At 31.9% G+C, this 144179-nt stretch overlaps 2 protein-coding genes and 1 long non-coding RNA gene across 13 annotated transcripts; 1 reads left to right on the top strand and 2 right to left on the bottom strand.

Moving 5' to 3' along the window:
• Positions 1-3529: 3529 nt before the first annotated feature.
• LOC143062633 (uncharacterized) lies at positions 3530-6456 on the bottom strand. The gene is made up of 2 exons (XR_012974798.1): positions 6298-6456; positions 3530-5630 (listed from the first exon to the last, which is right to left on the bottom strand). It is a non-coding gene; the product is annotated as an uncharacterized LOC143062633 (long non-coding RNA).
• Positions 6457-26127: 19671 nt separating this feature from the next.
• On the bottom strand, positions 26128-68707 carry LOC143062639 (extended synaptotagmin-2-like). Of its 3 annotated transcripts, none has more exons than XM_076234323.1 (21): positions 68298-68707; positions 65674-65715; positions 59477-59611; positions 57770-57846; positions 55227-55293; positions 54625-54714; positions 53906-53961; positions 53133-53256; positions 52296-52395; positions 45153-45223; positions 42596-42681; positions 42045-42093; positions 41499-41588; positions 37508-37600; positions 33802-33963; positions 32951-33103; positions 31951-32243; positions 31400-31495; positions 30987-31118; positions 30276-30431; positions 26128-29408 (listed from the first exon to the last, which is right to left on the bottom strand). In XM_076234323.1, the coding sequence occupies exons 1-21, from the start codon at positions 68589-68591 to the stop codon at positions 29342-29344; spliced, it is 2433 nt and encodes an 810-aa protein (XP_076090438.1). In that variant the 5' UTR covers positions 68592-68707; the 3' UTR covers positions 26128-29341. The 3 variants fall into 3 exon arrangements, with proteins under 3 accessions (XP_076090438.1, XP_076090437.1, XP_076090439.1); XM_076234322.1 differs by having other exon boundaries at positions 31400-31498; positions 68298-68706; XM_076234324.1 differs by having other exon boundaries at positions 31400-31498; positions 37508-37591; positions 68298-68706.
• A 395-nt stretch (positions 68708-69102) lies between these two features.
• On the top strand, positions 69103-141870 carry LOC143062632 (cytoplasmic dynein 2 intermediate chain 1-like). Of its 9 annotated transcripts, XM_076234304.1 has the most exons (36): positions 69103-69206; positions 72333-72383; positions 73220-73319; positions 73734-73822; positions 75467-75520; positions 75851-75907; positions 76640-76990; positions 78494-78553; positions 79570-79635; positions 80834-80941; positions 81372-81395; positions 85745-85840; positions 87095-87151; positions 87773-87793; positions 88935-88988; positions 90671-90769; positions 91718-91981; positions 94744-94855; positions 97915-98015; positions 98614-98734; positions 100493-100569; positions 101419-101495; positions 114225-114300; positions 121809-121917; positions 122708-122780; positions 123629-123660; positions 127739-127803; positions 128518-128636; positions 130347-130434; positions 134035-134101; positions 135167-135225; positions 135812-135857; positions 136388-136405; positions 137041-137221; positions 138483-138540; positions 139115-141870. In XM_076234304.1, the coding sequence occupies exons 1-36, from the start codon at positions 69192-69194 to the stop codon at positions 139223-139225; spliced, it is 3156 nt and encodes a 1051-aa protein (XP_076090419.1). In that variant the 5' UTR covers positions 69103-69191; the 3' UTR covers positions 139226-141870. The 9 variants fall into 9 exon arrangements, with proteins under 9 accessions (XP_076090419.1, XP_076090424.1, XP_076090425.1 ...); XM_076234309.1 differs by lacking the exon at positions 75467-75520; XM_076234310.1 differs by lacking the exon at positions 79570-79635.
• The last annotated feature ends 2309 nt before the right edge of the window (positions 141871-144179 follow it).

Here is a 144179-nt window from a genome sequence, read left to right as displayed (position 1 = left end):
AAATTATTAATCAAGTTCTCTTTCTCAATTCTGGGGTGCCTCTTCATCAATATAACGAATCGTAATGTATTTCACCGACTGTTGTTAAATGATGCTCTTCAAAAGGATAAATGTAGCAGGATGAGTGAGTAGAACTGTTCATTGTAGTGAGCATGGAAGAATTCTGGACCATTTGTCGTAATAATGACAAGTATAAGTTAAATTCATCTACGTAATATGACTTCTCATTAAAATTACAGGTGGACGACTATAGGTAAATAGCGCAAATGTCCGGTCAATTTAATACAGGTGAATCAAAATTTAAAGCGCAAATGTCTTTAGTGTTTGAAGCGCAAATGTCTATAGTATTTGAAGCGCAAATGTCTATAGTATTCGAAGCGCAAATGTCCTATCGTTTTACAGGTAAAAAAGCGCAAACGTCCTGTGTACCACTTTTTGAATTACTCTTTTATAGTAGCTAATTTGTTTTAAAATGTGTTGTTTTTTTTACTTAATAATATGTGATATATTTTGCAAATGCAGACTTGGTTGGTGTTTTTTCTATTAGAGCTGACAAGTAGAATACGGAATTTTTCAAACTTTAATAAAAAGACAAATACCATATAATGATAACACATGTTTTATTTCTAAATCAGTACTGAATTAAAAACACACTTTTGAATTAGAATACTAATAAATATAATGTACATGTAACAAAAAATCGTATGAGAAAAAAGGCACTAATGCATAAAACATAAGCATTATTTCGATAAACATAATGGATAGTACTATGATAGTTCATATCATGAAAAACAAAGCACTGATGGACACATTGGAATGTTCTATTTTTTCTAATTGTATTACATTCATATTATTGCAACTTTTATAAAATGAATCACAAATATTTTAAGAGAAGCAACTTTCCTACTGACAAATGTTTTCATTGTAGATTTTTTTCTGATTTCACTACTTTTTATTTAATGAATATAAACAAAAATATTAATTCAAAAGTACCTTTACATGTTGTTTAAATTGTTATAAAGAGGTTTAATTTGTTTATTTTAATATCTATAAATATTTAGGATAACAGATAACCTTCATAAGTATGAGTATGATGTAAAATGAATCCAATCAATCTATTATGATTTAACTATTCGATCTTAGAATTAATACAATAAAAACAATTAAACCAGAACACAAAAACGCTTGTAAAATTCTAATAAATTTCAAAAATGACATATATTTTATAGCTATTTTCAACAGTGACGGCATAGATATGCTTAACAAAAAAGTAATGTGCGATATGAACTGCAACACTTCTAAAATTTCAAAATGACGACAGTTAAGATGTTACAACAACGATTGCATGAAAATACATTCCCAATGAACAGCGCTGATCGTTTAAACTGGTACAATATTGCAAATTTGACAACGGTAAAGTAATTACAACAGAAGCTGCGTATCTAAACATTCCAAATAAATAAAAGTTTGCTAATTATAGTTTTTGACACAGGTAGAATAATTGAACGTGACTTCGTACTTGTACATCCCAATTGAAAAGAAGCCTGGGATTCAATCTTGTATAATTCAATACTTTTAGAATTGAGAAAAGTAAAGAAATAGCAACAGAGACTGTGTAGCAATATATAATATAACCCAAAATGAAAAAAACACTGAGTGAATTAGAACTACGCCTTTTCATTCACCACATTTGAAGCCAAATTTTTTAATTTACCTAACAAAATTTTTCTCGATTTAGTCTATCCTCCCTAGACCAAGCAGGGGCGGTTTGGTCTGTGATTGTAATGGTCAGTCGACTGAGATCTGCCTTAGTGTAGCCAGGGGATATCAAATGTCGACTGAGAGGAAGTTCTGGCTTGCATTCATTGTCGCTAAGGGCCATTCATTCGTTTGAGAAATGGCTTTGACTCGCCAACATACTTTATACCACATTTACACGGAAGAAGATACACAGCAATTTTAGTCTTGCAATTCAGATTAACATTACAAAATATGGTGTAATCTGTACCAGAGGAGTGACTGCTAAAAGTTTGGGTATTCAGTATCTGTTTGCAAGTCAGACATGGTTTTTGCCGCTCCCTTGTAAGAACCTAAAGACGAAGAGTCTGTTTTAAGGGATAAATCAGCTCTAACCAGCAAGTTTTCAAGGCTTTTGGGCATATAAAAAACCAGAACAGGTGGTTCGTGACAGATCTGTTATGTCGTCATTTTATAAATGTCTGTTTACAAAAGTATGAATTTTTCGAAAAACTAAGGATTTTCTTATCCCAGGCATTGATCGCCTTAGCCGTATGTGCCACAACTTTTTTGGAATTTTGGGTCCTCGAGTGCATTTATAACTATTCTGATCTGTGCGTCAACGATGAGTCTTATGTAGACGAAATGGTCGTCTGGCGTACTAAACTACAATCCTGGTACCTTTGATAAATATTAATAATACTGGGTCGATGCCACTGCTGGTGAACGTTTCGTCCCCGAGCGTATTACCAACCCAGTAGTCAGCACATCGGTGTTAATATGCATATCAATTTTGTGGTCATTGTAATAATTTTCTGTTTACATGAGTATGAATTTTTCGAAATACTAATACGTTTCTTATCCCAGGCATAGATTACCTTAGCCGTATGTGGCACAACTTTTTGGAATTTTTGGTCCTCAATGCTCTACAACTTGGTACTCGTTTGGCTTAACTATTTTGATCTGAGCGTCACTGATACGTCTTATGTAGACGAAACCCGTGTCTGGTGTATTAAGTTATAACTTTGGTATAAAATGGACAAATAAAGATAATTGGATGATTTGATCCAGCGTGTGGGATGTTCTTGTACTTGGGACTAGGATTTGTTGTCAATGTACTGTCATTCGTTTTCTAATGGTGTTGCAAGTTTTTTCAATATAATTTTCTTGAAACCAATGCAAATGATGCAAAGAAGATTTTCCGATGCACATGTAAAACTGTTCTTGATTATAGAATATGTCCGGATTTAAAAATGAATTCAGTTCCTTCAGATAAGTATAAACAATTTGGTCCTCCACATTTTTGTAACTTTGGTTGACTGGATCAAATCATCCAAATTTCTTTTATTTTTCCGTTTTATCAGTGTTCAGATAATACAACGGAACCAATTAGAATCAAAAAAGAAAAGTTTGTCATTAAGAAATACCGTCCTAAATTAAATAGAGGAAATGAAAATCCAGAAGGCATTTCTTTTCTTTATAATTGCGTACTTTCTCTTTCGCTTGCAGTACCCACGTTGTACATACTATAGTATGACATTGAGGATTAAATAACGATAGACGTTAGCCCGGATGACGTTGCTACTAACCATACCCATGAATATCCATGAATATCCATGAATATCCATGATTACAGCGAAACCGGTAGGATACTATGGCGAACATTTTTGAACAATTTGATGTTGTAATAGACATAATATGAAATATTAATATTGAATATAAATGTTTGGTGCATTTTCAGCCTTATTATTTTCTTATATATGAATATATATTGATTATTTCAAACAATTCGTCCTGAAAGGTATTTTATATAAATGATGATACAGCAGTTGGGTTCAGATTTAGACACTGTTCCATTATTGTGTTTTATAAATATTGACTGTAAAACCATATTTGTTCACAACTAACAGTTCTCTCGTATCAAAGTTGTAAGATAAACCGGTTGGATTTTGGATACCATTGTCTGCTGTCAAGACAATATCATGATCCTGTTCATCAATTGATATTTTATATATATTGTTTGATTCTTTCCCTGCTACATACACATAACCACGGTCATCTACAGCCACACCCGTAGCACTTTTCAAATCGAATCTGTTGTATATCTCCGTTTCGTTTCCATCCGAAGTAACTGCGTAGACTTTATTACTCTCGAGGTCTGTACAAAATACATCACCATCTTTATTGGCACATATATCAAGCGGATCAAATGTTAAATGTATTGTATCAATAACTTTACCCTTTATGTCAACTTTAGTTAGAGTGTTGGGGTGATTTCTGACCCAGATCCTATCCTTCATACTAGTGATTCCTTCACATTGTCCTCCAACTTTTATTTTCTTACCGATCTTAAATGTTGTCAGGTTGATTTTCTGAAAACTTTCATTTCCGAAACATAATAAAGCATGGTTGTTGTCTTAAAGAGTAACACGAGCTGCTGGATATTCAAGTGTAATTTCTTTTATAGTGGATCCATCAAGTTCACAAATGAATAAAAATTTCCCTAAAAACAGACTAAGGATTAACCTATTACCAGGAATAATGCAACCTCTAAAAATAGAACCCACATATTTACTTAATTTCTGAACTGGAATGAATTTGTCAACGACAATTCTCTCTGGTTTCTGACCAAAAACTGACATTGTTGGTCCATTTCTAAAACAGGCATTATTACTGGCACATTTTCTATATTTATTGTGCCCAAGTCTTGATAACACTTTTTCATTCTTGACTCTGAATTGGGGGGATGATAAGTAAGTGTCGGAACTGTTGTTGCTTGAATATCTCTGATTTCCAGTTCTTTGTCGTATGTTTTTGAATCCAGAAATTTTACTACCTGGAAAAAATGTTTATCAGATGTATGCTGCTTCAGTGATTTAAGATCTCTTTTCCATGTAGACAATGATTCAGAGCTGTCATGGGCGTTATCTTTGTTTCGGGATATTGTCTCATAACACTGTGTATACTTATCATCAATGTCTGCATGTATATCTGCTTCTAACTTATCTAAATGAGCAATAACTGACTGTTTAATTTCCGACACTCTTTTCTTGATGTTGTTTCGACTTTTCCTCAAATCTTCAAGTGTTGTTTCATTTTGTCTCATTATGTTTTCCATTACATGACTTAGGTTGTCCATTCTTCTCTCTAGGTCTGAAATAGCGGTGCCATCTTTAACACCCTTTGCAGCTTTTTCAATTGGAATGATGGGTTTGCAGTGTTGATGATACGAACGTTTACACGAAACACAAATCGTCTTATCATGTTGACAACAGAACAGTGCAATCGTTTGATCTGGATGATTTTCGCAGCTTTTGGACAACTTAAGAAGCGAGGAAATAGGTTGTAGTATCTCTGTCATTGGTACTACTATGTGAGGCGGGACATCCTTTCGTGAACTCTTGCACATGTTTTACAAACAAGTTCACAGCAATCTCTGCACCAAAATTCGGCTTTTATGTGTTCATCGCTAAGTTGACAAGCGACACAAAATGTACTATCTGCCATACTGTAAAATAAACAAAATATAGTGTTTTATGCCTTATGTGTTAGTAAAAGTACTTGAATTTCTTCATGAAATAAATTAACGTGAATTCTCGATTGAATAAAGTGTAATAAGAACTAACGTAAAAATCATGTTTAAGTCGCAGATACGTGCTTTTTCTACATTTGAAAATGCCTGTACCAAGTCAGGAATATGACAGTTGTTGTCCATTCGTTTTTGATGTGTTTTGTTATGTGATTTTGCCATGTGATTAGGGACTTTTCGATTAGATTTTCCTCTGAGTTCAATATTTTTGTGATTTTACATTTTCTGCAATATTCCTGACTCTTCTGTTGGTTTCGGTAAGTGCAATTACAAAATTGTGTAGTTCCTGTCTGTTCTGTGAACTCTGAAAAATAATTGAAATTTGATATGTTTTAAGTTTGTATTGATCATCATTTTAAAAGTTCCCGTTTTGTCTATATTTCAACACCTTTCCCCTGCATAGGAAGGTACATTGTTAAAAACTTTAATAGATCAGATCTTTTTTATAGCTTGAATAATTCTGCTGTTGAAGACTGTTTGTTGCAAGTGAGCAATATGCCATTTTTTCTATTCGTTTGATGTGTTCGAGCTTGAGATTTTGCCATATGATAAGGGACTTTCAGATTTGAATTTTCCCTCATGTTCGGTACTTTTGTTATATTGCTTTTTTCCTATACAAATTTTAATTTTTTTTTAAATTCTCAATTTGTTCCCCAGTTATAAAGTTAATGAAATTTATTTACGTATTCTGAAAGCGAAATGTTCTTCGTGTATGTTTACCTTTTTTTATTTATCAAATGTATCTATAATATTAAAAACATATTTTGGTCATATTACAAAATTTTAATACAATACATGACAAATATTTAATTTTGACAAATATAGTACATTGTAGGACACCATACTAGTTAGATCAAATAAAATTTCTTTAATATATGATTGACATAAACAAAAACATAATTTAACTACTTTATGGTCTAGCCTCGGCCAATTTTAGAGGACGATCTATACGTAAAATTCATGTAACTAACCTTCCTATGTTTTCTTCTGATCTTATTTTTTTCTGTTTGGTAAAAAACACGGTAACGATTACTTTCGTTTTCAATATGATTTCCCGTTTAAATAAAGGGAGACAATTTTAGAGGAGATCTTCATTTGAATTGATTGGCGCTTGAAATTTTTAAAATCGTTTCAAACGAGTTTATTGTATATGCCAATACATTGATGCATACATCAAGATTTTCATAGATGGGTAAAAAGTAAAAACACAAAAATACTAAACTCCGAGGAAAATTCAAAAAGGAAAATCAAAAATCAAAAGGCAAAATCAAAAGTCCAAACCCATCAAACGAATGGATAACAACTGTCATATTCCTGACTTGGTACAGGCATTTTCTAATGTAGAAAATGGTGGATTGAACCTGGTTTTATAGCTAGCTAAACCTCTCACTTGTATGACAGTCGCATCAAATTCCATTACATTGTCAACGATGCATGAACAAAACAAACATATGCAAAGAGTAAAAATGTCAAAAATAGGGGTACAACAGTCAATATTGTGTTATCATCTTAATATCACTACATAAACAACAAATGTAAGAAAGTAGCACAAAAAGGCATACATCAAATTTAACATTCTCATTTTGCTTTTCTTATACGGCTGAATTTATCTATGTAAAGTCTACCCATAAATGAAAGAAGGTTTTCATTACTGGTGTAAAATTGCGCGTTTGAAATTCGCACAGGTACACATAAAAATAATTTTGTCGTATGACGGCATACATAAATGCAGATTCACGTAAAGTAGATATAACAAAAAACAGACTTACAGTAAAAATAATAAATAAAATAATGGTGTGGTTCAGAGTATGACGGGACACATAAGTACAGTTTCACGTCAAATACGGCTGAATTTATCTATGTAAAGTCTACCCATAAATGATAGAAGGTTTTCATTACTGGTGTAAAATTGCGCGTTTGAAATTCGCACAGGTAGACATAAAAATAATTTTGTCGTATGACGGCATACATAAATGCAGACTCACGTAAAGTAGATATAACAAAAACCAGATTTAACAGTAAAAGTAATAATAATAAATAAAATAATGGTGTGGTTCAAAGTATGACGGAATACATAAGTACAGTTTCACGTCAAATGTATATCATAAAAAACAGACTAAACAGAAAAAGTAGTCTTATTGAATAAAATAGTTTAGTCATTCATAGTATGTCAAGATCCTTAAGTAAAAGTAATATCAATAAATGAAATAATTTTGCCGTTCAAAGTATGTTGTTTTACGTAACCACAGAGTCACTTCAAATGAATATCTAAAAAAGACATATAAAAGAATACTATAATACGTAATTAGGATGATAACAAACGTCAGTACGCAAAATCTATACTTCAAGACCATCTTGTATTATTTGTGAAGTTGATACGGAATATTTATCAACAAGTTCTGGGTATCTTCCGATGAACTTTTTTAGAAAAAGGACGAGACGTTCTTTGACATACCCCTGGTTCATCAATTTTCTGCTCAGACACTGGTGACGTTTTACAAAGTCTGAATAGGAGCTGCAAGCTCTTGAATACCTAATAAGTTGGGAAATGTATATTCCATATGCAGGTGAAGTTGGTATATTACTACTAAGGTGGGGGAAATTGATAATTTCAAAATTAAAATCGTCTCGTTTGTCATAGATTCTGGTACTGAGATGACTGTGTATGTCAAATTCGAGGTATAAGTCTAAAAATGAGGCAGAGGAAGCCGTGTCTGTGGTCTCTTTAATTTCTAGTTTTGGTGGGTATATTAATGGAATCCATGCAATCAGAAAAGTTCGGATTGTTAATGGAAAGAACATCATCAATATATCTGAAAGTGAAATTAAATAACCTGGCTTCTTTGATCTTCTTGTTTTTGACAAGTGTCTGAAGGAACTCCGATTCATATGAAAATAAGAAGAGGTCGGCAAGGAGAGGCGCACAGTTCGTTCCCATAGGAATGCCGACAATTTGTTGAAAAAGTCTACCTCCAAATTCAACAAATATGTTGTCAATAAGAAACTCCAGCATACTGATCACTTGTTCCTCCGTGTAGTTTGTTTTACCCTTTTGTTCCTTATTAATAAAATATGCCTTATGGTATCCCAAAGTGATAAATTTATAGCGTATGCTACCATTTTTATGATGAAAAGCATTGTGAATTATTTCTTTTAGACGGGTTTTCAATTTCACATGGGGAATGGTTGTATACAAGGTTGAAAAATCAAAAGTTTTAATAGAACTAATTTCAGAAAAAGACCGAGATTTAAAATTATCCAGAAGTTCTTTAGAGTTTTTCAGAATCCACATATGGTTAATACCATTACGTGAGTAAAAAGTTTCACAGTATATCTGAAGACCATCTTTAACTGCGGACAGAATTTTAGTCAATCTAATGGACAATTCTTTAGTAGAACAAGCAGATGAGCCGGCAATGTACCGTTGTTTGTACGGAATTTTGTGAAGTTTAGGTATCCAATACAAACAAGGTAAGTCCTCCGATTTGTTGTTCAATGCAATTTTCATAGAAGCCATGAAGGACTTATGATTCGCCAAAATCTCATCCTTGTCAAATGATATGTTTTTGTATGTGGGATTACCTGAGTGTTCATTTATTCCTAATTCTTTTATAAGACACTCGTAGTAATACGATTTACATACAAAGACAATATTATTTGAAGCTTTGTCCGCAGGAACAACAACATACTTATCTTGAAGAGATGATAGACATTTCACAGCCTCTTTGTCACTGAAAATGGACTTAGGTCGATCATTCACACAGCTTTTCAACTTATGAATGCGACGTTTTATCAGAGACCTGATTGTTTTGACCCATTCTGACAAAGTGTCCAGTTGCACTTCTTCTCGCTTAGCCCATGTTCTGGCGTAGTTCTCAATGGAATCCATAATTATTTTGAAGTTATGGTTCCAATTGATGTGTTGGGGTTCTCTAAACTTAGGACCACGAGAAATCACCTTTCGGAGATTTTCATGTTGAATTATGTTTAGATCCCCAGTAATAACATGGCCAGAGGGGCTGTAATTGTAAGGCGAGTTGGAACAGTCACATGTCAGAGGTTTAGTTAGGTATTGTTCTAAATCAAGGTCCTGTAATGCTTGTTTATAGTTAAATATTTTGGGTGCAATGGTTTTGCTGTAACTGTAGGATACAATAGGAACAGACTGATTTTGAAAATAAATAGGAATTTTAGATGTAACCTCCTTGTGATGTAGAACGTTGCTGATGTTGATTGCATCAATTCCTCTATTGTTAAAGTGAACAGGAAGGAATTTCCTCTTTTCCTCATGTAAAGGTTCCGATCTTACTGGTTTAAAGAGACGGAAAAGAGCTACATCACAAATTATACTGACAAGTCTGTATATTGGAGAAAATGTATTAGTACCTCCTTTGTCAAGTGCATAATCTCTCAAACATTTTAGAAAATTAACCGGCAGTGAAAAAAGAATAGTTCTAATGTAATGTAACCCTAACGGATGATGCAGATGAGAAAGAAGGTCATCAAAGCTTCCAGAGGCCGATCTCGATTTGGAAGACTTTTTTTACATTAGGCCGATGGTAACGTTTTTGTCCATGACTACGTTGGTTTCGTAAGGTAGTATTAAACAAACTCATTACATTAACATCACTGCAGGCTGGACTTGACAAATTTCCTACTCCTTTGACATTATCATTGCAACCATATGGCATTGCAGTACCTAGTTCCCTTATCCAGAAATTTTCTCTATCTTTTCGGAAAGGAGTACTAAGTACTGGACTATTTGTGTGGTGATAAATTTTCTCGATGATGCGTACTTTCATAGATAACGAAGGATCATGGTCCGGTTGATTAAAGTGGTTATAAAGAACCCTGAATTGCGGATCTTTATTATCAGACCGGTGTTGATTCATCCTTTTACGTAAAGTTTGTCGAGTTTCACCAACATAAAGTAGTCCACACAAAGTACATTCGATTCCATACACTACATTGTCCGTGGAACAGTCCAGAGGTTCGAAAGATTTAGTATAATACGTTTTTCCTGTTAAGTTACTGGTGAAATCAGGAGTCGTGATTAACATATCACATGTCTTACACGTGCTCCTTTTTCCTTTTTTGTGTTTACAAGAAGAAATGATAGGTGTTGATTCACTTGTAGCAGGTGTATTCAAACAGTCGAAAATATTAACGGAACATGGCTTTAATTTATGAAAAGTATCTGAATTTTTAAAGTAGTAATTACCTTCTGGCTGAACGTACGTCAAATCAGGGGTATCCCGGAGGATATTCCGTGGAACACACAAATCAAATGCTACAGTGTTCCGTGTAGCAAAAGGGGACCTTGGTAACCCGGGCGACGTCCCAGCCGGTTTGTTCTTAGTATTATTTGTATTCATCATGCATAAAGCTACCAAGTTAATGATGCCCTCGGGGAAAAATCCACCAGCAGTAAAGTTTCTTCTAGGAAGAAACTTGACATCGACTTGGTTGTAGTAAAAAGTAAAAACACAAAAATACTGAACTCCGAGGAAAATTCAAAAAGGAAAATCAAAAATCAAAAGGCAAAATCAAAAGTCCAAACCCATTAAACGAATGGATAACAACTGTCATATTCCTGACTTGGTACAGGCATTTTCTAATGTAGAAAATGGTGGATTGAACCTGGTTTTATAGCTAGCTAAACCTCTCACTTGTATGACAGTCGCATCAAATTCCATTACATTGTCAACGATGCATGAACAAAACAAACATATTCAAAGAGTAAAAATGTCAAAAATAGGGGTACAACAGTCAATATTGTGTTATCATCTTAATATCACTACATAAACAACAAATGTAAGAAAGTAGCACAAAAAGGCATACATCAAATTTAACATTCTCATTTTGCTTTTCTTATACGGCTGAATTTATCTATGTAAAGTCTACCCATAAATGAAAGAAGGTTTTCATTACTGGTGTAAAATTGCGCGTTTGAAATTCGCACAGGTAGACATAAAAATAATTTTGTCGTATGACGGCATACATAAATGCAGATTCACGTAAAGTAGATATAACAAAAAACAGACTTACAGTAAAAATAATAAATAAAATAATGGTGTGGTTCAGAGTATGACGGGACACATAAGTACAGTTTCACGTCAAATACGGCTGAATTTATCTATGTAAAGTCTACCCATAAATGATAGAAGGTTTTCATTACTGGTGTAAAATTGCGCGTTTGAAATTCGCACAGGTAGACATAAAAATAATTTTGTCGTATGACGGCATACATAAATGCAGACTCACGTAAAGTAGATATAACAAAAACCAGATTTAACAGTAAAAGTAATAATAATAAATAAAATAATGGTGTGGTTCAAAGTATGACGGAATACATAAGTACAGTTTCACGTCAAATGTATATCATAAAAAACAGACTAAACAGAAAAAGTAGTCTTATTGAATAAAATAGTTTAGTCATTCATAGTATGTCAAGATCCTTAAGTAAAAGTAATATCAATAAATGAAATAATTTTGCCGTTCAAAGTATGTTGTTTTACGTAACCACAGAGTCACTTCAAATGAATATCTAAAAAAGACATATAAAAGAATACTATAATACGTAATTAGGATGATAACAAACGTCAGTACGCAAAATCTATACTTCAAGACCATCTTGTATTATTTGTGAAGTTGATACGGAATATTTATCAACAAGTTCTGGGTATCTTCCGATGAACTTTTTTAGAAAAAGGACGAGACGTTCTTTGACATACCCCTGGTTCATCAATTTTCTGCTCAGACACTGGTGACGTTTTACAAAGTCTGAATAGGAGCTGCAAGCTCTTGAATACCTAATAAGTTGGGAAATGTATATTCCATATGCAGGTGAAGTTGGTATATTACTACTAAGGTGGGGGAAATTGATAATTTCAAAATTAAAATCGTCTCGTTTGTCATAGATTCTGGTACTGAGATGACTGTGTATGTCAAATTCGAGGTATAAGTCTAAAAATGAGGCAGAGGAAGCCGTGTCTGTGGTCTCTTTAATTTCTAGTTTTGGTGGGTATATTAATGGAATCCATGCAATCAGAAAAGTTCGGATTGTTAATGGAAAGAACATCATCAATATATCTGAAAGTGAAATTAAATAACCTGGCTTCTTTGATCTTCTTGTTTTTGACAAGTGTCTGAAGGAACTCCGATTCATATGAAAATAAGAAGAGGTCGGCAAGGAGAGGCGCACAGTTCGTTCCCATAGGAATGCCGACAATTTGTTGAAAAAGTCTACCTCCAAATTCAACAAATATGTTGTCAATAAGAAACTCCAGCATACTGATCACTTGTTCCTCCGTGTAGTATGTTTTACCCTTTTGTTCCTTATTAATAAAATATGCCTTATGGTATCCCAAAGTGATAAATTTATAGCGTATGCTACCATTTTTATGATGAAAAGCATTGTGAATTATTTCTTTTAGACGGGTTTTCAATTTCACATGGGGAATGGTTGTATACAAGGTTGAAAAATCAAAAGTTTTAATAGAACTAATTTCAGAAAAAGACCGAGATTTAAAATTATCCAGAAGTTCTTTAGAGTTTTTCAGAATCCACATATGGTTAATACCATTACGTGAGTAAAAAGTTTCACAGTATATCTGAAGACCATCTTTAACTGCGGACAGAATTTTAGTCAATCTAATGGACAATTCTTTAGTAGAACAAGCAGATGAGCCGGCAATGTACCGTTGTTTGTACGGAATTTTGTGAAGTTTAGGTATCCAATACAAACAAGGTAAGTCCTCCGATTTGTTGTTCAATGCAATTTTCATAGAAGCCATGAAGGACTTATGATTCGCCAAAATCTCATCCTTGTCAAATGATATGTTTTTGTATGTGGGATTACCTGAGTGTTCATTTATTCCTAATTCTTTTATAAGACACTCGTAGTAATACGATTTACATACAAAGACAATATTATTTGAAGCTTTGTCCGCAGGAACAACAACATACTTATCTTGAAGAGATGATAGACATTTCACAGCCTCTTTGTCACTGAAAATGGACTTAGGTCGATCATTCACACAGCTTTTCAACTTATGAATGCGACGTTTTATCAGAGACCTGATTGTTTTGACCCATTCTGACAAAGTGTCCAGTTGCACTTCTTCTCGCTTAGCCCATGTTCTGGCGTAGTTCTCAATGGAATCCATAATTATTTTGAAGTTATGGTTCCAATTGATGTGTTGGGGTTCTCTAAACTTAGGACCACGAGAAATCACCTTTCGGAGATTTTCATGTTGAATTATGTTTAGATCCCCAGTAATAACATGGCCAGAGGGGCTGTAATTGTAAGGCGAGTTGGAACAGTCACATGTCAGAGGTTTAGTTAGGTATTGTTCTAAATCAAGGTCCTGTAATGCTTGTTTATAGTTAAATATTTTGGGTGCAATGGTTTTGCTGTAACTGTAGGATACAATAGGAACAGACTGATTTTGAAAATAAATAGGAATTTTAGATGTAACCTCCTTGTGATGTAGAACGTTGCTGATGTTGATTGCATCAATTCCTCTATTGTTAAAGTGAACAGGAAGGAATTTCCTCTTTTCCTCATGTAAAGGTTCCGATCTTACTGGTTTAAAGAGACGGAAAAGAGCTACATCACAAATTATACTGACAAGTCTGTATATTGGAGAAAATGTATTAGTACCTCCTTTGTCAAGTGCATAATCTCTCAAACATTTTAGAAAATTAACCGGCAGTGAAAAAAGAATAGTTCTAATGTAATGTAACCCTAACGGATGATGCAGATGAGAAAGAAGGTCATCAAAGCTTCCAGAGGCCGATCTCGATTTGGAAGACTTTTTTTACATTAGGCCGATGGTAACGTTTTTGTCCATGACTACGTTGGTTTCGTAAGGTAGTATTAAACAAACTCATTACATTAACATCACTGCAGGCTGGACTTGACAAATTTCCTACTCCTTTGACATTATCATTGCAACCATATGGCATTGCAGTACCTAGTTCCCTTATCCAGAAATTTTCTCTATCTTTTCGGAAAGGAGTACTAAGTACTGGACTATTTGTGTGGTGATAAATTTTCTCGATGATGCGTACTTTCATAGATAACGAAGGATCATGGTCCGGTTGATTAAAGTGGTTATAAAGAACCCTGAATTGCGGATCTTTATTATCAGACCGGTGTTGATTCATCCTTTTACGTAAAGTTTGTCGAGTTTCACCAACATAAAGTAGTCCACACAAAGTACATTCGATTCCATACACTACATTGTCCGTGGAACAGTCCAGAGGTTCGAAAGATTTAGTATAATACGTTTTTCCTGTTAAGTTACTGGTGAAATCAGGAGTCGTGATTAACATATCACATGTCTTACACGTGCTCCTTTTTCCTTTTTTGTGTTTACAAGAAGAAATGATAGGTGTTGATTCACTTGTAGCAGGTGTATTCAAACAGTCGAAAATATTAACGGAACATGGCTTTAATTTATGAAAAGTATCTGAATTTTTAAAGTAGTAATTACCTTCTGGCTGAACGTACGTCAAATCAGGGGTATCCCGGAGGATATTCCGTGGAACACACAAATCAAATGCTACAGTGTTCCGTGTAGCAAAAGGGGACCTTGGTAACCCGGGCGACGTCCCAGCCGGTTTGTTCTTAGTATTATTTGTATTCATCATGCATAAAGCTACCAAGTTAATGATGCCCTCGGGGAAAAATCCACCAGCAGTAAAGTTTCTTCTAGGAAGAAACTTGACATCGACTTGGTTGTAGTAAAAAGTAAAAACACAAAAATACTGAACTCCGAGGAAAATTCAAAAAGGAAAATCAAAAATCAAAAGGCAAAATCAAAAGTCCAAACCCATTAAACGAATGGATAACAACTGTCATATTCCTGACTTGGTACAGGCATTTTCTAATGTAGAAAATGGTGGATTGAACCTGGTTTTATAGCTAGCTAAACCTCTCACTTGTATGACAGTCGCATCAAATTCCATTACATTGTCAACGATGCATGAACAAAACAAACATATTCAAAGAGTAAAAATGTCAAAAATAGGGGTACAACAGTCAATATTGTGTTATCATCTTAATATCACTACATAAACAACAAATGTAAGAAAGTAGCACAAAAAGGCATACATCAAATTTAACATTCTCATTTTGCTTTTCTTATACGGCTGAATTTATCTATGTAAAGTCTACCCATAAATGAAAGAAGGTTTTCATTACTGGTGTAAAATTGCGCGTTTGAAATTCGCACAGGTAGACATAAAAATAATTTTGTCGTATGACGGCATACATAAATGCAGATTCACGTAAAGTAGATATAACAAAAAACAGACTTACAGTAAAAATAATAAATAAAATAATGGTGTGGTTCAGAGTATGACGGGACACATAAGTACAGTTTCACGTCAAATACGGCTGAATTTATCTATGTAAAGTCTACCCATAAATGATAGAAGGTTTTCATTACTGGTGTAAAATTGCGCGTTTGAAATTCGCACAGGTAGACATAAAAATAATTTTGTCGTATGACGGCATACATAAATGCAGACTCACGTAAAGTAGATATAACAAAAACCAGATTTAACAGTAAAAGTAATAATAATAAATAAAATAATGGTGTGGTTCAAAGTATGACGGAATACATAAGTACAGTTTCACGTCAAATGTATATCATAAAAAACAGACTAAACAGAAAAAGTAGTCTTATTGAATAAAATAGTTTAGTCATTCATAGTATGTCAAGATCCTTAAGTAAAAGTAATATCAATAAATGAAATAATTTTGCCGTTCAAAGTATGTTGTTTTACGTAACCACAGAGTCACTTCAAATGAATATCTAAAAAAGACATATAAAAGAATACTATAATACGTAATTAGGATGATAACAAACGTCAGTACGCAAAATCTATACTTCAAGACCATCTTGTATTATTTGTGAAGTTGATACGGAATATTTATCAACAAGTTCTGGGTATCTTCCGATGAACTTTTTTAGAAAAAGGACGAGACGTTCTTTGACATACCCCTGGTTCATCAATTTTCTGCTCAGACACTGGTGACGTTTTACAAAGTCTGAATAGGAGCTGCAAGCTCTTGAATACCTAATAAGTTGGGAAATGTATATTCCATATGCAGGTGAAGTTGGTATATTACTACTAAGGTGGGGGAAATTGATAATTTCAAAATTAAAATCGTCTCGTTTGTCATAGATTCTGGTACTGAGATGACTGTGTATGTCAAATTCGAGGTATAAGTCTAAAAATGAGGCAGAGGAAGCCGTGTCTGTGGTCTCTTTAATTTCTAGTTTTGGTGGGTATATTAATGGAATCCATGCAATCAGAAAAGTTCGGATTGTTAATGGAAAGAACATCATCAATATATCTGAAAGTGAAATTAAATAACCTGGCTTCTTTGATCTTCTTGTTTTTGACAAGTGTCTGAAGGAACTCCGATTCATATGAAAATAAGAAGAGGTCGGCAAGGAGAGGCGCACAGTTCGTTCCCATAGGAATGCCGACAATTTGTTGAAAAAGTCTACCTCCAAATTCAACAAATATGTTGTCAATAAGAAACTCCAGCATACTGATCACTTGTTCCTCCGTGTAGTATGTTTTACCCTTTTGTTCCTTATTAATAAAATATGCCTTATGGTATCCCAAAGTGATAAATTTATAGCGTATGCTACCATTTTTATGATGAAAAGCATTGTGAATTATTTCTTTTAGACGGGTTTTCAATTTCACATGGGGAATGGTTGTATACAAGGTTGAAAAATCAAAAGTTTTAATAGAACTAATTTCAGAAAAAGACCGAGATTTAAAATTATCCAGAAGTTCTTTAGAGTTTTTCAGAATCCACATATGGTTAATACCATTACGTGAGTAAAAAGTTTCACAGTATATCTGAAGACCATCTTTAACTGCGGACAGAATTTTAGTCAATCTAATGGACAATTCTTTAGTAGAACAAGCAGATGAGCCGGCAATGTACCGTTGTTTGTACGGAATTTTGTGAAGTTTAGGTATCCAATACAAACAAGGTAAGTCCTCCGATTTGTTGTTCAATGCAATTTTCATAGAAGCCATGAAGGACTTATGATTCGCCAAAATCTCATCCTTGTCAAATGATATGTTTTTGTATGTGGGATTACCTGAGTGTTCATTTATTCCTAATTCTTTTATAAGACACTCGTAGTAATACGATTTACATACAAAGACAATATTATTTGAAGCTTTGTCCGCAGGAACAACAACATACTTATCTTGAAGAGATGATAGACATTTCACAGCCTCTTTGTCACTGAAAATGGACTTAGGTCGATCATTCACACAGTTTTTCAACTTATGAATGCGACGTTTTATCAGAGACCTGATTGTTTTGACCCATTCTGACAAAGTGTCCAGTTGCACTTCTTCTCGCTTAGCCCATGTTCTGGCGTAGTTCTCAATGGAATCCATAATTAAAGACATTGATAAAGGGATGACCCCTCACTAAAATCAGATGATATTTGCAGAAGTGTTACTTTATTTACCGTCACTTTATATTGTAAACATATCTGTTGTGTTGTAAATAAGACAATGATCCAGCATGGATACTTAGTCGAGTAGGAACTGTTGAACTTTCCTGATAAATATGTTATGAATGTTTAAAAAGTGAGGTTCATGTCGCTCACTGTGTAATTTTCTGTTTTGTTTTAACATATTTTATTTTCTCAAATCAAAATGGATTGGACACAAGTAATTAATTTTCTGTAAAGTGTGTTTTGGACTGTTGTGTGTCTTTAAAATCATTTTTTTTTATCGTTTTGATCATGCTATTATTTATTTCATTCGAATTTTTATCTTAATTGTCTTTCTCCCTCTTTTTAAAGCATAAATATCTATAGCAAATATTGTTTTTAGTTTTTCAACATACAATTTTTAAGATGGACCATATTGTAACGTGTGTTTCTTTTTTATTATAACAAACCAAGTAGTCCGTAATCCGTAATCTAAAAACTATTTCTAGTGATAACTTTTCTTGAGTTTACGAACTCACTCTTCTATTTCAGTTTGTTTATCGAGATTGTTCCTGGTACCTTTGATAACTATTTACGCATTACTTCTAATTACATTTCATACATTCATGACATTACTTTCTGGAAAGTTATCTATCAAGTATCAACTACCATCTGATTTTATTTCGATATGTTACACTGAGATTTTCATGCAAATTATGATAGCACTTAGTAAATTAATACCACCGATATCAGTTTACAAAAATACGAAATTCCCCTGCTTCTGTGTTCTATGCTCCAGAATGCATCTAACTAATGCTTTCACAGCAGTGCTTAAAAGTTTTCATGGATGTAAAAGTTTTAATTCTGTTTTAGTTTGATCAAAGTTATGCTCTAATTTCAAACACCATGGAGTACAGGTGTTTTATGTCATAATTGAATTTGTAACGATATTTGTATTTTTCACCTTATCAACTTTAACATTATTGTGGGAGTTGCTTTCTATGAAATCAATAAAAAAAAATAGAAGTTGGTCAAAATGTGAAAAACTTGTTCTTTTTATATCGTTTTTGCTTCATCAAATTAAAAAACGGCTTCATAGTGAACGTTCTTGATGACTCGGCTTCATGCAAAACAATTTCTGAATTTTCCTTTAACAATTGAAGTAATGCCAATTTTAGCATTAATCGCCCTCATATGTGTCATTACCTTTGTATCAAGTGTTTTGCCATCTCAATTCATACTACTAGTATCTGTCGTATTAGTATTTTATAGCAAAGTGAGAATTCTTCTTTTGTTGGGGAGCAAAGAATGATATTCTATTTAAGAATGAAAAGTTTTATTTCAAATTCCTTGACACAAATATTTTGTTTCAGAAAAGAAGTTGAAAAATATATTGTTTCAATTGATTAAAGTAGGGATTAAATCGATTCAAGTTTTTGAGTTTCAAAAACAAATGTATAAAAGTGAGGCGAAATACACCAAAAGTAACATAAGGACTCGTAAATAAACCGACAAAGCCAAGGAAAAAAAAAACAACAGCATAAAAAACACATCATAGAGATCCAAAGCCTGAGCCGGAACACTACCTTAAAGCGAGGTTGATATTATTTTACAGCCATACAGAGATTAATAAAAAAAAGTTAATCACGTACACAAGTAGTTTTCTGGTGAATCGATATTTCTGTACTATTTCCAAAAGTCATGATTTTCTCTTTAACAAATATTTCTACTTGTCTGTTCATCCACAAATGATTTGAAGCAAACATCTGAATGGCTACTGAATGCTGACAACATTTCATCTCTTGCTACGAGAGAGATCGTTTTTGTTTTTTATCAACTGGCAATTGAGGTATCATGTGAATTGCACCGGCGAATCTGAAGGGTGGTTACGAACGTCATGCTAGATAAACAGCAGTATAGAACGGAGATCGTTAACTTGTAAAAATTGTGTCCTTTAACGGCAATCATAAGATAAAGAATACATTGGAATATTCTCCATGTGTGCTTATTGACCAGCTGCCTCACGATTTCCTGTTGTCACATTTCGTCAGAGAGGAGGACAAATATGTATGGCTATCTGTCGGGAATACTAGTATCAGAAAAGCTCAAACTCTAATACCACTACCACTTCCAAAATCATCAACTGGAATGAACAACTCCTTTATGCTCTTAATCTTTTATTCATCCGTATCTTTCCCTTTATACCAAGCTAATATGACCAAGAAAAATAACTGTCTTTGCTCAAATAGTGTGCACTTTGGGGTTGATGCTTCGGGCCATCCCGCTTCACCCGTTAGAATACCTAACGGAGATTCAGAATAATCTCATCAAAAGATTTTCAATTACATTTATACCGTGCAAATAAACTAGACCACTGTAGTTTCGCCAAATAATTTTCCAAGTTTCGGCTGGTTTCCATATCTAATGGCATTGTCGAAATTAAAAGTCTACGTTGGGTGGTAAATTACGTTTTCGTACGATCTTTCTCTTCAACATCCACCTTTCAGTACCCAGAACAAAGGTCTAAAATAGATACAGTTGTTTTAATAAGTCTTTCATGTAGTGTAAAGGGTTTCCATCCTTTACTGTTAAGTCCTTAACCTTGCTAAAAATCTATGCAAAAACACGTAGTTCCAGACTTTTCACTTGCCAATACTATCGTTTACGACACCGGACTATAGGACGACTGAATAATCAGCATTTTGGTGATATGACTATCGACTGAATCTTTCATATAGATAGGTTACGCATCAAAATGCAAGGTAGTTCTACTTATATCTTTGTCTATAACATAGTTTATGTTGTGATATAACATGAGAGTGACCGTTGCTACTGTGTATAGTATCTTGACTTTATACGTTTTGTTTAACGTCTAGAAACCCACACGTTTCTTTCATCGAGGTAATTTGGACATTTATTTTGACCGGTTTTGACCGTTTTATTCTTGTTTGAGAATATACTGGCCTTGCGGAACAATTCTCAGCTTTTGTCCGTTTACTGTTTCCATTCTCATACTGCTTTCGTATCATCTGCTATTGTAGACCGTAGTAATTTCATGCACCAAATATAGTTGACCATTTGTTTATCGTATCAGATTAAAATACAAATAGTTTGAATTAACTGCTAAACAATGAAAATGAAGCCAATCTTAAATGAATCCAACCAGAAATGACTCCATTCTGTGAGAAATGAAGGAATTGGGCAAATCGTTTCTTGGAAGTAGCATCCATGTGACTACAAACAGTTAAATCACTTGCCATAATACCACATGCACATCTCCGAAAGGTAATATCTCATGGTCCTAAGTTTAGAGAACCCAAACACATCAATTGGAACCATCACTTAGAAATACTTATGGATTCCATTGAGGACTACGCCAGAGCATGGTTTAAACGAAAACTTGACTCTTTGTCAGAATGGGTCAAAACAATCAGGTATCTGACAAAACGTTGCATTAATTAGTTGAAATACACAGTGAATGATCGACCAATGTTGTTTGAGACAATGAGGCTGTGAAATGTATATCATCTCTTCACTATAACATTGTATAAGTATGTTTTGTTTCTTCAAATAAAATTGTCTGTGTATGTAAATCATACAACTAAGAATGTCTTGTAAAAGAATTGGAAATAAATGAACACTCAGCTAATCCCAAATACAAAAACATTATTATCATTTGACTAGGATGAGATTTTGGCGATGCACAAGTCCTTCGTGGCTTCAATGAACATTAAATAGAACAGCAAATAGGAGGACCTAACTTGTTTGTATTGGATACCCAAGTTCACAAAATTCCGTACAAACAACGGTACATTGCCGGCTCAACTGCATGATCGACTAAAGAATTGTCTATTACACGAACAAAATTCTGTCCGCAGTGAAAGAGGGTCTTCAGAAATAGTGTGAAATTGTTTACTTAAGTAGTGGTATTTATAACTATATGTGGATTCTTAAAAACTCTAACGAACTGGATAATTTTAAGATCTTTGTCTGAAATTATTTCTACCAACCCTGTATACCACCATTCACAATGTGAAATTGAAAAATAGTCTAAAGAAATAATCCACTATTCTTTTCAACATAAAAACGTTAGCATACATAAAGGCAACAGTAGTATACCGCTGTTCAAAACTCATAAATCCATGGACAAAAAACAAAATCGGGGTAACAAACCAAAACCGAGCGAAACGCATTAAATATAAGAGGAGAACAACGACACAACATCGAAACGCAACACACACAGAAACAGACCAATCATCAGACAAAACACCACGAGAATAACAAATGTAACATGAAAACCAAATACATGAATTTGAGATAGACAAGTACCGTGCCACGTCTTATCTCAATATCTCAAAAATAAGAGAAAACACAAACGACTCAACGTCGTACACTATAAATTTATCACATTTGGATACCATACGGCATTGTTTGTTAATAGTGAACAAAAAGGTAAAACATGCTACACAGAGGAACAAGTGATTAGTATGCTGGGTTTTCTTATTGACAACACATTTATTGAATTTGGAGGTAGACTTTTTCAAGATTGTCGGCATTCCTATGGTTACGAGCTGTGCGACTCTCTTTACCGACCTCTTCTTTTTTTCATGAGTCGGAGTTCCGTCAGACACTTGTTGAAAATCAAAGAAGCCAGATCTTTTATTTTCACATGCAGATATATTGATGATATTCTTTCCAATAACAATCCAAACTTTTCTGAAAGATTCCATCAATATATCCATCAGAACTAGATACTAATATTAAAGAAACAACAGCCACTGCTTCCTCCGCCTTCTTTCTAGACTTAATTCCGACATACGCGGCCAGCTCAGTACCAGTATCTATGACAAACGGGACGATCTTGATTTTGAAATTAACAATTCACCTAATATACCAACTTCAACTGCATGTGATATATATTTCCTAGGTAATTCGGTTTTCAAGAGCTCGCAGATGCTACTTAGACTTTGTAATACTAGTACATCACCAGTGTCTGAGTAGACAGTTAATGAACCAGGGGTATATCCAGGAACGTCTCGTCCTTTTTTTCAAAATTTCAAGGGAAGGTACTAATACCTTGTTGGTAAATATGTCGTATCAACTTCACAAACAAAACACCATGGTCTTGAAGTATAGATTCTGGGTACTGATGTTGTTTATAATCTTTAAAATAACGTGTTATATTATTCTTGTATTTGTATTTATATTACTTTTGCTGTTAGGTCTACTTTTGATGATATCCATTTGAGTTAACTCTGCACTTTTACATCCCGTCATTGGGTTATTGTGCTGTGGTAAATTATCATCTGAATAACGTGTTAAAGTATTCTTTTATCTGTCCTCATGAATATTACTTTAACTGTTGTAAAAAACTAATTTTGGTGGTATCCATTTGACGTGGCTCTGTTTTTGCACATCCCATCATTGTATTATTGTACTATGGAAATTTTTGTATTCTTATCTTTCGTATTTACTTGTGCTTTTTGCCTTTTTGTGCTTTGTTGTTACACAAAACGTTGCATTCATTAGTTGAAATACACAGTGAATGATCGACCAATGTTATTTAAGAGACAATGAGGCTGTGAAATGTCTATCATCTCTTCACTATAACATTGGATAAGTATGTTTTGTTCCTTCAAATAATATTGTCTGTGTATGTAAATCATACAACTAAGAATGTCTTGTAAAAGAATTGGAAATAAATGTACACTCAGCTAATCCCAAATACAAAAACATTATTATCATTTGACAAGGACGAGATTTTGGCGATGCAAAGTCCTTCATGGCTTCAATGAACATTACATTGAACAGCAAATAGGAAGACCTACCTTGTTTGTATTGGATACCCAAGTTCACAAAATTCCGTACAAACAACGGTACATTGCCGGCTCAACTGCATGTTCGACTAAAGAATTGTCTATTACACGAACAAAATTCTGTCCGCAGTGAAAGAGGGTCTTTCTTTAGAAATAGTGTGAAATTGTTTACTTAAGTAGTGGTATTTATAACCATATGTGGATTCTTAAAAACTCTAACGAACTGGATAATTTTAAGATCTTTGTCTGAAATTATTTCTATCAACCCTGTATACCACCATTCACAATGTGAAATTGAAAAAAAAGTCTAAAAGAAATAATCCACAATGCTTTTCAACATAAAAACGTTAGCATACGCTATAAATTTATTACATTTGGATACCATACGGCATTGTTTGTTAATAGTGAACAAAAAGGTAAAACATGCTTCACAGAGGAACAAGTGATCAGTATGCTGTGGTTTCTTATTGACAACACATTTATTGAATTTGGAGGTAGACTTTTTCAAGATTGTCGACATTCCTATGGTTACGAGCTGTGCGACTCTCTTTACCGACCTCTTCTTTTTTTCATGAGTCGGGAGTTCCGTCAGACACTTGTTGAAAACAAGATCAAAGAAGCCAGATCTTTTATTTTCACATGCAGATATATTGATGATATTCTTTCCAATAACAATCCAAACTTTTCTGATAGATTCCATCAATATATCCATCAGAACTAGATACTAGTATTAAAAAAACAACAGGCACTGCTTCCTCCGCCTTCTTTCTAGACTTACAATTCCGACATACGCGGCCAGCTCAGTACCAGTATCTATGACAAACAGGACGATCTTAATTTTGAAATTAACAATTCACCTTAACCATGTTAACAAAGTAGCAATATACCAACTTCAACTGCATATGTGATACATATTTCCTAGGTAATTCGGTTTTCAAGAGCTCGCAGATGATACTTAGACTTTGTAATACTAGTACGTCACCAGTGTCTGAGTAGACAGTTAATGAACCAGGGGTATGTCAATGAACGTCTCGTCCTTTTTTTTCAAAATTTCAAGGGAAGGCAACAATATCTTGTTGGTAAATATGTCGTATCAACTTCACAAACAAAACACCATGGTCTTGAAGTATAGATTCTGGGTACTGATGTTGTTTATAATCTTTAAAATAACGTGTTATATTATTCTTGCATTTGTCTTTATATTACTTTTGCTGTTAGGACTACTTTTGATGATATCCATTTGAGTTAACTCTGCACTTTTACATCCCGTCATTGGGTTATTGTGCTGTGGTAAACTATCATCTGAATAACGTGTTAAAGTATTCTTTTATCTGTCCTCATGAATATTACTTTAACTGTTGTAAAAAACTAATTTTGGTGGTATCCATTTGACGTGGCTCTGTTTTTGCACATCCCATCATTGTGTTATTGTACTATGGAAATTTTTGTATTCTTATCTTTCGTTTTTACTTGTGCTTTTTGCCTTTTTGTGCTTTGTTGTTACACATATGTTTGTATTATTAAGATTATAACACAAATTGACTGCTGTACCTTTATTTTTGACATGTTTAGGTGGACTCGCGGGTATAAATCAATTTTTTTATAAATTGACTTTATCATATACTTAACAGAAAAAATGAAATAAAAAAATGGGGTTACCGTTCATTTAAGCTTACAGTTTGCCTCCGAAATAAGCATACATTTTTGTTAATGTTCTTTTTTTCTGTTGAACTAATAGGGAAAATAGAGGTAATATCGAAATAAAAAAAGAACTAAATTACAGAAATCACTAAAATTTTACAATTATTAAGTTGATGTACAGCTTATTTGAAAACAATAATAAAAAATATAGGTCACCGATGAGGTAAAAAAGATATTTCAATTTTAATGCCAAAAAAGGCAATTTTGCACCAAAGGGAGATAATTTGGAGTTTTTTCAATGATATAAACATTTTAAAAGTCATCTGGGGTCAAACCAAATGGATTTTTTTGGTTGATTTTTGTACTATATCATAAAGTAATAACTAATAGTGTAATAAATAAAATTTGTAATGAAGAAACAAATGTTTAATTTTTTGCTGAAATTTTTGTACACGCGAGCCTCCTTAACTATTATGTCTATTTGTTTTGTTCATGCATTGTTGTCAATATTATAGATTTTTATGCAACTGTCATAGAAGTGAGAAGTTTAGCTAGCTTTTAAACCAGATCAAATCAATCAAGGAAATGCCTGAACCAAGTCAGTAATATGATAGTAGTTTTCCATTCTTCTGATGTGTTTGGGCTTTTGTTTTTGCTCTCTGAAATAGGACTTTCTGTATTGAATTTTACTAGGAATTTAGTAATTTTGTTATTTTACATTTTTTCTTTTTTTTAGGATTACTCAGTTGCTAAACCTAACCCAGAAATTGTAAGTTCACACAACGTCCACAAGAAAACAATACTGAGTGGGCTTCTAAAACAAATGTGTTAATTAACTAAATAGATAACTAATGAATACTTTGGAAGAAGTTTAATTGGTTAGGATACTACCAACCGCTAAATATAATCATTTTGTGTTTATAATATACCAACATTGTCACAGTTTTGTTACATAACCAACATCAAATGATATAAAAACATGGTGCTATGGACAAAGATTATTACTCGTTAATACTGGGACCAATATACTAATTTACAAGTACCTAAAATCATAAAAGTTTTTTGCAGTTGTTAATCAGATTTCACAACCAATTGGTTCAATCATAATTTATCAGCTGTTACAACCCACAATTTTAGTAATAACCAGATTATTTTTAGTTGATAAGTGATTGGCTTCATATACTACGAAGAAAATTGTAATGCTAACAAAACAACAAGACAATGTTGTAATATTATAACACATTGGGATTTTATAAATGAGAAATATATATATATATATGTATAAAACTAACAGAATACAAGAACTTTTATGTAACAGAAATTTAAAGAGGTTTAACTGGAAAATATAAAATTATCATATCTACCGGAATTAATAAGTGCACCAGGGTCAAATGGTAGTTTTACTCAGAATGAAAAAAAGATATCTTTAATTTTTCTTGTTTACATGAAATAACAAGGTTATAATTGCAAGTTCAAGTGAACTTCTTTATATTTGTTATCAATATTGAGAAAAGTGCATGTTAAAGAAAAAGAATACCCACAAAATTTTACATATTTATAAAAAAAATTTCAATAGCAATGCTTCATTATATACCAGAAAAATTTATGTTAAAATCTTGTTTAAACACTGAAATTAACAAAATGTAGTTTTTAAAACTGGTTATATTTCCAAAAAAAATTAACAAATTGTAAAACCACACTTCATACAATTCCAAATGTGCCTATTTAATAGAAATTAAAGTTTAATAACAATATTCGGTATAGGTTAATATCATAAGTGACCAGCATCCTTCTCTTCTAATGTATAAATATAGTGTTCACGTTTCATAAACACTGGAAAGAAAAAAATTCTGCAACTGATATGTTATGCAAACATATAACAGTACTTTTGAAAAGAAAATAGCACTCATATCACAAATATCTGTCTTGAATAGAAACTTTTTGTGAAAAAAACCATGATAAAAATATTACAATACATTAACAAAAACATATATTCTTTAATCACACATGTGAAGCTTCAAAGCAATATTCATACCTTTTCCATAAGTGGATAAAGATTTTGAAAAGTGGAAGGGTTGGGTTTCACCAACGCATTTTGACAATACCATGCATTATCCTTTAAAAAAAGTTATGTTCTTTATAAATACATTCTCTGTTAAGAGACATCACAAAGTTTAGCTAAAATTCTTAAAAGTTTCGAGCAAATAAGTTAATATCAGAGTTTGAAATAATGATTTTTCCATTCATATTTTGGCCTCATCCTCATTCTCTACTTATATGAAATTTTCAAATGAAAAAAAACCCTTAAAAATATATTTTCATAATTATTGCTATGTGTAAATAAAATAACAGCACTATTTGAAGATCAATTGTTTAACATAAAGACCAACAGGAAATCTTTATAACAGTTCAAAAATTAATAAAACGTTTCTTGAATCTGAAACCTCAACTAGAAAACTGGCAAATTTTATCATTTAAATGCCCAGATGTGTCAAGCCTTCTAGCAAATCTAAAACTGTTTTGTATTTGTTGATTTTAACAAGAATACAAAAACAAAATATTATCTAGAAATTGCAGAGTGAATTGTCATTTTGTACCATATTTTGGCACTGATTAATTTTTTTTCTTCAAGATTTAATAGATTGATTGTTGTTTGTTCAACATCCAATAGAAATTACTGCAATCAAATTATAAAAAAAGAACAAAATTCAGATCTAAGGAAATGGTGTCATGGAGAGTTGACACCCATTTTTATTTGAGAAAATATTTTATTGAAACAAGAGACTTTCTGGTCTATAGTTACAATTTATTACATCCTTGTTTTAGTCATTTATAGTGGAATAAGTGATTGCTCAGCAGGAATTGGCCAATCTGATTTTCCCCAAATCATTACCGGTAATACATATTATCCATTCTTTGTTGATCTGTATAGCTATAACAATCTAATATGTTAAAAGTAATAACTGACGATAAATAACTCTTAAAATAGAGCAAAACTGTAGATAGCACAATTAACTTGAGACCTCTGAGCATGTCCAAATACCATTCATATTAAAAATATCACCATCATCCAAAATTTTAAATTCCACTCAATGGTCATCACTTCAACTATGCAAAAAGCTACCACTGTTTAGGAGTATTAGTATAACTATGGTACGATATAAATATATACATATGCTTTGAGTATATTCAGATATATTAAATTGTATAAAATTAACATAAAGAAAAACTAATCGAGACAACCTATACATCAAATTGTTTGTCAACAAACTGATATCGCACAAAGATCTTGAAAATTCTCCAAAAAAATATTCCAAAACTCTCTAAAGGGAGCTAAATAGATCACATGGACTTTTCATTTCTATTACAGCATTAATAGCCCTAGTGGCACAACCATTCTATTAAGTTTTGCATAGTAACTAGTTATACTTTGTTTTTCATAAGACAGTAAAATAAAAGATAATCCACCAAATTCTAAATTGGTGATAATTTAACACTTAAACCTTCAAGTTCATAAAAACAAAATAAGTTAGACACGCCATTTACCTTCATTTTTTAAACAAATAAGAAAGGAATATTTATCTTTCAAAAATAAAATAAAAATTCTCGCTAGGAGAAAATCGATGTAATATTTCTTGCATACGTTAAGTGTACATAAAATTAGGAAAATATCAACATAAATTGTGCATAAAACTTGCATAATAATAGGCATACTTAAACAAATTTCACCATGAAAAGCACAAAATTCCAAATCAGATGTCTGAAATTTTCTCAGGCTCTAAAAATTCTGTTCCACATAATGACCAAACATTTCTGTCTTTTGGTTGTAGTACTTCTACAAATTCAGTACAAATCAAATTGTTCCTTTCCAAAAAGAGCATAAACAACGGACAGGAACTTTGCCATAGGACAGAGAAAACATGAATTGATAAAGAAGGAACAAATTTTGTCACTGAATGCAATGAAAAAGTACAAAGACATATATATAGATAAAGTTCTAAGTTATAACTATTGCAATTCCCTTTATCAACCATACAAAGACTATGTACATCAGATCTATGTTAACCAGTCTACAAGTCTGTTTCTGAAGGCAGTGATACTGGCTTACAATCATCCTCATCAGGCTGCAGATCAAACCTGTAATCAAGTCAATAGAAAATATACTGTAAATTCAGAAATTATTATGATGTTTTAATTATTGCGAAAAATGCTACAGGAATATAAACGCAATGACTAAAACTTGCATTTTGAAATTTTTTATAGGAATTAAACAGGATTGTTCTCAATATTGCAAAAAATTAAATCCATTTTAATCTAAAATGAAAAAATCGCAATTGTAAATGCACGCAATAATTTCTGAATTTACAGGAGCAAATTACTTTGACCCTATAGCTATCACAGGGAGGTCTACAGAAAGGTATGTATAAATAAAAAGATTAAACATGTCAATAACATTTCTACTTGAAAACTACTGTTCCTATATGGGGATATTACCAATGTTATTTCAACTGATCGGGCGGAGCTTTCTTTTTAATTTGCATGAGGACAGTCGATTTGAAAATGTGTGTGATTACTATGATTGCCGTTATAATTATTACTGATTTCTAATTACCTATCAGTAACCTCAAAAGAATTTACAAAAGAATGACTGGACACTTCATTGATGAGTTTATCCTAATACACCTTTCTATAGATGGACTGGTTTATTATGAGCGAAACGTTTAAACTCCGCCCAGTCAAGTGAAATAAATTGAGTAATAGCAATAACAAAACTCACCTTCCAATATTTGATACATATGTATGCAGCCTTCCCAAATTTTTTACTTTGATTGATTTTGAATTTGATTTTTTGTGTTTTAACGCCACTTTTAAGCACTGCATTTAGACATTACATAAATGTGATATTTTCTAAATTTCTCAGCCTTATGAATCTTTCAATAGTAAAGAAGCGAGACAAGTACCAATATCCTGCCATATTCTTAATTTTGTATATATGATTCTTACCAATGAGTGGCAGCTTTTGTTTGGTCCATGTTTCCCAACTCAATCTGAGCAATTCCTATAAACTTCTTGTTTGAGGTATAGAAAGAAGTATCATTCTTTACAGAAAATTCTAAAGTTTTGCTAGACAGATCAGCTTGTTTCACTGGGAATTCAAATCTATAAAATTTAAAAGACAGTAAATTATTAACAGCTCTGAAATGTTGTATCAGTACCTGAATATCTGAAGTATTGCTATAGGAGTTGAAAATGTCTCTTTAAATAAATATGCACATTTTGAATGTGTCCAAAATGCAGAAAATTAAACATTATTTTTCCTTCACAACAGACTAAAGGTGTTTATTTTGCAATTGCAATTCATACTGTTTATAGTTAAGTCCAAGTAATTTTAAAATTTTGCGGTTCTGTGAAAAATTTAATCAATGGTGATTTTTTGTTTGTCCTACAACAAATTTCAATGACCAAATATTGTTCTTCATTTTTTTCATTGATTATCAAATGCTGAAATTAATTAGATTAATTAAATCAATGCTTTTCAATTTCAAAGAACTACTAAACTTTCAAAATCATTTCAATAAAAATAAATCTTTAGTATTCATACAAGTTTTTCTGGTGACAAGTTGTGTCTTTGGCAATCATACCACCTCTTCTTATTCTTATATTAAGAGCATATTTGATAGTTCTGAGTGTACCAATAATCAACCTTTAACTTACGTTTCATCCCAGACAGGATTGAGAGTATTTTTGATGATTGTTGTCTTCTTTTTGTTGGACTTATCAGGCAAGAGATACATCTTAATATAAGGATCGGCTAAGTTGTCGTCAGTATCACATGGTATCAAATTCCTGAAATGAATTATACACTACGTTATAACTTTACATAAATACTGTATATATAGAGCCTAGGTGGTCGAGTGGTCTAGTGCTTGGGGCATAGTGCAATGCGATTTGGTGCCACGATATCTCAGCAGCATGAGTTGGAATCCCAAACGCAAATTTACAGATCTAACATTGTTGGGCTGATGTTTAGACAAATTATATAGATATAAGAATTAAAATAAATATGTTGTGTTAGAATTGCATTTAAATCCATTAAGAAACCTCTCAGCTTAGAAGAGTCTACTTACACACATTTATGTACAACTGCAACAAGGTTTTGTCTCTGAGTAGAGTATCGTAATGTGATTTGTATTCTTCCACGGCCATATAATCCTCCTTGGTTACTGCTAAACAATTATACAAAAATAAATTTAGTATTTAGTCAACGGATTAAATTACTATACAAATGATAATTCCTTACTGAATTTTTATTTTTTTCATTATAGAACATTCTTTCTAAACAAATGATTATTGAAGCTACTGTTTAATGAAATATAAAACTTCTATTAAAAACAAAATTGTTAGGTTTTATTAAATTTTCAAGTCATTTTTTATTTAGCCATTTGAAATATGCTGTATCAACAGAAATGTTTATTATGTTCAATAAATGCACATGAATAAGTCATTTGTTAAGTTTTAAGAAATAATAAGTTGTGTTATTTTTCTCTTAAGTGCCTTTAATTTACCTTAAACATTATTAACTAGACTAGTTACTACACTTGCTCTAAAAATTCACATATCCATAGGTATAAAATAATAACATTATACAATCATATATGTAAATTTTATTAGTACATACGAGGGAGATTTCCTCTGCCTGACATCTGAGTCCTTGATGGGTGAGGACGAGTCCATGGGTGGTATTAACTGACCCTCTGGAAGTTTGCTCGACACTTTGTTTACTTTTTCTACTTTCACTACTTCCACTTTCTTAACAACAGCTGGTCCAGCCTTGGCAGTCTTATCAGCTGGAGTGGCAGATTGCTGTGCGACTGGGTCTACAGAGGATTCTTTACTCTCTAATGTTTCCACAGGGGTCTCCTCTTCTTCCTCCTCCTCAATGTCTGCCTGGTTATACTCAGAGGTAAGAACCTAGAAAATAGGTTGATTATACTGTAAAAGCAGAAATTTTAGTGGAGGAATTAATATCTTTTAAAATATCCACAAAATTAAAACCCCGATGAAATTTAACCTACCGGTACATATAATATCACTTTTTTTGGTAATAGGGTGAAATTGCCGCGATCATACACTTCACCCTACTACCAACGAAATTGGAAGAGTACCTCCCTCGGAGCGAAGCCAGTTGAATTGGTACGGGATGGCCAGTGGGGTGTTGTCAAATTCGAAAATGAACTGACATTTTATGATCTACTTTCATCATTTCTACAATATTACCACTAGAAACCTCAGTGAGACCAACTACACAGACATATAAGAATAGCAGCTAAGCACATCGTTAATAACTTTATTGACTTACTTTCACTTTTAACTATACTAGATTTTTATTTTACTTTCACTTTCTGTTTATATCTATAACGTCGTCATAACAACTTCAATTGTTCGGCAAACCACACAACCGCAAAATTTGTACTTCACTGTTTGATTTCATGTGTAATATTGTCCTGAAGACGCCACACTTGTTGGCGAAACATGTTGACCAGAATAAACTCTTACCATACAGTAATTGATTGGTGTTGTTGTCTTTATTGTTTTATTATAATATTACTAGAGTGAGTTTCTTTAATAATTATAGTTATAATGCATCTTTAAGTTTAAGCCTAACCATTTATACTTACCCTTAAGCATAACCTCATTCGAACTTGAGCTTTTGGTGAAGGTGAGTTGACTAAATTGTAGAATTTATCAACGATTAGGTCTGGTTCAACCAAAAGGTTTTTCAGTGGAACTTTCAAGTTACCAATTCTAGTCTTAGATTTACTCTCCCAAACCTGAAAAAATAATAATCACAAAACAATCATAATGTTTTTAAAGAATTTCATTTTATTGCAAATATAACCAATTTCAAATTTTTTTGTTTATTGTTACAGCATTGAAAAACAATGTCAGATTAATTGCTAATATACCGGTATGTTCAATAATAATAATAATGTGTGTATGTTTATTCTTCCTCGTCTAGATGTATAGGGGCAGGTTGTTATCTCATAAAACATGTTGGTTTTACACTAGTAATTTTGGGAGCCCTTTATAGCTTGCTGTTGGGTGTGAGCCAAGGCTTTGTGCCAAAGACTGTACTTTGACCTAATGGTTTACTTATAAATTGTGACTTGAATGGAGAGTTGTCTCATTGGCACTCATACCACATTTTCTTATATCTATTAACCCAATGTTGCGCCTGTCCCAATTCATCAATTGGGAACTTCTGGTTTTTGTTAGTCTTGTATGTTTTTTTTCCATTTTAGTCCATTTACATGTTTTAAAGTAAGTGTAACATCCATTTTCACCGAACAAGTACACATTTTTGTTTAGGGACCAGTTGAACCTTGCCTTCATGGTGAAAGATTTTCTCACTGTTTTGAAGACCAATTGGTCACCTTAAGCTGTTTTCTGTGCTTTGGTTGGGTTGTTGTCTCTTTGACACATCCCCCATTTCCATTCTCAATTTAATTTACAGTACAACAGTTCATACCTCTAATTCCAAAGTCTGTAAGTTTGGATTGTGGACCAAGAACCTAAAGTTCTGTTCCCATCTTGGTTCATCTGTGTCGGCTTTTATTCCACTTTCAAATTTACTTTGGCCTAATGACAATTTGACGTAAGGACTTGGCTCCGACATGGTTTTCTTTGCCCTCTGAAATACAAGCAAACAGATTACATTTTAACAGAATCTTAAAAGACTATTGAGAGCATTACCATTGTACCAAACACTAATATTACGAATAATGTTATTTGATTGATTAGATTTTCAATCTTTAATTTCATAAACCAAAGATGCTATCAAAGTGTACACTGTTCAATAATAAACTACACAGAAAAAGACCTTTCAATATTATATTTACAACTGAACAGGTACTTACTTACCTTTAGATTTTGAAATTTATGTTTTGAATTTTCAAATCATATTTGTAATACAACAAAAACATATTTTGACAAAAGTAGAAACTGAAGTTATGGAATTTTATTTATATTGCAAACAATTAACAACTTTTTCCGACTACTGTAAACTTATTTTAGCGAGCGATTTATTTTTGCGACTTTCACGAGTAGAAAAATAATGCGAATATAAATCGTCGCGAACATCTAAAGCTTGGATCTTTCATTATTAAACTACATTCGGTAAATTACCAAATCGCGAAATTAAATTGCCGCGAAGTGGGCTAGAAAGGGTAAAACGCGAAATAAAGTATCCACAATTTAGAGCTTGGAATATTGCATAGACACTTGTCCATGGAAGAAGACTGTATGCTGATATCTGATGTGTTTTTTTTTCTCAGGTTACTGCCTCATTATCATATTAGCCCAAGCAAATTTTTATAGTTATGAATACAATAAGTCAACATGGAAGAGTTGTCTTTCATTGGTTCAAGTGTTATATCTCCCATTCTTTTGCTTTGATGAAATATCCCAATCATTTGATTAGAGTAAGATGATAATAAATAATTGATATCTAGCTGAAAAAAATCAATGTCCTCAGCATAACATGCACATTTAAATATATGAAAAAATGTTTATATGACAAATGTTTATATGATAAATGTTCCAGATTCTTATTTCAACATCTAGAAGCACATGTTAGTGTATAAGGCTGTTGTTAAAAGTTGTTCATAAACAAGATGCAAGTGACAGGAGTCTCTCAGGAAAAATGATGTTACAAGTAAGACCACAAAATTCATAGATAACATTAGCATGCAAGATGCAAAGGTCATACAGTCATTTTTATCATGCTTTAAAATGTATATTTAACAAGTCATACCTATCCATTCAAAATGATATGATCAGGAAAAAAAAGATTGGTAAATATTCTACCCCATAGAAACCTTAGTTTGTATATACAGACAACCATGATAATAACACTGCAGTAGGATTTCAGTCTATTCAAAATTCACAATGCAATAGTTTGGTGTATTAGAAAAGTAAGCTAGGTTTAAATTGTAATACATCTAGCTTAAATGCCTCAATCACCAGCTCAATATGCAAATACTGCAGATTTAAAGTTTTACTTTTGTTAAGCATAATTAAGTGTAAATTGCTGAAGTAACATGATGGATTGAAGATAAGCATCTGAATCAGAAGTTTAATAATAGGCAATAGCACGATTCACTTTACTAGGTGTCAGTCTCAAGTACTGGTTTGTATCAAATCTATTTTTGACACATACAGTTATCAGAAGATCAATTCATATTATTGCGATACTCACCAACTCACATTATTCCCATAAGTAAAAACCTCAAATTAATATCTGAATTAACTTAATGCCTTTTAACCAATGTGTCAAAAATCAATTTTTAGAATCCTATATGTACTGAAGACTGACTGGTACATTTTACTTCAAGACAATACATGAACACTAAGACAATACAATAGCAAGTAATTACCATCAAATAATTGTTTTTCTAAAACACAATGAAAAAGAGCATTGATACTTTAATTAGGATGTGTACAAGATCATGAACTTTGTGTATTGAAGATACACCAATGAATTATTAATGTTAGTTTATCAAGCAATTAAAAAAAAGTTTTTGAAACTAGAAAAGTTGAGAATTTACATTCATATTTAACCCGCTTCATTTTTTATGTACCTTTCCCAAGTCAGGAGCCTGTAGTTCAGTGGTTGTCGTTGGTTTATGTTCATCATATTTGTTTTTGTAATTTGTTTTGTAATTAATTAGGCCATTAGCTATCATATTGGACTGACTCATATTTTTTATGTCAAGGCCTTTTGTAGCATCTTTACAGTATGGGATTTTCTCATTATTGAAGGATGTACAGTTGCTTATATAACAGCAAACATCCACTTCATTTGAACTTTAGTAAATAGATGTATCATTGGCAATTATACCATACCACCTTATTTTTATATTCAGAACTCTACTTTCTAATTGAGAGAGACCTTTTAAATATATCATTATGTTTGAGCATTATAAAAGAATAAAACAATTCATTGCATAAAAGATGTGCATGTTCACTTAATGATTCTATTCTTTACAAATGGTCAGAAGGAATAAAAATTCAAACAATATAATGCTGCCTTACTTTTGTAAGCAGGGCTTTAAAATATAAATCAACATCAAAATTGTTTTGAATTGTACAGGTTACGAAAACTAGTAAAATTATACAGTACATCACAAAAGTTTTTAAATAGGCAATAACCGGTAATCATGGTAATAGCGGTAATTTCATTTTTCTATAGTTCTTAATCTTAATTTACAATATATCAAGATTTCATGCATTACAATTTTTACATTTTTCATTAAACATTTATTAAGTTCACATTTGAAAACATTTGAAAAAATGTCTTTGTGGGTTTAATTTTAAATATTTTCTTTGTAAAATAAAATAAGTCTTAAACTAAAATAATTCGCATACCAAAAAAGTTGAAATTTTTGTCAAAAAAAATTAAGCAAAAATTTTTCAAAAGTTCTTTTTCTAACTAATGCTGAATTTTCCTTTAGCTTATATTTATTCATATCATTTTCAAGTTAAATCTTGCTAAATTAAATGGTCATATTTTTTGGTCATTTATCTGAAACACTGCACAATTCAACACACAATATTAAACTGCAAAAATAAAAACTCTTTTATCAAAGCAAAAACATACCAACATTTTGGTTCTCAAAATATACTGTTAAAATGAGCAAGAAAATCTGAATTCTGAACATGCATGTAACAAATTCATTAGATTGTAAATTGACACATGTATGACAGTTAGAAAACAGTGTTTTATTTCAGAACTTGGTGCAATATTAGTAGTTTTCAGTATAGTCGCACACATGGAAAACTGCCTTAGTTCAACATTCATTATTGATGGAGTCTTCAATATTCAATCAGATTAGAGAAAGGTATAATAATTATTATTCCAAATACTTTGGATTCTGAGATGATGAATGAATGATTTACAGTGAAAACTCAATTAATTTTTTTTCTGTTCACAAAACAAGCAAAATATTATTTATCATTCACAACATTGCACTCTGAAGCTAGGTCATAAACTGTTACTTAGTAAAACATTCCGCTTTAATGTACAGCAATGAAATCAAATTTGCACACATTTTGTTTCACAAGACTATAATAAATTCCTAGTAAACAAAACATGAATTTCTGCAAGTGATGTAAATGATCAGATCATCGGATGACATTAGAATAATGAACAACTAAAAGAATATGTCAATACTTACAGGCAATTCTCTGGCTGAGTCCAGATTAACCATCAGTAAACAGGATGACAATTCATTGCTGTGTTGATTCCTTTTTTCCATCTCCTTTATTGTCTAAAAAACCAATAGTTCATAATAAAGTACAGTAGCCATGTGACCAGAAAAAAAGATAAATATCAACATACTTATTCATATATAGGTCTCTCAATCGATTTTTAAATATAAATTTTAGAGTTATTTATAAAAGCAGCAAATGTAACTTTTTTTTAAATTGAAGTACTTTTTTTTTTGTATATATAAGATTTCATTACACATGTTACGAGTCTTTTTAACTATTCTACTTCTTCATTCATACATATGAAGAGAATATGTCAATAAAAGTGTAATTTTAGTAACTGAAAAGAAACAGCATTAAAAGTAGTCAGAGGTGAAATATCATGAAACAATCCATTCATGTTTTTTTCCACAAAACAATAGAATAGCAGTTGTACTGTTTAGTATTTTAGTTTTTTTTATAACTCCTACAAAGAACTCAGTTACTAGAACAAGAACAAGTTAACACTTATTCTATTTCTCTTTTAGTGTAAGAGAATTGGATTCCTATTAAGTTCCTTGTAAAATTCCAGTCGGAAAACAATTTTTGCTTTGTCCACAAACTCAAACCCAACAAAAACATGCATACATAATAAGCTGAACATGTCACATGAATTAATAGCCCAACCCTCTACTTTCAAAATCACACTCCTCCCCAAACGTAACATGTTAACGATCATTCCCGAACCATAAAAGCCAATCAAACATATACAAATATATATAAAACCCTGTATAACTTGTTGCAAATCTAACATTGCTGACATATACCAGAACCACAGAACAAATGAAACACAGTTTGGGATAAGCAATTTTGTAAAAAACACACATGAATTAAAAAGCTCAATGATTTCATTACGAGTTTAATTTTAATTTTCACTTCTATTTGCATTCAGGTGAAGGTGTTGAATTTCTTGAGCTCATGTTTACTATTTGATTTAGTTTTCAAACTATTATGTGCATCAATCGAACTTCTTGTTGTCATAAAATTGAGAAAGGAAATAGGGAATGTGTGGAAGAGACAACAACCCAACCATAGAGCAGACAACAATAGCTTTGATAGCAAAACCAATGATAACAAGCAAATGATCAGGAGTCAAACAATAAGCCACTCCCCCTTTTCATAAAAAGTTCCTGCCTTTACTCCTAATCCCTCTTAAATCTCAACAGATCCTGATACAAACTGAAAGTCTCCCTATCTAACATTTCCAGACTCATCGCTCTCTACCATCATTAACACTCAGCTCTTTAATATCTCTGCATTTTTTCCTACTATACATGTAGATTTAATCTATATCATATAATACAAAGATCATCTAACATACACTTACTATTTTTTAGATATCATTTTCAAGTGCTAAGAGAAAGAAAAATCTGGCTGAATAAAAAAGTATCTAGTTTTATATCTCAGCAGAAACCATTATATAGATCAGCAATACTAAGACCTGGAAAGCATGTTTAAAGTAAGCATACAAACTGAATGTTGTGTAGCAATTATGTATAAAAAAATATAGAATAACAAGATGTAATAATACAAATCACTATTTCAGATTCTAATGCATTTTGGGTAACATTGTCTATTTTCAATAAAGTCTTATCCAATGTATATTTTAGGTAATTCCTGGGTCCTCCACCATGTTTGATTGCAAAATAGCAGAAAACAATGCAATTAGTCTAAATCTTTAATGAAGAATTTAAAAATTTTAAGCTAGGAATGAATAAAATTTGTAAGACTTTTCAAAAAATAAAAGAAAATTATTTGATTTTTCTTATAATCATGACTGTTAAAAAAAAAACACCCAGAATATTTTGTATATTTCTTTAAATTTCAACTTTTGTAAAATGTACAGCAAAATTACCATGATTACCCAGACTCCTTTAGATTTTGATATAGTGAAGTGACTACGTTATAGGTTTCTGTGCATCAATGAAATCACGGAGGGGATGATGTTGTTTGCTTTATATGGTAATTTTAAGTTCAGCCTTGTGTACTTTTAACAGCAAGTTAAATCATTTTACACAACCCTTTAACCCTTTCAGAGACAATCATAAGGTAACATGTTGTTAAAAAAAATTATCAACTATTTTTCAAACTAAATTCTGCTCCTGTACTTTTTTATATATGTCAACAACTTTTTATGATTTGTGCCATTTTTTAAAATAAATTTTATTTCTATCTTTTAAAAAAAAGAAGCAAATTTGGCTTTTGTTTGATTAAATATTTCCAACCAAAAGTGTAATGGTCTTAAACATTAATACACTCAAACCAGTCATATAAAATTACCGAAGTCTAAGCTTATTGAGTTTATATAGTCTGAAAAGAAAAATCACACTACATCTAAATAGATACATGTATCTAGTGACTTGGAAAGAATCTTTTGAGTGAAAAAAGATGATAAACTGTAGATGAAATTGATGTCATTTTGGGGAACTTCATCACTTTTTAAAGATTTTCATGCTGTTGTATTTATTAACCAAACTTGTCCATCAAATAAGATCTTACGTTGACCTCTAGATGTCAATATTAGTTAACCTGTATTGTAGTTATGCTGCCGCATTATAATTTTTTCCCCATAAAATAATTGTACCAATGAATGCACCAAACACAATGTTAACTGTATAATAAGATTAAAAGTATGTTGAACAAATATGGGAACAATCTGCTTTATGTCTCTATAACTTTGACCCTAGTCATACACATTTTCCACAAGTAAAATTTTACAGTCAGATATTTTATTTTTTCCAAAAATATTTAAGCCTAAACTCAACAAGTCCTATTTTAGAAAGAAAATGTATTTACTCAATATTAAGTTGATTAATATTGTGACATGATAAATGAATGAAAATGAATGAATTCACAGCAAAGGTAGATAACTTCAACAAACATGTCAACTTACCAAAAATATCAGATAACACAGGGAAAATTGGAAAATAAATAAAAAGAGAGTTACAACATTAACATGCAGTGGTGGGTATTGTAGAATAAAAATAATTATTCAAATATTTAAGTGATGAAAAAAACATTGCACAAGATAAAAAAAACAAGTATTGTATCTAAATTGAAAACGGCAGCTCATGCTCTGAATATCTATAAAAAGATTTGAATATCTTTAAAAAGATTTAAAGATGCTTCAAATTGGACAGAAACTTTGAGTATCTTATTAATAGAACACAGCTTAAGTTTAAATGCATTCTGTATACTTGATTCAGATGATATATACAACCAGTCAAGATGTACATAAAACTCACAACTAACATAAAAGGTATCAGTCCTGATCACAAACAAAAAAATAATGAAATTATAACAACATTTCTCATTCCATAATACTTTATCCTAATGCTGCTAGCTATAAATAACCACATTTCAATTAGCTGAAGAACGAAAATTAAGTTTCTAGGTTGATATCAATATACTGTAAATTTAGAAATGAATGCAAGCATTTTTAATATTGATAAGTAAAAAATGTGAAATCAAATAATGTGAATACACACATTTTAAGAAGGAAAATCATAAATGAAATTATAATTGCGTGGTTTTATTATTGGGAACTTGATACAGTTGCATTTTGACATTAATTAACACATTGCAATAAATTTCCTAACATACAGTATAAAAAAATGAGGATAACATGAACATTATGTTGTTAATCTTGTTACATAAAGAACAGATACTTAAAAATGTGACATAATTTTGACATCTCTAATAAGAAAATAATATTGGTTTCAGAAAGCCATGTCCGAAATCGTTTTATAGTGTCTTCTGCTGAATTAATGTCTAACTTCAGAACAACATTTATTCTGTTTAAATACAAATAAGATAATACACTTCTTTTATTTATCCACTTAGTTTCTGTATAAAATAAAATTAGTTATCTTAGGTAAATAAAACTTAATCCATAAAATAGTAATAGAGGATTCATACCTTCTCTAAGATGAGAGCATTCTTTGACAGGTACATCCATTCTAGTTTCAAATTAATGCGACCTGTTTTAACATCTTCTAATGGTAGCCACTGAAATAATAAATAAACAACATAAATCAATAAATCGTTTCAATGTCCATTGTTTTCATGTATTTTCATTTTTATTTAAACCTATCTTTTATGTATGAACTACACATAAGAGTTCATGGTTTATTTAATAAACAAGTGAACCTTACTTTATGCATGAACTACACACAAGAGTTCATGGTTTATTTAATAAACAAGTGAACCTAACTTTATGTATGAACTATACACAAGAGTTCATGGTACAGTTAACAAACAAGTAAACCTTACTTTATCATGTTTATGTATGAACTATACACAAGAGTTTATGGTTCATTCAACACCCAAGTGAACCCAACTTTATATATGAACTACACACAAGAGTTCATGCTTCATTTAACAAACAAGTAAACCTAACTTTATGTGAAATGTGAACTATGCATACGAGTAAATCAGCTGTCAATATTTATAACCAATACTTACCGTGTCCTCTGTTCCCTTCTCTGCTGCAGTTGAAATAGGTAAACTTGTTCTGCAATAAACAATTTAGATACTGAGGATTAATTTATTTCCATGGAATAAATGAAAAATTGTATCTTTGTGGATGTTTGATTTAGTCATTTTGCCAGTCAACAAACAAGAATGAGTCCCAAGTACATGGATGCCCCACTCGCACTATTATATTCAAATTAGAAAGATCATGTCATAGGGAACATAAGAAATAAGTTTCAAGATGATAGGATTTCAACTTCATCAAAAACTACCTTAACCAAAAACTTTAACCTGAAACTTCATTATCATTTTCTATGTTTAGTAGACCGTTCATCAAAAACTACCTTGACCAAATACTTAAACCTGAAGCGGGAGGAAATGACGGACGAATGGGCGCAGAGACCAGAAAACATAATGCCCCTCTACTATCCTAGGTGGGGCATAAAAATGTACTGCAGGTCTGACTCTTTTAAGTAACTTCAATATAAGTATTTGAAAAATATAATAAATAAATAATGATAATCTGTATTTCGATTACTTACGTTCCAATGGAATCGTCTTTACTTCCAGGATCTTCATCACGAACTTCAATATCCAAAAGCTGTCCATCTTTGGCATCAACAATTGTCTATAACAATAATCATGAATATAAGCATGTAATAAAAAAGACTGAGAGTTGTGGCTCTGTTTGAAGCTTTGCAAGCATGAAACATGACAAAAAGCTTTATGCTGTTCCAATTTACTGGGTTTTTTTGCTCATTGTTGAAGGCCATACGATAACCTATAGTTGTTAATTTCCGTCATTTTGGTCTCTTGGGGAGAGTTGTCTCATTGGCAATCATTCCACAACTTTGTATTTAAAGGTCAGAAATTATTGCATGCATTCATGGTTCCAGTACAGCCACTGCTGACTTATGGAATAAAAAACAAACCTTATAAATGCTATTTTGAACAAGGCTGAATTCATATAATGCAATCAGATTTTAAAAAAGTGTTTTAAGGATGTACACCTCTGAGGAGTCAAAAATTTCTAGAATTAAACTTTTTTTCTTAACCTGTTTTTTGGGTTTATAAGACTGTTAACAATATAATTGGTGAAGATAAAATCATACGGTGGTGCACTTCTTTTTTTGCTACGGCCCTTTGAAAATGCTCAATTTTTCATTGATTTTTACCTTTTTTTGGGGCTATTATCGTGAAAAAAATCACAGTTCCACAATTAAACTTTTTTTCATACTTTCCATAAAGATGAAGTGGACCAATCTGAATAAATTTTACTTAGAAAAACAATAGGTAGGTGTTAATATAAGAAAGTTTTATCATATTTTGAAGCTTTTTTGTGTAAAATTTACCATGGTGCCAATTGTCTATTTTTGTGATTTTTCTCAGTTTTAAGAACAAAATGCAAGTTATTTCAACTTTTTTTGTTATAAATGATTGAAAAAATACATATATAAGAAATCTGAAAAGACCAAAATGATATGGGATGTACATGATTCTTGTAAAATCATTTTTTGTATCCCTGACCCATTTTCTCAAAATTTTGGCTGAAAATACTGACTTGATTGGTCGTAAAATTTGAAAACTGGATTACTCAAAAACTTTCATTGTAAATACACAATTTTTTTCACAGAGTTATGTTTGATTATAATATTTTAAAAATTCATTGATATTTTCCACTTGTATCACATGTTTTTGAAATAATTCAAGAACGGGATTTCAACGAGACTGAACAAGACTGAAACCTCAGAAGAATACATCCTTAATATCTGCAATACTATCAAATCACATTACAATGCTTGCATTCTTTGTATTCTGTCTACTTTTGCTTAGTTAAATATCTTATGTGATAACATACTTTAAACCAACTCACTTTAAAGAGCCATTTAATTACAACTTTTGCAACAATTCAAAATAGAATGAATTCAGAATATCTATATCATATAAAGATATATGTCAAACTAGGATTTTCTCTCTTTATATGAATGCAATAATAAAGTTAGAAAATACCAAAAATAAATTGCTATGAAATCTGCTAGAAAAGACTAAACACAAAAGAAAACAATTTGTAGAACATAGGTTTGTTTACAGTCTGCAAAAGTGGTTTAAGGATGTACTTAGGTGAGGTTAGGTGAAAATTAATAAATTAAGAATATAAAATTGATACTTTAAGCCAGTAGAGCATTAGTTAAGGATAAAAATAAGCCAAAAATATTGATAGGTCATGGACCTCCTTTTCGAGATATTTGAAATTTAAAATATGGCGGGAAAAGGCTGACTTTGACTTTTACCTTATATTTGCATTGGTATTAATTGGGTCTCAAACCAACAGAAAAAAAAATAAAAATCTTCTTAAATTTTGGTAAATGATCTTTCATGAGCTATTAAGTCTTATATGAAAAAATAAATGGGTGTTATGGGGCAAAATATTTTACATTGAATTGTATGGAAAAACACCAAGGAGTCTGAACATTTGACACAAATTCCAAAACCTCACCTAAGTACATCCTTAAGTCACAATTTTAGGAACCTATAGACTTCTTCTTTGGGTTAATGATTTGAATTCTATTCTATTTAAAAATAGTAGGAGCAGTGTTATATAGACTATGTATACTGCTCATAAATACAAACTGCAAGGGAGTCTTATAAACTGCTATGGTTCTGGAGTCAGTTTCACAAAAATACTTAAGACTAAGATTGATCATAAGTCATGAACAATTAGGAGATAACTGTATTGTATTTTAAGCTGGTATTTGCGACCATCAAATCCCAAATTGATGCCGTCAGAGCTTAAAATACAATATTGTTATCTCCATTCTATTGAAACTGACAGAAAACAACGTGAAAACATGTATTTAAAATCTGTCATATGCCGTCTGTGCTTGCACGTACATCCCAAAGCATCAATTGTCAATTGATGCCATGTAAGAAAGTGACATTATCCAATCAAAATGAATGTTACAAACGTTGTTGCATTAGAATTCAGTATTCATGTACTTACAATCAATCTGAGTTGTAAGTTTTTTTGTGAAATCAACTCCTGCAAATTTTTTTTACTAAAATACTAAAATATAGTGCAATATCAATGATGAGAATTACCTCAAATATGCTGTTCCATGTTGGCTCTATTGTGTTATTAATGACTGGAGTTTTGAACTTGTAAGCTCCCACTGTAACAGATCAAAATCATAATCAACTTCATAGTACAAGATTACATTTAAATTGGATAGTTTATTCTGGGTTTTGTATGGTTTTTTTTATGAACATTTGAATTTACAAACCTGTCTTATCAGAGAGTCCTAGTCAGAATCAAGAACAAAAAGGCCTTTATTCAATAATTTGTGTGTCTAAATTTATAGGTTTTTGCAATTAAACACAATATCTAGGCTAAATAGGGAGAGATCCGTTTGCACAAAACATGCATCCTTTTGCACCACAACTTTTTTCTCCAATGCTACATTTGCGCCAAAATTACATGGTATCATTTGGGCCAAAAATAAAACATACGATTTTGCCAATTAGAAGAATCAAAGCGCTGTAAGCGCTGAAGGCAGTTAACCAAAAACCAAGGCAACCGTAATTATGAAAACTGTGGCAATGTTGCCTCAACATTAAACATTCATATATAGTACATTCATGTTTATCTAATGATTTATTTATTAAGGCAAATAATTTAAAAATGTATATGTTATCATGGTTTCAAAAGCAATGCATATATCAATGTATATTTTTTATGGTGAGTCTGCAGTGGTACAAGTTCCCAATGATTGCAGTTGTTCTACTTGGTAGTTAACCTTGGTTTTATTTGACTGCTAGAAGTTCAATTTGACGTAGTATGAACATGTAATAGTATGAATGGACTGGTTTCCCTGGAAAGAAAACTGAGTGTGTGTTCTATAGTACAAAAGTTATGAGACACGAATCAGACAAATGTTCACTACAACAGGGATCAAAGATGAGGTCTGACTGACTTGCCCATAGTAAATGTAAATGATTTGTTATTTTGTCCCATACAAATGAATATATATAATTTAGGGGTAGGGATCTCAACGGTTTTCAAGTTCTCAAACAGGTAGGGGTAGGCAGAGGATTTAGGGGGCAGGGGGCCCGCCCCCCCTTTTGGGGAAAAAATTTGGTTGCTTATATAGGTAATCACTGAAGCATGACTGGAGCGGGCCCCTCTTAGGTCAGTCAGTGGGCCCCACTTATGAATATTTCTGGATCCGCCACTGGGGGTAGGGTGACCCTAGGGACTTCCCCTACATTTCATTTTATTTGTTATATTGTCCCATACATGAATATATATGGTTTAGGGGTGGGGATCTCATTGGTTTCCAAGTTCTCGAACAGGAAGGGTAGGGTGACCCAAGGCACTCCCCCTATATTTCATTTAATTAGTTATATTGATCCATACATGAATATATATTGTTTTGGTGTGGGGATCTCGACCGTTTCCAAGTTCTCAAACAGGAGGGTTGGGATGACCACAGGGACTTCCCTTATATTTCATTTGATTTGTTATATTGTCCCATACATGAGTATATATGGTTTAGGGGTATGGATCTTGACCATTTCCAAGTTCTCAAACAGGAGCGTGAACAGTGACCTCAGGGACTCCCCCTATCTTTCATCTGATTTGTTATATTGTTATACATGAATATATATGGTTTAGGGATGGGGATCTCGACCATTTTTAAATTCTAAAACAGGAGGGGTGGGGTGACCCCTAGCGACTCTTCCTATATTTCATTTGATTTTTCATATTGTCACAAACAAGAATATATATGGTTAAGGGGTGTGGATCTCGACCATTTCCAAGTTCTCAAACAGGGAGGGTGGGGTAACTCCAGGGACTCCCCCTATATTTCATTTTTTATTTATTATATTTTCCTATACTTGAATATATGCAGGGGCGGATTTAGACGGGGGAGGGTTGCGGGCTTGCACCCCCCCTTAAATTTGCAAAGCATGTTTTGTTTCTCAGCTTAATAAAGAAAATTCCGATAATTTTACCTCAATTTTTTTTTAGCCTCGCTCTGCTCAGCAAAAATTGAAGTTTGCGCCCCTCCTAACCTAAAATCCTGGATCTGCCCCACATATGGTTTAGGGGTAGGGAGCTCGACCGTTTCCACAGTGGCGGATCCAGGGGGGGGGGGGGGTTCCGGGGGTTGGAACCCCTCCCTTTTTTTGGCCGATCAATGCATTTGAATGGGAGCATATAGTTGGAACCACCCCCCTTTACTCTGGGTTGGGACCCCCCCCCCCTTTTTAAAATGGCTGGATCCGCCATTGTTCCAAATTATCAAACAGGAGGGGGTAGAGTGGCCTAAAGAATGCCATCATATGATTTACTTACATTAAGGTATATATAATATAGTTGCATTATTTGTGAAACTAAAGAATGAAACTTTCAGCTACCTTAATTGACCCTTCAAAATTGAGAAAAAAACAAATAGCCCCTCGAAATTGCAGTAATATGTTTACACTTTAAAAGCATCTCACATGCATTATCATGATTTATCATTTATAGAGAAAATTTAGACTGTGACCATGAACATGTATATTGTTAGATATACTGTTCCCAGCTGTCACGTTGTATTGGATTTTTAAATTAAAATTTATCAAAAAGTAATTTTTAGTTTTTGAATAAAATATGTTTCTGCTGTTTCTTTCTTTTACATATATCTTTTGGTTTACAATACTAGTGTTTATATTCATTTACCATGCATAGATGTATTTTTTCACCTGCTTGGATTTATTTTGTAAATGATCGTCAAACCCGGAATTACCCTTATCCGCTTCCGGAATCGGATCCGATTTTGTAAAATTTTGTCTTCACGGCTGCCATTGTTATGTGTTTACAATGTTGTTTTTGTCAATCAGATACGATTTTACTCGAATTTATACAATATTTGTCGGTAATTTTCTGTATAAAGCTAGCGGTTGAACAAAATAAACATCGCCGTCATGAATAATAATGACAAAAAATAAGTTTTTAGCTCGTTTAATTGGAGACTTTGGTGAACATGGTGAAAAGGTTTGCAAAGTAATTTCTTATTTTCTTTCAAATGTAAGGCTACTACGTCGGGCGTAGCTAGAAACCAACTATCCTAGTCGAAATTCCGCTTGCAAAAGTGGAAGGTCTCGGACCACTGCTAATTTGCACACCTGCCTCCAAATTGAAAAGCTACGAAAATTTCTTTTTCTAATTTGAAATTGCCGCCAACAGCATGAACAGTTGAATTATATAATAGACTACTGACGTAGTTGTACTACGTATTGATGACAAACAATATTCCTACGACTTTTGTCATTTAGGAAATCTAAACTGCTTGTCTTAAGAAATTTTCGGCGATTAAATATTTCATACAATTGTTCTTTGACATCTTAGCTAAAAGCACAAGTCATAATGAACTACACAAGGATTTTTAATAAGCACTACTTCCTATGTGTAACTTTAAAACTTTTGGATAAATCGACGATCATTTAAGGTTTTTCTGGTCATTTTTTTTGTAATCCAGAATAAAAAGTATTAAAAAAGTGTTCAATTAGTTATATATAACATAGTAACAAGCTAGATAATAACAATGGCAAGTATTTCAGGATTTATTGGGTAGAACACAAATCTAGGGTGCTCGCATAATGCAGCTTAACTGCATAAAAATGGCTTCCCTACTCCTGTATTCGGACTTGAACAGTTTACACGGCAAATATGTTTCCTTTTCTGAAACATAACTTCTTCTTACTGCTGCTGCATAGGTACTTCCCAATTTAATGTATATAGTAGCTTGTAACTTCACTATATTGTCCAAAAACACAAACATTGAAGGATGAAATGCATAAAATAGTTCATAAAATTCCTAATAATAATAAAGCCCATACGCATGGTGGGAACAAAGCACTGTGTCATCAACATATGAGGCTGAAACATAATCAGCAAAAGATTCTGTTTTCTTCTCTATTAGCATATTTTTATTAAATTTACTGACAGCAAAGCAATAAGTTTTATCCTCTATCTGTAAGTCATTTCTCTCCAGATGCTCATCTTCATGGTGAAATATCTCAGAACATTTTATACTTTTTAAGCCAAAAATAAGAATAAATATATATTAATCATTGATACTTATGATAGATATGTGTACAGGTAAATTGGCGCAAATGTGTTCTGAATATTGGCGCAATTGATACATTTCAAAAACAAAATTTGGCGCAAATAATACCTCTGAAAAACAGGAATTAGCGCAAAAGGACTGCTGCCGCTTAATAAGTGGCTGAGACTCGCTGAGTGGTCCAAGTAGTTTAACTACAGATACCTAAGGCTGTCAACACTCAGGTTGTGAGTTGAAATCCAGCTTGTAGTAGGTTTTATTAAAATTAAGTATGTCAATAAAGGCTTTGATTTTGTAAATATTGCCGGTATATTTAACGACCATTCTGTTAAAGAACAAATTCCTGGATATTTTGACAATACTGAGCTACCTCTTATTTGTTATATTTACAAGAAATCTACCCGGAAATTTGTGTTTAATTATAGTCAATTGTGTAAAGATGTTAATATCAATGAAAATACACCTACTTCATGTAATTGCAGTAATTCCGAATATATTTATGGCCCAATTTCCCATGTTATAACAGGAGATCTTACATCGTTCAAGACCGAGAGTTAAAATCATTCCTCAGTAAAGGACCTAAATATCGTCCCCCGTCAATTATTAATTGGAATGAGTGTAGTAATATCATCCACGACTCACTCCATAGATACTGTATGAAATGGATAAAACGGGAAAAAGCTGACAAAAAATCTTTGGACTCTTTTTTTAACTCAGTAATGAAGATAGTTGATATACGTATTCAACATTTTAAAGAACATTTTACTATAAACCCTTACAACAATAAACCTATTTCTCGTATCAAACATAAACTAAAAGAACTAGCCAAGGAATTTGTTTTTGTCCCGGCAGATAAAGCTGCTAATAATATTATTATTGTTTGACGTAAATTTTACATTGAGGTTCTGAAAAAGGAAATCACCAATTCACCAACATTCCAACTGACTCCATTTTCAGAAAACAAAATCTGTAACAAACATAACTTTTAGGCACCGCTTTACAAGCAGAGCCAAATACAATGAAAGTCCCAACTATGTATTGGCTTCCGAAGCTACACAAAACCCCTTACAAATATAGATTTATTTCGTCTTCAAGCCATTGTTCAACTACTAAATTGTCTATTCTTCTTACCAGCACACTTGGTACAATTAAAAACCTGATAATAAATTGTTCAAATAAGGCCTTCGAAAATAGTGGAATAAATTACTTTTGGAGTGTCAAGAACTCGTTGGAAGTACTTGATAAATTGCATGCTTATATTGGTGATTTTGAATCTGTTCAAAGTTTTGATTTTTCTACCCTGTATACCACATTGCCTCACATTCTCATTAAGAAAAAATTCACACACCTAATTAAATGGGCATTCAAAAAATCAGAATGTGAATATATATGTTCAAACTCTTTTAGGTCATTTTTTAGTAGCAATAAACAAAAAAACTATGTTAATTGGACATGCTTTGATACTATATATGCCCTTGAATTTTTACTAGATAACATTTTTGTTCGCTTTGGGGATTCCGTTTATCGTCAGATTATCGGAATTCCAATGGGGACTAACTGTGCACCACTTATTGCGGACCTGTTTTTGTATTGTTATGAGTTAGAATTTATGACAAAAATAAGCAAAGACCCATCGAAACAACATCTGATAAACAAATTTAATAATACTTTTAGATATTTGGATGATATTTTGGCTCTCAATAATGACGACTTCAGTATGTATATTAATGAAATTTATCCTGTTGAACTTACTTTAAATAAAGCTAATACTAACAATGACCACTGCCCTTTTCTCGATCTTGATATCTATATCACTAATGGAAAGCTGAATACTAAAATTTATGATAAAAGGGATGATTTTTCATTTCCTATCGTTAATTATCCGTTTTTAGATGGTGACGTTCCCTTGTCACCATCTTACGGTGTTTATATATCTCAACTTGTACGATTCGCTCGTGTATGTAACAATGTTTTAGATTTTAACGAGAGAAATTTATGTATTACTGAAAAATTATTACACCAGGGTTTTCGATATCACAAACTAGTCAAAACATTTACTAAATTTTATCATCAGTATAAAGACATTATTCGTAAATATAGCTCAACATGCAGACTTTTAATACGTTCAGGTATTTCACATCCAATTTTTTATGGTAATATTCTTTATAAAGCACAAAGGTGTCAGTATTCACCTCAGAAACTTACAAAACCTTTATTAAGAAGGGATATAATTACGATACTGTTGTCAAGTCATTAAAGATTGCATATTTTGGCGTTAATATTGAGTCATTGATAAGGTCTTTGCATCGGAACTAAACACATTTATTCTAAAAACAGTTGTTGGCATGACACGGGTTATGTTCTTCTCATATATGTTATGTTGGTATGATACTAAACCCCTAACGGGAAGGATTGTGTTTGATGTTCATATGATGAAATCATAATCTTTCAGTCAGTTAAGTTGAAGTCTGGAGCTGGCATGTCAGTTAACTGCTAGTAGTCTGTTGTTATTTATGTATTATTGTCATTTTGTTTATTTTCTTTGGTTACATCTTCTGACATCAGACTCGGATTTCTCTTGAACTGAATTTTAATGTGCGTATTGTTATGCGTTTACTTTACTACATTGGTTAGAGGTATAGGGGGAGGGTTGAGATCTCACAAACATGTTTAACCCCGCCGCATTTTTGCGCCTGTCCCAAGTCAGGAGCCTCTGGCCTTTGTTAGTCTTGTATTATTTTAATTTTAGTTTCTTGTGTACAATTTGGAAATTAGTATGGCGTTCATTATCACTGGACTAGTATATATTTGTTTAGGGGCCAGCTGAAGGACGCCTCCGGGTGTGGGAATTTCTCGCTACATTGAAGACCTGTTGGTGACCCTCTGCTGTTGTTTTTTATTTGGGCGGGTTGTTGTCTCTTTGACACATTCCCCATTTCCATTCTCAATTTTATTTTAACCAATAAAAATTGTTATAAAATACTAATTGTTATAAAATACTAAGTTGTTTGATAAAAGTAGGACACAAAATAGACCCTTATCAAATAAAAACAATAGCATGGAATAAATATCATGAAATATCATGAAGACATAAAAATTCAAAATCCTTATAAATATTATTCCATAGACCTACTTCTCACAACAACATAAGGATCAGAGAGACCCTTCTTCATTAATCCAACATCTGCTTTTATAAGTTCTTTAGCTCCAACCACATGAATTCTCAGAACACCCTAAATAAAAACAATAAGCATGTAATTAATCATTTTTTCATGAGTAAAATTGTTTTGTTTGGGATGTATACTTGATTTCAGAGTCATTTTTTGTTTTTGCATACAAAACTATAAAATTGTATTCTGTGGAAAAAGCTGTGATATTACAAACTATGTTGAAATTAGCTTATTATCTTTTACAGAATGTCAATTTTTTTAACTTCGGTCGTGAAAATTCATTATTTAAATTCAGATCTCAAAATTGCTTTTTATACAGTCAATTTGTAGATCTATACAAAAACATACAAAATAAGAAAATGAAAAAGATCATTTCCCTGTGTTTAAATCAGAGAAATGGTCATGATGGTATGTACATATCATGCAGAAACATCTGTGAACATCTGAATGTTTTGTGTGTAATGCTTATATAAGACACTTCAAACTGTTTTTCATGTTCAGTGTTAATGTATACTATGTAAACTATGCACTACACACTGAAGCTTACAGTATTTTCTTTTGGTGTTTACTATAGCTGCATCTACTATAAAATCAGAAATTATTGCATGCATTAATTATTGTAATTTTTGAAGAATGAACAAAACTGCAATTTTAATTATTGTGGTTTAAGAAAAGCTAAATTACATATTTAGAATGTGAGTTTTTACCATTGCAATACTCAAGAAGTTGAATTATTCCCATAAATAAAAACCTCACAATAATTTCTGAATTTACAGTAGTTCTTATTTTATTGAACTTACATCAGGCAGTGGATATTTAAGTCTTGCCAAACTAGCCAGATCTTGTACCATTGGAACATCAATCCTGTTGGGTAATACCATCAGAGCAGCAATCTGTTCTTGGATTATAGTGTCTACCATATCACTACAATACATAATCAAATGTGGCCTCTAGTTAATTCTAGTGCAAGTCAATAATTCAAAAGTTATAACCAATATAAAAGTATCTGAAATACAAATCCAAAGGCTGATCAACCTGATCACTTTTAAAACTTGTAAAGCCTCTTCAATTCATCGAAATAAATCAACAAGAATGTGTCCTAAGTACATAGATGCCCCAACCGCACTATCATTTTCTATGTTCAGTGGACCATGAAAATGGGGTTAAAATCTCTAATTTGGCATTAAAATTAGAAAGATCATATCATAAGGAACATGTTAAATAAGTTTCAAGTTGATTGGATATCAACTTCATCAAAAACTACCTCGAACAATAAATTTAACTTAAAAGGAACAGAAGGACGAACAAACAGATGGACCCACAGACCAGAAAACATAATGCCCATAAATAGGACATAATGCCCATAAATAGGGCATAAAAATAACATTTTGTGCTTTCTTTATTTCTGATGAGAAAACAGTTGAGCGTTCATTCCGTTGGAAGTACTAGTCATTTCATGGAACTAGTAAGCACAAACTGACGACTAGATTTTTGGCAATGCTATTATGTTATTATTTACTTTTTATGTTCATATAAATTATCTATTGACTTTTTCAGAAAACAATATACTGACCTTAAGCCTGGCATGTCAATGGCGTTAGCTATACCAGTTAGGTTGAAGTCTAGAGTCTGTAATGTAGAGAATTATATTCACTATAAACTGTTGCCTTTTCGCCTTTGCAGCGTTGATCAAGAAAACTTATCATATTTTATCTAGTTATTGATAAAAAGAGCATGAATTCAGAGTTTGTCTTCTACTCTTTTTAATCAACTTGAAACAACACAATTCTATATCCACTATTAACATAATTCTAGAATTCAAGAAAAGAATGTGTTTGTCTTCACAATAGCTTCTTTTCAGAGTGTTAATTTGTGTTTTAGATGATTTTGAAATGAAAAACAAAGAAATTACAAATTGCAATTTTAATGACAACATCATCTCTGGATGTCAATAAAGTTCATGTCATTGTTTGTTTTTTTTTTTTGTACACCTTATTATAAAGGTTGGAATGAAATACCTTGATTTCCTGGTAAATTTACACATGTGAAAAATAATTTGAAGTTTCACTCATCTATCATTCAATGATGTTGCATTGTAAAAACATGATAAAGGTAGTAAAATAGACTGTTCCATGCATTTATTTCTTCATTTTCATTGAAATATAGATATTGAAATTTGTTTTACTTGTGACCCTAACAACATAGGTAATGAACAGATGCCATTTGCAAATTAATGTATTATTTGTTAAATATTTTTCGATACATGAATTTGAATTTCACATGATAACTTACTGGGTTATTGAGGAAGAATACACTGATGCCACCAAACAAAGGCATCCTACTAATCAATGGTCTCATTATGACTCTCAATTCTCCACGTACCTGAATAATATAAAAATAAATATTTATACTGAACTAGATAATACCATACAATTGTATCATATACATAACTGTTGATAATATATAAAGTACAAGTACAAAATATAGGCACAAGAAAATACACAATATATATGCTTACAAGAAATTACCAGATCAAAATAATAACTTTCCCAGTCTTCATGCTTAAAAACAAGTCATACAGCATCGTCTTGAAAAATTGCTTTCAAGCTTGTTTAATTCTTCTCTACAAGCCAACAGAATCCAACTAGAATTTTCCAAAAATGAGCTTCTGGTTTGTGAACTCAAAAGTTATATAGCATGAATGCTGCTTTCCTGAAATAAGCGTGCTCTAAAACCTATTTAAGATATTTGTAATACAATGTACACTTCAACATCAAAAACATCAAAGAATTTGCTAATTATACAATCAAGTTTTACAAAATATTTATATCATAATTTTTAAAAATTTTTTTTTCGATGGGACCAAGTTGATTCTGTCAATATTCAATATTTACATGTAAATCTTTAATGCCCATAGTCATGCCTTTTATTCTCATCTCAATATCTGCATCACTGCCATACCTGTCAATACAAAACCATACTTAGAAAATAATTGTTTTGTTATAGTATAAAGAGCTAAAATTATGGATATATACATTCCTACTACATTCCACATTGATTAAATTTATTAGGGTAAGAATGGGGTATCCCATACAAAAAGATTAACGGTAAAACTTTGTTAAATCAATGTCAACAATAAAGATTTTACTACATTTTATGCTAACAAAGATATGATGGGAAGAATGCATACCCGTAGCCAGGGGGGGTTCGGGGGGTTCGGACAAACCCCCCCTTGAAATCAAATAAGCACTATTAAAGTCAACGTTTTGTTCAAATTGTGACTGTTAAAGTCGAGTTCACGAGTCCAACGAACCCCCCCTTGGGAATTCCTGGCTACGGGCCTGGAATGATTATTACATTCTAAGGCTCATTTGATGATACTACTAGTTAAAGGGGTGGTGTTTGTGTTTAACAATAAAGACCCCTACTAATACTCATTTATCCACTAGAGAAAGTTGTTGAGAGGCTAGAAATACAGTACTAGTTAGACTACTCAGACCATTCAGCCAACATGGCCTCTACATTCATTTTCAATGAATCGAAATTTAAGATTTAAATATATGATTAAAGCAATTCCAAAGATCTCATTCAACCAAATCAAAATTCAAGTCCAAGCACTTCTTCAAATGTTTTTCGTAATGAATAAATGTAAGAGCATAAGTTTCATTGGCGGATCCAGGGGGGTTCCGGGGGTTGGAACCCCCCCCTTTTTTTAGGCCGATCAATGCATTTGAATGGGAGCATATAGTTGGAACTCCCCCTTTACTCTGGGTTGGAAACCCCCCCTTTTTCAAATGGCTGGATCCGCCCCTGAGTTTGGATGTTGTTTTTTTTATTAACAAAAAGTGTTTTTATGTATATTGTAAACAAACCTTACATAAGATCAATGTCCATGTATATTGTAAACAAACCTTACATAAGATCAATGTCCATGTATATTGTAAACAAACCTTACATAAGATCAATGTCCATGCATATTGTAAACAAACCTTACACAAGATCAATGTCCATGTATATTGTAAACAAACCTTACATAAGATCAATGTCCATGCATATTGTAAACAAACCTTACATAAGATCAATGTCCATGCATATTGTAAACAAACCTTACACAAGATCAATGTCCATGCATATTGTAAACAAACCTTACACAAGATCAATGTCCATGCATATTGTAAACAAACCTTACACAAGATCAATGTCCATGCATATTGTAAACAAACCTTACATAAGATCAATGTCCATGCATATTGTAAACAAACCTTACATAAGATCGATGTCCATGCTAATTGTAAACAAACCTTACATAAGATCAATGTCCATGCATATTGTAAACAAACCTTACATAAGATCGATGTCCATGCATATTGTAAACAAACCTTACACAAGATCAATGTCCATGCATATTGTAAACAAACCTTACACAAGATCAATGTCCATGCATATTGTAAACAAACCTTACACAAGATCAATGTCCATGCATATTGTAAACAAACCTTACACAAGATCAATGTCCATGCATATTGTAAACAAACCTTACATAAGATCGATGTCCATGCTAATTGTAAACAAACCTTACATAAGATCAATGTCCATGCATATTGTAAACAAACCTTACACAAGATCAATGTCCATGCATATTGTAAACAAACCTTACACAAGATCAATGTCCATGCATATTGTAAACAAACCTTACATAAGATCAATGTCCATGCATATTGTAAACAAACCTTACATAAGATCGATGTCCATGCTAATTGTAAACAAACCTTACATAAGATCAATGTCCATGCATATTGTAAACAAACCTTACACAAGATCAATGTCCATGCATATTGTAAACAAACCTTACACAAGATCAATGTCCATGCATATTGTAAACAAACCTTACACAAGATCAATGTCCATGTATATTGTAAACAAACCTTACATAAGATCGATGTCCATGCTAATTGTAAACAAACCTTACATAAGATCAATGTCCATGCATATTGTAAACAAACCTTACACAAGATCAATGTCCATGCATATTGTAAACAAACCTTACACAAGATCAATGTCCATGCATATTGTAAACAAACCTTACACAAGATCAATGTCCATGCATATTGTAAACAAACCTTACACAAGATCAATGTCCATGTATATTGTAAACAAACCTTACATAAGATCGATGTCCATGCAAATTGTAAACAAACCTTACATAAGATCAATGTCCATGCATATTGTAAACAAACCTTACATAAGATCAATGTCCATGTATATTGTAAACAAACCTTACACAAGATCAATGTCCATGCAAATTGTAAACAAACCTTACATAAGATCAATGTCCATGCATATTGTAAACAAACCTTACATAAGATCAATGTCCATGTATATTGTAAACAAACCTTACATAAGATCAATGTCCATGCATATTGTAAACAAACCTTACATAAGATCAATGTCCATGTATATTTCATCTCGCTTCACATTTTTGGTATTAACCTTTATTGAACCAATTCTGGGAGGCTGTAAAAATAATAAAAAAGTAAATACTTCATACTATATATATTGCTTAGTCTTTAGTTTCCTATGATGTGTCTTGCGTACTATTATTTGTCTGTTTGTTATTTTCAAGCCATGCGGTATTCAGTTATTGTCAGTTATTTTCTATCTATGAGTTTGAATGTCCTTCTTTTCTATACATGTTCAGGGTTCATGTAAAAGTCTAAATGATTTGATTGTGATTTTCTAGTCATTGTTCTATTAGTTCATTTTTTTGGATCTATTAGTTCATTTTTTGGAACTAGCTTTGCCTTTAACTGGTAATATGACTTCCAAGAATATTTTTCACTGCTGTATTTTTTTTCTAGATAAATCAAAAAGTAAGCAAATATGTTTTCTCTTATGGTTGGGGCCTGTTATCTAACTCCCACGTGAATAGATATTTTTCGTATCACACCGTACGGAGTGTGATATGAAAAAGTGATATCAAAATTACGTTAATTTGATGATCCCTAGACGATTTTGGTAAATTTTACTTTAAAAAATTATAAATATCTGTCATAAGTAAACAAGTACGAGTTGCAAAGAAAAACGGCCGTAGCAACACAACTCGCAACAAATAGGCCACGCACATACAACTTTTTGCCATAAGAGAAATAGGTTTAACAGCTTGTGAGAATTAGATATCACTTGATATCAACTCTCGTTATTTAATTTCAATAATAATAAACTCTCCATAGGCTCGTTTATTATTTTTGAAATTAAATAACTCGAGTTGATATCAATCGATATCTAATTCTCACTCGTTATGAAACCTATAAGTATCTATAAATTGTTATGTCAAATTTTATAATTTTTTTTATTCATAACTTGTATTTGTAGTATTTGTATTTTTATCCAGCTGATGAGTTAAGCCTTTTTCAACTGATTTTTATAGTTTGTGCTTATGTTTTACTGTAACACCACTGCCCCAGGGTATAAGAGGGATCCTGCTAACATGTTTAACACCGTCATATTCTCTATGTATGTGCCTGTCTCAAGCCATGAGCCTGTAATTAAGTGGTTGTAGTTTGTAGTTGTAGTGTTACATATTTTTTTTACGTTCATTTTTTGTTCATGAATTAAGCTGTTAGTTTTCTAGTTTGAATTGTTTTACATTGTCATTACTGGGCCTTTTATAGCTAACAATGAGGTATGGGATTTGTTCATTGATGAAGGATGTATGGTGACCTGTAGTTGTTAATTTTTGTGTCATTTTGGTCTCTTTTGGAGAGTTGTCTCATTGGCAATGATATCACATCTTTTTTTTTCTTTTTTTTTTTTTTTTTTATATTAGATGGTTTTGGTTAGAAATAAAATCTAACTGAACATGTTAAACATGTCCTTTTAAAATAACTGTTTTTTAATTTTCATAATTAACTCTGTGGTCTGTGAAATCCATCAATTCATACTATATTCAGAGATCTTGAGAAGTTTCATTAATATACATGTATGTCTTTTTTGGTTTTGTTTCATTTTAATGTTCTAATCTCATTAACATATACTTGCTGTTCAGTGTAAGCCAAGTCTCCGTGTGAAAGATTGTACTTTGACCTATAATATGGTTTACTTTTACTTATTGTGACTTGGATGAGAGAATTGACATTTTACTTACAATATCGCCAAGATCTATTTTTAGAAATTTGAATGAAGCAGCCTGAGCATGGCTGGTCTGAATCTTTTCTTGTATTGAAGTCATCAACAAATCTCGTACATAATCTCCAATGAATGGCCATACTTGGTCTATGATCTGAAATAAACAGAACACCAATCATTATTCAATATGATAAACCAGGGGTCAATCCAGCCATTTTAAAAGGGGGTCCCATCTCAGGACAAAAGGGGGTTCCAACCAAATGTCCCCATTCAAATGCATTGATTGTCCAAAAAATAGGGAGGGGGGTGTTCCAACCCCTGGAACCCACCCTCTGGATCCGCCACTGTAAACTAATAAGACTGCTCTTGATACCTTCATGTGAAAGAACCTGGGCATGTGGCTACATATAGATTGATGACTAACAGTTTAAGTTTGCTAATTGTTGAAGGTTAACTACTTATGATAAATATCAACATGTATATGCACTTTGAGGCATACTTAGAACCTTTTAAAGTAGCTTTTAGGGCAAAGTAACAGATGGAAAGCTATCTCCTAATGTCTACTTTGGTCTATATTCATGATATTGGATATAGTATAACAATAAAAATAATAATGACACAAAAAGAAAATAAAAAAAAAACAATTACACATACTTTACACAAGTATTAACTTTTTTCTTGATACTAGTACTAAATTACTAGTCTAGTCAATAAAAACTTATCATATAAATTTGACCTTGAACTAAATTATTTGTAAAGTGTTGTAATCAATATTGCAGAAGTGAAACAGCTGGCATCCGGCGCTTTAACCTTGAATGATGCATCCAAGCAACTCTCTTCATAAAATTAAAAAGATAATAAACTTGTTGCAAGAAAAAAATGCACATCTGAATAATTTTGAGTGAAACAAAACGTCCCAACAATCATTGACTATGTACAATGTACTACAATTGGGAATTTTTCCTGCATTAGAAAGATGGGTAACATGCAGTCAAAAATATTAAATTAAAAGATCTATAAGACAACAATGCTTTATTTGATGATTCAGGGATATCATTATGACACTTGTTATGTACTCAGAAGGTCATAAAAGTGATCCAAACTGTATGTAAAATTCACAATATATCAGGACCACAGAAAACAGACTGTATAGGCAAGGGGACTCATGAAGTGAGGTTCAAAATGCATATGTAACTATAACTCCTGTGGGACCAGTGACCTGACAGGTTTTTGGTGACCTTAAAAGCAGATTTGATTGTACTGTCTATAAGATCAGAGATAAGATAAAAGGCCCCATGAAGAGCAAAGTAATTTATTACAATGATTTTGATAATTGACACAATAATGTTAATATAAATCTTATATCTATAAATCTATATGAATAAACCTGATAAAATAAGGTATGCCATGGGCTTATGCATCAATGTCAAAACGAAACAGCAACCCTAAAACAAACATAACCAAAGAGGACAACTTTCAGTTTTCAAAGTCACAGGTATACAATATGTCAACTTCTAAGTTGCCCCCGTCAATCTAAAACCAAGTTTTCCAGCTTCTGACATCAAAGAAAAAATTGTGTGCTTATGATGCAGCTTATCACCATGTTAAGTGTGTATACTAACAAGATTAATGTCCATGAAACATAATCAATCAGATCAAGATGAGCGATCTTTTACAATGTACCTCATATATAAATAGAAAGTAACTTTCATTTGATGATAATCTCTATCCTTTGACAAGGAAGTATATTGATGCTTAACCTAATTACTTATTTTTTTTTCTACTTTGAACTTTTTACTCAAGTTAGCTTTATGGGGTTTAACATACTAGAGCAAAGGGGATACAATATTTTAAAATCTTGATAGTCTTATTGGTTGCAATAAAAGCTAGTATTATAATATGTGGAATGTAGTTTTCTTTACATAATGATAATGTATCATAAGCAAGTGTATTAAACTAAATTCACATAAAAATCCAGATATCTTTGCTTTGTTGAATGGTCGGCTTTAGAAATACACTGATCTGCTGATTAACCTTCATACACATTTTGCAAATCGCACAAGCAAAAACTTTTATTAGAAAATTTTTTGACACTTTTCTCTGCTTTAAAAGAGTACTGGAATAAACTTTTCGGATAAAAATAGACCAGTATTCATGAGAAAAAGTAAACAAAAATATATTATCAATATTATGACACAAGCAATATAATTAAAATCATATCTTTTTGTCAATTTATCAATAATTTTATGATACAATTTGATATTTTATCTTTTAACTGGAAATGCTATCTATTTTCATACCATTGTTCTATTATTTTCATCATGTTTGTAATTTTCAAATGATTAGAATTTGTACTTTACAAAACTAATTATAAAGTTATGCAATAAAGACAGATGCTGCTATTTTTAAACAACTAATAATATTATCTGAATCTTATTTTAGTATGTTCAGATTGTAAATGCATGTATTATATCACAAAATGATTTTTTGTTTACTTTTTATCCTCTTTGAAAAATATTTAGTTGTAAAATGATTCCCTAACAATTCTCTTTTCTATGGAAATATATACATGCATTAACATTATAACCTTTGAAGTATGAATTTTATTACCATTGAAGCCCTTGTTTCGTAATTATGTCATTTTAAGGAGATCAAATTAAATCTTTGAACCTTTGAATTAACTTTACATGACAAATAATATACTGGAATTTAGGCATTCAAACGATAGGTTAATTTCAATATAAAAATTTTCAACAGAAAGCAATGATTTGAATAAATTTAAAGATATAAGAAAAATCGGTAACCTCTATGAACTTGCTGAATCAGCATATTAATACTTGTCAAAAAATGAACATGCCATACATTGTTGTGGATTATTTAGTGACCACAGGGTAGAACTGAATACTTTTAAACATGTTAAATGATTTACTGAAGTGAAAAATCAATTATTTGTTAAATAATATATATGTCCATGTTTGGTTTTATCTCCAAAATCTTAAAATATCCTCTTAGGAAAATAATAATATCACTAGCTAGTCTCTAGTACATACATACATGTATATTCAGCATAGAATTTAGACACAATTTTGCTACTCAGCATATTGGGTTTCTGTTCTTTTTTCTCTATTACATGTATTAGAAAAACATTCTCCAGGCATTGGATTAAAAAATTAAAATTCAGTCCTGATTTATACTTAAAATTGGGAATGTAGAGGTTATAAATGTAACTATCATATAGCTATACTATAACAGGGTTCTCACTAAGGCGAGTCCATGAGTCCTGGACTCATCAAAATCTGTCTGGACTCATCATTTTCAAAACTAGTGAGTCCACAGATGCATCAAGATAGAAATATTTTGTATAAACTAAACACATTTAAATACAAATATCATCATTTTATAGCAAAAGTTTAAAAGTAATCTGAATTGAATGTCATTTCATTGCTCTGATAGGCCATGGAGAATTAAATATTACATTATATTGCAATAAAATATCTTCTCCTTGCTGTTGGACTCACCATGGCCAAAAATGACGAGTCCCTGGACTCGCCTTCAAAAAAATCCTTAACAAGAACCCTGCTATAAGGTACATGTAGTAATATACTTATTATATTTTATAAAAAACTTTAAAAAAAAATGTTTTCAAAATTTCTCAGACCAGCATGCAATTCAGATATCTGACAGGACCTTTTTACTCTTATAAATTGAGTGGTATTGTTATTGGATTTTTTTTTCTTTTTCACCAACTTAATTTCCTTAAAAGTAGCAATTTATGGAACCCATATTTCATACAATGTTGGCCATCCATAATATGTTAAATCCTTCATAATAAATGTTAACTTTTTTATAAATCCAGCTTTAGATTCATGCAAATACTTATTTTTTTTAAAACTAGGGAATTGAACAAGAGATGTAAAGGGTTTTGTCAATAAAACACAACTAGAGGTCAATTAGGTCTTTATAAAATAACTATATCTTTGTAATACTTTCTTAAACCACACCCTTGTACAAATGTAATATTAATATTTTAGTGGCCAGGTAACTTGACGTAATGTTACAATGAACCTCCCACACAGATTACACTAACAGACCATGAACCTACACAAAGTCAATATTTAATGTAGTCATTTTTAAAATAAATTAGCTGTCAGACAAAATAAATCTATTTTTTTTTGCATTTTTCTAATCAATATATACAATCAAATGATGAGATCATATGATATTAATCTACTTTCCTTTTCCACTTCCCCCCCCACAAAATTCTAAAACTGAGCTCTGACTATGGGTAAATGAATCCACAAACTATATATACTGCAGTATCTCCAGACATTTTATATGCAATATTTGAAGAACTGTAATTATTTACCATTAAATCTAGCAATATCTGAAAACTAATTATCAAATAAATGACCAATAAAAATATCACTGCACTTTTTATATATAATTTTTCAATTTCATTATACAGTTTCAATTAGTCTCATGGAACATACATTAGTAATGTAGATGATTTGCATGGTGTCTTGATCATTGGTGTATAACCCTGGCCTCATCTATTTTTATTTATGTCACCTAATAAACAAAATGATAAAGAAGGTGGTGGATTAGAATAATGACCTGGCCTCACGGTCATAAAACTTTCGAGCATGATTTTTGTACTCCGACTCGAAAATCAACCAATCAAATTGCTGGATTTCATGTTTCGAGCATGATTTTTGTGCTCCGAGCACTGAGCAAAGTTTTATGCCTTCAAGGCCTGGTCCCAGTGTATAAAGCAAAGACTTTATTATTGGTGATTACTGCTTCTATGTAAAGCCCACGACATTAAAGAACAAAATTATTGATTGTGTATTCCCTGTAGATTGTTATAAAATTAATATCTTTGGGTCGGGCAGCACAAGTCACATGAATTTCTATGGCCTTCTTTTACTTTAGGGGCCCCTTCACATTAAGATTAGGGTTCATTTTAGGTTGTCACGTTATGGTTACATAAATGTTATGGGATGTCCTAGGTTAGGTTTAGAAATGACAGGGTTAGGGTAAGGATTAGGGTTAAAGATAGTTTATTAATTATAGCTCATATGGGTTGCCACTTCTCCTGATCAGGACCCTAAAGTAGAAGGTCAGTTTTATTATGTACATCTTGACATTTGTGGGGATGAAGTGCCCAAGCTTTGAATCCTACCAGCATAAAGTTTTGTAAGTCATTTCAATCTGTGAAGTAAAGATGACAACCAAGTTCCTAGAGTACTTAATTAAGACAATAAGGCTCACATTTATACATATATATATTTATATATCAATGGTAAGAATTTCTCAGATTCTGTTTTTTCTTCTTCTTTCTATTTCATCATAGCCAGAAATTCTTCATGTTTTTCTTCTGATTCCGCTTCCCCTCCCTATTCTTCATCCTAAATAAGTTATTTTACACAAACATTTGTGGAATAAATAAGATGACATAAAATTTTATCCTCAACACACTAGTTTGAACAGTTAACCTCATACAATGCTTCAATGATTTTCTTACTTTCAGATACAAAGTTTCGTTATATCATAAGTAGTAAACATTTCAAAGGAATTTTAAACCTAAAGGAAAATGAAACCAGCAATTTAAATCTCTTACATGATTTTATACTACAGCTACCCTTTTCATTTTGTATACTGTACATACTTAAAATCCAATTCAATGTTACATTGTATTAGAAAAGAAAATCTTGAGTAGGCTAAAAATATGATATCTCTGATCAATTTAAAATCAGCAACAGCAACTTAGTAATAAATAATTCAGACTTAATAAAAGACAATGATACTAGCATTTTTATCTTGTTGTAGATTTATAAGCAAATATCTAAATCTTCATGATCTTTTCACAATGATTATTGTCTGAACACTGCAAAATAAACTTCTATTTCAAATACATGCAAGGCCAAAAAATATATATATACTTGTTTCTTGCCACCATGTTAGGTAAAATGATTTTGTTATTTTTAATATTTTACATAGACTAGGAAATTGTCTGGACTTTTTCAGTGTTTAACCAAAAATGGACTTGCATATAAAAATTTGAATTGGTACGAGAGTAGTATAGCTATAGAAAGGCAGGATACACAACTTTTCCTTTCTTTTATTTAGAAACTATCTGTATCAGTCATCCCTGGCCTTAATTCTATAGAAACATTCATTTTAACAGTAATTAAGTTAAGTTAGCATTGATTTTACCTGATTAAACCATTCAGCTCTTTCTCTGTCTGGAAAATGAACCTGGAAAAAAGGAATTAATATAACCTTTAATGTAACTGCAGTCTGAAGACTTGTGAATTATTTTATACATGCCATAAATTGATAATTTGTATGTACATGTACTTGTACAAGTACATGATGTACCAGAGAGAGATTAATGTAAATAATGATCACAAAGATAGATTTTGAATAATTCCATCAAAATCAATTCTTCATAGTTTATAGCAGAATGCAAGGTTTAAATTGGTCTGCAATTTTTTTTCATAGAACTTTAGTAACTTAGTGCTACAGGAAAAAGGATGATTTGTATTTAAAATACACTTCTAGATATTTATACTCCTAGTGACCCGAGACTCCTACATGTATGTATGATAAATTTTAAGGTGCATCTTGCATCCTCAGAAAATACAGCACATTGTATGATTGTAGCTCATCAAACAGATTAGATCCAAATAAAGTTAATTTTTGTGAGTTTTATTTATTACTGTGAATGGATAGGTTTCCATAGAATATAAATTAGTATTACAAAAGTAAACATTTTATTCCATATTATTCAACATTCACAAAAGTGAATTTGCTCAAAATTTTCTGAATTTAAGTACTTGGTGAAATAATTTTGTCCTTTCCAATACGAGCCTTCAGATCTAGAGGGTTAAATGTCATGTAAGTCCAGAGTTAAGAGTGCTGTTGTATTAGCATGATTAGATATACATACACCAATTACCATGATTACAAGGATCAATGAACTTTGTATAAAACAAAATAATTTTGTTTGTTTATTTTTATCATATTTCTATTAGGAATTCAAGCCTGAACTTTTATTTTTCATATTTTTTTTGTATTTAAAATATATGATATTGCAATAAAACATAAAAGATAACATATCATTATACATGTTGAAAACTTCTGTCAAGTTATCATGCTAGTTATATATATTGTTTATGTAGTTCTTGCCCACACTTATTTTATGTATTTTTAAGGTGTTACCCAATTTTAAGTGGCTCATCAGTGATATGTCTTATTCTTGTACACTATTATGTCAAAGAAGTCACTGTTTTATATCTAATATAAATTTTTTCTACACCTACACATGACACTTCTTAATCAATTATTTATTCCCATACATTTTCTGATATACCTGAGTAGAATTTTTTCATTCATGTTGATGTTTTAACAACATATTAATGTACATTGTACAATAACATTTACCGAATACATAATTACTCATGCGTGCCTCAAGGTTAAGAAAATTCTTACACATTACTGATCAGAATAAATAAACATGTACATAGTATTCACATTTAAAATATGTAAACTAGTACATTTTGAATTTATTTTCCAATTAGCTTAAAATCAATCTTTAGAAATTAAACCATTTCACAATTACTCTAAACCTCTCAAATTTTGTGGAAGAATTTATAAGAGTTACAAGTGTATTCAGATAATAACAGTAGTGTAATTTCATGCTACTTCCAACTCAATATATAAATAAAAAAGAGAATTGAATTAGTACATCAATCAATAATTGATTGATTGGTTGTTTATTAACATGACACAGTAACTCAACATACATATGTACTCAACCCAACACCAATGAACATAAAACAGTCAGCTGCTGAGCAATAAGCAAAATCTACATGGGTATCACAGATAATTAAAGAAGGTGTGGTATGATTGCTTAATCAGCTACCAAAATAAAATTATATTAGGTTTATAAGTAATTCTTATTTGAAAGCTATATCATTTGTACATGCAGTTGTGACATGTATACAGATCATGTAGTTTATGCTTCAAATAAAGAAAAATTTTAGCCAATCCAATAAAAAAGTTTAATATGTTTTTTTTTTATGTTTTTTTAAATTTGTGTCTTCTAACATGACTAAATACTTTCAAGTTCAGTTTCAAGAATTGATCAAATAGGAACTATATATCTAACAGTGTGACATCCCATTGGCATTTGCATTTCATCGTCCTGAACATGAATGAAATATTTGCCACTGGACATAAAGCAACAAACAATCAATCAATCATTTGCATTTCAGGCACATAAATCAGAAAAAATGAAGCAAGGATATATACATGTATGTGCCTACCTCCCTTAAATTAATGATGACCTTGCTGAGGACAGCACAATTAGAACACTGTCATGCCCAGGTGTGGATCCAGGGTTTGAACAAAAAAGAGGGTGACCCCAAGGAAGCCAACTTACAGAGGGATACTTATAAAATCTCTATGCATTTACCTTACATTGTATATGTAGCTCTATAAGGCCAAGGGGATAAATTTTATAAAATACAATGCATCATAAATAAAATATGGTGATATGCTGAAGTTTTAGAGAAGCAGTGCTATTTTCAAATATCATATGGGAACACGAATATATATACTATTTGAACTCACTGCTTTCATGATGCTACTGCACCTGTAACATGTGTATTGTAAATGTGAGGGTGTGAAACTGTAAGGACTAAGGTCACTAAGGTGTAAATGTAAAAGGGGGTTAATGAGAAAGGGAGCAAACATGATTTTGGGTCAATGGACCCAGGCCCATAGAGAAAAAACCTTCCAGACCACTGAATGGACCTAAGTTCAGATAAACTTACCCATGATGGTAAATCCTCAACAGTTGCCAAAATAACTTCTTTCTCATTTTCTGCAATCTGCTGCATCATCTTCATCCTTCGATGTCTCTGCTTGACATGTCTTTCTTTCCATAAATACAAAACTAATCCAAGTAGCAACCAACTTGGGCTGAAACTTGTCCACCCAACAAGCCATACTGCTAAAGTAACTCCTGCAAGTTTGAAATACTTTGTCACTAGGTATAGAAGCTGAGTCTCATCTGCTGCTGTTTTCTTTTTTAGTTTTTTGGGAGACTCTTTATTTGCATCTGCCATTTTGATACAACACTATATAATGACGAATCATCAACCAATGTAATTGATGTGTAAAAATATACAGTACTGGCCTTGACTAATGTTATTTTTATTGCTAAACCTGTAGCAGACAGCACTTGTTGTACCTGAGAACAAATGGACTATTCTATAGGGATTTACCTGTCAATTATGATTAAGTTTGTGTGTTACATACTTTGTTATTGATGGTAATTTTATTGTAAATAAATGAAATTATAATTGAATAAATTTTCTTTAATGTTGTTGAAGAGTTCTGCATCCATAAGTTGAATATTTTCTTTTAATATGCAAATTAATTATATCTTCACCCCTTTTACAAAATAAACTATTCTATTGGAGTTACGGTTGTTGCAAATAATAAGACTATTTTTAGGATACAAATTGTTTAAAAAGTACAAAAAATAAAGATTTTTGTAAAAATTTAACAGGTTGAATAATAAAACTATAGTTAGAGAATATTTTATATGTCATTAAAATCTACGACCCATTTACGTAAATACCAAAGCTTTGAAAATGGCGGCGTTAGTGATGAACAAGTTTCTGTAAAGTTTTGATTAATTTTGCTTAGATAGACACGCTCAAATGCCTGTCGAAAAAGTAAGAGTATAGTACCTTCAGACCTCTTTGTAAATAACAGAAAAAGAGCGCGTTTTGCCGTGTCATTAATTAAGAAATAAGACATTTTTCATCTCTTGTTAACGGTCTCGACCAAGTTACAAATATAAATACAGCTGATTTGTGATTTCTATTTATAGTCATTTAGTAATATGTAACATTTTAACACCAGCAGTCTTTACTAAACTCTGTAGTAGCAGTTTGACTTGCCATTATCTCCACAACTAGATATAAGAAGATGAGGTATGAGTGCCATTGATACCACTCTTCTGCATGACATCCAAATTCAAAGTCATGAAGTTTATAGAACTCCAAACTGTGACATTAGTGATTACCAAGGAACATATATGTAACACTCAGAAACGTGTCCTTTCCCCCAAACGTGTCCACATCGACGTCACTGAACTGCAAAAACATGTCTAGTTGTCAAAGGGCGCCAAAGCGTGTCATTTGTATAAACGCTCAAACGTGTACATTTTTTAATAAACCTGCAATCATGTCCAATCCCCCAAACGTGTCCATACCAAGCTTTTTATTTTACTGGAACTATCATTCGTGTTCATATTATAAAACGTAGGTTATTTGTGTGTTTTTTTTTTTTATTATTATCATTGTATACTCATTTTACGATCTTTTACTATTTCATTAAAAGATAAAAAAAAAAAATTACTTAAATTCTTTTTCTATGCGCATTAAAATGTTTGTAGCATTTCACTCTATATAATGTGCCATACGTTGTATTTTGGAAGGCATCATTTTTTTTAATTTGTGCAACTTTTATTTGAAACGGCCTCTATATTACATAACAGACATTGAAGTAGTTTCTTACTGAAGTCATAAACAAATCGGTCTTTACTCGCATTTATTTTTCTTTAGATTAGTGGTCATCCCAAATAACCGTAAAAATTAATGCCCAATAATAAATTCCCGGTTTGATAATATAACCTATCTACAGTATATATCGTTAATATGATATCGTTCAAATAACGAATGGAATATTTGGCACTGGACGTTATTTCTCTTGTTCGTGTGTCTTTAGTGACGCTCGTATCCTAAAATTTATTAAAAATTAGAACTGTTAAAAAAAGAGGGAAGGTCAATTCGACTGAAAGCCCACCGTGCGATATTCTGATTAATATAAAAGGCATCATCGGAGTTTATTGGTATGAAATAATTTACATAGTAAACGATTAATTGAACTGTACCAGAATTATTTGTATGTTCGCTTTAAATGAGCATGAAATACTTGCAACTGGACAATAAGCAAATTAAGTCAAACGTTAATGCATATGTTACATATTCAATTTTCAGTAATGATAATCATTAACAACCGGCATTGAACAAGTTAATGCTAATCAATTACCACTTCATCAACTATGTCCCCCATCATAGAACTGCCGTGAACGTTATTGATGTCGCGTTTAGGACATGTATTAGCGCTAAAAGACGCCAGACGTTCGGGCGTTTAAAAGTGGACACGTTTGGGCGAATAACAATAGTATCGGGCACGTTTGGGGGTTCTAAAATCGGACACGTTTGGGGAATATTGAATATTATGGACACGTTTGGGGAGAATAGACACGTTTGGGGAAATCGGACACGTTTGGGGGGAAGGACACGTTTGGGAGTGTTACATATATACTGACAGGTCTTGACATTACCTGATTGTAGTTAATTTTTTTGTTGGGTCATAGTTTATTAATTAGAAACGATACCGAAAAGACTTGTGCATGTTGTGTATTATCCTAATATTTTTTTTATTATATCAATAACCTTACCTTACCTCTGTATCTTTAACCCCCTTTGTAGAGGAACCATAGGCTAGTATGTATAACTTGTGGTCTTTCTTATATACAGTGGAACATAACATGTCATTCAAACTGGTTTTATACTGTGATACCATTGTATCAAACTTGTATTCTGTCACTTCAAATTTGTTAAAATCACATTTATCATTTATTTGATCACTGAACAAATGCGGAATGGTACAAAATGCAAACAGGGTAATAAAAAATGGTGCCGATTGCATTCCCAAATTCCCAATCCATTATAAACAGTGGCGGATCCACAATTCTTCCAAAGGGGGGCCCACTGACTGACCTAAGGGAGGTCATGCTTCAAGGATTCCCTATATAATCAACCAAATATTTCCCACAAAAGGGGGCCCAGGCTCCCTCTGGATCCGCCTATGTTAAAACACTTCACATCAAATAAATCAAACTAATTTTAGTCATTTTATATGACAAAATACATCTACTTTATGATAAAACCTGTATTAATTTACTATTAGAATAATGTGGTTAATTTATTGAGCAGTTCCTATAGTTATTCAGTCAGAGGCTACCAAAATCCCTAAGTCTCGCAAAGTCTCAGGGAGTCCAAGATTTTATATCAATTTTATACTGAAAAGCCTATCAGATTCATTTCAAGTTAGATATACTATTGCCAGCATTAACCAATTTATAAGAAATATGAAAGTTATTATATATTGTACCAAAGGGACATTCAAACTCATGAGTTTAAAGTAAAAACACCAAAGCTAAAAAGAAAAAAAATACCAACAGACAAACAATATTACTATGTAGCTTTAAATGGTTATTGAAGACATAAACTGAAACAACTGTTACTTTAGTTGTATATTCAGGTATGAACAAAGTTTAATAAAGATTCATACATAACTCTATATTTCAAACTATAAACCAAACATTCACGACATTGTAGTTCATCAGCAAACAAGCACTTTTCTCTCAATCTTACCATGGTCACTTCTCCCTATCATTTTAAAAAGAAATATTATGTCTCCCTTACATGAGCAACAAGACGGGTGCCACATGTGGAGCAGCACCTGAAATCAACCCCAGTGAATCTTAAGATATGGTACACATAAATACATGCATGTGTTACAGTGTATGCTGTTAATTATGGGTATGTTTATATATATATATATATGGTAAATTGCACAAAGGTTCAATTGTCTATATTTGTATTCTTTTTCATAAACAGGCATAAAGAAGTACATTTTTACAATTACTTAGTAAAACTACAGATTCAAACCAAACCATTTAAAAGTACAAAAAAACATGTACTAATGATAAACCATTTTTTCAGAAGTCTAAAGAAGATACTTGGACACCGAGTGAATTGAAGAAAGCAATGGGGGTAACTTTTGATTATTAATGTCATATATTTTATTGATTCATTAATTTTGATAAATTTTGCATCTGACAGACAGAAATGGCATGACCACATTTTTTTTTGTGTTAGAATCAATGTGATTTAAAAATATTAAATATTGCAATTTTGAAGCTTTCAACTGTTGATCATGAACTGTGTCTAAAAGAAAAGTATACACACAACAAACGTCTATAAAAAAAGAAAATGTGGTATGATTGCCAATGAGACAACTCTCCACAAGAGACCAAAATGACACAGAAATTAACAAATACATTTCATCGTACGGCTTCTGCAATGATCAAAGTTCATACCCTATAGTCAGCTATAAAAATAAATGAAAAAAATGAAATAACAATGTAAAACAATTCAAACAAGAAAAGTAACGGTCTAGTTTATCTAGATTAATTACATACTTTAGATTGTAAATATTGGTTTTAGAAATAATATCCGTATGTTAATTGGCTGAGGCTATAGAAACTGAAGTCATGACATGAAGCTGTACAGCCAGTCAAGGTCGTTAAAAAGTCCCATCATGAAAGTTATAAACAGATACAATTTTTCTTTTATGGCACTTCACAATTTTTGGAGGTGTTTTTATAAAAGCCCAGGTATCCAATGAATTTCACATGAAAAGTGGATACATTTATCATTTTTTTTCAGGTGAACTGCAATTTAAAAGATACATGCATGTATGATTGTTTTCTACATTAATGTAAAATTCAACAAAATTTGATATTGGCGTTTATTGCCAGTTTAGGAAAAAGTGTTAATACTTAGTAAAACTTATGTCTGACGAACATGTTTTATAATTAACATTATAGAAAGATACTCTTAGGAGGGAGAGAGAAGAAAGGAAAAAGGAAAGACTCAGAGATGATCAAAATGGTGAGGAAAAACACAGAAGAAGAAAAGATGAAGATGGTATGTTATAGGAAAATTATTTTAAGGTAGAAAATGTAACTTTACCATGTTTTGATTGTCAACAAAATCAAATGATGAATTAAGAATGCTTTTCTAAACATTAGTTCATAGAAAAGCATATATTTAGATGTTAACAAAGAACTTACCAGGAAGGTGAAATAAAGAGTAATTGAATATGCTTGTTCTGTATATCATATGAATGTCATACTGTAGCCAGGGGGGTTAGGGGGTTCGGATGACCCCCCCCCCCCCCCCCCCCCCCACCTTGAAACCAAATAAGCACTGTTAAAGTCAACGTTCTGTTCAAATTGTGACTGTTAAAGTCGAGTTCATCAGTCCAAATAACCACCCCCCCCCCCCCCCCCCTTGAAAATTCCTGGCTACGGGCCTGAATGTTCTCTGCACCTTTTTCAGAAACAAGAGAAAGACGACACCATAGGGATGATGATGATAGAAAACATCATAAAGAAAAAGATCGTCACCATAGAAACGAAGATGATGAGGTATGATTTTAATGTGTCAACAGTATTAGATAAGATATAAGTACAAAGTAAGTTGACTTGATAAAGTGTTACCGTAGATACTCGAGTATAAGTCGGAAGTTTGGGAGTAAAATATAGAATCCAAAGAGGGGTACCGACTTATAAGCGAGATCCCGAGACCAGAGGAAAAATCCAAGCTCAAGAAAGGTGGTCAGATGTAAATTTCCTGACCAAAACTACGTTTGTGATATCCAAACCTACATAAATCTCTAAATAAATAGCCTTTGTTGAAAATAAATGACTACAATACTGTCTTTGTGTTTTATTTGTTCTCTGTTAACATTTGTGTTGAATTTCCCACTGTTTCCGTTTTGTGTATTGATTTTTCATGGTCACATGGTTTTTGTATCATCCCAAAGGAAGAGCCAAGAAACAGAAATCAGAAGAAGATAATAATGTACTAAATATATAAAAAGAATGTATCTAACCGACTAACAGTGTTATTATTGTTTTATTAAAAATTACACCATTGATTGACAAGCCAGTATAGTCCATCCCTAATTAAGTGACAAAGAGTTGTATTCACTATAGGTGTGAAAAATATCAGTGACAGGTTAATAGGTTAATTAGTTAGTGTCCCTTGATTTCTATAATCCATTCATTGATGGTGTCTATCCTATGTCTGAATATATTTATTACTATGACTGGTCAGTTATGAATGATTAACTGGATTTTGTTCAGTTTTATGTTGGTTTATATTCGTTTTTCTCAAACAATAGGTATTTGGTCATACATTACAAAATCATTGATGCATTATGTAAACAACATGAGGCAAAACAGTGAATAAAAACAAGAAACAAGAAATGAATACATCTTTATTATTATCAACAGAATAAATTATTAGGATGAACATCAATTCTATGTATTTATTTAAAGAAACAAACATTCATTCAATACATGAAACTCAATTTAATTTCTTGATTTTGACGATGATCAGTTACTTTCTGATGCAAAAAAAAAGTCTCAATTTAAACCGACTTACAGGCGGGTCAAGACTGAATCCTTAGATTTTAAAGCTGAAAAGGGCATCCGACTTATAAGCGGATCGACTTATACTCGAGTATCTACGGTACTCTAGTATTATGAACATATTATTTAACCAGTTTTTAGACAAGTAGTTTTAATTAGTGGATACCAGTTTAATGTTAATCAAATTACAAATTTTAATACATTGACACATGTACAACAAGGCCATCCTTAAAAATACATTTGTTTTCCTCAATCCTCATTAACTCGCAAATTGTCAAATAGTTTGGTAAGTAGGGCTTGGTTTTGTTTGATTTTTTTTTTTCAATCAAAATATTTGAATAGAAAACTAGAGATACTAACTGCAAATTTAGAAAACAAATGCCTAGAGTTATAAAATGCCTTTTCTCGGTTCCATATGAAGACACGAAGATATGTTATGATTGCTAATGATAAAACTATGTAATATTAATGGAACAGCCCTAAAATTAAGGATGTAGATTAGTTTTGACATCTGAATGAATTTAACATAGTTACTAAAGTAAGTATTTAGTGTAGTAAAAATTGTAAATATTAATTGATATTGCATGTATTTTCATGCAGATTTTGTATAAATGTGTGTAACTTTTGTTGTGGCAGGGTCGTCGTAGGAGAAGGGACAGAGACTCTCCTGATAGAATTGAAACCACAGAGGTAAAAAAAATGCATGCAGAAGACGCTTTTTAGAATTTAGTAGTATTTGAAAATATCAATGCTTAGTATTTTCTGAAACATCATTAGTGCAATCATGGTCTTAAAAGCTTTTGACTTAACTATTGTTGAAGTAAAGGTGGTACATTTTTTTTTAGAACAGTTACAAGATGTTTAAATGGATTTTTTGTGGGGTAAAGTTTCTTTAAACAATTTTTTATTATTCAGAATTTTATTGTTTTTCCCTTTTTTTCTGCTCTAAGATTGAGTCTCTTTAAAAAAGTTATGCCATTGAAATATTTATTTCATGTTACAAATATTTTATCATTCTAGGAGGATAGAGAAAGACAGAGGAGAGAAAGGAGAGAAAAGCGGGAAGGAAAATCTAAGGTTTGAAATATGTTTTGTATTAATGATTGCATTTTTTCTTTTTATTGCTGATTCTATTTGATATTGATAGTATGTGGCTAACTTTATCACAGTTTTTGTCTTGCATGATAAGACTGAGGCATAATATTTGGTATGTAGATGTATAAGCTTTGTTACAGATCATTTCTGTTCACATTATTTGGCTTGTCCTATCAGTTATTCTCATTTGACTGAATCTTTTTCTTTAGTTAGAATGTTAAAAGTTTATGATTAAGTCAGTTTTAGGGGAAAGTCAATGGTGTTTGTTACAAAGTGGAATAAGTATGGGCACATCCTATTTCCACATAGGTTATTTGGCCTTGCATATTAAGACTTTAAATTTGTGCAAACTTAACATCCTTGTTTTCAAAATTCCAATAGGGAACATACCTTTTAAAATTGTATAAATAAACCAATTGTTCAGACGTTTCGGCCATTGGCCTTCTTCAGTTATTTATTATTCCTCTAAACTACATGGCTGACATTTCTTTTTTCAATCATTGAAAAGATGTTAACTTAACATGTTAAAGTATTGCCATTTCAATTTCAAAATTTGAATTTTACTATAAAAATTACATACATGCTAGTATAACCAGACATATCAACAGTTTATTAAGTATATACACCAATTTTCCTAATACCTATCAACAAGCACATACATTAAACTACAAATGAAAATAGAAAAAACTGGAGAATCAGAATTTTTATAATTAGGGAGATGATGATAGGAGAAGAAAAGATGATGATGATTCTAAAAGAAGAAGACACAAAGACGAAGATAGAGAGAGGAGTAATAAAGATGAAGAAAGGAGAAGACATAGGGATGGTGATGAAAAACGAAGGCACAGAGATGATGATGAAAAACGAAGACATAGAGATGATGATGAAAGAAGGAGAGACAAGGATGACGAGAAAAGACGACACAGAGGTGATGATGATAGAGAAAAGAGAAGACACAGAGACGATGATGATAGAGAGAAAAGACGACATCGGGATGAAGATGGAGATAGAAGGGGACATAGAGGGGAGGATGATAGAGAGAAACGCAAACATCACAGGGATGAAGTAAAATTAATATTAGATTACTCTATATAGTCCTGCACTGTGTTTAATCAAATTATTTTATTTATATCATAAACTTTGTCATAATGTATTAGAAATTATTTTATAACTTGTCAATGTACTAGAGTGTAAAAAGATAATTGTATGTGAATACTTTCTCATGTAGTTCTGATAAGAATGATTTGAAGTGCGTCAAATAGAAATCAAACTTATGCAAATGAATACCAATACTTGTTATTATTTATTTCAGGTTAAAAAATGCAAACAAAAAATCTCTATGCATTCTTGATGTTAAGGTGGTACCCAACATTTTCACTCAAATTAATTTGGCTCGTTTAATTTTCATAAAAATTTGTCAAAGTTTTTACTTTGACACTTTAACAAAAATATAAAGATTAAAATTTTTTTTGAACCAATCAATTTGTCAGAAAAGTTACACTGGTTACTGTGAAAGTACTTTAATTCGTGGGTATCACTTTTCGTGGTTTGAGCAATATTTACATGTTCGTGGGTTTTTAAATTCGTGGATTTTATTTTTAAAAAAATGAAATATTAAAGCCTTTAGAAACGAAGGTTACAAATAGTCTGGATTGAAGGAAATTGCAAAGTAAACATTAACCCGTGTAAATCGTAGTGACAACACTAATTATCCCAAGCTGAGACTACCAAGATAAAGTGATCAACAGATTAAGTACCATCAAAGGTGTTAATTAGGCCATAAATATGTCACCTAAAGAAATCAGTATCATAAACGTATCTTAAATTGTCAAATAATTCTTCTCAAAATCAAGTCCACCTTGACATTATTATTTCCCATATGTACGAGAACTATGAGGATATAAAATTAACACTTTATCATACTAGCATATCAGTACCGGAAATCTGACTTTCATCTAAAAAATTTTTTTTATGAGAATTAAAAGATCGAAAGTTGTACAGTTTAGGTTATTAAAGATTAAATGGGTATACTCCTGCATGCAGTTGTAGTGCTGTGACTGCTATTAAAGTATTCTTTGATTCGAGGCTATTCAATATATTCTCTAGATCATATCAGTAGTCAAACCTTCATGGGGATCTTTCCATGTCTTGATTTGGACAATGGTTGTTTTATTTCGTTGGACACTTAAATTCGTGGATAAAGTCATCCACGAAAACCACGAAAATTGGTACCCCACGAATAAAAGTACTTTCACAGTATATAGCAATTTGACAACCACCAATTTTGATCATTGAGAAGCTTAATATTCCTTTTATAACACAATGTAATTAAAACGTTTAACTGACTTTACAGAGTTATCTCCCTGAAGTGTTAGGTACCACCTTAAGGCCATATAAGTAAACATTTACAAATTAAATTACAAAAATTTGTAAATTTTTTATCAGAGAAAGAATGTAAAAGATAGTTTAGAAAATTGTTCATTTTTGCTGAATTTGCGATAGTTTTTTTCATTGTCTTATATCTCATTTTTATTCATTACAAGTTCATAAGAATTCTTTTTGTTATAGGATGACAGAGATAGAAGAAAAGAAAAGAAAGACAGAGATAGACACAAAGAATCAGAAGAAGTAAGTTAAGTCATAAGATACATAGTGGATACATTATTATTTGTTGGGTACCAATTTCAGTGGATTTCGTGGGTACAGTTGAACCACAAATCTAAATGTTCAACGAATGACAAATTTTCTTAAGGCTTGTATGCTGACTTACACATGCAAAATTAGCTCACATGAATTTCACATCAATCTCACGTGAAATTCACATGAAAAATTTCACGTGAGATTCACCTCAATCGAGCTTATACATGAAACTCACGTGAAAATTTTCATGTGAATTTCACGTGAATTGAGATTCACATGATTCTGATGTGAAATTTTTCACATGAATTTCACGTGAAATTTACAACCAAAAAATTTGATATTTTTCATGATTTTAATTAAATTTGAAAATTTATATGTTATTTGAATTACTCTATTTTAAAAATTCATGTGAATTTCACATGAAAAATTTTACGTGATTTTAATGTGGAATTCACATGAGTTTCACATGAGAATCACGTGAAACTCACAAAAATTGTTTTCACGTGAGTTTCACGTATAAGCTCGTTTGAGGTGAAATTGATGTGAATTTCACGTGAGTTTCACATGAATTTAAATTCACGTGAAATTGATGTGAGTGAAATTTGCCTGTGTAAAAGCCACGAAATTAAATATCCTTCATCCACAAAAAAGTGGTACTCATGAAAATAAATCAATCCAAAGTACTTTATATCTGTACCTTAGAATTGTTCTACTGAATGTGAAACAATTAGTTCTGTCTGAGTGGGAAATCATTGTATTTTTAATTTAATTCTCAAAGAAACAGTGAAAAATCATACCACATCTTATTTTAAAATTATTTTAAAAAAATCAAATGTTTGTTATTTATTTTTAAAGATTTAAAGAAATCCATGAGATAACAGCAAAGAATTGTATCAGCTCAATTTTGTTTATAAAATTAATTGTTATATCAGAGTTTCCAAGTGTTTTGCAACAAAATAAACTACTTCATATATGTATGAATAAATTCTATTAATATGCCATAGGGAAGTAAAAAACATCGTCGCCATAGAGATGAAGAGGATGAGGAAATGGAAACTGAACTTGATGAGGTTAACATCATCTCGTGTACTGACAGTTTTTCATTTTAGCTAATTTTTGTTTCTAACTTTAAAAGAGTTGTTTTGATGTTACATATATGATACATATTTTCATTAGAAATTAAAGCACATTTTAATAAATTTCAGCAAGTTGATGTTCATAGAGTAATTTTTGATATATGAAATTAAACTCATGAATAAGGGTAAATGTGGTAAATTTATTTTATTATCAATAAAAGTCATTTATGAAAAAAAATCAATTGAAAACTACTGTTTGTATGTCAGAATAACACACATCTTTTGATAACATTGAGAAGTGTGTCTTTATTAAATAGTTTGAATCTTCAATATCTAACTTTTTGTACGGTGAAATTATTTTGAACTAATATGAGTGAATTTTTTAAGGCATTTATGGATATTCTAAAAAACTGTGGATGCAATTTTATTCATGGGGTACCAATATTTGTGGATTAAGTGATTACATTTACTGCTTACCAATTAACATGTTCAACAAAGTACAAATCATCTGATGTTTTTTATATATTTGAACATAATTTTTTTATGACTTAAAAAGAAAAATGTGTTACAGCCACTTTGCATTCGTTTCCACAGGAACCTTGACTTGATTTCAAATTCACATATTCAGTTTCTTTATTGTCAACAGATTCATACCTGTAATGTATTTAACAAAATGTCAACACTACTCTCCACTTTAAACAATCATACTTAATTTTGCAAATGTCTCGTGTTAAAATTAATACACTACTCTTGTACGAAGGGGGTTATATTTGTAAATTTATATTTAAAAAAATAAATTATTTTCTTTCAGATAAGGTGTTTGAGTTTTTCTTATATATTAAGATGAATATCTAAAGAGTAAGAGTCATAGTTACAAATCTTTGAAAGCTTATTTCTTTTTTAAAGACAGTCATGTAGTAATGAGAATTTAAATGATGTGTGCTTTTCTTTGTGTATTTTATGTACTAATGCTTTAAACAGACAGTCAATAATTTCTGTTTTTTTTTTCTGACAACTTATTATGAGTTTTGTTGTCATCTTTATCAGAGAATTTTGTTTAACGTTTCTAAAATAGTATTTGTATAAATTGGAATTTTCTTGGCCTAAGTAATTGCATGTATTTTATTGCAGCAGTGTTGATTTCACAAATGAATTGTTATACTAAATGGAAATTTGTATCTGATCTTTTCAGGATGAGAGAGAGAGACAAAGGAGAGAAAGAAGAGATAAAAAGGAAGGGAAAGACAGAAAAGATGGAGATAGAGAAAAGGATGATAGAGATAAAAGATCAAAAGAAGAGGTAGATAATGTTTTGAATTTTTCATTGTTTTATTTTACTTTACCAAATCATTTGCCTTTATTTGGGCACTTAGACTATAAGAGTATATATATATATGGTATACTGTGAAAACATGCCATTGAATTTAAGGCTACTAGTATGTCCATAAATACATTTATTGGTATTGCAGGGATGGTATTTCTATTCCATGATCATGATGATTAATTTTGTATATAATTACAGTTTAAAATAATGTAATGTATTAGTTTATTTGCATTATGCTTTGGATAGTTTAAAAGTTAAATAGTTTTTAAAAATTATACATATGAACATATTCTTTGGAATACTTGAAGAATAAACCACCTTCAAACAACCTTCTGTAATTTACATGAAATGACAGCAGTTTTGAATTAGTAACTGGTAATGATATAAGCTATCACCCTAATTTCAGAGAGGAAAATCAGCTAAATCTAGAGTAAGTTTACATTGATGAAAGTTTCAAGTTGATGCTGCCTAAATAAATTTATTTTCATTTACGGAGCTGAGGACCACCTCGGGTGTGGGCAGGAGTTTCTTGCTAATTTAAGCTTGAAAACCCATTGGTGGCCTTCGGCTGTTATCTGCTCTTTGGTCAGGTTGTTGTCTCTTTTACATATTCCACATTTCAATTCTCAATTTTATTAATTCAATTTTTCATTCACCCTTGAATAAAGTTGAACCTGGTGGGTTTTTTTAAAAGTAAAGCTAAAAACAAATCCAGTTTGAAATCAGATTTTCAATAATGTTTTAAAACAAAAAGTGTTTAAAGAATATTTTTTTTTACATCAGATTTCAATTATGATTAAATGCAATGCTGTGGAAGTACTTTTTCTTGTTTATCACATTTTATGGTTTTTGGGTATGAAATTGACAGATTTGAGATTTATACTCCTGATCTTGGTTAAAAAAAGTAATTTGTCAGATTATATACTAAATTCCTATGTCGGATGGAGCCACAGATTCCATTAAAATTGTACCCCAGAAAACTGCAACTGGGGGTATGAATATTAAGTGAAAGAAATAAAGGATCAGCTTGAAACCTTTCATTGGATAAATGTTGTGTGTTCCCAAAAGTCCTATGGTTATGAATGTCACCCTCTTGATTTTTTTAATACCTGTTTTTATTGAGTAATCATCACCTGTTACTAAATGTGGTATTTATCTGCAAGAAAATTTGAGGACAATGTTATGAATTAACAAAAATATTTTGGTTAGGGTTAATATTCTGTTAACCCAAATCATACGTACACTTGCACATGCACCTAGATTCAGAGTTTAGGCCATACATAAATATAAAATTTATCTGATTCTATAAGATTTCATGCAATTTTTAACAAATTTCCCTAACTTATGGCTTAAGGAATCAATTACAGTTGACTTTCTTTGACCTACGTACAATTACTTATTTCTTTCAGGTTGTTAAAACTTTTGAAACAGATAAACTTTATGAAGTTGTAAGAGATATTTTCGTGCTCAATGCTTGTATTAATTTTTTATGTAATGGCAAAGTGTAAGAATCAGTTGTTTAATATTTGCATTATTTTAACAAAAAATAACAAAACTTCTGTCAATATAAAAAAGAAGATGTGGTATGATTGCCAATGAGACAACTATCCACAAAAGACCAAAATGACACAGACATTAACAGCTATAGGTCACCGTAAGGCCTTCAACAATGAGCAAAGCCCTTCAAGTAAAGCTTAAAACTATGATCTCACTATTATTGATGATAGTAACTATCACATACAATCAATAGAGTACTTATCTTGTCATGTGATTTTAGACAGCTTTAGGCCTTTATTTATTATTATGCCCCATTTATGGGCATTATGTTTTCTGGTCTGTGCGTCTGTTCATCCTTCTGTCCCGATTCAGGTTAAAGTTTTAAGGTTAAAGTTTTTGGTCCAGGTAGTTTTTAATGAAGTTGAAGTCCAATCAAATTGAAACTTAGTACACATGTTCCCTATGATATGATCTTTTTAATTTTGATGTCAAAGTAGAGATTTTCTCCAATTTTCACGGTCCACTGAACATAGAAAATGATAGTGGGGATGGGGCATCTGTGTACTGGGGACACATTCTTGTTTTTATTTATTATTTTCTTTAAAATTTTAACAAATATATAGAAAAACTATAATCGTTTAATAACGTTTTATTTGATTTTTTTTTTTATCATTTCCTTTAATTTTTTGCAAAATAGTAGAAAACTAGAAAAAAATAATGCCAATGTTTACTGAAAAATCACATTAAGTTTGTTAAGAATAGATTTCAAGTAATCTAAAAGTGTAAGGCAAAATTTTTCAACACATGAAAAAAGTGTTAAATTCAATTGACAGTGTTGATTTTAACCTAGAGAAAATATAAATAAGTTTGTACTAGATATTTCAAGAGAATTAGAATTTTAATAGTCTAAAATCCGAACAATAGGATTGTTACTAAAATACAAAACAAAAACAAAACCAAACAAGCAGACAGGCATATTAATTACAAAACGATAGACATTACACACTACAAATATGTAGTAAGTGAGAAACTGGCTTAAAATTTTTAATGTTTTTTACCGGATTTTTGTGACAAAAATGTCGGTTATTGATTTGGGGATGTACGGCGGGCGGCCGGGCAGTCGGGCGGTCGGGCGGGCGGCAATCAAATGTTGTCCGTGCATTAACTCATGAACCGTTCAGCCAAAGCTTTTAAAATTTGAATATGTTGTTACTGACAACTAAATGAAGGTCAAGTTCAATAATGGCGATTTTGACTTTTACCGTTCAGGAGTTATGGTTCTCGAAAGATTGAAAAATGGAGTTTTCAGTCGTGTCTGTGCATTTACGCATGAACTGTTCTACCAAAGCTTCCCAAATTTTAATATGTTGTTACTGATGACAATATGGAGGTCAAGTTCAATAATGACGATTTTGACCTTTACCGTTCAGGAGTTATGGTTCTTGAAAGATTGAAAAATGGTGTTTCCAGTTGTGTCCGTGCATTTACGCATGAACTGTTCTACCAAAGCTTCCCAAATTTTAATATGTTGTAACTGATGACAAAATAGAGGTCAAGTGAAATAATGACGATTTTGACTTTCACCGTTCAGGAGTTATGGTTCTTGAAAGATTGAAAAATGGTGTTTCCAGTTGTGTCCGTGCATTTTCTCATGAACCATTCAACCAAAGCTTTTGAAATTTTTATATGTTGTTACTGATGACAAAATAGAGGTCAAGTTCAATAATGACGATTTTGACTTTTACCGTTCAGGCGTTATGGTTCTTGAAAGATTGTTAAATGGCGTTTCCATTCACGTTGTTGCATTTACTCATGAACCATTCAATCTAAGCTTTTCAAATTTTAATATGTTGATACTGATGACAAAATGGAGGTCAAATTTGATATTGACGATTTTCACTTTCACCATTCATCAGTAATGGTTCTTGTGATATTGCCAGGACACAAATAAATATTAATAAATCCGGTTTGCTGTCTTTGTGACAGCCTCTTGTTTTTTTTACATTAAAAAAAAACTACATATATATTTTATTATCAAGTACAAAAAAGAAAACCTTTATCAAAATTATTGCATGAAAACTTTTGCATGTTCTTCTTGTAAAGCTTACATAAAAATAATATGCAATTGCATGTGAAAAAAAAATCATTTCTATTTAATTTGTTAGGAAATTTTTGTATTTTGTCTTTCTATTCTGGTTATGGTACTTTTCAATGATCATTTTAATGTTGGTGGTTATGGTTAATTCCTGTAATATGGAAGGTTATAGTTAATTATTGTAATGGGAAAGGTTACTGATTTGTATACACCTTATCGCTAATGCCGGCTGACCCGGCCGCTTGAACTTTTGACGCATACAACAATCACTTTTCCATTGTGGCATCAGATATTTTGTTTTATGATGTCAAAATTTTACGGGAACCTGTGTGATATCCAGTAATGGCGGACAAATAGTGATAAGGTGTATTGTATTGTAGTGTTGAAGGTTATGGTTTATTATTGTAGAAAATTTCTATTTGGTTTTAGGTTTATTTTACTTACATAAAAGTTAATCAAAACCAACATGATATTTCACTTTATTGTATAGCAATATAAAATTTCCCACAGAACGTAACCAAAAGTTAGCGTGCAATAAATTCTAATATTGCACTAGTGCAATAAATCTTCAAAATTCATGACGTCATCAACGACAAAATCTTAGTTTAAACCAATTTTTACTTTTAAATATTATATTGCTATACAATAAAAGGGTTATTGCATGAATATTGGGGAATATTGTCCCTCGTAGAACATATATTGCGCTCGCAAGCTCGTGCAATATAAAATTCTACTCGGGACAATATTCCCCAATATTCATGCAATAACCCTATAGTACTATTAATGGTGCAAATCCCTCTTGGACAGAGCTTATTTAACTTCAGTGATACCTGATCACATGACTATAAATACACAAATAATATGATAATCCAAAACAACTGCAATATTAAAGTTGGTCAATGAAATCTGCATGTTTCATAGGAATTTCTCAAAGCAATTAAAAAAGATTTACTTTCCGATATATTAAAGGAGAAATTGTGGTGTATTGAAATTAAAATACAAGAATACAGTAATTTTACTCAGACGGACTCAATTATTTAATTCATAGGTTTTCATATAGAAAACTGTTTCTATGAAGTCAAATTTTCCTTAAAAAACTGGTCACAGGGTTAAATTTCTTGTTAGGTCAAACCTAAAATATTGCATGACTTCTTTATGAAGATGAAAAACTTCTATTTAAATTTTAGGATGTGAGAACAAAATCTGCAGTGAATGGCAGATCAAAACCCAAGGAGGAAGATGAGGAAGAAAATGAATATGGAGGTTACGAGGATGATTTTGAGGTACTGTTTTAAAATTACTACATGTAATTATATTTAGAGTACTAATGAATTGGTTGATTGAGGTTAACCACAAATTTCAAGTGTTGTACAAAATTCAAATTTCATATAAGCTTGTTTGCAAAAATTTGATAAAACCAGAAATGACAATGGAAATATATGTGACTGTCATACAAGTGAGAGGTTTAGCTAGCTATAAAAACAGGTTTATTCCACCATTTTCTACATAAGAAAAACCTGTACCAAAGAATATGAAGGTTGTTTTCCATTTGTTTGATGTGTCTGGGCTTTTGATTTTGCCATTTGTTTGATGTGTCGGAGCTTTTGATTTTTCCGTTTGATTATGGACTTTTTGTTTTGAATTTTCCTTGGAGTTAGTTATTAGGGCCCCGCCTTTAGGCAGGTCGCCCTATAGTGATCAGTCTGTCCGTCCGTCCGTCCGTCCGTAACACTTTAACTTTGTGTCCGCTCCATATCTAGAGAACCATTATGATTTCATACTTTATACTTTACATGTTTATTAACCACCACCAGAGGGCATGTCATGATGTATGTACAACTTCCTAGGTCAAAGGTCAAGGTCAAAAAACTTTGGTTTCAGTTGACAACCCTGTGTCCTGTGGTGAAGATCGTGTCCGCTCTATATATCTTGAGAACTGTTATGATTTCAAAGTTTATACTTGACATCCATTTTAACCAACACCAGAGGGTGTGTCATGATGTATGTACAACTTCCTAGGTTTAAGGTCAAGGTCAAAAACTTTGGTTTCAGTTGACAACCCCGTGTCCTGTGGTGAAGATCGTGTCCGCTCCATATCTAGATAACCGTTATGATTTTATACTTAATACTTAACATGTTTATTAACCAACACCAGAGGGTGTGTCATGATGTATGTACAACTTCCTAGGTCAAAGGTCAAGGTCAAAACTTTGGTTTCAGTTGACAACCCCGTGTCCTGTGGTGAAGATCGTGTCCGCTCCATATCTAGATAACCGTTATCATTTCAAAGTTTATACTTGACATGTAAATAAACCAACACCAAAGGGTGTGTCATAATTTATGTACAACTTCCTAGGTCAAAGGTCAAGGTCAAAAACTTTGGTTTCAGTTGACAACTCCATGTCCTATGGTAAAGATACAATTTTTTAATGCACATTATTCACAGCGGGGCCCACAGAGATGGCTCCCATCTCAATGATATCTAGTTTTTGTTATTTTTCTTTAACTTATAAATAATAAAGTTAAGTTTATTGCAGGACTATGATGATGACTTTGAGGAGGAAGAGGATGAGGATGAGGACCCACCAAAGAAGGTAGGTTACTCTATAAAGACATTGTTTGTGTCAGTAGGTGTTGTTCGATGTTCTTGTACTATGGGACTTTCTAGAAACTCACATCAGAAAGCTTGAACCTGATTTTATTAAATAAAAACTATTTCCTTAGCTAGTATATATACTGGTTCACGGATCAAACAGGGTTAAAAACCACTACTGGTTGATCCTTTAATGAGCTTCATTGCAGCAAAGCAGTTCTTATTCCTGACAAGAGAGATAATCAATTTGAAATTACAATTTTAGAGGTATTTTCCAGTTTTCGAAAAAGAGTTTCTGAAAAGGCCCATACTACTGTTCTTTACCTCATTTTATGTATTTATGTATTTATGTATTTATGTATTTATGTATTTATGTATTTATGTATTTATGTATTTTAACAATTACAATTACTTACACTTAACTATTTCAAAATGTTGAAATTTATATTAAAATACAACTAATCTAACTAGTTTGTATAGTTCTATCTATATGAGAAATTAAAAAGTATGTGTATGATATTATCATTGCATTACTAGAAAGAAACTCCCTTATGCAAAATTCTTTATATTTGATATAAAAGTGTAATGTCTAACTATACCTTATAGATATTATTTTTATCAGAGACCAGAATATAATCATAGCGTACAGTCAGGGGTACTACTTGTACAAGTGTATTTTATTTACTTGAAGAAGTTAAAAAAAATATACACATATAAGTAAATTTGTAGGATACTTATACAAGTGAATTTTATTTACTTGTATAGGTAAAAAAAAAAATGGGCTTAGTTATGTCCCTTAGGCATTCAGAATTTTTTACTTGTATAAGTAAAAAAATCATCCTTTCTTCTTTTCTTGAATTCTTAAGATTTCTTTGCTCTAATAGAATTTTAAATTGTGTACCCTTTACAGATGTCTTTACTAATCATTTAAGTATAATTTCATGGACAATGAAAATCCCATTTGTCTGTTATCTTCATAACACTGCTCATTTACAAGCCCCAAAGGAGCAATTTTTGAAGGCCTTGCGCAAATATACAAGATCTTTGCTCAATCAGTTCCTTTGATGAATTAATGAGATGAAACATTGAACTTTAATGAAAAAATTTGAGCAAACCTGGGAAAAATCATTAAAGGTATGATTTTACATCTCAAACTTGAGGATTTTTGTGGGATTGTAAGAAAAATTTACTTATACAAGTAATTTTTTTAGAAAATTAAGGGGAGATTATTCAAACATTATTTATTTACTTATATGTGTATATTTTTTTTTACTTCTTCAAGTAAATAAAATACACTTGTACAAGTAGTACCCCTGACTGGCGTAAGTTACTACACAAATCTTTATAAAAAAATTTATTCATCTTTTCCTTTCTTTAAAATTTTATTATGTATTGCTGTTTTGCATTATTAGAGTAGAAATTTGCGGTGTGTTCTTCTATAGCAATACAAATTGCAGTTGCAGGCTATTAAAAAATCAGAGATAGTGTGTTTGAGACATTCAAAAGCAAAATAACAATATATGCTAGTTGATGGTTTGAATGATATTTAAAAGCTGCTTTTTAGACTTTTTGCCAATGTTATGGATAAGAGAAAGTCATTTAACACTCTATGGTAATAGATAAGCCCTTATTTTAGGTATTATTTATTTAAAATGCTGCACCATCCTGAACATGCATGAAATATTTGCCCCTGGACAATAGGCAATCAACAATTAATCAATCAAAATATTGCAAAATCCCTTAATGTGTATGCCTTTGTTTAAAAGCTTGAAATTTATTTGTAGACAAACTTGTCATCTATAACACCTAGACAACCTAGACATGGACTGCAATATTCTGTAAATATCTTTGTGCCTATATAATGTGCAATGAAGTGTCCCATTATTGCACAAATTCCTTACTTTAATGTTTTTGTGTGTGTTGAAAATTTCCCAACACAATCAGTTCTTAAGGTACAACTATGGAAAACAATGTTTTTATTGCACATATTGAAATTTATTGCAACATATAATTCCTTATTGCACATATTTATCCTGCATGGCAATTTAGACTAGATCATAAATTTATTCAAATATTATTTGGATTTCTAAACTTACATTAAAAACTTGATTCTAAATGAAATTGCATGTACGAAAAAATTAGGTAGTTATGTACTGACTTTAGGCACACTGTTCAAAATGTGTTCCTGCTACAAAATATATAAGAAAAATGTGAGTTTCTGATACTAACTGGTATTGTACAAGTATTTGTTTAGACAATAGCAAAGAACATTATATCATTGTGCATCAAACTAGGCTGAGGTGAAATATAAACAATACTGATATGATAAGAGAAATAAATGGGCAATATACTTGCTTTTAACAATTTTACAAAGGTTGTGATTTTTGCACTTTGCTATGGTAAAATCTTATTCAACCAGTTGATAATCTTTGATTCATTTTCTTTGCAATAACACTTCTTTTTTTTGTGCAAAAATATAATACACATATGGCTGGTTTTAAATTTTGCAAATTTTCACTTTATTATCAATATCCTAATTTATAGGATATACAGGGTATTCATTCAGCATGCATATATATATTTAATTTCAGGAAGCACACAATTTAGACTATTTCTGGATTTTTTTTTAAATATCAAAAATAGCAATATTACTATACATGCTTTACATATATTTCATTATAATAATATTGAATAAAATAAAATGTGGGATACATGACAATAAGACAGCAAAGAACAAAACTAAAGTTCTATGTTTGCCCTCAGGCAAGTATTTATTTCATATTTTGATATAATACAGCACTTATCTATCAAGTTATTTGAATAGTTCAATGTATAATTTAATTATTAGCTATTATTAACAGATTCAAAGACTTTGGAGAAAATGTTGCAAGAAAGGAATAAATAATGATGTAAACTGGCCTATGTATCCGAGAAGAAAACAATAACAATCAAAAGTTTTTTGTTACATGTGAATGGTCCTATCAGGAGCCTCTGGCCTTTGTTAGTCTTGTATTATTTTAACTTTTAGTTTCTTGTGTACAATTTGGAGTTTAGTATGGTGTTTATTATCACTGAACCAGTATATATTTGTTTAGGGGCCAGCTGAAGGTCGCCTCCAGGTGTGAGAATTTCTTGTTGCATTGAAGACCTGTTGGTGACCTTCTGCTGTTGTCTGCTCTATGGTCGGGTTGTTGTCTTTTTGGCACATTCCCCATTTCCATTCTCAATTTTACTAGTTAAGAAAATGAACTTCCACCCTTGTCATGCTTGTTAATTACATTGTACAACCTCAGTCTTCTGATAACTGATAGCTAGACCTAACAGAATGTCTAAAAAACAAATGAGTTTCTTTTATCATTCGGCGACACTATTTCTGACTTGGTCCATTGTATTTTGTTTTATAAATAAAGAAATGTGGTAAAATTTGTAATGAAACATCTATCTGAAAGACCTTAAGAAATGATGAAATCCAGAGAGGCTAATGACATTTTTAAGGAATACATTATACAATCTATTTCAGGATGATGAGATGAATGATGTTTTACGAGCTTTAGATGAAGAAAATGATAGATTATATAAAGATTCCTCAAAACAGGACAAATATGACAGATCTGACTCGGTAAATATGTTATCAGTAATAGTTATAGATTATCGTTGGTCATCTCAAAGACATTGATTTTCTCGCTATAGTCGACACGTTAAAAGTGAGAAAAACAATCCAGTTGAGATGACCAATGATAACCTGATTATGGCTATTTTACCTATGACAACGTTGTTAATTTCACTGGCAATGGCATGTGCTCCCTTAGTTTCTAGCCATAATTTTTCATATCACTTGAGAAAGAAAATAATTAGTGAGTAAGATCAAAGGAAAATTTCGTGAAATAAGGATAATATAAGTAACATAACGAAAAAGTGATATTAGAAATATTTTGTTTCTAATCAGTAATTAAATATGTGTTTGATGAATTAGCCACATCTAGAGATCACAGATACCTACAGGAAGAGTCAAAATTATTTGAAAGATTGTGAAAAAGATAGAACTGTGGTTGATAGTTCCCTTGGATTGAATGGACACAATACTGTAATTTTACAATGCTTCAACGTCCCCAGAAGAACATTAGATTATTTATTTACCTTATTAAGGATGCACTTAGGTGAAATTATAAAAATCAAGAATTTAAAATTGATACTATAAGCCAAAAGTGTATTTGTTAAGGAACAAAATAAGCTTGAAATATTGATAGGTTATGGAACTTTTTTTAGAGATATTTGCTTTTTGAAAAATGGTGGTAAAAGGTTGACTCAGATTTTTAGCCTATATTTGCATTTGTATTATTAAGGTCTCAAATCAAAAGAAAAGACATCAAGAATCTGCTTAAATTTATGGTAAATGAAGTTTTATAAACTATGTATACTAAAGTCTGATATAAAAGAACGAAGGGTGTTATGGGGCAAAATATTATCATGATTATAAGCTGTATTGATGGAAAAAACCGAAGAGTCCAAAAATCTGATACAAATTCCTAAACCTCACCTTAGTACATCCTAAATGAATATTTTTTAGCCTGAAGATAGAGGTAGAGGATATAGGGACAGCAGTCCAGATGAACCTGTCCAAAGGACACGTCCAAAAAGCAGTGCTATCAACTTTTTATCAGCAAAGAGACAGGTTATGACCCAGAAAACATACGGAAAAACATCTAAACGAGCTCGAGATCTGTTAGAAATGATAGAGTTAGACACAGTAACCTTTGATATAATGGATCTGCCTCCAGTCAAAGAATATGAGTTGTATATTAGAAGTTATGGTAGATCTGACACACGACAGGTACAGTTTTAATCAAACACTAGTGTTACATCTGTAGGATTATCCACAATAGGTGTATCAGGGGGGTGATTTTTCTCGCTGGGTTCAAGACCTGTTGATGGCCTTTGTCTATTATCTGCTCTTTTTTGATTATTTTCTACACAATAAAACACATTATCACATATGATACATAAGATACACCTTATCTCTTTCTTTTCCATTAAGAAAATTGTACACATGCCTGAAACTATCAAAGTGTTAGCTGATGTTTTTCAACATGTTAGTTTAAGTATTTTAAATCATTTTAAATATTGTTTTAGTATTGAAATCACAATATTCTGTTTTTAAACAGAATAACTCTTTCTTTGCAGGGGCTGCTCTGGCTCCCAAAAAGTTGGAGCCAGAAAAGTTGCCACCTTCTATATTTTGTCGCCTGTTTTGAAAACTTGGAGCAAACTTTGGAACCAGCTAAAGTCTTTATTTCTTCTACAAAAAATTAAACTATGTTTAATTTAAATTTCTTATGCTCTCAGCCTGCACTTTACATCATTTAACATGTAATACTAAGTAAGTTATTGCAGAGGGTTTTTTTATACATACAAACAACAAAACAACATGTGTACTTAATTTTCTTATGTCAGTATTTCATAGTATGTACAAGAATATAAATTAGCTTATGGTCAGTATATATATGCTACAGAATAGAGAAAATGTCTTTGAATTAAAAAATAAAGAATAAGAAAAAATGGGTAATTGAATGAAGAAAACAAAATAAGAGGTGTTTAACTTTACATAATAGTGAAAATTTGTATAATAAATAAAGAATCTGCAATACTTAACATTTTCTCCAAAGGCCAGCCCAGATCCCAAAAGTTTTTTCCAAGGCCCAGTAGATTTTTTTTTAGGCTCTACCAGATTTTTTTTCTTCTACAGGTACATACTTATAAAATAGTCTAGAATGTTTTTATGAAGGCAATAATATATATTTGAAATACCTTATACATGTAGCTTGTTTTGATCATGATGGAAATAATAAAGGACATAGAGTGGTGTTTCAGAATTAAAATCCATTTAACCAAGTCTTTTCAGACTGGTTAACTTAGATTTGTAATATTATGAAGAAAAGAAAAGAACCCCCCCCCCCCCCTTTTTTTCTATTTTACTCCCCCCTAGATGTAGAGTATTAAAGTATTATCAGTTTCACCCCATAAAATTATGATTTTTTTCATGAATAATTCTTAGCAGTCAATCAAAATGAAATTCTTACTTTCTATAAATAACAATGAAATGTAACTGTTACCTGTTAGGGAGGTTTCCCGAATTTTCCCCGCCAAAAAGCACATGGCTTTCAACAATTGTAAACAAAGCATTCAATTTGTGATCATCGATTACAGCTTTAATTAATTTAATTTGGATATATAGATATTCATAGAAGGTACAGTCTTGTTATGTTTTTACTTTCTTCTGGATTAAAACCAGTTTTAAAGATCAATTTAAAAAAATAAAATAATCTTTGTCATCAAAGAGGGGGAGGACAGGGGGGTACCCTTCTCCCTTCTCCCACCCCTCTTCTCCTTTCTCCTACCCCTGTTCTCCTTTCTCCCATTAGAATAAAACATCTCCTTTTGAGATATTTTTTCTTTAAATATTAGAATTTTTTTTTAAAGGAGAGATATTTTATTTTTTCTCCTTTCTCCAACTTTTTCTCCTTTCTCCCAACCTTCCTCTCCTTTCTCCTACCCCCTTTCTCCTTTCTCCCACCCCCTTTCTTCTTTCTCCTACCCCCTTCTCCCTGTCTCCCTTACCCCTGTCCTCCCCCTCATCAAAACAACAGACAATCTGAAATATATATTTGTGACCTATTAATTTTTTGAACTCTGCTACAGAGGTCAAAGTTACATTGTTTTTCAAACCAATCATATGTTTTCTCTATTACAACTAATCAACTGTGTTTGATATAAATATTTCAATAAATTAATGATGTCAAACATATGATTTCAAAAGGTAAAATTTATACTGCAAAAGATTTACTTTTTATTTTTCACGGAAGGATATTTGGAAGCTGTGTAACTAAGGCTATAATATTTATCATTAAAACAATTTAAACAATTGAAATAGACAAAATCTGGACTGACCATTTCCATTGAATTAATTAATGTGGATGATCATTAATGACCCATCTGATAAATGGATTACCTGTAACAACAGATTATGACACCTGTTGTAACTGTTGATTAAGTCACGAAGTCATAAACTTGTCGCCAGGTAAAATTTTGTACAATTTATTTTTTTAACTTAGCTTTTACCAATTAAAATGAAGATCGATATTGTCAGGAAATGAACATTTTTACATAAGAAAATGTTAGCACCAGAATTATCGCCAGCAACCGTATTTTGTCGCCAGATGAAATAAAAAATCGCAAATTGCGACATTGGTGACGCACAGCGCAGTCCCTGCTATATTCCATCTGCACAATGCAAGTTATTTTAAAAATATGACATTTGCTTACACATGCATGGAATCTTAAAAGTAAAAAAGTAAAGATGATGAGGCAGAAATTGGTTAATAAATGTATTGCATTTGTGTTTGATCACTGAATCCTCTTGAAAATTCAGGCCAGTATTTTATACTTTCCGGTATTGCCCCTATTACCCAGTAAATTTGGGTTTTCCCAGTATTTCCCACTGGGCTCAGCATTACTGATAAAACCTGGGTTTTTACCATACATGTATGATGTCAGCTGTAAAAGTAAATATAATTTTTTATTGTAACATGCTTGTAGGCCTACGTGCAGACCAATGATGATGCTATAGATCGTGATATACAAACAGAAGAGATTGATATGAGAAATAAGTGGACACAACATCCACCGGAAGACTTTGCTGGATCTGGCAGTAAGTGGGACTATTGTCTAAAAAAAAAAATTATTATGGCTTTCCTTCCCTGAGCTTTAATGTAAACGGTGTTATTTTGTACTAATTTTCACGATACCTATAAACAGTGAGAACAAATAGCGAAAAACAAGAATTGACTAACAAACTTGTTGAGAACACACATGCTATAAAGCTCAATGCCAAAGAACTTCTACATGAAGAACAACAATAAAAGCACCTTATTATTGACACATGGTTATTTTTCAAACAAATTGAGAAAAGTGAAGGGTTTATTATGTACACCATTCCTATTAAGGACCAAACAGCCTATTTATTTCTACCAGTGATTTTTCTGTAAAATTTTGGGTGAAGGTATTTCACAATTAAGGGAACAAAATATGATGAAGAAAATTGGGGGGTCACCAAATTAGTTTTGTCACTATAGCAACCTCAGTTTCGTGTTTTCCCGAATAAATAACATAACATTTGCTTATTAACTCAAAAAATCCTTTATATCAAACCTACAAGCATAATTCTTGTTTCACGTTAAACAATATATTTGTATCTATCAAATACAGGTTGAAGAGAGTAAGATTCATATTGTTTTGATCTTTACAAATATGATTTATTTCATTCCCGCCAAAAATAAAACGTAAAAATGAAAAACGTTTCCAGTATTAAAAAATATCTACCACTGATTTCTTCACAAAAATTTCAAGAAGGAAACTGCATTGTGTACTTTTCAAATATAAAGCCAAATAAAAGTGTATGTCACCGACCTTTCAAAAAAGTTGTGAGTGATTTTCATGGTTTTTTCTCGTTCTTTTTGAAGAAAAGATTTGTCTTTCTTCATAACATTGCATCTAGACATCATAGTACAAAGTTTCCTTGCTGGCGCACTATTTGAAAAAAATCGCAAATTGGACGTTTGGAACACACGTTAAAATTTCCAAGAATAACAACTATATTCACCTACTTTATTATCCGGTAATACAAGATATTAAATGTCTGTGTCTCATTAGATCTTATGATGTTGTTGCCACACAATATTTAAAACCTTCAGAAACACCATCCGTGGGAATGGAAAATTGTTTGAAATAACATTATACTCCGCTTTTATTATGCGGCGTAAAGCAACCAACTGTCAATCAATATTATGAAAGTCTTTTTTGTCCTCTGTCCCTAATTAGCAAAATTATTGAAAAGGCACAGGCTAACTTTCAGAGTATTTGACTATATTACCCTAGATGTGTGGGGGTTTTTTGGCGTCAATTTCAGAAGTTTGCCATAACATACTCATTTGCTACTGTTGACAGACGGACACACAAAAGCATGGACAGACTTCTTTATACCATTATTTTCCCGACTAAGACGAACGAAATTATTGGATCGAGTTTGTGAATTCATTATTTCTGAATATTTTAAATATAAGGAAATTGAAAATACTGGTATAATATATGAATTAAAGTTTTTGATTCTAAAACGTTATACATCTATCATAAAATACAATCCCTGTTATTACTACCTCACATGTTTTAAATAAAAGAGACAGTAAATATAAAATACAAAAAGTTTTTAATTCAAAAATTGAATTCATTTAGAAATAATTTTCCGTTGAAAACTCCAAAGTAAGAACAGGATAAAATATGATAAATCTAAATTGCTCATTTGTGAAATTAAAACAAAGAAAAGTTTTTTGCCGGCATTGAAAATCGAAATTTGTTTTCAGTCTTTCCGGTCATAGTTGTAGCTACCATAAATGAAAGGGAGAGATTTTATGTTGGATATTATTCTTGAAATTGTTTTTGTCATAAGTTAGATTTACAGTAATTTAGTTTTAAAGACCAAAAATTTGATTTTAATTCACATTTGCTGAGTATTTTTTTAATGGGTTTTGCCTTACAGCTAATTTCCTACTGCATGTAGGGTAAAACTTTGGTTGGCTTCCTTGCTTTGTTTGATATAATAAATGTTTATTCAAGCTTTGTAATTAAGATTATATTATCATATATAGGTATGTAAACCTGTATATATGATATCTAAATTCAATTGGACGTTATACAAAAATAATTATACAAAATAAACAAACAAGCTATCCAAAGTGGTGATCTCAGCAAGATCATGTGAAATGTTTATCATTATTCTACTCATGTGAAAGAATAAAAAAAATAAAATGCAGATCGGCGCAAATGCAAAAAGTCTAGATCAAAATTTACATTTTATTATTTTCATTAGAACGAAGGTTAAATATAGTGTAGTAGCTTTTGTGTTCATTTGTGTTAAATTTCCACAAGATATCAGCTCAACACTTTATTCCTCTTTTCTTGGGAGACGTATTTTTAAGCGTACACATGCTGGAATCTGTGAAAAACGCGAAATAGGACGTTATAATTTAACGTTCTTTCATTGCTAGAAACAATGCCATAGAGCTTTTATGTCACTTTGCGTTAGTTGATGCGCACAAACAATAGGCTTTTTGGTCTTTAAGTTATATTCCCCCTCCCACAACTATATGCTTTAGTAAGCTGTAAATTTTAAACCGAAGTACTATAGATTCATTCTTTTTAGTGCTGTATAGAGTGGAAAAGGCAAACCAAAAATATGAAGTTGAAAACAGTTTTTAAGGTGGTACCTAACACTTTCACTAAAATTAATTCGGCTCGTTAAATTTTCATAAAATTTTGGCACAGTATTTACTTTGACCCTTTGACAAAAATATAAAGATTTCAAAAAATTTGAACCAACCATTTTATCAGAAAAATTACACTGGTTATATAGCAGTTCGACAAAGAATAATTTTGATCATTGAGAAGCTTGATATTGACCTAACAACACAATGTAATTAAAACGTTTAGCTGATTTTACAGAGTTATCTCCCTGTAGTGTTAGGTACCACCTTAATACCAACAAAAATCCACAAAATAAATGAATCCATAGTAATCAAAAGTAATTATCTGACAAAACATCAAATCGATTTAGAATAGAAACAGAAAATTTATGAATCTGACAAGTAATTTTAAGTTTAATGCTCTTTTACATTGTATTGGTATTTTAGTAAAATATGATTTAATACTTTGCAGGAGGTGATGGTGAAAAAGACTTTGAGGATGAAGAACAGTCACAACAGAATAAACAACAAGACTTAGGACGTCTTTCTAAGTTCATACAACAGGCTGGACAGGTAAAATATTTCTTTTTTGCTACTCAGTGGGTATATAGCTGTACTTCTATATATTAATCATGGTGAAAAAGTTTGTATGCTGCGACTGACTTGTCACATCCTGTGTTTTAGACAAAAATTTTTTTTTTAAATATATACAGTCAAATCTGTTTTAAGAGACCACTTAAGGGAGAGCAAAAAGTGGTCTCTTAAGACAGGTGGTCTTTCAATACAGGTTCAGTTCATATGAAATGTACTACACAGGGATCTTATATTAGTGGTCTTTTAACACAGGTTTTTGTTTCATACAGTTGTCTCACAAGCAGGTTTGACTGTATACGAAACATACAGGAAAAGTTTAAATTATTTCATAAGTAAATAAGGGAATGATACGTTAAAAGAACAAGAATTTTGACAATTTATCAGACCATACCAACCATGTCATTGAATCCATGATTTTAGGGTTTTAAATAGCAAAGCAAGGTTTTTTAACATTCTTATACAAATTAGGAGTGGGGAGTGGAGAGCTCTTTACACATTTTTTCTTGTCTTCTATTGACTTTGCGTGCCAAAATCAATTGGTTTATCTACTAATATTTTTTTGTATCTTTATTTGCAGGTAGTTTCTATATTACTAGATGAAGAGCGATCACAGGAAACAACAGAATTAAGATCAAATAAGTCTAGTATTAGTATGAGTGAAGGTTATACAGAGCTGTCTAAGTTGGGCATACTACAAGGTATGTATGTGATGAAGACATAATCTTTCAATCAGTTTAATTGAGGTCTGGAGCTGGCATGTCAGTTAACTGCTAGTAGTCTGTTGTTATTTATGTATTATTGTTATTTTATTTATTTTCTTTTGTTTCATCTTCTGACATCGGACTCTTGAACTGAATTTTAATTTGCGTATTGTTATGCGTTTACTTTTCTACATTGGCTAGAGGTGTAGAGGGAGGGTTGAGATGTCATAAACATGTTTAACCTTGCCACAATTTTGCGCCTGTCCCAAGTCAGGAGCCTCTGGCCTTTGTTAGTCTTGTATGATTTATAATTTTACTTTCTTGTGTATAATTCAGAGTTTAGTATGACGTCCATTATCACTGTACTAGTATGCATATTTTTTAAGGGGCCAGCTGAAGGACACCTACGGGTACGGGAGTTTCTCGCTACATTGAAGACCCATTGGTGTCCGGCTGTTGTCTGCTCTATGGTCGGGTTGTTGTCGCTTTGACACATTCCCCATTTTCTTTCTCAATTTTATGTACTACGGATACAATTAATCTATCTAGTGGTACTTGTAAACAATCATCACTAGTAACAAATCAAATCAAATCAAATATGTTTTATTGTCAATTAAAGACGCCCATTACAGGCAGAATAATCACAAGTTAAATTTGATACAAATGCTTACAAAACGTAACAGAGAACCATATTGGAGCACAAATAAAAGTTATTTGATTCTACAACATAAATTCCACAATATTATCACCACCCAGGCTTAACTATTGGCTTTTATTTAGATTTGAGGTGTCGACTCCTGACTTAAATTATGTGTCACATTTTTCATATTTCACAATTCTTTTTGTATATTTGATTTATTTAAGGTGGTACCAAACACCTAGACTAAAATTAATTTGGCTCGTTTAATTTCATAAAATTTTGACAAAATATTTACCCTTTGACAAAAATATAAAAATTTCAACTTGAACCAAACACTTTCTAGGACAATTTTCATTGTATATATATCAGTTTGACAAACAATCATTTTGATCATTGAGAAGCTTAATATTTCCTTAACAATAGAACATGATTAAAATGTTTTGTGTATATTACAGAGTTGTCTCCCTGTAATGCTAGGTACCACCTTTAGGTTAATATAGACAGAAAAGTAATACATTTATTTCCTTTTTGTCAGTTTTTTGAAAGACACCAACCAAAAAAAAAGGGAAAATATAAGGTCACAAGATGTTTTGGCAGAACTAAGGATTTTAGAATTTAAATTTTGTTTGCATAAGAATTAAGGGGCAATTAAATTTGCAATTAAATTTTGATGAATGCAGCAATAAATTATCAAGAGAAATTGTTAAATACTATACACAAATTAGAATGATAATATTAATGTTATTATAATGTGAATTTAATTGAATAATTATTACGATTTGGAAACAAGTAGTTAACTGATATTAATATGTCTCCTAAATTCCAATTCTTGTTTTGGTATGTTACAAAATTTATCAAATTTGGTTAATTTTCAATAAAATCAAGTTTAATTATCTCCCCTGAGAATACCTTATTTGGACAAAAGTTATCTCCCCAATCAATATCACAGATCTCCTAATCTTCTTATGATAAAAAGATCCATTTGTATAATTTGATTTGTTTTTAAATTCTAGATATAAAACTTGATTCCTGAAACCCAGTGCAATACCTTATCAAAAGATGAGTTTGATAATAACTTTCTCCATATGTAAATATTGATATTATTATTTTCACAGGTCGCCATGTGGAGTTTGCATACTTTGCACCAACACAACCTAATATGTTACTGACTATCTACAGTCAGCCTGAACAGGTACTATGTTTTTCCCGATTTGATTAATTTTGATGCTTATAAGGATATGTTGTATATGATTTTCAATAGACAACTATCCATTATAGTCAAAAGGATATGTTGTAAATGATTTCCAATATAGACAACTATAGATTATCAATGATTATAGACCAAATGATGTATGATTTCCAATAGACATCAATTTATTATAGACCAAGAACAAACTTGTGGACAAAGACAAATCACTATAATGCCAACAACAATAAACAAAACCCAATTGAATAGTAAGCTATAAAAGCCCCTGAAAATACAAAAGTAAAGACAATTCAAAAAAGAAAAACCAATGGCCTGAATTATACTACAATAATGAACTAAAATTAGTTATGTCAGACAGCAACCTATGATAAGATAATAATGATATTTTTTTTTCAATTCTTATGACCTGAAGAATTGACATTTCCATGCATTTTTTATAGACACATTTACAAGTTAAACATTTTGAGATCTCAAAAAACATGTTTAAAAGTCAGCAGCCTCTAGCCTATGTTAGCCTTGTATGATTTTTAATTTTTGTTTCTTTTGTATATTTCAAAGTTTAGTATGACGTCCCATACCACTGAACTAGTATACATTTTTGTTCCGGGGCTAGCTTAACCAGCCTCTGGGTGCAGGAATTTATTGCTGCATTGAAGACCGATTGGTGGCCTTACGCTGGTATCTGCTCTTTGGTAGTGTCGTTGTCTCTTTGACACATTCCCTATTTCCATTCTCAATTTATTTAAATGTTTCAGATTAATCCTTAATGTTTCATTTCTTTAGAGTAATGTTTTAAATCTTTTAGAGTAATCCTAAATGTTTTAAATATTTCAGAGTAATCCATCAAATCCAACGGATGGAAAGGGAATGATATGTGTATGGAACACAAATGAACCATCATATCCTCAAAGGTAAACAATAAACATGTATTTTTATTGTAAAATTGATATCACTGTAAATTCAGAAATTATTGTGAGATAATTAATGTGAATAATGTGACTGGGTGAGAATCGTAACAATTAGAACTTGCATTGGGGTATCTGTTATGTATATTAGTACACAGATTTTCTGGAAATAGCAATAATTAATCTCTATATAAAAAAGAAGATGTGGTATGATTGCCAATGAGACAACTATCCACAAAAGACCAAAATGACACAGACATTAACAACTATAGGTCAACGTACGGCCTTCAACAATGAGCAAAGCCCATACCGCATAGTCAGCTATAAAAGGCCCCGATAAGACAATGTAAAACAATTCAAACGAGAAAACTAACAGCCTTATTTATGTAAAAAAAATGAACGAAAAACAAAAATGTAACATAAACAAACGACAACTACTGAATTACAGGCTCCTAACTTGGGACAGGCACATACATAAATAATGTGGCAGGGTTAAACATGTTAGCGGGATCCCAACCCTCCCCTAACCTGGGACAGTGGTATAACAGTACAACATAAGAACGAACTATAAAAATCAGTTGAAAAGGCTTAACTCATCAGATGGACAAAAATACAAGTGGACGTGGCCCGGTACTTTGTTTTTCATTCCTCAAAAATGGCAATAGTAAATGCACACAATAATTTCTGAAATAATAGTATATTGATGTTGTTTTTCTGTCTTTGACCTCATTACTATGGATCATTGGTTATGTTGATTTTATGTGATACTTGTAGTTCAATCTATAACTTTATGACTTTCACTTAAAATCAATCATGTTCCATAAAGCAGGCATGGATGGAGAGTTGTCTCATTGACACTCATATCACATCTTCCTATATCTTTATAAGACATTTCAGTATATGCACTCTTAGTTTTATATCAATGAACAAAATATATCTGATAGTTTATAACCAAGTATTTTTTTTTCTATTCTGGATTGAATTTAAACAATTTACTCCTTCATTTGTCACTAATCATTTAGTGTGAAGAGCTGGCAAACTGTTTTAAAACAAATCAAAATCTTACTTGTTCATATGCAGTTATCCAAGCACAGGCATTGGACTCCAATCTTAATTGACAAGGATTGTCAGTTTTCATATCGAATATTGGTGGTTTTCTCTTCCACCGATAAAAAAACTGACCACCACAAAATAGACCAAACGTGGCATTAAAACAGCAACAGCCTAAAAGTGAGGTTAAAACAGCAACAATCAATCAATCCAAGCACAAGCCTTTTTAAAATATTTATAATGGTCTCAGTGGCTGAGTTGTTGAAGTACTGTGGATTCATTTATTTTCGTGGGTATCAATTTTCGTGGATAGAGAAAAAAAGACATTTCGTGGTATACGTATATTCGTGGATCGCTGATTACAAAAAAAAATTTAGATACGTAATTCGTGGATTTCTTTTTGATTTAGTAGATCATTTTAACCTCCTTGGTTTGATCAATAATAAAACAAACAAAAAAGAAGGAATTCATTGAAAAAGTTTTGAATTGTCAAAATACTCACTTGGTCATTTTAGGTTAAAGTGTTCATTGAAAACTTCTATTACAATAATGGACAAAGACAACTAATTATTTGTTTGTTTTACAATTTATAAATGTTTGTCGGAATTCTATAAGGCAATCAAAACTTTATGATTGAAAGCTCATTTTCCTAATCACGATACAATAAACAGTCATATAGAATGAAATTCAAAACAGTGTGGCTGTGGCCATTGATTGACACATTAAATTCATCCATTGACTGGGACAATTTACGTGAACGTTTGTCTGTAACGACCACTGTTCACGAGTACCTACAATAGACATTTAAACTGTGGGGTCACCAAAGGTTTCTCAACGCCTTAATTATAAAATAATTCGAAAAATTAATCAGGAATAACCTTTATGTTTTGATTTATATAATTGATATAAATCAAAACATCGTGTTATTTCGAATTTTTCGAATTACTTTATTAAGGTGTTGAGAACCTTTGGTGACCCCATAGTTGAATTGTCTTTAAAAAGTACATAGTGAGCAGTGGTCGTTACATACAAACGTTCACCTAAATTGTCCCAGTCAATGGATGAATTTATTGTGTCAATCAATGGCCACAGCCACACTGTTTTGAATTTCATTCTAAGTAAAAGGTGTGAAAATAAATGTTCCTGTCATAAAAAATATTACCTACGGGCAATATCCCCGTACTTAATCCTATTGATTTTCAATCACTAGTAAACCAAACTATGACACGGTAATTAACAACTGACAGTTATTTTCCATGAACAGTTTTAATCAATTTTGAAAAGTAAATTATCACTGATATTCGATATACTAATTATTGATTTAATCAAAATACTTGTATCTTCTTTTAATAAAAAACACGTGTTATGTTACAATGTTTATCGCTATTCAACACTATACTAGAACTGCATAACATAACCGGAAATAAACATCCGACTCCATACATTTTTATCAGGATTATTCTTCGTTGAATTCTTAAATTCGTGGTTCCATGTGACCCTCGAAACCCACGAAAATTGGTATACCACGAATAAAAATGAATCCACAGTAGATCATTTACAGTATCACTCACTCTAGCCTGTCACTTTGATGGTGTTAGTTCAAACCTTGCACATGACAGGTGCATTCAACTCCAATCTAATTGACTATGATTGCTGGTTTTTCCACAGAAGGTAAATGGTTCTCTTGCTTCATCCACTAATAATAATTGGCCACCAATATATAGCTAAAAATACTGAAAGTTGCATTGATCACCAACAATCAATCAAAATTGTCATTACATTTTAGTTTAATCTAATATACCCTGAATTATTATGTTCTGCTATGTATAAATCACACATCTACTAATAGTTTAGATCTAAATAGATACAAGAAGATGAATAAATGAACATTTAATATATAGTCTTTTTGTGTGTATAAAATGCAGTCACACATAGTACGTAACACCTTTTTTTTGCCTCGTAACTTGAGAAAGAAGTGTCTTCGTATGCCTAACAAACAGGGACTTTCTGGAAAAATCCCAGTTTAAAACTTGTTAAATTGTGTCCATTGAAAATCATTTTCTTTTTCAAAGACAAATTGAACTCAAGACCAGCAGTAGTTGAATCTTGTAAAGAATACAGAATCATTAGTAATATTCTGAAATAAACAATAATGATCTCTGCTAATTTTATTTATTACTGTATCATTGTGTATATGGGGGTTACTTTTGCAGGTGTGAATTTTTAATTGAATAAGACATTCAAATTATTTTTGTGGTTATTATTTATTTTGGATTCTGAACTTTTATCAATACCTTTGCATGTGCATTTTTAAATTGGCGGAATTTATTTTGCCGAATATTGTTCTATCAGTGAAAATAAGCCATAATTTATACCCCGCTAAAAATAACCCGCCTTACGGTATCTGTTGGTACCCCTTGGATAGTTTAATCTGTGTATTACATTCAATAGATTAAATATTTTATTATAGTCTCATTGTAAACAAATACATATATTTACACAATAAAATATTCATACAGGTACATAAAACATACATGCATAACAACTTATTTTAAATTAACAATGTATGTGCCAATCTTAAAAGATTTATGAGAGACTGTACAAGCAATATTAAAAAAAAAAACAATTTGATATTGTGCATATTATGTTTAATACATATTTGATAAGGCACATCATTAAAATATATACAGCATAATCAATTATACAATAAACATTTTTTCTGATTGAAATGTTATACCAGGTTCTGGCGACTCTTTCAAAAAATTAAATTAATATCTGATAAAAGGTTAAAAAACCACATTGAAATTAACATTATTGCTATTTTACAAAATTTTCCTTAGATCTTACTGACTGATAATTTCCTTACTCAGCGGATCCGGAGTTGAGTGATATGAAAAATTATTGCTAGAAAGTAAGGGAGCATGTGCCCGTTGTCAGTGACATTAACAACTTCGCCAAAGGTAAAATAGTGATAAATTGATTATCATTGGTCATCTCAACTTGATAGCTTTTCTCACTTTCGCCTTTACGGCTCAAGCGAGAAAAACAAGCTCGTTGAGATGATTAACGATAATCTATAATGATCACACTCTCATTGAATGAATAACAATTAGGAAGTCTAATCTTTGTCAGAACAAATATTTGACAGATACACTTTTTTCCTCCATCAAATTGGTTTAGTTTACAAGATGGCAGTAACATGTCTGCAAAATGTCTGCAAGTAAGATTTGCTTGAAGGTTTTTAAAATGTCACAAAGTAAAAATGTTAAAAATCATCACTTTATTCAATTTCACGTAAAAATTCGCATATATAACATTACAAATCAGATACTTGAAAGTACAAATTTTTATGTAATAATAGAATCTACCACCGCATCGGGTGTGATACAATATTTATCCACTACAGACAGTTAAATTTTAAATATTTTAAATTAAACTGTAGAGAGTGGATAAATATTGTATTACACAAGATTTGGCGGTGGAATCTGTTTCTCAAATAATTAAAAAAAAATGTTTATATGCCAACTTATGACATCATCAGGCATGGTCGCCTTATTGGGTCAGACAAATCCTAAAACAGTTTGGCACCGACTGAGGACATGCACCTATACAGAAGTAATTATTATACTTTACTTTCTTCTAGAATGCTTGAAATATGTCTAATAGGTTTGTTTAAACCCTGAAAACTGCCACCAGCTTGTAAAGATGGCTTTTTCTTTCGTTGTCTGTTTTCCTCTTTTATATCAAGCAGCCAAGATGGAGTATTATTCGACCTATTTAGAAATCTGTCTTTTAACGGTTTGTTGCCACCTATAAGAAACAGAGGGTGGATAAATCTTGCAGCTAAGGCCAGCACTAAAATCATTTTCATGGTAAATTCTGGTAAATTTGTAACATGATTTCCATAAAAGAATGCCAGATGAGGTTCAAAACACATCCACGTAACTGGAAATATAATACTTTTGGCTTTTGACAGAAGAGATTTCCAAAGATACTTGTTCCTAATGTTTGATATTGTCCAACTTTCTCCAGGGGCTGTTGTATTTTGTTTCACAACATATAAAAACATTTTTACCATGCTTCCAATAATGATTATAGTTAAGATCATGGTTATAATGATGAATTCTATTCTCGTATCTTTTGGATCAAAAGGTGAAATAATAAACAAGGCTGGTTGTAAATTTATATCATATTTGACATAAAACATTGTAAAACAGCAGAATGTAAGTATGATACAACCAGTAAATTGGTAAATTAGCACACGCTTTAGATTGCAAAATACACGGCTATGTTGATAAGCATAGTTTATATACAGTAATTTCTCAACTGATAGTAACGTTATGCTGTACAAATTTATGAGTTGTACAATAGCGTTGAACATTCCTAAGCAGTATGCTCCAAAAAATGTTATTGTACACTTTTCTCGTAGAAAAAGAATAGTAGCCAATGATATTTTTGGAGCCAGAACACAAATGTCGCTGATGATGAATGCGATTATCATAATGTTTCCTGAAGTTTGTATGCTCTTATGTATGATTACAGTATGTATTAATCGTATACACATTGTTAATAAGAAAAATAAAGTTGCATAGCAAAATATCAGTTGCCAAATTTTGTTTGATAAAACTTTATCAAATGGCACTGCAGAAATTACTATGTAATCACCATTAAGTACTATAGAAATGTTGTCAGTCAATATACTATTGAAAGTACTTATGGTATAATCAGTTGTTCCAGTTGGATCGTAAAATACAAAATTTTCATCTTCTGATGTAACACTTCCAGAAACAAATTCTGAACTTGTGTTATAAAACACTAAACTATTTCCTGCGGTCATCATAAAGACATCCTCTGAATAAAAAAATGTCTATATAGAAAAACAACAGTATTTGCTTCTGCTAAATGCAGTCTTTGAAATTTAGCACAGGACTGCCAGTCTCTTGCCTGTGAAAATCTGATCGGGCCTGCTGATTTTTGTGAATTTTATAATACCATCTCAAGAAAATTCGAAGATGCATGAATTCGGTCGTGTAAAATTCCAAACCCCAATTCTATGACTGTAAATAGGATATGAACATTTACCTATAGAATATATATACCACAATATATAATATTCATGCGCATGATAATATTTTATTCAATAGCTATCAAGCTTATAGAAATCTATTAGATATATTACATTTCATCATAATTGTATTAATTTCAATGAAGGCTGAGCAGATGGTTTGCAATATTACTTTACACTTGCATTGTCTGGTTGATTTCATACAAGTACAAATGTACTGCTATAATCAATCAACTGGAAACAGAGGAAAATAACAAAAGAAGATGTGGTATGAGTGTCAATGAGACGTGACTCTCCATCCAAGTCACAATTGGTAAAAGTAAACCATTAAAGGTCAAAGTAAAGTTTTTAACACAGAGCTTTGACTCACACCAAACAACATGCTATAAAGGGCTCCAAAAGTGTTTAACTATTCAAACAGGGAAACTAACGATCTTATTTATATAAATAATGAGAAACAAGAAACACTTATGAACCACATCAACAAACGACACTTATCTATACATTGAAAAATTGTCCTTACATGAAAAGCACCAAAAATTTCAGTTGTTTTAAAAATTTTAGTTTGAATTTATCCAAGATAAAGCTCAATTTTAAATTTGTAATTGAAGTTTCTGAGGTGATTGAAATTATATAAATGCATATTAGGGAATGAATGGTGTTTTACAGGATAGAGAATATTGGGCAGATTTTGTACTAGAGAAAATGGTCTTGAAAATTAAAGAACCCTTATATGAAGACACTTTTTTTAAATGAAACCCTCATGCATACTGGTACCCATTAATGATTCATTTGTTAGTAAACAAACTGTGAAACAACCATATTAAATGTGACAGTATGGAAATTAATTAAGTGTAAAGGTGTTAATAATTTTCCCAAGTTTTCCAATCTTTAATTCACCGATTTATGGCATGTTTTATGGTATACTGTTGTTAGTCCTTTTGTCTGTACTCCCAATGTCAACCTGTCGGTCAATAACTATAAAAACACTTTAAAACCAATTTGCATGAAATATTTGTATTTCGCTCACCTGGCCCAAAGGGCCAAGTGAGCTTTTCTCATCACTTGGCATCCGTCACCGTTGTCGTTAACTTTTACAAAAATCTTCTCCTCTGAAACTACTGGGCCAAATTTAACCAAACTTGGCCACAATCATCATTGGGATATCTAGTTTAAAAATGTGTCTGGTGACTCGGCCAACCAACCAAGATGGCCACCATGGCTAAAAATAGAACATAGGGGTAAAATGCAGTTTTTGGCTTATAACTCAAAAACCAAAGCATTTAGAGCAAATCTGTAGTGGGATATATTTGTTTATCAGGTCAAGATCTATCTGCCCTGAAATGAATCGGACAACCCTTTGTTAGGTTGCTGTCCCAGAATTGGTAATTTTAAGGAATTTTGCTGTTTTTGGTTATTATCTTGAATATTATTATAGATAGAGATAAACTGTAAACAGCAATAATGTTCAGCAAAGTAAGATTTACAAATACTGTGGATTCATTTATTTTCGTGGGTATCAATTTTTGTGGATAGAGAAAAAAGACGTTTCGTGGTATACGTAAATTCGTGGATCGCTGATTACAACAACAAAAAATTAGATACGTAATTCGTGGATTTCTTTTTGATTTAGGAGATCATATAACCTCCTTGGTTTGATCAATAATAAAACAAAACAAAAAAGAAGAAATTCATTGAAAAAGCACGCTTGGTCATTCTAGGTTAAAGTGTTCATTGATAACTTCGATTACAATAATGGACAGAGACAACTAATTATTTGTTTGTTTTACAATTTATAAATTCTTGTCTGAATTCTATAAAATCACGATATAATAAACAGTGATATAAGTATAAGGTGTGAAAATAAATGTTCCTGTCATAAAAAATATTACCTACGGGCAATATCCCCGTACTTAATCCTATTGATGTTTAATCACTGGTAAACCAAACTATGACACGGTAATTAACAACTTGCAGTTATTTTCCATGAACAGTTTTAATCAATTTTAAAAAGTAAATTATCACTGATATTAGATATATTTATTATAGATTTAATCAAAATACTTGTATCTTCTTTCAATAAAAAAACACGTGTTATGTTACAATGTTTATCACTAGTCAACACTATACTAGAACTGCATAACATAACCGGAAATAAACATCCGACCCAATACACATTTCTCGGGATTATTCTTCGTTGAATTCTTAAATTCTTGGTTCTCTGTTACCCACGAAATCCACGAAAATTGGTATACCACGAATAAAAATGAATCCACAGTAAGTCAACATGACCAAAATGGTCAGTTGACCCCTTTAGGATTTATTACCCTTTATAGTCAATTTTTAACCATTTTTCGTAAATCTTAGTAATCTTTTAGAAAAATCTTCTCCTGAAACTACTGGGCCAAATGAAACCAAACTTGGCCACAATCATCATTGGGGTATCTAGTTAAAAAAATGTGTCCAGTGACTCGGCCAACCAACCAAGATGGCCACCATGGCTTAAAATAGAACATATGGGTAAAATGCAGTTTTTGGCTTATAACTCAAAAACCAAAGCATTTAGAGCAAATTTGACTGGAGGCAAAAATTGTTTATCAGGTGAAGATCTGTCTGCCCTAGAATTTCCAGATGAATCAGATAACCTGTTGTTAGGTTGCTGCCCCTGAATTGATAATTTTAAGGAAATTTTGCCATTTTTTTATTATTTTGAATATTATTATAGTTAGAGATTAACTTTAAACAGCAATAATGTACAGCAAAGTAAGACCTAAAACATGACCAAAATGGTCAATTCACCCCCTAAGGAGTTATTGCCCTTTATAGTCAATTTTTAACAATTTTCATAAAATTTGTAAATTTCCACTAACATTTTCCACTGAAACTACTGGGCTAAGTTCATTATAGATAGAGATAATTGTAAGCAGCAAGAATGTTTAGTAAAGTAAGATCTACAAACACATAACCATCACAAAAACACAATTTTGTCATGTGTCCTTTGTTTATTATTCACATACATTTGTAGACCAAGGTGAGCGACACAGGCTCTTTAGAGCCTCTAGTTTAGATTAAAAAAAAAACTAAAATAATTTAAAAAGAAAGCATTTCTAAATAACCAATTAAGGAAAGGTCATTTGTCAATTCTTTATCTATAAAAAGTAGTAATATACATGTATATTGATAGCAGTAAGATTACATTGCTTGTAATATCCTGAATACTGTCAGATGAAACTCTTGCTTCTTTGTATCTATGACAACCAGGTATATCTATGTCATGTCTAGAATTTGTTCTTTAATTACCTGCAGATTCTTTTTCTTCCAGACTGTCATGATTTTGACATTTGATATATACCATCAGACTGTTGACAATCGGTAAATGTTTGACATGGGGCATCTTTTACCCAAAATAAATATTTTGGTTGTTTAAATCAAACTGAAGCTATTTTAAGCTGTAATGAATATGTATTGAGCAAAGTTAAGGTAATTATGCAAGTGTCAACTAAATCTGACATTACTTAGAAAAAATGTCCAAAATACAACTTTCAATTTATTCGGAATGAATGAAATCGTGTTAGCTGAACACTGAAATTTTTGAATAGAATTAAAAGTTCAGTAAACTAACAGGTCATTTGACCCACAGATTAAATACAGAGAAAGGTGATAGAAGTTTTGTAAAGTAAATTATTTTGCCTTTTACGCAATGTCAATTTCCTGTACCAACAGAGTCAGATTTTTGGACCCTCTTTGTTAAAATATGATAGAGTCTGGATATGTATGCTAACCATTATAAATTGGTTGTGTTGTATGAAAGCATGCATCTTTCTGTTATAAATTCGTAATTCATACTATTTTGAATTTTTGATACATTTCGATACCTTTTCTTGAATTTTGAAATTTCAACTGCTCTAGTCTAAAATCATAATGTGCCCCCATGAGAAAATTTAATTACTAAGAACATCTAATTAAAAACGCAAAGTGATTTCTGAATTTTGTCAATTGTCACTGAATATTCAGCAAGAAAGAGTCAATCTTAAGTCAACAATTGATTTGCTGGGCAATATTTATGTGTAGCAGGATCTGCTTACCCTTTTGGAGCACCTGAGATCACCCCCAATTTTGGTGGGGTTCATGTTGCTCATACTCTACAGTTTTATATGTTGTGTTGTTTGTACTATTATTTGTTTGTTTGTCTTTTTATTTTTAGCTCACCTGGCCCAAAGGGCCAAGTGAGCTTTTCCCATCACTTTGCATCCGTCGTTCGTCGTCCGGCGTCGTTAACTTTTACAAAAATCTTCTCCTCTGAAACTACTGGGCCAAATTAAACCAAACTTGGCCACAATCATCATTGGGGTATCTAGTTTAAAAAATGTGTCCGGTGACCCGGCCAACCAACCAAGATGGCCGCCATGGCTAAAAATAGAACATAGGGGAAAAATGCAGTTTTTGGCTTATACCTCCCAAACCAAGCATTTAGAGCAAAACTGACATGGGTTAAATTAATTTATTAGGTCAAGATCTATCTGCCCTGAAATTTTCAGACAAAACAGACAACCTGTTGTTGGGTTGCTGCCGTAGAATTAGTAATTTTAAGGAAATTTTGCAGTTTTTGCTTATTATCTTGAATATTATGATAGATAGAGATAAACTGTAAAGAGCAATTATGTTCAGCAAAGTAAGATCTACAAATAAGTCAAATGACCAAAATTGTCAGTTTACCCCTTAAGGAGTTATTGCCCTTTATAGTCATTTTTTAACAATTTTCATAAATTTTTGTAAATTTTTGTAAATTTTTAGAATATATTTTCCACTGTAATTACTGGGCCAAGTTCATTATAGATAGAGATAATTGTAGCAACAAGAATGTACAGTAAAGTAAGATCTACAAACACATCATGATCACCAAAACACAATTTCGTCATGAATTTATCTGTGTCCATTGTTTAATATTGCACCAAGGTGAGCGACACAGGCTCTTGAGAGCCTCTAGTTTCTGTTGCTGTGATTTCCCTTTCTATTTTTATAAATTTAAAATTTTACGTTTCCCAGTTATGGAATTTTTTATTAATTAAAAAAGGGGGGTTTTCAGTTTTGGACAATAACTCAAAATTGGCTTTATCAGTTTTCATGAAACTTAAAGTGAATTGTTAATATCTATTGACGTAAGCTCTATTTGGATTTTAATAAATTAAAGATTTTACATATAAAGTTGTGAGATTTTATGTTAATAAAAAAAGGGAAATTTCCCAGTTTTCTGGCTATAACTCAAAAGTGCTTTGAGCCGTTTTTATGAAACTTTGGTGACTGGTTTATATCTATTAAAATAATCTCCCCTAATAGTTTTTTTTTATAAATTTCTGATATGACAATGAGAAGTTAATCGAACTGTATTCCTTGAAAAAGCAGCAGGGGTATCATGTGCTCATCCTTAGACCTTCATGTCCTATTGAAAATGAAAACTGTAATAGATAAGCAGAAACACTAAACAGCAAAATTTATCATCTGAACAATGTCAGAGGGGCCTGATGGGTTATTTTCGTTCTTCATGATCAGCGCATTTTCGCTATCGAGATCCATTTTTCTACAGATTTTTTTTTTATATTTTCGTGATCTGTGATCACGGAAATTTATTTTCTGTGAATTGTGATTGACAAAAAAATCAACTCGTGAATCGTGATGAGACCCCCCATCAGGTCCCTCAACAATACCCTTAATTCTTACATGCCCTAAAACATTAGATGACTCCTTGTAAGAGTTACTGGCCTTAGATAATGGTTTTTGACTAAATTACAAGTTTTACCTATTATTTTAAAAACTAAAATAGAAAGGTAGAAACTGTGTACTAGCAAATAATATCAGCAAGTAAAATCTATAAGAATCTAGTTATGACAGAAACCATTAAAAAAACACAAAATTTCAATTTCCGTCTATCATAGAAAATTGCATCTTCGCTAGCCAAGGGTTATGATCCACTCCCGCTCTCTTCACCCTTGGCGGATTGAGATAAAATTTCGGAGACACAGGGTAAGGATTTTTATTGGTTGCAGTCGAAACTCGCTGCATCCAATCAAGAAGCGCCTTTTACATGATCACGTGTAAATGTAGAAAGTGTTTGTAAACAATTGCCACGTGTTTATTGTGCAACAAGTCTTTACATCCCTAAACATACGACTATATTTAGTGACAACTTGAATGTTTTTAATCAACTAATTGAAGTTCCTGTGTATGTTTCATGCACAAATGCATGAATGTTGGCGTATATTTTCGTTTCCAGCTTTACCAAGTGTGTAGAATCTAGACACTACCGTGATTTTACCTCCAAATTGAAGAGTTCAAGTGCTACCATTGGTCAAGAATAATGTATTCGGAATGGGCGTGACTTAAATCTTCCGACAGATGGCGCAACATTGTTTTCACAAATGTTGGCTCAATCCGCCAAGGGTGAAGAGAGCGGGAGTGGATCGTAACCCTTGGCTAGCGAAGATGAGAAAATTGGTGCCCAATAAAATAGATGAATCAACAGTTATAGACTGTGCAGCTTAATGATCTAAGTAAAATAGTTGGTCACGGTCCTGGTTCATAAATTAAAACAATCAATTATTTTTTGTAATTTTTTTTTTTAGGATATTAGCATGTGAATCTCAGCCAAGATGTTGTTGCTTTGGTCCATATAAAACTTCTATTGCATTTGCAGGAATGGTAAGTAAACAATCTCAAAATGTTTAACCCTGCAGCATTTTTGTGCCTGTCCCAAGTCAGGAGCCTTTGGCCTTTGTTAGTCTTGTATGATTTTTATACAACTGCAAAAATTTTAATTTTTCGTCGTATATTGCTATCACGTTGGCGTCGTCGTCGTCTTGCGTCGTATGAATACTTTTAGTTTTCGCACTCTAACTTTAGTAAAAGTGAATAGAAAACTATGAAATTTTAACACAAGGTTTATGACCACAAAAGAAAGGTTGGGATTGATTTTGAGAGTTTTGGTCCCAACATTTTAGGAATTAGGGGCCAAAAAGGGCCCAAATAAGCATTTTCTTGGTTTTCGCACTATAACTTTAGTTTAAGTAAATTGAAATCTATGAAATTTTGACACAAGGTTTATGACCACAAAAGAAAGGTTGGGATTGATTTTGGGAGTTTTGGTTCCAACAGTTTAGGAGTTAGGGGCCAAAAAAGGGCCCAAATAAGCATTATTCTTGGTTTTCGTACAATAACTTTAGTATAAGTAAATAGAAATCAATGAAATTTTGACACAAGGTTTATGAACACTAAAGGAAGGTTGTGATTGATTTTGGGAGTTTTGGTCCCAACAGTTTAGGAATTAGGGGCCAAAAAGGGGCCCAAATAAGCATTATTCTTGGTTTTCGCACCATAACTTTAGTATAAGTAAATACAGTTTAGGAGTAAGGGGCCCAAAGGGTCCAAAATTGAACTTTGTTTGATTTCATCAAAAATTGAATAATTGGGGTTCTTTGATATGCCGAATGTAACTGTGTATGTAGATTCTTAATTTTTGGTCCCGTTTTCAAATTGGTCTACATTAAGATCCAAAGGGTCCAAAATTAAAGTTAGTTTGATTTTAACAAAAATTGAATCCTTGGGGTTCTTTGATATGCTGAATCTAAAAATGTACTTAGATTTTTGATTATTGGCCAAGTTTTCAAATTGGTCCAAATCGGGGTCCAAAATTAAACTTTGTTTGATTTCATCAAAAATTGAATAATTGGGGTTCTTTGATATGCCAAATCTTAACTGTGTATGTAGATTCTTAATTTTTGGTACCGTTTTCAAATTGGTCTACATTTAAGTCCAAACTAAGTTTGATTTTAACAAAAATTGAATTCTTGGGCTTTTTTGATATGCTGAATCTAAACATATACTTAAGCCCCAGTCCCACTAGACCACGATCACACCACGCTCACCGCGATCTAACTTAAATTCAGATCGTGGTGAGGTCGTGGTATGAGCGGCATGAAAATGTAAATTTTCGTTGCTTTCACGATGCTACTACGTCCTCATTACGCTTCTACAACGATCCCGCTACGATTATAACACGTTCTCACCGCGCTTATTCTGCGACCTTACTACGCTTATCAAGATCTTTCTACGCTCATCACGTTCTCACAACGACCTTACCACGAGTTATCCGATTGCAACACGACCTTACCACGCTTCTGCTGCGATTATAGCACGTTCTTACCATGATTACACTACGTTCAAACGACGATCTTACTACGCTCTCAGCAATAACGTCAACATCGGGTTCCATATCAATACAGTATCATTCCTTCAGTTCTATTTCTAATTAATACGTAGATTTCTCGAAAAAAAAAAAAAAACAATCAAGCCACCAAAATCTACTAGAACACGTGGGCGTGGTGTTAGGGTTGATGTAGAGGCAGATGGAGCTCTGATAGTAACGAATCTTGATCAAGTAGAGATGTCGGACCGACCAATCCGACCTAAATTACAACCTATTGCTGGTCCATAAAGCTGAAATGACGATATTTTAGTGAACGATAGCAGATATGAAACAGATGTGTCAATAGATATATATAGGAAGATGTGGCATGACGGTGCCAATGAGACAACTCTCAATCCAAGTAATAATCGGCCTTCAACACGGAGCCTTGGCTTACACCGAACAGCAAGATAAAAAAGGCCCCAAAAATTACTAGTGTAAAACCATTCAAACGGGAAAACCAACGGTCTAATCTATATGAAAACAAGAAGCATGGTTGAGCCGTTAGAGAAAATGGACAAGAAGTCCCAATTACATACAGACAAACAAAACCTGCAGATAATTAATATATTTTATGGGAAAATGACAATGAGAATAATGGTCGCAGTATGAACGTAGTCAGGTCGTGAGAAGAGCGTGATGAGGACGGCAAGGGCGTGCTAGAATCGTTCTATGGTCGTGAACAGCGTGGTATAGTCGTAGTGGAAGCGTAGTTTGGTCGTGGAGAGAACGTGATGATCGTAGTGAGGTCGTAATAACGTCGCAATAAGATCGTAGCGCAGTTTCTCCGAATAGAATCACGCTTTTGCTACGCTCTCACTACGATGGTACAGCGACCTTTGCGATCTTACTACCATCTTAATGCGCTCTCACTACGCTTCTACTACGATCTGATTTGGCCACGACCGCACCACGATTGTTTTGAACATGTTCAAAGTTGGCCACGCTCATCACGATCTTGAAGACCTCACCACGACTGTGATACGACCTTACTGCGATCTACACGATCGTACTACGATCATCAAAATTTGCATTTTTTTCACAGATCGTAGTGCGATCGTGGCCTAGTGGGACTGGGGTATTAGATTTTTGATTATGGGCCCAGTTTTCAAGTTGGTTCAAATCAGGATCCAAAATTATTATATTAAGTATTCAGCAATAGCAAGAAATCTTCAATTGCACAATATTGTGCAATAGCAAGCAATTTTCAATTGCACAGTATTGTGCAATAGCAAGAAATCTTCAATTGCACAGTATTGTGCAATAGCAAATATTTTCAATTGCACAGTATTGTGCAATAGCAAGAAATACCTAATTGCACAATATTGTGCAATAGCAAGAAATTTTCAATTGGAGTTATCTTTCTTTGTCCAGAATAGTAGTTGAATCAACTTAAATCATTGTTTTATACAATATACAATGTATATTCACTTTTACTACCAACTGATAAATTAAAACAATCTTTACCATTCAGTGATAACAAGCACTTTATTTTACATTTTAATATTTTATGATGTATTATGTATTTAAATGAGTAGTTATTGTTGCAAACTCCATTAGGAATTGGAATTGAGATCAGTTTTGGAAAAAGGGAAAGGGGGATGTGAAAAAAAATGGGGGGGGGGGGGGGGGGTTAAATTTTTCTCATTTCAGATTTCATAAATAAAAAGAAAATTTCTTCAAACATTTTTTTGAGAGGATTAATATTCAACAGCATAGTGAATTGCTCAAAGGCAAAAAAAATATTTTAAGTTCATTGGACCACATTCATTCTGTGTCAGAAACCTATACTGTGTCAACCATTTAATTAACAATCCAAATTTAGAGCTGAATCCAGCTTAAATGTTGTGTCCATACTTGCCCCAACTGTTCAGGGTTCAAGCTCTGCAGTCGTATATAGCTGCGCCCTGCGGAGCATCTGGTTAATTTTAGTTTCTTGTGTATAATTTGTAGTTTATTTAGTATGACATCCATTATACTATGTACTAGTATATATATTTATTTAGGGGCGAGCTGAAGGACGCCTCTGGATGCGGGAGTTTCTCCCTGCATTGAAGACCTATTGGTGACCTTCTGCTGTTGTCTGTTCTATGGTCGGGTTGTTGTCTCTTTGACACATTCCCTATTCCTTTCTCAATTTGAATCTTAAGGATGTTTGCATTGTCGAAGATGGGATGTTTGTTACTTATGTTTTATAATTTTTGCCCAATTTTCAGAATCCTCTGGTTTTTGTTGCAGAAAGCTCGACATAGGGATAGTGATCCGGCGGCTGCTACGGCGGCGGCGTTAGCTCACTTCTTAAAAGCTTTATATTTTAGAAGGTGGAAGACCTGGATGCTTCATACTTTGTATATAGATGCTTCATGTTACGAAGTTTCCGTCAGTCACATGTCCAATGTCCTTGACCTCATTTTCATGGTTCAGTGACCACTTGAAAAAAAAGTTCAAATTTTTTGTAATGTTGAATTCTCTCTTATTATAAGTAATAGGATAACTATATTTGATATGTGCGTACCTTGCAAGGTCCTCATGTCTGTCAGACAGTTTTCACTTGACCTCGACCTCATTTCATGGATCAGTGAACAAGGTTAAGTTTTGGTGGTCAAGTCCATATCTCAGATACTATAAGCAATAGGGCTAGTATATTCGGTGTATGGAAGGGCTGTAAGGTGTACATGTCCAACTGGCAGGTGTCATCTGACCTTCACCTCATTTTCATGGTTCAGTGGTTATAGTTAAATTTTTGTGTTTTGGTCTTTTTTCTCATACCATATGCAATAGGTCTACTATATTTGTTGTATGGAATGATTGTTAAGTGTACATGTCTAGCGGGCAGATGTCATGTGACCTTGACCTCATTTTCATGGTTCAGTGGTCAAAGTTAAGTTTTTGAGTTTTGGTCTTTTTATGTAATGCTATATGCCATAGGTCAACTATATTTGGTGTATGGAAATATTTTATGATCTTTATGTCTGTCGAGCAGGTTTTATTTAACCGTGACCTCATTTTCATGGTTCATTGCACAGTGTTAAGTTTTTGTGTTTTGGTCTATTTTTCTTAAACTATAAGTAATGTGTCAACTATATATGTTGTATAGAAGCATTGTTAGCTGTACCTGTCTGCCTGGCATGGTTCATCTGACCTGGACCTCTTTTTCAAGGTTCATTGGTCTTTGTTTAGTTATCTTGGTTAATGTTAAGTTTATGTGACAGTTGTAATAAAGCTTAGCTTTATACTTAGGACTATCAACATAATATCAATGATTAGTATAGAAGGCGAGACATTTCAGCGTGTGCACTCTTGTATCCATTAGCCATTAAAAACTTTGCCTACTAACCCCTACTTTTATTTTCATAATTTTATTACATATAGTTGAACAACAAATGAACAAGCAATACTTGAAAATATTATCAAACCCTTGTTATTTTTTCATAGTTTTTGAAAAAAGTGGTCAATAAAAAAAAATGAAAAATCTAGGGAGAATCATTTCTTGCCAAAATTTCAATGGATGATATATCTCATAAACAAGCACACAGACCCTCCATTTTTTTGTTGTAAATTCAGAATTTCATAAATTAATTTATAACACACAAAAAAGACAAAATAATTACAAGGTAGACATGTTTGATCCACAATTGATTGCTACCAATGACAAGCACCTGTTTGTTTCACACTACAGTAGAGGGTCTGGATGGGGTTAACAGAATCGAGAATAATTGGCGATTAATTATAGTCTTGTAACAATAAACCAGTTTTTGAGACATTTCGATACATATAAAGTATGTTCCCTATTGGAATTTTCAAAACAAGGATCAATTATAAAATAGAGAAAATTAGGCCAAAAAAGTAAAGAATATAGAACGGTAGAGTGCTCAGATATAAAGAATTATACAGTCCGCCAAAAGTTAAGCACCACCTGTTTTTATTGCACAGATTTTTTTTCAAATTTAAAAAATCAATTATTCCACGAAAAAAATAAAACAATCATATAGCTATTTTGCTAATGTATACCATAAACAAACCAGAAATGTAATTTTAGTCACTTATGAAGGTTCTATGCATGTAGGTTTTCCATTCACAGAAATAGTGTAAATTACTGAATTCAGAAACAGAATTTAAGTTTCACTTTGATTTTATTTTTCTACAAAAAATGATCACCCAATATTATTAAAACTTTCTACACATAAGCTTTGGTATGTTTGGCAATTTTAATGACAACATTTGAGTCAACAGCATGCATAACAACCTCACTTCTGGTAGAGTTTCAAAACACGACGTTTCATTCTCGGAATAAGCCTTCAAGCTTTAGTTTAGGAAATCTGTTGCATTAAACAACAAATACCACTTTTAAATCGACAAAATATTGTGAAGGTGGATCTCTGTGATTGAGATTTCCGCCAATGGTATCTCAGACATGTTTGATAGGGTTTATGTATGGGGACATGGAAGGCTTAAAAATAGTGAAAATGGCTTTTTGCTCTTTGGACTTGGTTAAAATCCTTGCTCTGTGTGTTCTAGCGTTGTCGTCCATGTACAAGAGTCTTGGCAATGTAGACGCAAGTGGGGGATTATTAAGATGAGGGACTAAAATGTTTTAAGGCTACAAATCTCTGTTTGTCTGTCCGTTTATGCTACCCTACAGAACATGCATACCCAGCTTATAACGGTATAAGAAGCAACCCCGTACTGGAACACCACCAGCACTGAATGCAGTCCTTGTGCAAACATTGTTTTTGGTCATAGGCCGTTTTGTTTCCCCGCGAAATTCGTATTTTGGCGTCTACTGGCAGTAAAAGAAACTGACTACCATCTGAACAATGAGTGTTTTGTCAGCTTCTTATGTTCAAGCATAGATAGTCATTATCCCATTAAAACCTGACGGTGGAGTGCCTTCCTGTAAGTACAGGTCTCTATACACCAAGACTTGCTCTTCAGTTGCCTCTGAGAAGTCGACTGACCAATGTACGAACACTTACACGACCTCCTGGAGAAACTGTGTATTTGTAAACGCGCAGATGACATTTGATAAGAGGTTGCTTGACTGCTTTATCGGAGTTCAATCTTTTTGGTCGTAATTGATTTTCTTAGTGTATGTTGAAGGTAATTCATAACACCAAACATTAATATGTTTTTCGCAATAGTTAAAAACATATTGCCAGTTATATTTCGGTGGTGCTTAACTTTTGGCGGACTGTAATAATGGGCAAAATTTATAAACACTAGAGAAAAATGGCCTCAAATAGGAAAGAATACAGAAAATGAAAGAAATAAAAAAAATTGCATTGATTTTAAAATTCTAGTTTTCTCTTGCTATGATAATGAAATAAATAATAATTTCTTCACACTGTAATTTCCTAATACTAAAATACTTTTTAAAATACTAGCATAATATTGAATACAAATTTCCAGTAGTGGAGCAATTTGAAGAAATGAATTATAATCTTCAAACTTATTATTTGAGGTCTATTGATATTGTGAAAGGACAGAACCTATTTGGTAATTAGATAAAAAAAAAAAAAAAAAATATATGTGGTAAGTGTGCCAATGGAGACAACTCTTCATCCAAGTCGCAATTTGTTGAAATAAACCTTTATAGGTCAAAGTACGGTCTTCAACCCTTTATAGGTCAAAGTACGGTCTTCAACAGGGTTAAAGTTTTTGGTCAAGGTAGTTTTTGATGAAGTTGAAGTCCAGTCAACTTGAAACTAAGTTCACATGTTCCCTATTATATGATCTTTCTAATTTTAATGCCAAATTAGAGTTTTTATCCCAATTTCATGGTCCACTGAACAGAGAAAATGATATTGCAAGTGGGGCACCCATGCACTGGGGACACATTCTTGTTTTTTGCTTTTATTTGGTAAGTACATTTGCTGTGGGTTTGTTCTGAAGGATTTTGATACCTGTGCTAGATAATTATCTATTATTACAAAACATAACAAAGTTACACTTTTTATTTTATCAGGTTGATGGTTCTATATGTGCCTGGGATTTAAGAGAACCTCCATCCCTGCACAGATCTGTAGAATTTGATAAAACAGAACATCTTCTACGATTTCCAACTTATAATACAGGTACATAGTATTAATCTTTTTGTTTGTATACTGCAGAAACAAAACATTTATTTTATCTTCATTTCATATTTGCATCTAATTGCAGTCAATTTGTCAAACTTCGAGGAAATGTTTTATTTGTGATCCCCTGGTATTTGTATTAGTTATTGCTGATTCCAACAATTCACATCAGTCCATTGTCTATGAAAAGTATGATTTATGAGTTATCTTCCTTGTTTTGAGAGAAGCTATTTCTTTAATCGAAAACAATGTAGCAGGTATACAAGATTTAGAGAACCAAATATATCTAGTGATAGCAATATATTTTTTCCCTTTTATTTTTGATTCATGTTACTAAGAATTATCTCCCTTGTCTCTGACAAAGTTATTTCCCTTTTATTTTACAGCTGGTATATGTGATTCAGATATCCATATCAGTCCAGTGACAACAATTACTATGAATTATCTCCCTTGTCTTTGACTAAGTTATTTCCCAGTATTTTACAGCTGGTATATCAGATTCAGATAACCATATCAGTCCAGTGACAACAATTATTATGAATTATCTCCCTTGTCTCTGACATAGTTATTTCCCTTTTTATTTTACAGCTGGTATATCAGATTCAGATATCCATATCAGTCCAGTGACAACAATTACTATGAATTATCTCCCTTGTCTTTGACTAAGTTATTTCCCAGTATTTTACAGCTGGTATATCAGATTCAGATAACCATATCAGTCCAGTGACAACAATTATTATGAATTATCTCCCTTGTCTCTGACATAGTTATTTCCCTTTTTATTTTACAGCTGGTATATCAGATTCAGATAACCATATCAGTCCGGTGACAACAATAAATCCTGTTACAACTTATGTAGATGAGTAAGTAAAAAAAATCAATTAAATGTATTGCCTAATTGTCATGTGTTTACAGATAATGTAAAGCAGGATTAAATAGTTTCTTATAACAACTGGTTATTTTGCTTGATGCCTGAAGATTTGAATCGATAAGCTTATATAATTTAATTTGGGATGTAAAGCATCTTCTGATTGGCTGACATTGTTTTGTTTATCCGCTCATAGACATAATTTAGTCATGTGACTGTGATATCATCGACGTTTTTTCATGGTTTACTTCAGTTTTAAATTTGAATTGGGAATGAAATTATAAGAAATAACTGTAATATTTTTTCTATCTATTTGAAATAACATAAAAAATGTGGTGCACACTTCAAAATAACCCGCAGGTTATTCAGTGTGCACCACATTTTTTATGTTATTTCTTCATAGATAGAAAAATATCACAGTCATTCCTTAAAAAAAACCATCAAAGAATTGAAAATTCGCCAATAGCAGGGGAAAAACATCAAAGAATTGAAAAGGTTGCCAATAGCAGGGAAAAAAGCATTTCATTTAGTTTGATTGGTCAACTTAGAATCACATTTTAAAATTTAACAGCATAATTCCTGTGCTCATGTGTAGTCAGGGGGGTAAGGGTGTTAGGATGAACACACCCCTCCTGAAAATGTTAAAAATACAATTTAAGACTAATAAAGTCAGGACTCAGATTTAAGCTTGGAGCATCATGAATCCAAAATAATAATCCTTAGAGACATTCTGGATAAAAGTCTGCCATAATTGATATATAGAAACAGGCTACAGCAAGTTAAGTTTTATCTCTTGAAAAGAATAATTTTACATATTTACAATCTTTTTATTTTTATTTTTAGAAATTCCCAACAGGAATCAGATTCCAAAGAGGGTAAGTTTGAATAATCTTGGAAATTCTCTCTGTCGTTTTCCCATAAACTTCTTTTTCTGATATGTGAACATCTTTTGATTGATTATCTGATTTGTAAACATCTTAAAGATTCTGCCAATTATTTCAAAAGGGTCGAAATTCTTTTCCCAGAAAGCAAAGTCTATTCTTATTTCAAAAAAGCAACAACAAAAGTAGTGCTTCATTAATTTGACGATTTTTTTGCTTTACCCAATTTTAAGTCATGGAATTCAGGCTTGTATAGTCCACGGTTTTATTTTCCAAAATTGATCCTGCAAGAGAGGGGTGTGGATTAAAGAGTACATTTGGCAAGAACATTTAATTTTTGTCGAGCCTGCAACTTTTGTTGCAGAAAGCTCGACATAGGGATAGTAATCCGGCGGCGGCTACAGCGGCGGCGTTAGCTCACTTCTTAAAAGCTTTATATTTTAGAAGGTGGAAGACCTGGATGCTTCATACTTTGTATATAGATGCTTCATGTTACGAAGTGTCCGTCAGTCACATGTCCAATGTCCTTGACCTCATTTTCATGGTTCAGTGACCACTTGAAAAAAAAGTTCAAATTTTTTGTAATGTTGAATTCTCTCTTATTATAAGTAATAGGATAACTATATTTGATATGTGCGTACCTTGCAAGGTCCTCATGTCTGTCAGACAGTTTTCACTTGACCTCGACCTCATTTCATGGATCAGTGAACAAGGATAAGTTTTGATGGTCAAGTCCATATCTCAGACATTATAACCAATAGGGCTAGTATATTCGGTGTATGGAAGGACTGTAAGGTGTAAATGTCCAACTGGCAGGTGTCATCTGACCTTGACCTCATTTTCATGGTTCAGTGGTTATAGTTAAATTTTTGTGTTTTGGTCTGTTTTTCTCATACCATATGCAATAGGTCTACTATATTTGTTGTATGGAATGATTGTTAAGTGTACATGTCTAGCGGGCAGATGTCATGTGACCTTGACCTCATTTTCATGGTTCAGTGGTCAAAGTTAAGTTTTTGAGTTTTGGTCAATTTATCTAATGCTATATGCCATAGGTCAGCTATATTTGGTTTATGGAAATATTTTATGATCTTTATGTCAGTCGAGCAGGTTTTATTTAACCGTGACCTCATTTTCACGGTTCATTGCACAGTGTTAAGTTTTTGTGTTTTGGTCTATTTTTCTTAAACTATAAGTAATGTGTCAACTATATATGTTGTATAGAAGCATTGTTAGCTGTACCTGTCTGCCTGGCATGGTTTATCTGACCTGGACCTCTTTTTCAAGGTTCATTGGTCTTTGTTTAGTTATCTTGGTTAATGTTAAGTTTATGTGACAGTTGTAATAAAGCTTAGCTTTATACTTAGGACTATCAACATAATATCAATGATTAGTATAGAAGGCGAGACATTTCAGCGTGCGCACTCTTGTGAGAGGTTTGTTTACTTTCTGTAATGTTTGTTAATGGATAATTGTAGAGGACACTTTTATCTCTGTGTGAGCAGTTTATTAGGAGTTATCCTTAGTCTGTGATGAAGACAAGAATAGCATAAAACTGAGAATGGAAATGGGGAATGTGTCAAAGAGACAACAACCCGACCATAGAGCAGACAACAGCTGAAGGCCACCAATGGGTCTTCAATGCAGCAAGAAACTCCCGAACCCGGAGGTGTCCTTCAGCTGGCCCCTAAACAATATGTATACTAGTTCAGTGATAATGGACGTCATACTAAACTCTGAATTTATACACAAGAAACTAAAATTAAAATCATACAAGACTAACAAAGGCTAGAGGCTCCCGACTTGGGACAGGCGCAAAATTGCCGCATTTTTTACATGTACATGTACTATATTCTGTTATCATAGATGAAAAGAAGAACAGAGCTGGTAAATGAAAATCAGCTATTTAATAGAGTGTGTGAAATTTATGCTAGTAATGTGTGTCTGCTTCAAAAAAAGTTTCTAGATTACTGCTTATTCATCATTATTTGTTTGATACCAATTTTCGTGGTTTTTGTGGGTACTAGTGAATCACGAATTCAAATGTTCAATGAATTACACATTTTCTATAGGCTGTGTTTGCAGAGATTTTCAAAACCAGAAAATCAAATATCCACAAAAAATACTGGTTTTCCTAAATCCATGAAAATTAATACTTGATAAACAATGATAATAAACCCAAAGATTATAGTATTATATATGCTAGACTTAAGGCTCATATGCTAAAAAATTTGTTAGCTTGCTAACTGTTTAAGGAGGCTCGAGGGTATAAAAATTTCAGAAAAAAATAAGCATTTATTTTTCATTTCAAATTTTATTTATAACCTTAAGTAGTTGTTACTTTATCATATGGTACAAAAATAATTAAAAAAAAAACAATTCATGTTGGCCCAGATAAATTTTGCTAGAACATTGAAAACGCTCCAAATTATCTCCCTTTGGTACAAAAATGCAATTTTTTTGCATTAGAATTGAAATATCTTTTTTAACTCATCGGTGACCTATATTTTTATTTTTAATTTCAATTAAACAGTTCTTAAACTAAAACTAAGCGATTTCTGTAATTAAGTTCTTTTTTTATTTTGATATTATCTCTATTACTCCTATTAGTTCAACAGAAAAAAGGTACCTTTACAAAAATGTATGCTTCTTTCGAAGGCAGATTGTGAGCGTAAATGAACGGTGACCCCATTTTTTTATTTTATTTTTCTATTAAGTATAAGATGAGGTTCATTTATAGAAAAATATAGCGATATTCTATATAAAATAAAAAATTCGATTGAGACCCGCGAGCCCCCTTAAGCTAAACATTTTGTTTATGTGAGTTTCCATGGCATTAGATTTTATTATTTACATTCAATTTGGTTTTTGTTGCTGCTATTTCAGTTCAAGATTTGCTAGTATATATAATTGACATTTGATGTTAACTTTTAACATCTTAAATGGTATTCATAAACTATGTAAAAAGTACTTTTATATTATATATAGATTAAACCGCTGTTTCAAGTGTGATAAGGTATTTCTCCACTGGAGACTGTTAAACTTTCTAATTTAAAACATGGGGGTTGCGGAGAAATTATCATTTGAGAAATAAGGAATTGCAAGAGATTTGGTGATAGAACCCATCTCTCTAATGATTTGTAGAAAATTTGTAGCCAAACTTAATATCTCCATTTTCCTGACATTTTAATCATAAATACAGAGAAAAGCAAGTGCATTTTAATGCCTCGTTCACACGTATCTTTAATTCGAAACGAATTCGAATCGAATGCGAATCGAATTCGCTAATCGCGTTCACACACTCTTGTTTTTTAATTTCGATTTGATTAGAATTGGCTAATTTGAATTAACTAATTCGCATTAGAAATATTTTTTTGTTAATCCGAATTAAAAGTTAATGTCGTTAGGACAGTAAAGCGAATTGACATGCATACCAATTCAAATTAAAATTGACGTTAGGACGTTAACATTTCGAATGCGAATTAAACTAATTCGAATTAGTTAAATGCGAATTGAATTCGAATTACGTGTGAACTCGGCATTAGTGACCATTGGATTTTGACCAATAATGAACTGAAATCATAGGAAACACACATTGACTTTTTAAAAGAGATAATCAATTCGTTGAGGAAAATTTATTGCAAACCAAATGAAACTTTTCCACAGAGTCATCTCCTCTTGTTAAAGGTATTTAAACTTTTGTATTTATTCAATGGGACAATAATACTGACAAAAGTTTAAAGTCCTTTGACCAAGAGGTGATGACTGGAAAAGTTCAATTTGGTTTGCAATGAACTTTTTAAAGTTGATTTGCTCACTCAACATGCCAAAAAAAAATGTTAAGTTCCTAAGAACACAAAATGTCATATGGTTTGAATAAGTACTCTTTCAAATTAGCAAGCAGAGGCATCTTGTTCTTATATTTTGTATATTTTGAAGATGATAAAATAGTTTGCAGAAGTACCAGTATTTGCATATTCTGTATATTTATTTTCAACATCACCTTAAACAATGACTGAGTCATATAAATACTATATCTAAATATAATTGATTTTGATAATTATATTTTCAGAATCTGGATTTGGTATGTCCTTCCAGCTGGTATCCAGTGAAGATCAGGGAAGAATTAACTTTTGGGTAGGATTTAAATATCATAGCTTCTTTCTTTGAATCTTGTCTATTACCTTTTCATATCTTTGAGAAATTTTGTAATGCCCCATGACAAAATCTCAAGGGGCATATTAATTTACCCCTGTACATCGGTTACTAGTTCTTTGTCCATCCATCTGTCCAGATACATTGTTTGTCCAGCTTTATCCCCCTACAGTTTTGGAGGTACAACTTTTATATTTTGTTGGATGTTAATACACATGGATATGCATGGCCACAGGATTTTGATTTCTTTTAAATTTTCTGAAATTGACAGGTAGTTGGACTTAGTCATGTATTTGGTACTAGCTGCATTAAGAGATCAGTGAAAATTGACCTCACACTAAACTGCAAAACATTTAAATGACCTAAAAATTTTGAAAAACTTACAAGACGAACAAAGACCTGCGACTCCTGACATGGGACAGGCACTCAAATGCAGCGGATCAAACATGTTTTCTGATATCTCAACCCTCCCCCTATACATCTAGGCAATATAGAATAAACATACACCAATACCAATGTATTATTTTATATCTAATTGAGCAATTGTCCAACTAACTATTTTAAAGGTTTTCACCACAATTTTCTGAAATATGAATGACAACACACAAGAAATAAACACAATAAATGAATGTTGTAATAGTCAATAGATGAATGTTGTAAAAGTCATCATATTTAGTCTCCGATGTTACTTTTTAGGTTGTTGCAGAATTAACTACTACAGACCCAGCAGGCTCAGAGATTGACCTTGGGTTGTCTCCTGGTGGCAAACTTAAAGTTGTTATTAGTTCTACAATAAAACTGGAGAGCTTAGTCAGGTATGTACAGTGAAACCTGTATGTGAAGGTCATCCCCAAGTCCAGAGAAAACTGACCTTAACAAGTGAAGGTGACCATTGAATTGAGGATAAAATTACATTTTGTTTAGCGTCGTGACAATGAAACCTTGTGTAATCAACTGCTCTGAGACCATTTGACAGACATCTCTCATACTCAATAGAATTGTTAGCTATCAGGTGGTGTTGACCTAGTTAACTTCTAGGTATGGATTTTATACCATCATAAAAAACAAAAAAAACAAACAATATAAAAAAGAAGATGTGGTATGATTGCCAATGAGACAGCTATCCACAAAAGACCAAAATGAAACAAACATTAACAACTATAGGTCACCGTACGGCCTATAACAATGAGCAAAACCCATACCGCATAGTCAGCTATAAGAGGCCCCGATTAGACAATTTAAAACAATTCAAACGAGAAAACTAACGGCCTTATTTATGTAAAAAAATGAACGAAAAACAAATATGTAACACATAAACAAACGACAACCACTGAATTACAGGCTCCTGACTTGTACATTTGCAAGAAAATGATAAATTGTCTTCTATAATCTGAAACAGCAAACAAAAATATTAATAAGATAAAAACAAACCAGTGGTAAATTAAATGGTACATATGAATTTATATAAGAAAATCTTGGTACTGTTTTAATAATGATTGGTTCTCTTTGGGAATATATGTGATGTATATATATATGTGATGTGTATATATATTATTACAAATTCTAATATGACGTGCTTCTTTAACTTTGTAAACAACACTGTGATAAAATTCTCGATAAAATATACTTAGCGCAGACTCGGAGATATGCATAATAATGGCTGTTACAATATACTTCCCACGTAAATCTACATGTATTGGAACCTATTTGCAGATCCTTTGCCGATTTTATTGTTTTAACAAGTGCAATTAAAAAAGACAAAATAACTTTTATTCTTATTCGTATGCATAATAAAAAGAAGTAATGCACAAGAGCTCGGAGAAATCAAAAAATAAAAATTAAATAAAATTCCGCGAAAGTCTATTAATCTTTTTGGCGCATTTAAGTCATTTCAAAACATGACGTCATACAAATGAAACCGCTAAACTTGAAAGGTTTCTGTTACGTGAACCATCGGAATTCGTATGATATTGTATTAAAACTGATTTTTTAGGTAGGATTGTTTTATTTTCTATTCGTTTGCATTATTCGCATATTTACCTATTTCAGCAAGTCAACATGGCGGCTCCTTAGTTACAAAATGTCAACTTTTGATTTGACGGAAGCTTACGAGAAAAACATGTAAATTAAAAAAGACAAATGTTGGGTTTGAGAACTTAAAGAATTAAAAAGTTTTTTTCTAGCAGTTATTCTCGAAATAACCTACGCAAGTTACATATTTATAAAGATATTTGAGCTTTATCTAACAGGGAGTAAAAAGAAACAGCCACATACACAGCATACCCACCCTCGCTTCAGTTTTTTAATGACCGTCTATGTCCTATTAGAATCAAAATAATTCATGGAAGCCATAGATTGTTGGAAATTTACACATGGCCTGGGCCGTGATATTCGTTAATTTTATCCCTCGCTAACGCTCAGGATAAAATTCGAATATCACGGCCCAGGCTATGTGTAAATTTCCAACAATCTATGGCTTCCATGAATTATTTCTTAAATGCATATGTATACCAATTTCTTTGCAGAAAAGCAAGGTCATTAGGTCCCATCCGATCCTTTGAGATGCAGATTTCTCCAACAGATCCAAACCATTTTTATATAGGGACAGATGGGGTAAGATAATGTATTTTTTATGTTTTTTTTATAATATTAATTGTTATATTTTTAGCTCACCTGGCCCGAAGGGCCAAGTGAGCTTTTCCCATCACTTTGCGTCCGGCGTCCGGCGTCCGTCGTCGTCCTGCGTCCGTCGTCGTCCTGCGTCCGTCGTCGTTAACTTTTACAAAAATCTTCTCCTCTGAAACTACTAAGCCAAATTTAATCAAACTTGGCCACAATCATCATTGGGGTATCTAGTTTAAAAAATGTGTCCGGTGACCCCGCCAACCAACCAAGATGGCCGCCATGGCTAAAAATAGAACATAGGGGTAAAATGCAGTTTTTGGCTTATAACTCAAAAACCAAAGCATTTAGAGCAAATCTGACATGGGGTAAAATTGTTTATCAGGTCAAGATCTATCTGCCCACAAATTTTCAGATGAATCGGACAACCCGTTGATGGGTTGCTGCCCCTGAATTGGTAATTTTATGGAATTTTGCTGTTTTTGGTTATTATCTTGAATATTATTATAGATAGAGATAAACTGTAAACAGCAGTAATGTTCAGCAAAGTAAGATTTACAAATAAGTCAACATGACCAAAATGGTCAGTTGACCCCTTAAGGAGTTATTGCCCTTTATAGTCAATTTTTAACCATTTTTCGTAAATCTTAGTAATCTTTTACAAAAATCTTCTCCTCTGAAACTACTGGGCTAAATTAATCCAAACTTGGATACAATCATCTTTGGGGTATGTAGTTTAAAAAATGTGTCCGGTGACCCGGCCATCCAACCAAGATGGCTGCCACGGCTAAATATAGGACATAGGGGTAAAATGCAGTTTTTGGCTTACAACTCAAAAATCAAAGCATTTAGAGCAAATCTGACGTGGGGTAAAATTGTTTATCAGGTCAAGATCTATCTGCCCAGAAATTTTCAGATGAATCAGACAACCCGTTGATGGATTGCTGCCCCTGAATTGGTAATTTTATGGAAATTTTGCTGTTTTTTGGTTATTATCTTGAATATTATTATAGATAGAGATAAACTGTAAACAGCAATAATGTTCAGCAAAGTAAGATTTACAAATAAGTCAACATGATTGAAATGGTCAGTTGACCCCTTAAGGAGTTATTGCCCTTTATAGTCAATTTTTAACCATTTTTCGTAAATCTTAGTAATATTTTACAAAAATCTTCTCCTCTGAAACTTCTGGGCTAAATTAATCCAAACTTGGCCACAATCATATTTGGGGTATCTAGTTTAAAAAATGTGTCCGGTGACCCGGCCAACCATCCAAGATGGCCACCATGGCTAAAAATAGAACATAGGGGTAAAGTGCAGTTTTTGGCTTATAACTCAAAAACCAAAGCATTTAGAGCAAATCTGACATGGGGTAGAATTGTTAAACAGGTGAAGATCTATCTGCCTTTAAATTTTCAGATGAATCGGACAACCCGTTGTTGGGTTGCTGCCCCTGAATTAGTAATTTTAAGGAAATTTTGCTGTTTTTGGTTATTATCTTGAATATTATTATAGATAGAGATAAACAGTAAACAGCAATAATGTTCAGCAAAGTAAGATTTACAAATAAGTCAACATGACTGAAATGGTCAGTTGACCCCTTTAGGAGTTATTGCCCTTTATAGTCAATTTTTAACCATTTTTCGTAAATCTTAGTAATATTTTACAAAAATCTTCTCCTCTGAAACTAAGGGCCAAATTTAACCAAACTTGGCCACAATCATCATTGGGTATCTAGTTTAAAAAATGTGTCCGGTGACCCGGCCAACCAACCAAGATGGCCGCCATGGCTAAAAATAGAACATAGGGGTAAAATACAGTTTTTGGCTTATAACTCAAAAACCAAAGCATTTAGAGCAAATCTGAATGAGGTAAAATTGTTCATCAGATCAAGATCTATCTACCCTGAAATTTTCAGATGAATCAGACATTCCGTTGTTGGGTTGCTGCCCCTGAAATGGTAATTTTAAGGAATTTTGCTGTTTTTGGTTATTATCTTGAATATTATTATAGATAGAGATAAACTGTAAACAGCAATAATGTTCAGCAAAGTAAGATCTACAAATAAGTCAACATGACCAAAATGGTCAGTTGACCACTTTAGGAGTTATTGCCCTTTATAGTCAATTTTTAACCATTTTTCGTAAATCTTAGTAATCTTTTAGAAAAATCTTCTCCTCTGAAACTACTAGGCCAAATTTAACCAAACTTGGCCATAATCATCATTGGGGTATATAGTTTAAAAAATGTGTCTGGTACCCCACCCAACCAACCAAGATGGCCGCCATGGCTAAAAATAGAACATAGGGGTAAAATGCAGTTTTTGGCTTATAACTCAAAAACCAAAGCATTTAGAGCAAATCTGAAAGAAGTAAAATTGTTCATCAGGTCAAGATCTATCTACCCTGAAATTTTCAGATGAATCAGACATTCCGTTGTTGGGTTGCTGCCCCTGAAATGGTAATTTTGAGGAAATTTTGCTGTTTTTGGTTATTATCTTGAATATTATTATAGATAGAGATAAACTGTAAACAGCAATAATGTTCAGCAAAGTAAGATCTACAAATAAGTCATCATGACCAAAATGGTCAGTTGACCACTTTAGGAGTTATTGCCCTTTATAGTCAATTTTTAACCATTTTTCGTAAATCTTAGTAATCTTTTAGAAAAATCTTCTCCTCTGAAACTACTGGGCCAAATTTAACCAAACTTAGCCATAATCATCATTGGGGTATCTAGTTAAAAAAATGTGTCCGGTAACTCGGCCAACCAACCAAGATGGCCACCATGGGTAAAAATAGAACATGGGGGTAAAATGCAGTTTTTGGCTTATAACTCAAAAACCAAAGCATTAAGAGCAAATCTGACAGGAAATAAAATTGTTGATCAGGTCACGATCTATCTGCCCTGGAATTTTCAGATGAATCAGATAATTGGTTGTTAGGTTGCTGCCCCTGAATTGGTAATTTTGATGAAATTTTGCTGTTTTTTTTGTTATCTTGAATATTATTATAGATAGAGATAAACTGTAAACAGCAATAATGTACAGCAAAGTAAGAACTAAAAATAAGTCACTATGACCAAAATAGTCAATTGACCCCCTAAGGAGTTATTGCCCTTCATAGTCAATTTTTAACAATTTTCTTAAAATTTGAAGATTTTCAATAACATTTTCCACAGAAAGTACTGTTATAGATAGAGATAATTGTAAGCAGCAAGAATGTTTAGTAAAGTAAGATCTACAAACACATCACCATCACCAAAACACAATTTTGTCATGAATCCATCTGTGTCCATTGTTTAATATTGACATAGACCAAGGTGAGCGACACAGGCTCTTTAGAGCCTTTAGTTTATTGATTTCCATCTTATCTGTTCTGTGTTTGCAATATAATTTTGGACTAAAATTTTGCTGATATCTTTTCTTTAGTTTATTGACAATAAAGTATGTGCTGCCTGCCAAATTTTCCATGTATTCCAAATAATTTAAGCAGCAAATTGTTATTTTCTTTTAATTTACTTAATGGTTTCACTGCCTTTCGTATATTATCTGTTTAAGAATATTTGACATTTTATATATTATATTTTTAGGGATATGTGCTACACGGATTGAGATTTGGTAACAGAGCTTTTCCAAGAACATTCTCAGCTTTATCAGGTATTGATATAAATATAGACAAAAAAAACATTGTTTCAATTAATATATTTGAAATTTAAAGATTATATATGGTTACACTTGTAGGTATCTGGATCTTGTTGTGAGAAAATTAAGTAACCTTTGAAAACCGTTGGAAGATAATGCTTTTAAAGCTTTTAAGGGCAAACATTATTGAAATGGTAAGATGAAGGGACAAGAAAAGCTGTGTGAAGAATTTTGAATTCTTAAAAGTTTAATTCTTTTTCCCCAAATTTATCTATGCTGTGTAAAAAAATTTGACAAGTGAACATTAATATATGTTATCCTTCACTAATTCAAAAAATGACTCAGAAGATTTTTTTGTGTAGGTGGTGTAAACACAATTTCCCCACAACATATGAAAATACATACACGGTTAGGGCAACATTCTTACCCATCTTTTATAAGACAAAGAACAATAATAACAACATTTTGTCTTTGTTATCCACCAGTATTTCCATTAATTGTTGAAGCATGGTTATCAACCCTGCATCCTTACTTTTCATCAGAAATAGATGTTAAATATTTTGTCTTTTTTCAAACATGATTAATACAAAAGGTTTTGAATAATCATTTTGATGAAACTGAATTCATTGTAAGTCTCTACAAAAATATGGAAATTGAAACATTAATGTAGTACTTTGGTAGGAATTTTCAGGAATGTGAGTAAATAGGATTAAATTAATGACATCGATTATTTTCTTGTTTGATTTATACCTTTCCTACCAGACAGACTTCAGAAGTTCAGATGTAAAAGATACTATATCTGAAGTCAGACTTCAGGTTTCAGATATAGTAAAATTTACATTTGAAGTTTGAAGACTTGAAGCAAAAATATAAGATAAAATACAAATATAGTATGATATATGTCTGACAAACTAATGTCTTCAGAAAATCTGAAGGATGTGATTTGACAGATCTATTATAATAATTCAATGTAAAATGACCTTATAATCATTCTAATATGATACGCTTCTTTCTCTTTGTAAACAACACAGTGATAAAATTCTAGATGCAAACACTTTAGGTTATTTTATTTTGTTTCAGATTCTCCTGTTGATGTAAGAAGTATAGATTTTTCACCTTTTGGTCATCCATGTTTTCTGGTAAGTTACTTATGGAACACCAGTTCTATAATATATTCCATTCTCATTTATTTTAGACCCCAGCCTAAGAAAGTAGAGGGACACTATGCTTTAAGGTCTGTGTGTCTGTCCCTTATCAATCAAATTTGTAGTTTAATTTGGTTTATGGTAATATGAGCTTGAAACTTTGTACACATATTCTAAACTTTAAATATATGCAAAATAAGGGTGGTTTGACTAAGATTTTACAGTTCTCTGTACATGAAAATAAGATAGTAAAAGGAGGGTAAAGTGTCCTATGGATACATACTTGATTGTTTGGTGCCTTAATGTCTTCTGTAAAGTGAAACATTTCAAAAATTCAGCTTTTATCTTTTTAAATCATGATCTTTGAAAAATGACAGGTGATACTTTGATCTATTAGTATTTTATATGCCAGATACTGATCAAGTCATAGTGGGTTTACCCTAGCTCTATGGTTTTATTCAACAAAAATTTTACAAATGTATAAAAAGTCACAATAGCTTATCCGGCAAACATGCTTAATGTTAAAAATAACAATTTATAATTATTTCAAAATTGAATATATTTTCATCTGTTATTTCAGGCATCAACAGCAGAAGGTTGTGTTCACTTATTTGGGACCAAATCAGGTAAATTTCATTTCACTTTAATTATGCAAAAAACATATTTGTGATTGAAATATGAATATAGGCTAGAAATTTATAAAATGGTTATGAGCTATTATGCCTTTCGTTGTTGTCTTTTTCAGTACAGTAAGTTTTCTTTGATTGAAAACAAGTCTTTTGTATATTCACATGCTCAGTATTTTAATGCATTTACCTTAAATATTTTGTGAAACTCATCGAATATGATGTCAGCTCAAAAGGTTTTTTACATAGACTTATTCTATGCAAAATGCATGACCTCAGACAATTGCATAGAATTTTAAATGCCTTATATTAAATTAATGACACTTAAAACAGATTTAACTGTTATTTTACACCTCGTATGGTTTTCTTTCTCACTTACTTGAACAAGCTTCTAGAGATTCTCAGTAATTTATCAATGTATCAATTTTAAACTATTAAAAAGATGACACTATCATACTTTTTAAAGAGATGTTTCTGTAAATAAGAACCAACAGAGATTCCTCCTCTGTACTGATTTGTTTTTTATCCAGATATATATGTTTTAGATGGTAAGATTAGATATGTGTGTCTGATTTTCAGATAACCTCACTCCAGAGATGCACATATTTTATATGAGTTTACTCTTCACTTGTATTTTAATGCATGTTATTTGTGTAAATACTGTTTTTAAAGCAAAGCATATCTTACTATTTCATAATGTGATATCTATTATAATAAATTAATATTAATTTTACACAAACTTGATTTCACAAAAACAGTTTTATAAGTTTTATTAACAACAATTTAATATGAAATAATAATTGATAAACTGCAGGCTGTTACTTTTGGTGATTTTGTTAATACATAGATGGACAAGATTTTTTTTTTTTAATGCAATTTTCTTGTTCACTTTTATGCAAAATTTACTAAACCATGTAATCAAATTATCTGTGATATTTGTTCCCCTCAGTAACAAAACAAATTACCCTAAAAAAAAAAAATGTGTCTTGTTAAAGATTCATAAAACTATAAAGATATCTAAGCCTTGTCCTTAATATTTTGCATGATTCAAAACTTGTGGATATGGTATGAAAGACAAAAAAATATAAATCAAGTTTATTATCTTTTATCTATTCATTTCATTGCATAAACAATTATGTGAAGAAGGATATCAGCAACATAATATATTTGAATATTTTTTCAGAAAAACCTTTGTTGACTTGGCCTTCCAAGATATGGGGAACAAGGAATTTGAGATGTGTACGTTGGTCACGTAGTAGACCTTGTGTGTTTTATGTGCTGGACGACCAATCTCAACTTTATACATTTGACATTTTGGAAGGGGATGCAATGCCTGCAAAAATGGAAAATTTGTCTAAAGAAAAGTAAGTGTCAGCAATATATAATTGTTCAGAGATTATTAATTTAGCAGCGAATAATTTAACAACAGAGATACTTTAAAATAATTGGGAAAAACTTGAATTTGTATACTCTCACTCAATAATTGCAAATGAGAGGCATTGCCTTGTTACTATGTCTTAAATAATGTCTTTTCTTAACTAATTCAAACTATATTTTCATTTAAAGTCATATGAAACGAGTGAGTGGTGAAAAATAATGTTTATCCAATTCTTGAACCAATGCATGCATGTATATATCATTTTTTTTCTCTCTGTCTATTATGATTTAACAAATATGGCTGCTCATTAAATGCTGTGTTTTGAAGCTGAAGTTTACTGATTGTCACCTTATAGTAAACAAATAACAAAAAGCATGGGTATTGAGCACGTGTTTAACATGTACAATCAGATACTTGTTTATTTTAATGACAGATCCATGCGTATTGCGATCACCGGATTTTTACGAGGAGAGTTACACTCAGGTCACTATGCATACGGAAAATATGTCGGTGAATTGCTTCCTGCTTCCTGAAGCAATTAAAAATAAGTAAACTTCTTCTAAATGTGGACGAATTAAAGAATTTTCCTCAGAAAAAAGTATATGTACACAAGTTGTATAATGAAAACTATTCATTTAGTTATAAAAAACATATGCATTTTTTTTTTAATTTGAGGTTTCTTATGACTTTAAACAATGAATGTATTAAAACAATCATGAAAATGTTTGTTCAATAACGTAAATTTTTAACCACAAAAAATAAAGATTTTATTTTTTGAAATCCTAATCAGTAAAGTTATCATAGCACTATATAAAAAAGAAGATGTGGTATGATTGCCAATGAGACAACTATCCACAAAAGACCAAAATGACGATGACATTAACAACTATAGGTCACCGCACGGCCTTCAACAATACACCTTATCGCGAATCCCGGCTGATCCGGCCGCTTGAAGTTTTGACGTCAACAACAATCACTTTTCCATTGTGGCGTCTGATATTTTGTTTTATGACGTCAAACTTTTACGGGAACCTGTGTGATATCCAGTAATGGCAGACAAATAGCGATAAAGTGTATGAGCAAAGCCCATACCATATAGTCAGCTATAATAGGCCCTGATAAGACAATGTAAAACAATTAAATTATATTTTGTGTGATTTAAGACATGTTGAACTGTATGAATGAAAGACATAAATAAAAATAAATCCTCCATGATTCAGAAGGATATTTTCACCTTTTTCTTTCAGTGTTATACATATAGCCTTTACACCACACATAAATGTTACTGGACGGCATCCTCAGATGGTGAGTTTGTAAAATGTTAATGTGATTGTCAAAATGAGAATAGGAATGTAAAAACTGGAACATAAATGTAAATATGGGATTGGGAATGTGAAGGAAAAATTAGGGTATTGGTCAATGACAGGCAACACAACGACAAGCCAAACAAACTCTGTTATCTAGACTTAATGTCGTCAACTCAAATGTTGAATGTAGTAGGTCCAGTTCCTTGCAGAATCAAAACAAAGATGTTTAAATTGATATTCATTATTTGCTGATTCTTCGCCATTAGAAGGTATGGCATAAACTTATCTCATTATGATGTTATTTGTAAGAAAATTCAAGTAATATTTGCAACTGTGCATTTGTGAATGATTTGTGTTGCTGTAATGAAGACAATAATGGTAAAAAGTTGAAAATTTCACCGTCTGAAAATTTGTTTTAGTTATTACTACTGATTTTGGAATGATCTGTTCTTACATATATGTAATCCTAGTATTTAAAGTTGCATTTCTCATTAATTTTCAAGATAACACATTTGAAAAAGTATCATTATATAACAAGGCACTGTTTTTAATTATTCCTCTTTTACCAACAGCTTGTGAGTCAAGAAGATGGCACAATACAAATACACACAATATCTAAAGAGTATAGAGAACAACAAACACTGGAGGATGATTTCTTACCAAGCTATCTAGACAAATTCTGATTTGATGGAGTACTAGGAGTAACAACCCGCGAAGTTATCTAGCACAATTTTTTTTTTCATGTAGTCAATTTTCATGAATATCATCAAAACAATACTAGGAACCAATGAATAGGACCAGATGACATTTGTGAATGATTTGATTGGCTCAATTTACTTGTTTATTTGAAATGAAATGGCACACATCATTTGAGCAACAAGAAGATGAAAAATGTAGGTTCATATATACATGTATAAGATGTGTATTAGATTAAAATAACATGGATGTCATAATTTGAAAGGGAAAGTCTAGATGTTCTAATTGATGTCAATTTAAATGTATGGAGGAAATGATTAGAGGATACTTGTTAATGTGCCAAGTTGTAAGAATGATTAATCATATTGTTTGTTGTTATAGCATATGTATGTGTAAACTGCGGAATGGTGGTGGTCATGGGCCTCATGATATATTTTTACAATTAATGAACCGGCAAATTGTCAAAAAAGTATCATAAGGATCATAAGAGTTATGGTTCCACAGCTAATAATGTGCTATTATAGATTTTTATGAGGGTTGAGTTACTTATTTATACATCTGTCTTTCATGGCTTATATGTGGTTCCCTGTTCAGTAAGAGGAATCAAAATCTACAAAAAAAGAGCAAGCGATTCTATTTCTAAGGGTAACATCCTGGCAATGAAATAAATCACATATCAATGTTAAATATTCCGTCCATATATGTTTGTGTGTCCACATTTTGTCAGTGCTGTTTGAAATGGATTATAAAGTAAGCAAGATATTTGTTTTTATAATTAATCATTTTTTTTCTCATAGTTGTTTTATGCATGTTCACACTTCTAAGACTTTAATGATATATTTTTACAATTAATTCTGTATTTGATTTGATGTACTTATAGAGACGTGAAGATTTGCTATATTTATGCGATCTTAATGAATAACGTAAAAAAACAACTATACATGTATATGAAAATTTGTATTGCCTGTACTGTATCTGGTTTCTGTATTTATACTTACCTGTGTACCATGTGACTACATATCACCAATTAAAAGCCATCTCCAGTCATACATTGCTTCAATACATATATACAACTATTTTATATTATTTTGTATGCCCCACCTATAGTAGTAGCAGGGTATTATTTTTAAGTCTTTATGCATCTGTCTTTCTACTAGCAGATTTAGATTTTGTTTTAAAATGTAGTTGTGGTCACATCCACTTGAAACTGTGTAAACATTTTCATTATGATGGCTGATTTAGCAGTTTCCTTTACATGGGACCAGCTTATGCTGTCTTTAATATACATATTCATTTCTTTTAAGATCAAATCTATCCATGGGGAAAAAAACTTAAAAACTTACCTATTGCACTTAAATATATAATGCTGTTAATCATTGACATATCACTTTGTGTACTAGTATTTGATTTTATAAAATACCAAAACATTGATAGTATTTTAGAAAAGTAAAATAAAGAGATTTCATATTTGGTATAGCTAGTTTATGCAAGTTTTGTTTTTATTTGTGTTGATGAGTGAATGATAAAAAAGACGTTTGAGTTAAGAATTGTACTTAAAGTAGTGCTTTATTTTGTTTCTTTTGTGTCCGAATAGTGCAAAAAAAATGTTACAGGTATCTGTTATAACTATAAATTATTTATTTATTAATTTGTTATTATTTGTGATTAGATTTTCATTGTATGATGCACAGAAGTTACTATTGTGGACAAAGTCCAATTTTGTGTAATCAAATATCAAAGTAAATTACAACAAAATTTTTGTAAAGCTACTCCTTATTTCTGCAAGCCACACCTCATACCTGGAAGTGTCTATGCATGCTTGGTCCCTAAATATAGGTCTATTTGATTATTTTGTTTTATTTAAGCCCTTGCAAAGAAATTTATTAGTTATAAGCATGCCTAAGAAATATTTACACCTTCCATGTAATGATACATTTAATGAAAGTGACTGCCAATTTTACCTAAAGTCATGCTGTTTCTGATAAAACTCTGACAACCCTGAAGTTTCTTTTTATTAAAGATTTTGTAATGATCCTAACTGCATATCATATATAATATTTGATATTTCATACACATTCTTTGGCTAATAATTAAATCAAAATTATATACTTTGCAATGCACACTAAAAAAGTAAGTGCAAATTGAAAAATATATTGGTAGTCTAAAGAAAAGTCATCTGAAACGAAGTCTTTCACCATGGTTATATAGAGTTCAATTACTGAGAATTTACTGTCTCAGTAATTTATGCATATGAGTAAAATTTTGAAAGTGTACACCAAATTGTGTGACTTGTTATAACTTCCTTAAACATTGGAAATTCAACCTATGACCTGACATTATCTTCATTTTGTTGGTATGAGCAATTAAGTTACCCATTATGTTCTTTAGATTCTGAAAGGACTAATTTTATGAATATTTCTTGATGAAATTCAAATCCAGCTATCCAAATCAAGAGAATTGAACAATACTGTGTATAATGAAGAATGTTTGGTAATTTATTTTAATGATACTGTAATAGTATAGTAATAGATGTTACATTGTGATATGTAAATACTGTTATCAACACTTTATTATGCTATTGTTTATTTTCTAAAGATCTGAAGTCTATTTTCAATAAATGGATAAAAAAAAAGCTTTTAGTTTTCTTATTTAAAACATGAACAACATTGGTCTCTAGTGGAATTTGAAGAATGAATAATTATTCAATCATTTGGCATTTTGAATGTCATGTTTACCTTCTTTGTCAGTTATTTGTAAACCTTTCAGTTTAAAGGCAATTTAACTTTGACACTTTATATGGACTGATAAAGATATGTTCACATTCATATAATTATATTGCTTGATATAAAGAAGAAGATGTGGTATGATTGCCAACGGGACAACTCTTCACAACAAACTAAATGAAACAGAAATTAACAACTGTAGGTCACAGTACGGCCTTAACAAAGCCCATATTGCATAGTCTGTTTTCTCTGACATTTTAAGACTAGTGGTAATCATATCCCACTCTAAAAAGTGAGGTCTGTATAGTAATCACCTTTTCACTAGATATCTGTTCATTCATCCATCTGTTCTTCCAACAAATACTTTCATCACACTTTTCATCATTACTGTACAGAAGTACTTCATATATTGTCAACAGCTCAACAGTGGTCAGTTGTAAAATGTGAGTGTTACAGATCTGTCAGATACTGACTTCCTGTTTGCCTATTAATTAAATCTTTCAAAATGTTGAACTAGCTTTTCGTCACATTGTTCTTAGAAATTGTGCAACAGATTGTCTTCATGATTGGTCTGCATCTCATTTATTATAAGTTGGTAAAGTGTGTACCCTTTTATGATCAGTCAGAGACCTGCATCTTGTTATCTGATAAAATGAATTACAAATGGGAAATGCTGAGCAGAACATCACTTCCATTCTTGTTAAATAGTATAATAAAAATTGTTTATTTTTAAATGATTATTGTTGATTAATGCCACAGAATGGATACATTCAGAAATTATGTCACACTGTTGGATAATCACTGTTTTTGATATTATATGTTAAAGCATATATTTTGACCTAAGTTTGCGAAGATTATGTTATTTTTACCGCCATATATTCAGACTAGTTGCCATAGCTGAATCATACAACCTTACACATTACACACCGCATCAACTCGTGGAGGAAACCTCCGAGATCTTGTATTTGTAACAAACCCAACTCTTGTCAAATTTTCGAACAACGTACCAGGTATATCAGGCCACGATATTATCATCACTGACCAGGAATCACCAAGAAAATGCTACATATACAAGGAGGCAAAATGGGACCAAATTAATATAGACATAAAACACACGCTAGTAGAGGTAATGGAAAAACATCAACAAGGAGCTAAGGTGCACCAACTTTTGGACACCTTCAAAAGTCAGCTTCTACACACCATGAACACAAACATCCCTAATAAAGAAAAAAGATCGAGAAACAACCTCCAATGGATCAAACATAAGGATAGAAAATGCTGAAGAAAAACAGAGGCAAAAAAGGCTAACTACAGGTCTTTCCAAAAGAAATGCAAAAAAAAACAACTCGGGAAAGCAGAGCATCTTTGAGGGCCTAAACAATCACGACACAAAACCATTCTGGAAGTATATTAAATCAAAACGCAAAGACTCAGAAGGACGTCACCATTGATATGATATTAATAGGGCATAACCTCATAAGTGACAGTAAAAGGAAAGCTGAAATTCTACTTGAACTATTCAAGTCAGTCTTCACAACAACACCAGACACAACAAGATAAGAGCTAAAAACAATTTGACACCGATAACTTTTGACCAAACGGGACTTGACAAACTACTGCAAAACACAAATCAAAACAAAGCCTGTGGACCTGACAACATTCTAAACGGCATACTTAAAGAGTGTGCTAAGCAAGTAACACCATTTCTGCAAATTACATTCAATGCTCCCTCTACACAGTTGAAACAGGAGAGATGCAAATATATCCAGTTTCTTCAAAAAAGGAGACAAACGTTTAGCAGAAAACTACGGACCTGTATCCTTAATATCCGTCACCAGCAAAATTCTAGAACACATCATATGCAGGCACATCATAAAACGTCTGGAAAAAAACAAGATCCTTACTTAAACCATGGATTCAAGTCAGGATACTCTTTTTAAACCCAACTTAAAGTTCCACGCCGCAATAAGCCACAATATAAACACTCATTCTTTGTGGAAGAAACCATTCACTGAATAAAATTGAGAATGGAAACCAACTGCCAGATAAAGTTGTGCATGCAGATTTGCCATTCAAGACCGCTCTACAAGAACACCACCCATAACAACAGCGCTCTTCTCCAACGTGTATGAAAGCCTAAATAGGATTCTCCACATTACAATACAGATACAGATCTTGTTTACATTGGTTATAAGAAGAATATCGGTCAATGTTGTAT

The sequence above is a fragment of the Mytilus galloprovincialis genome, chromosome 2 (genome assembly GCF_965363235.1).
Source record: "Mytilus galloprovincialis chromosome 2, xbMytGall1.hap1.1, whole genome shotgun sequence".
NCBI classification, from domain to species: domain Eukaryota; kingdom Metazoa; phylum Mollusca; class Bivalvia; order Mytilida; family Mytilidae; genus Mytilus; species Mytilus galloprovincialis.
This window is presented reverse-complemented; position numbering and strand designations above follow the sequence as displayed.

Coding starts and splice junctions, on each gene's coding strand:
- LOC143062639 (XM_076234322.1), bottom strand. CDS start 68,591: ATGGCAGATGCAAATAAAGAGTCTCCCAAAAAACTAAAAAAGAAAACA. Junction 65,716..68,297: donor TTGAGGATTTACCATCATGG/GTAAGTTTATCT, acceptor CCTTTTTTCCAG/GTTCATTTTCCAGACAGAGA. Junction 41,589..42,044: donor AGAAGGGAACAGAGGACACG/GTAAGTATTGGT, acceptor TTATTATTTCAG/TGGCTACCATTAGAAGATGT.
- LOC143062632 (XM_076234304.1), top strand. Junction 73,320..73,733: donor AAGAAGAAAAGATGAAGATG/GTATGTTATAGG, acceptor CACCTTTTTCAG/AAACAAGAGAAAGACGACAC. Junction 127,804..128,517: donor AGGGAAGAATTAACTTTTGG/GTAGGATTTAAA, acceptor GTTACTTTTTAG/GTTGTTGCAGAATTAACTAC.